This window comes from Globicephala melas, chromosome 15, assembly GCF_963455315.2.
Source record: "Globicephala melas chromosome 15, mGloMel1.2, whole genome shotgun sequence".
In the NCBI taxonomy this organism is placed as follows: Eukaryota; Metazoa; Chordata; class Mammalia; order Artiodactyla; family Delphinidae; genus Globicephala; species Globicephala melas.
In genome coordinates, this window is record NC_083328.1 from 15,116,355 (window position 1) to 15,234,257 (window position 117,903).

Below are 117,903 nucleotides of genomic sequence, written 5' to 3' on the forward strand. Positions count from 1 at the left end.
GTCTGAAAAATAAGGGGTGTGCTGACGAGTTCCCAAGACCCCTTCCAACTCTAAATCAAGCGGTACTCCCAGGAGGTGTTCTGTGGTCGTCTTTAGAGTTAGAAGAGCCTATAACGTTGTTCAAGCTGGGGCTGAGGGCAGGGGATTGGAAAATTGAGGCGAGGGGACTCTTGATTCCACCTAGTGAAGGATAAACAAGACTGGGAGATTTCAACAACTGTCTTCTAGACAGCATGTCACAGGGCCACAGTTTCTGGAGAGCCTCTATCTCCCCCGTTTTGTCTACGAGCCCTTCCGCCGTCCCTCAGCACTTATTCTTTAGGCTCTGCCGGCTGGCCCCTCCTTCAGGCTATTTTAGTGCTGCCCAGGGGTTACTTAAAGCTGCAAACCTCTGCTCTAAGGAATTAGATCTCCGAGATCATATCTAGGAAGCAGGGTGAGGGAAAAGGGACCAACTGTCTCCACGAGGCAGCGATGGAAACCAAAGAAGAGCCACAGAGCCAGGAAAACCACCAAAACCAGTACTGGTCTTTATTGAGGTGTCAGGGTGGAGTAACACCATGAAGGGGCAGAGCCTGAGGCCTTGAAGACACAGAGGCAGCATTTAAGGGTCTCAGACAAGCCTGGGTCTCCCGGCTAGGAGGAAGGCAGCCTGCGATCGGGCGCTCACAAGGACTTCAGGAAGTTCCTGTATTTGTCCAGGAAAGAGGCAGACAGAGTATTCAGCTCTTGCCGAAGCTGCTGCACAGCCTTGTCCTGCTCTTGCTGCTCCCCCACCATCTGCTTCCTATAATAGCTGATGTAGAAGTTCACCCAGTCATTCACCACAGTCACCATGTCTTCTTCAGAGACAACAGGAGCAGAGAAGACCTGGGGGTGGGGGTGGGATTGGGATAGGGGAGGTCAGGATTTGGCAAGGGAGACCACGCTCGGCCATGTGATTCAGGGATAACCACAAACTCTGACATCCTCTTTTCTCTGATTTGTATTACCTGTCTCTAGTTGTTTCCATCAACTCAACCATTACCCTCCCAGCTCCAAATTATTCTCCCTTCTCTGTCCTCACCCACCTCCCAACGCTCCAGGCCTGTCCTCTGAAACAGAGCACCAGACTTACCTGCTGATTTAGCAGAATGTTAAATTCCTTCATTCCTGTAGCAATGAGATCCTTATTGGTTTGAAGAAGGGCCATCTGCCTGATTAGAGAAAGAGATGGAATTTAAGTATCTTTTTCTCCCAGGGTATTTCCCCCAATCTCCTCACTCCCCTTAAGCATCCCTGGGGCCCTGCAGGGTCACCTCCCCTCCACCACCTTTCAAACCCTGCCCTGCTCTGAGATCACATTTCCCCCCAGGTTGGCTCACTGTCAGGTCCAACAGTGCTATGTATAGACATCTCACCCACACTTTTCAGCGTCTGGATGTCCCTCTGTACCAAGCTAGATGTAGACAAGGAGTCCAGTGTCAGCCAAAGAGGGAAACGCCCTGCATTTAGGTCCTGAGGGAGGGTGATAGGTCAACCAGGGGAGGGGAAGGAGGGAGAGGCTTCCCTGAAATTAGAAAGATAGCAAAGCCAAGAGAACAGATAAGCGGGGAGACCCAGAAAACCAAACCAGGGATAGAGCCATGCCCTCTCCCCCACATCCCAGGATCCAGGCTCCAAACGCTAACGAAACTAACAGTAACTGCTAGATGCCCTGTTACGAGAAAGGCACTTTTAAAATCATCCTAACAAGTGGTGGCAATTATTCTTCCAATTCATAGGTGATATATTAATAGCAGCTAACATTACAGTCATCATTTGTGCCAGGCACTGTTTCAAGCAAGTATTAAGGTATTTATTCTTGGGAGTTCCCTGGTGGCCTAGTGGTTAGGATTCAGGGCTTTCACTGCCATGACCTGGGTTCAAGCCCTGGTCAGGAAACTGAGATCCTGCAAGCCACGTGGCATGGCCAAAAAAATAATAAGAATAAGTATTTATTCTTATGAAAACTCTTGTTAGGCAAATTCCAATAACAGTCATATTTTGCAGATGAGTCTTCGGTAAGATGGGGAGGACTGGACTCTACTAGGCTGAGTTCCACAGGAATGGAGACACACGTGTCTTATTCTCTAACATATCATCGGGTACTTCACAAAGCAAAACTACTTCTTTTCTTTTTTAAAAATATTTTCCTAACGTTTTCCATTTTTAATAGATTTTTTCAAATTTCAAAATCACCATATAATCACTGAAATAAGTGAAACATTATAAAAATTCACACTGATAAGTGGATCATTTTTGCTCCCTCCCCCGACAAAGTAACCAGCATTCAAGATGTGTGTATTTCCTGTCCCATCTTCCTCCATTCAAAAACCAGTTTTCATAGGCACCTATACACTCATGGCTTGTTGCTCTGCTTTTTTGTTTATAGCATTATCTTAATTAATACACAGCAAATGAACGTTCTTTTGGTGTACGACGTTTGGATTTTAATACGTAGATTCATGTAACTACTACCACAATCAGGATACAGAACGTTTCCATTGCCCCAAAACTCCTTCGTGCTACCCCTTTGTAGTCTCATCCCTAAATCCTGCCGACCACTGATCTGTTCCCCATCACTACAGTTCAGTGTTTTTGAGGATGTCTTATGATGGAGTCATACAACATCTAACCTTTGAGACTGGCTTCTTTCACTCAGAATAATGCCCTTAAGCTCCATCCAAGTCGTTTCAAGTAGCAGTGGGTTGTTCCTTTCCATTGCTAAGCGTGCATCGTATGGACGCACTACAGTTTGTTTATTCATCGACCCACTGGAGGACATCTGGATTGTTTGCAGTTATTGGCAAGTATGAATAGAGCTGCTATAAATATTTGTGTACAGATTTTTGTGTAAACGTGTTTTCATTGATTTAGGGTAGAAAGTATGTGTTACCACTAGGAGAAATAATTGCAATACGACCTGACCAAAAAAAAAAAATGTATACAGGGCTTCCCTGGTGGCACAGTGGTTGAGAATCTGCCTGCTAATGCAGGGGACACGGGTTCGAGCCCTGGTCTGGGAAGATCCTACATGCCGCGGAGCAACTAGGCCCGTGAGCCGCAGCTACTGAGCCTGCGCGTCTGGAGCCTGTGCTCCGCAACAAGAGAGGCCGCGATAGTGAGAGGCCCGCGCACCGCGATGAAGAGTGGCCCCCCCGCCTGCCACAACTAGAGAAAAGCCCTCACACAGAAATGAAGACCCAACATAGCCAAAAATAAAATAAATAAATAAATAATAATTTAAAAAGCCAAGCATTTGAAGCCCTTTAAAAAAAAATGTATACAGAATTTAACATAAACTCTTGATAGTTCAATAATAAGACAGCCCAGTTTTTTTAAATGGCCAAAAGATTGGAACTGGCACTTCACAAAGAAGATATACAAATAGCCAATAAGCACATGAAGAGATGTTCAACATTATTATTCATCAGGAAAATGCAGATGAAAGCTATAATGTGATACCACTACATACCCACTACAGCTCCTGCAAGTTAAAAAGACTGATTAAGTGTTGGTAAGGATATAGGACAACTAGAAATCTCATACATTGCCAGTGGGAGGGTAAAATGAAATGTCTGAAAAGACAATTTGGCAAGTTCTCATAAAGTTCAACATACACTTACCACATGACCTGGCAATTCCACTCCTAGGTGGAGTCCATACACGTCTACAAAAATACTTATGTGCAAATGCAAATGTTCATAGCAGCTTTATTCATAATAACCCAAAACTGGAAACAACCCAAATGTCCAATTACCAGTGAGTGCATATACAAACTGTGGTATATTCATACAATGGAATACTACTCAGCAATAAAAAGAAACAGACTGGGCTTCCCTGGTGGTGCAGTGGTTGAGAGTCCGCCTGCCGATGCAGGGGACACAGGTTCGTGCCCCAGTCCGGGAAGATCCCACATGCCGCGGAGCGGTTGGGCCCGTGAGCCGTGGCTGCTGAGCCTGCGCGTCCGGAGCCTGTGCTCCACAACGGGAGAGGCCACAACGGTGAGAGGCCCGCGTACCACAAAAAAAAAAAAAAAAGAAACAGACTAATGGTACTCATGACAACATGGAAGAATCTCAAAATCATTATGCTGAGCAAAAGAAGCTAAGCATGAAAGACCATATATACAGTATAATTCCATTTCTATGAAATTCTAGAAGAAGCAAAAATAATCTATAGTGACCAGAAAGCACATTAGGGGTTATCTGCGATCAGAATACAAGAGTGGACATTAAAATGCACAGGTGCCCGAGAGAACTTTTTTAGATAATGGCAATACATATCTTGACTATGACAAGGATTCTTATATACTGTTAGTAGGAGTGTAAATTGGTAAAGCTGTTTAGAGAGATAGTTTGACAATACTTGTTCAAATTAAAATACACATACCCTTCAGCCCAACAATTCTGCTTTGGACTCATTTTAAAGAAATATTCATATTCAATGTACAGAAAGGCCTGTACAAGGAATTTATCATACCTATTTGTAATAATGAAAAAAGCAATATGGGGAATCTTTATAGAAACGATGGCACATTCACACCATGGCATGACATGCAACTATTAAAATAAATGAGGTAGCTACACATGTGCCGATAGGAAAAGATCTCAAAGACAACGTTAAATGAACTATAAGTAGAGCAGGCTACCTCAGGCGGCGAGTATGGGAGAGGGGATTAAATGTAAAATGATATTTCTCTCTCTGTCTCTCTGTCTCTGTCTCTCTCTCTCTCTCTCATGGTAAATAATGTTTACTTCTGGGCATTGACTGGTATTTGTTGAAAAATGGAAAGAGGGATAAATGTCAAGGGAGAATTTGACCTTCTCCATCTATATTATTGTTTGAATTATTTTACAGTGAGAATGTATCCTTCCATTATTTTTATAATACTTAACAAGAATACAAAATAAAAAAGAAAGAAACAAGATGGTATAGTTCTGAAACCATTAGCCTCAAATTGGACACCTGCCTCAGGGCCTAGAAGAGTAGCAGCTTCTCACTAAATATCTGTTGAATGAATAGGAGAATGAATGCTTTTGCCACTTTTCAGCTCTGTCATCTTGTTGAAGTCACTTCACACATGCAAACCCCAGTTTCTCTGTTTAAAGGAGGAATGAAATAATACCTATGAGGGTTATTGAGAAAATAAATTCATTCATTCCACAAATAGGTATTTGGTACCTGCCTTGTGCCAGGCCCTGGGAATGCATCAGTGCCAAAGACGAAGTTCCTCTTCTCTGGGAGCTTATGTTCTAGTGGGGGGAGTGAGAGGATGAACCGTAAGGGGTGAAGTCTGAAAGATGGAGCAGGGCCCTATCTACAGAGCTTCATGGGCCATGACAAGAAGTTCATGTTTTATTTTCAAATATGAAGGAAAGTCATTGAAGGGTTTGGAGGAGAATATTGCAATCCTCTTCCATAAAAGTAAGAGGAAGCTGCTGAAAAGTTTTGAGCCGGGGAGTTTTAAGCTGTGTAGGGAGTAGACCATAAGCGGGTAGTTGTGGAAGTGGGGAGATCAGTGAGGATAAAGTCAAGCAGATGAGCAGCTTGGAGTGTTCTGCCCGGTGCTTACTATACTGCTGAATGCAGGCTTCCAAGAGGTCTCAGGGGGTAGGGGAAGAGGAAGCATCCCTCATCTCTTTGTCAAGCCACTGATCTGGACACTGGGGTTGCAAAGAAGTGTATGAGTCCTTGTCAGGCACTTACAGTCCACTTGGGAAGACAGGACTTAGATACCTAATAAAAGCAAGTACAAACTGGCTCCAGAAAGCATATGCTAAGCATTAAATAAGTTCTACAGTGAACAAGGGTTGCCATGGTCTCTGAGCAGGGAGAGGTCAATGTGGACAAAGATGGTCAGTAAAGCCTAGAGGGTTGCTAAATAGTGTGACTGTATTTCTCAGTTTGCCCAGGATGGCTCCAGTCTGTGAGTCCAATGTGATTATTAACGGTGCCTCCTTTAAAAACACTCTCAAAAATCCTGATTTGGGGAATTCCCTGGCGGTCCAGTGGTTAGGACTCGGTGCTTTCACTGCCATGGCGCCGGGTTCAATCAATCCCTGGTCTGGGAACTAAGATCCTGCAAGTCGCGCCACGCAGCCAAAAAAAAAAAAATCCTGGTTTGGACAATATGTCATAGAGTAGTGCTGGTCATGAGGGCCCTGTGGAGCAAAGGGCCTCACATTTGAATACTTGACATTAACTCCAAATAATGGTCAACACTTAAATAGCATGCACTATGTACCAAACATAGTTTAAGAGCTTTACACATACGACCCATTTAATCCTCATCCCAACCCTATATGGTAGGTACTAGTATTATTCCCCTTGTACAGGTGAGGAAACTGAAGGACAGAGTGGTGAGAAACTTGCCCAAGGTCTCACAGATACTAAGTGACAGAACCTGCCCCCAAACTAAAGCCCTCTGGTGGAATTCATTCCTGGAGGTTAGTCTCAGTTCAATATACCCAGAGAAGCTAACATTTAAAATATTACACGTTTGTATCCCTTCAATTTTTCACTCTCACAGGAACCACACAAACAAGCAAAAAATCAAATGCCCTGGGTCTACCTCAGCCTCAGAGACTCTGTCTCGCTTTTAGGTAAGGTGAGGTGAGGTGGAAGAGCATTCCAGGCTGAGGTCCAAGAGAAAGATGATAGTTAGGGAGAATCAGAAGTTTCAAGCAGGGAATCAAACTGTGAGGGTCCAAGAATGCTGGGCTAAGGAACCAGGATATTTTATTTTCTGAAGAAAAGAGAACGCTTTTAGCAAATTTCTATTTTGAAGGCAGTACATCGCACTAGATGGGAAGGAGGAAGGGAGAGAAGAGAGGGAAAGAGAAAAAGAGGTGAGTTTGGAGGGAAACACTGTCTTTAGACTTCTCCCCAATTTCATAGACCCTCTCCCCCAATAAACACAGAAGAACTTCTTGCCTATTTCTCCTATTTGCTGACACTATTCACTACAATCCCTTGATTTCCTTGCTCCTCAAAAGTTCTTAGGATCCTTTCAGAAATAATACTCTTCCAGTCAGGAAAGGCTGAAGGGCTGAAAATTTCTAGTGGAGGGCCAGAGACGCGCAGAAGGAAAACAAAACCCCCCAAAAAACACAAACAAACAAAAAGGGAAGCTTTACAGGGCCTCAGGGATCATCTGGTCCAACTTCTCATCATGCATGCATTCATTCATAAATATTATCTCTTTTACGCACCTACTATGTGTTGGGTACCCGGGAAAGAATAGAAGTAAAATACAGGCCCTGGCCTCACAGCAAAGAAGCCACCCGAGAACCAGAGAGGGACACTGAGCTGCCCAAAGCCACACAGCGAAAAATTCTGTGGCCGCACCGGGTCTCAACACGATTCCCTAGGGACGCCCTCTTCCCTTCTCCCCATAACTGTAAGTCGGGGGTCACAGCAAAACAGGTACCTTCAGGGCTTGGCGGGCCAAAAGGCTCCCGCGGCCCCAAACAAGATGCTACAAAGAACCAGGATCGGGACCAGCCCCGAGGGGTCGAGGCGGGGCCGGGAGGTCGGAAAGGAACCATCTGGTTCCTGGGCTGGCTGGAAGAGTACGCGGAGGCAGGAGGCCCTTTCGCGAAGGAATAATGCTCCTCTGCAGCTGCCGTAGCCGAGCAGGATGCGTCTTCCGGCCACGTTTCTCTGCCCGCGGAACTAAAGGGAGGAATTCAGGATGGCACATGTCGCCAGGAGTGAGCCCCCACTGTGCTCCGAGCAGTTCGGCTCCGGGACGGCCCGGGGCTGCTGCGCCGCCGCCGACGGGAGCCTGCAGTGGGAGGCCTGGGGGCGGCGCTGGTGGGGGTTCTCTGGGGCCTTCACAACGAAACCGGGAGGACGAGATGGGGGCGAAAGTGTGGCTCCCGGGACGGCCGTCCCACCTCTTTCCCGGCTCCTGGCTGTCTTCCTGCCTCAGGGCTTCCCCGATAGCGTCAGCCCGGACTATCTGCCCTACCAGCTGTGGGATTCCGTGCAGGTCAGCCCGGCCGACTGGGGAAGGGAGCGACATGTAGCCGGGGCAGGGGAGACAGCGCGCCGCCTCTCCCTCCCCGCTTACAGACTGGACACTGAGGCCCAGAGCCGAGCTGTGACACGTCCCAGGCCACACACCCAGGAGAGCTGATAACAGGTCTTAGACCTCCATGCTCCTGCGCCCACTCCTCACCCCACTTCTTTTCTTCTCCAGGCCTTTGCTTCCAGCCTCTCGGGTTCCCTGGCCACCCACGCAGTCTTGCTGGGCATAGGGGTAGGGAACGCAAAAGCCTCGGTTTCAGCTGCCACGGCCACCTGGCTCGTGAAAGGTGAGCTGGACCCCTGGAGTCTCACCGATCGCTCCTCTCAGCTCTGCCATTTTTCTGTCCATTTTTTCCTTCGGCTGGGAAGCCCAGCCCCTATTTTCCCCTTCTCCCAGTGTTTTGGCACCTAGCTCTGGGCTCTGATGAGTATGTTTACTTATGCATTCCTGTCTGATTAGATCCGGGAGCCAAGCCTCCCCACTTCCTAGAAGAGTGCCTTGTACCTCGTTAAAAAACAAAATTCAACTGAGTAAATTTTTGTATTGGCTTTATTGACGACTGACTAGTAACCCATGGCGGGAACACCCTGATCCCGCCCACTAGCCTCGGTAGCTGCACTCCGTTCCCCATACGTGCTGTGCAGTGTCCCTTAATCATCTGGAGCCCAGATCCCTAAGTAAACCGTCCCCTCCCCTTTACTCCTAATCTGTGGAGGACTGCCTAAGAGTTTGGTTATTGAATAAAACTGCCAACTGCCTTGGGTGTGGGAAATTAGTTAATTCTAGACAGAAACAGTTTTGTAATAGGTCCTGAGTGGCAGAGAGGAGGTTTGGGGAAGGATGAAAGGCGTTTTATATCCTCTGGGATACTAGATGATGCCATGAATAATAACTATAGTAACTATCTGTTGAATGTGTACCGCTTTTTGAAAAACCACTAAAGGGGGGGAAAAAAGATACAGTTTGGTACCGTGCTACTTAGAGAGTGAAGTATAGAAGAAAAGGGAAACTGCCCACATCAGGAGGGCCAGTGGCTCTCTCCACCATCCTTTGTCTTTCACTGTTGTTCCCAGTGGAGGTTTAAATCAGACCCAAGGTAAGGCTCATTCTGCACCTGGCATCAGCCTGGCCACAGCTCTGGTGAGCCTCCGTGGACCTTTTGGAGAATCTGGAGGCTCCTGCTTATACCCTTACCATGAAGACGAGCATACTGTCCAAATGTGAGTCACTGCTGGAAAGAAGCTCTTTCTCTGAGACTGCATATCAGTGGAGAAGTGGTGGTGATCTGTGCCTCTTGTCCTAGTTGTCTCTTCTTTTAATAATAATAGTTCCTGAACAGTACTTACTGTGTACTGGTCTTTAAATGTCCTGACTCAGTCTTCACAATAGTTCTGAGACGGGTATTGTCATTATCTCCTTTTTATAGATGGGAAAACTGAGGCACAGAACGGTAACTTGCCCAGGGTCACGGATGTGAACCCAGGAGGTTTAGTTCCAGAGTACATTTTCATACCACCGCACTGTGCTTAATTTGGATCTTTTCCATTCCTCTCCTATTGGTTAATTGTTTGGAATGCAGTGGGAGCTTGGGTCAGTAGTTCCATGTCATTTCTAAGCACCCTAGTCTTATCACCAACATGTTGCTTATATATGTCTTCAGCTCAGGCAAGTTATTAAGAAAAAAATAAGACCATTTTAAGATGTGGAAAAATATCCTCTTACTTTAAAGCCTGTTGTTGATATTAAAGGAAACCCCCTTAACTAGAAAGGATATTACAAACTTGTTTCCATCAGACATGGGAAATTTGTATGCGGAGCTTTATCTAAGAAACTCCCTTGGAATTTTTTGATGTGGTCACTTTTAGTTACAGATCTCTTAATAGAACATGATGTTAATTGTCATAACTAGCAATAGTAATACTACTAGCAGCCAATATTTTGCCAGCTGAGTGTATGCCAGGCGTTTTGACGTGTAATATGTAACTTAATCTCTGCGGCAGCCATATTAGGTAGATGCCTTTATGAGTACCTTTTTCAGAGGGGGAAGCTGAGGCACAGAGAGGTTTAGTAACTTGCCTAAGGTCACATAGGGCCAGGATTTGGACCCAGGCCCACTGACTCCTGTGTCCCACTCTTAACCACCCACTCTTTGGCCAGTTAGGATTTCAGAGTGGAGCCGAGTACAATTTATGGACAGTTGATCCCTTACTAGGACTCAAAATTTTGAGATCTTACAGCATGGACAATTGTAAGTGAGACAGAGAGGAGCAGGTGGGAATTAAGTTTCCTGGTCTAGTGGACAGTGTTGACTTTCAGCTAATAGGGAGGATGTATGTCACTGCGTCCTATTGCCAACCTCCAGATTCTGACAAGGGCCCTGCAGACTGCGTCCGATGAAAGATGAGTAGGTCCCTTTCTTGTGTGAAGAAAATACATACCTGATTGGCAAAGACTGTGCAGTCGGAGGGAAGAAAAATAGTCTGGCCCTGTGAGCTCTCACCCCGTAAAAGTAACCTTGCCATGTTCAGAGTCACTAAAATGATCCAATACAAAAATCTTGAACAATGAAAATCTTGTGTAGAATTAAAAGTACTTGAAAGGAGGAGTGTGGGTGAGTGACAGCGGGAGGAGGCTTCTCAACCCACCCTGGGAAGTATAACTTCCATGGACAGAGGGGACAGAAATAGAGAAGCCGAGCAGGCCGGATGGGAAGTGTGTTGTACACACGCCTCTGAATGAGGCAGCTGCTACTCAGCCCCAGCCAACTGGAGCGGTACGGGGAAGCAGGCCTGGTGCTGCCGTGTCTTCAGGTTCTTCTCGGAAAGGTGTAAATCCAGATTTTCTTGAAAATGCCCCATTTTCGTTTATCAGTCTTCGAGCTTCAGTTGCTTCATCTAAAGGGGATGATCCCTTAAGCTCATAGAATTGTTGTGACAATTGAAAGACTTGGGTATTTCAGGTTTCTGCCAGAGTGCTTAGCGGTCTCCTTCAAGTCCAAGGCTGGGTAAAGATGTCTAGCTAGAAGGGGTCAATGCCCAAGGATGGCCGCCGTGGCAAGAGGAGAATGAGGAAGGCTGGCCCATGTCACCACCTTTATATGTCGTGGGATGTTCTCATCCCTCCTACCCACAACCTAGTTCTCCTTCTTCTAGTCCCCCACTTAAGGGTCCCTTCCCTCAAGCTCAAACAAGCTAAGGGTCCTCTGCCCGCTCTGCCTGTCCTTCCCAGTGCCCGCAGTGTGAGGCCTTCTCAGTTTGATTCTAGAACAGTCCTTCTTTGTGATCCCCCTGCTGGGCTTAATGAGTACTACTCTCAGTATAAGGTAGGGTCTAAATCAGTGGTGGGCAAACTTTCTGTAAAGGACCAGACTGTAAACATTTTACACTTTGCAGGCTGTACAGTTTCACTTGCAGCAACTTGATTTTGCCATCGTGTTATGAAAAAAGCCATAGACAGTCTGGAAACAAATGGCACAGCTGTGTTCCAGTAAAACTATTCACAAAAACGGCGAAGAAGCCCACAGACCACCGTTAACTGACACCTGGTCTAAATCAGTGTTTTTCGTAGGGGCTGCTGTCTGCTTTTACTCTGGCTTTTGAGCCTGGAACCATGACTCTGGCTCACTGTAGTGCCCCCCAGGCCTCACGGCAGTGGGTAGCCAAGAAGCACTTGTTGTGCAAGTGAAGGTCTGGTGGATTCCAGAGACCTCTCTGACTCTCCCTAGTCTGAGGAGGCCTCTCCCTCTGCCCCACACTCCCAGCTCGCTTGTCACCAACCTGCAGTTCAGATCCTTTTTACTTATTTATACTCTGATGGCCACCTGTGGACCCACTGCACAACCTAAGAGCTAGAATATCAACAATAACCTCTGAACTTTCCACACAGAATTTCCTGCTTTTTATAAAAATAGTTTTACCATATAGATATATATACCCAAACACTATATTGTTTAGTCTCAGTCGTTTTCGAGCTTTATGAAGAGTGTACTGTGCTGTATGTAGTCATCATGACTTACTTTTTTATGCAGGGTGATAATACTAGGATTCATCCATGCTGATGTGGGTAATTGTGGTCCATTAGATTTTCACTGCTGTCTAGTATGCCCCTGAGTAAATGTACCAGAATTTGTTTATGCATTCTCCTGTTGATGAGCATTTGCATTATTCCCAGTTTTTTGCTGTTATAAACAATGCTGCAAAGAATATTTCTGGTCCGTGTCTCTTGGTGTGCATGGGTACCTAGTTCTCTGGGGTACATGCTGAGGGACTGCTAAGTCTAGGCACTTCTGACCCCATAATGCAGCTACGTCTGTCTAGAACTTATACCAGACTGAGCTTCCAAGGGCAGCGATCCAAGATGGAAAGCCATCTCAGTGCCAGGCTCTGCCAGGCCCTACAGCCCCCAAGGCTCTTGCTTGTTCCTTACCGATGCCTCTCTCCCCCAGATTCAACTGGCATGCTGGGCCGCATCATCTTTGCCTGGTGGATGGGGTGAGTTTTTCTTCCCGATCTGCAGACTTCTAGCCACTCTCCCTAGACAGGAGTCATGTCTTTCTCAGCCCTGGCTGTATTTTCAGCTCCCCCTCTTTCCTACCAGTCTCCAGGGGTGGAGAGATTTAGCAGGTATATCAGAGCTAAGGAGTCTTTAGTGAGTACCCAGTACAGGTGACTTGCCCGGATCACCAAGCAGTGAAGCCACAGAGCCATTACCAAGATGAGATCTGCCTTCAAGAGCACCGATTTGCCCCTCTGCTGCCCATCATGGAAAAACACAGGGAGCCACAGGCTCTGAGCATCCTCTGCTGGCTTGTTAAAAGAGAAGCTTGGATGGGACAGTGTTTAGCCCAGAAGGAATACCTTTACTCCAGAGGCTACTGTGGCGGCTTAGATACTTGGTTAGACTTTGCTAAGCTGAGTGGGGAGTGGGCTTGGGTAGGTTATCAGGATCCCTGTCCGACGTGGGATCCACATCACCATTTATCTAGAAGGGATTGAGGGTGTCGTGCTGCGTGCTTCCTCCTTGAGTCACTACTGGGTGACCTCAGGAGTGAGTTAGTATCTGCCTTCAGTCGTGGTTGTGAGGTGCAGTGAGCTATGTAAAGTGCTTAGCACATAATAAGTGTTCAGTAAACACCAGCTGCAATTACTAACCCTAACTGGGCCTTACCAGCTCTCTGTGTATCCTCTCCAATCCTTATAATAACTGTGTAGACTAGGATTGAATGTGTACCTTTTCCAGATGTGAAGCAGACCAAGTCACACAGCTTGTGAGATGGGATTTGAACCTAAAGCCTGTGGTCTTTCTGTGGCATCAGGCAGAGCCCAAGACCAGGCCCACGTGTTCTAGTCCTGCCTTTGCCATATATTCGCTCCATCAGGAGTTCCCCATGTGTGTCCCATGCCCCGTCCAGGAATGCTCCCTTTCCCTCTAGGAGATTTCAAATGAAGGGTCAGGGCTAATGCTGCAAATTCTGAGCTGGGCAGGGGGCTGCAGCATCTCCTGCCACTGGGATCTTGGAGAAGTAGTCCCTGGGGGTTTGTGCAAGGCCAGGGTGTCACTCGGCCTGCAGAGGAGGGAACCATCTGCGGCATCGTGTAATAGAGAGATCCTAGGCTGCATGTCAGAGCCTGGCTCTTTCGGTCTTTTCCCCCCACTCCCATCTGATCCGAGGGAAGTCATATCCCTCTCTGGGCTAGTTGTCTATAACATGCTGCGTAGTGTTTACACTAAATGTATTGTTTATAGAATATGTGGACTTCTTGCTGGGTACCTTCTATGAAGCAGAAGGAAGAGGAGGGGAGTTGGCAGAGGACCCAGGGATGGCCTCTCTCCCAGGAGGACCCGAGGGTGGGGAGCAGCCACAAGGCAGTCAGCTTTTTCCTTTGGTGCCTCATGGGTTAGTAACAGGGAAATATGAGTGACCACTGAAGGTCCTCCCAGCTAATGGTGGCATTTCTGGCAGCAGTGACAGGGTGTGGGGACAGATGTCTGGCTGGGGTGTGGGTTTTCCTGAGCCCTTCGGACCTTTCCAAGGCATAGGAATCGCCTGCACTGCCCACAGACTGTGTTTTCTCCTTAAATCCAAATTGCAAACCAACCTCTCCTCCCCCACAGGAGCAAAATGGACTGTAATGCCAAGCAGTGGAGGTGAGAAGGGGCTGGAACTGAGGGGAGGGGAGTCTTCTAGTATGAAGGTCTCTGACCTCTGACCTCTTATCCCTTCCGCCAGGCTTTTTGCCGACATCCTCAATGATGTAGCCATGTTCCTGGAGATTATGGCTCCCATATTCCCCATCTGTTTCACCATGACCATCTGCATCAGCAACCTGGCCAAGGTACCCCCCTCTGGGGCACCCCTGGACCCGAGATCCCTGCCCTGGTGGTGGTATGTGCGGGCTCGCTTGGGGCCCACAGGGGATCCCCGCCTGGGCCCAGTGTTCAAGGCATTTCTAGAAGAGTGAAGAAGTTCAGATGTTTCTTCTGGGACTCAGCCATGTATTCTGATCCTCCTCCAGCCAGACAGCCTCTAGAGCCTCAGAGAGTCGGTCTAAGGCAGTGTCTGGAGCCACGGGACTGGTGAGGGAGCTCCGAGCTGAAAGAGAGTACGGGTGGTCCAGTGTCAACACCTTGAGACCAGCTCCCTGGCTACCTTTCATTCTTTCAGTAAAATACTTAGGGTGCCTACTGCATGTTCGGCACAGAATACAGGCCCTCCCATCTTTGATAGAAAGCCACACATAATTAAATATTTATCGAGTGATAGCTATAGGTATTCCAGATGAGAAGTGTAGGGGGCTGCAGGAGGGTTCAGCGGGGGATCTGGTCTGGTCTAGGGATGCAGGAAGGTCTTCCCTGGGGCTGGGTCCTGAAGTATGAGTGTGAGGTACAGCGTGGGCGTTCTGAGCAGGAAGAACAGTGCAGGTCAAGGTCTAGTGGCAAGACAGAGCACAGACCGGACAGCAAGGCTGAAGGGGTGATTGGGCTGAATCCAAGCTCTTCTCTGCCAGGCTGCTCACCCTCATGATTCCTTCAAGTTGACCTCGTCCAGATGAGGAAACTGAGGCCTAGCAAGGTTTGGTAAAGAGCTCAGCCTGTCTTCCCCACAGGGTTAAGTACCTGGCACAGAGTAAAGAGTCTTAAGAAGATACGTAAGACCCATCTTAAAGGCCCATCCATCTGTTCAGAATCACTTGTGTTTCTCTGCTGGGCACTACTGATATTTAGGATTTTAGGAACAGTTCTTTGTGGTGGAGGCCATGGAGCTTCCCTGGCCCAGGCACTAAAGGCCGTGAGCACCCCCTCCCCCTCCAGGGCAGGCGACCACAGAGAAACCAAGGATTGTGACCTTTGCCTAAATTCTGCACTAAGCTCCGCCTTGCGGGCCTCAGTCTCTTCATCTGTCGAATAAGGGACTCGAACAGGGCCATGAACTTCCCCTTCCCCACCTTCCCGCCCCTCCCTAGAGTTCCAGCACCTCCGTCCCTGAGGTACACCAACCAGAAGGCTGGTTGTCACCCATGCCTTCATCTCCTCCCCCTTTACCTGTCACCCTCAGCTAAACCTCCATTCATGTCTGTTATTTGCCCTCTTAAATCTCTCCAGTCCTTTCACACCTCCATCCCCATCTCACCTGGTGATTCCTTGCTGCTGAAAAAGCACAGTTATTTCCTAGGTCATCTCCCTGCGTCTATTCTCACCCCTCTTCAGTCCTTCTCAGAGCAACCCCATAGTCCTTATTAGAGTGGAAATCAAATCAGGTCACTTCCCTGTGCCCATTGCTCTTGGTATAAAGACCTTACAAGGCTTGGTAAGTTCTATGTGATCAGGTCCCCACCCATAACTCCAGCCTCATTTTGATCCACATTCCTCTTACCTTCAAACAAACACTGCCTATGTAACAACTCGTTTATTTGTTTACCATCTGATGGTTTATAAGCTTCATGAGGGCAGGGGTTGTATTGAAGTCTCTCACAGCACCTAAATCTGTATCTGACATCTAAAGAGATTTGATAAACATGAACGAAGTCAGTGACCCTAATCGATGAGCTCTCCCATCTCAGAGGGAGAGCCCTAGGAGGTCAGGGCCACTGGTGTGGGTTTGGAACTGGCCTGGAAGGCTTGGCTAGGCCTCGACTGGGGCAGGAAGAGAGTGGAGTTAGTTCCAGGTAGGCAGAATGTAAGCACCAAGTTGGAAACCAGACTTGGCTCTGCAAGGGGGAGAGTGCAGCCAAAGCAGAAGTTGGAGGCTGGGGAGGTTCTGGGCTAAGAATGGTCTGTGGGCCTCCACCTTGCGGGGAGAAAGTGAGTTTCCTTGGGGCTGGGTCCACAGGGTGGTGTGACAGGCAGACCTTCAGTTTTCTCCTGGAGCAGGACAGGGGAGGTGGGCCTAGTGGAAATGCGGGGTGAGAACAGGAGACCAGGGACGGCATTCAGGGTTTTGCTGCGGGGTGGCCTGAGGCCCAGTTTTCTTAAACTGGTTTGAGCCATTTGTTTGGCTCACCCACAGAGCAGGTTATGGCCACTCTGACTTTCACTCTTCCCTTTCCCGACCCAGTGCATTGTGGGCGTGGCTGGTGGGGCCACTCGGGCCGCACTGACCATGCATCAGGCCCGGAGAAACAACATGGCCGACGTGTCAGCCAAGGACGGCAGCCAGGTGAGCAGCCAGAATTGGAGGGATGGCGGGGGGTGCGCGGATGTACCGGAGGGGGTCAGACATCAGACCGAGCCACGATTTGGGCATATGAAGAGAAGCACCTGAGTGCTCCTACGGGGCGGGGTGGGAGACAGGCGGGAGGAAATGTAGCTTCTCCCTGCTCTGACTCTTAGGATAGGTAGTCGGTGTGAGGGCTCGGGCTCGGGCTCTGGCGGCAACAAGTCCGAGCTGGTCATCTCAGCCCCTGCCTGCTGCCCTTGAGGCCAAGAGGGAGCCCTTGCCCTGGACCTCACCCTCTCTAGGCAGAGCCCCACCCTGGGAGGTGCATGTTCTGACCCCATGAGGCCCCACACGTCAAAGCGCCTGGCATGTGAGGAGGCCGGAGTCACTGCAGAGGCCTCCGCTGGGCAGTTTAGCAAAGCCCTTCCGGCCCAGCCCTCACCTGACCAAAGGAGCCTGAAGTGGAGGTGGAGGCACCCTTAGGCTGAACCCTTCAGGTGTCGCCTCCCTCCGTACCCCGGTGCTAAGTGGCTATGCGCACTGCATCGTTTACCTCTCACACCAATCCTCTAAGGTGGATACTGTTACTATCTCTCTTTTACAGATGGGGAAAGTGAGGCCCAGGGTGGTCACAAGTGTGATGGTTTTCTTTGACACTGAAGCAATTTAGAAACCTCTGTTCTCTCCAGTCCTACTTTCTGGCCTTCTCTTATATTGTTTTATTCAATAGAATTTCATTAAAAAATTGCCTAACTCCTTTCAATAATATTAACACAAGCTAATGTTTTTAAACATTAACCATGTGCCAACTATTTCACGTGGATGAACTCGTTAAATCCTCACAGTGGTCTTGTGCAGGGCTCTTCATTGTTGCCACTCTACAGATGAGGGGGAAAAGGCACCGAATGGTCGAGTCTCCCTGGGTCCCTTTGGGCACATCCCTTCTCCCCGGAAATGGTTGGATGAGTTCTTCCCCATTATCACTTCCACAGGTTGTTAGGGAGGGGAAATAAGTACAACCAGCCCCGTGCCTGCTGTCTCACCTGCCCTCTTTCTAACCCCCAGCCCCTTCCACCCCCAGATGCATTTTCCAAGGCCCCAGGGCTTCCTCAGTTCACGGAGGCAGTAACATCAGTGGGGCAACGAGACGCGTGCTCAGCCCCAGACTCGGCCCCTGCTTTCTGCTGATGTTGCTTTGCTGCCAGTTGATGTGGCTGCTGGAAATGACTGTTCCCACCTGGGGGAGGGGAGGTCCCTCTGCCCCTGAGCTCCAAGGCCCCTGATCCCCAGTTTACTGTCACACCCACAGCCTTTATTTCCACGGCCCACCCCTTTGCCAGGACGACTGGGTAAGAAGAGCTGCAGTCTCAGGCCCCCTCTGTGCCAGAACCAACTCTCCCCGGGAACCCCGTAGTCAGGGACACCAGTCCAGACTCCTCCTCTCTCATGATGAGTTGGGGGGCGGTGGCCAGGGGTCTTTTCCCCTAGGGTAAGCTCAGTCGGGCCCTCTCGGGCCATCAGAGGATCTGATAATATTGATTCTCAAGGGAAGTTTGGATCTTGTGCTTTTCTTCCTGGGTGGTTCCTTGACCCCTTTGCAAAAAGCATCTGCTGGTTACTGGGCGGATGGACCTTTTTTTCTGTTTTTCGGGGTTTTTTGTTTGTTTTGGCCACGCTGCATGGTTTGCAGGATCTTAGTTCCCCGACCAGGGATCGAACCCATGCCCCCTGCAGTGGAAGTGCAGAGTCCTAACCACAGGACTGCCAGGGAATTCCCTTTTTTTTTTTTTTTAAACCACAAAATAAAGTAGTTTTACTCTGTGGACATTTACTTGCCTGAGTGCAGGGCTACACTTTGACTCTTGCAAAACAAAGGAGGCATGTTCCACAGGCATTCCAAGGGCATTGCACCTACCTGGGCAGAGAAGCAGCTGGTATCTTAAATGACAGCTCACTCATCAAAAACGTTAAAAATTTCCTAGGCACCCTTATCAGTGTAGGGAGTGTCTGGGGCAGGGAGGGGTGTGGTGAAAGGCGCTCAGGGGTATTCTTTCTGGCCTGGAGGGGAGCCCTCCAGCTCCCATCCCCTCTGCCATTTTCCAGGAGACGCTGGTAAGCCTGGCAGGGCTCCTGGTCAGCCTCTTGATGCTTCCCCTGGTGTCAGATTGCCCTAGGTAAGCCGGGACCAAGGGCAGGGAGGAGGCGCCCCGCTGGGCCTCTGCTCCTATTGACCACCTCACTCTGTCACCCCAGCTTAAGCCTTGGCTGCTTCTTCCTCCTCACTGCCCTCCACATCTATGCCAACTACCGGGCAGTCCGGGCCCTTGTCATAGAGACCTTGAACGAAGGCCGGCTCTGGCTGGTCCTGAAGCACTTCCTTCAGCGGGGAGAGGTACTTGGCCCCGCTTCAGCCAATCAGATGGAACCGCTGTGGACAGGTGAGCCAGCCCCTCGGTTTCAAGTTTCCTATGTCTCCCCCTGCCTGGGCCTCCTGACTCCAGCTTCCCACAGGTTTCTGGCCATCTCTGTCTCTATCCCTGGGGGTCCCCCTACACCGTGTGACTTCCAGGTGAGTGGCCCAGCATCTCCCACCCATCACCACGGTCACCCCCTCCCCACACGGGCTCCCTGTTCTGATCATACACTGGCCTCCCCCAACCAAGCCCCACCTCTCTGGTTCTCTGTTTCCACCGAACAGACTTGGGGGTCAGTGTGGGTGCTTGAGGGCAGCAGGTGTATGACATGAAGTAGATATAAGGGATCTTATATTTGTTGGATGCAGGAAGAAAGGAAGGGTTGATGCGGGGGAGGGGTAACGGCTGAGGGCTGGATGGCAAGGAGGTGCAGGACAGTTAGGGTTAACAGTTAGGTGGCTCTGCAGTTGACTGGGTGGTCGCTGCTGCCTTTGTCCTCTCCTCCCGCACTGCACGCTCTTCTCTCCTTCAGTGTCTTTGAGCTGCAAAAGCTGGTTGAGGGGCACCAAGAACCCTACCTCCTTCGCTGGGACCGGTCACAAAGTAAGTGTGCCGCGTTCCCCCAGCTTCCGACTCACCCTCCCGGGCTCAGCCCCTCATTCCTCCAGCCCCAGGGCCCCAAGCCCTGGACACGCGCTGGACAGTTTGGAGTCTGCCTAGTGTCCTGAAGGGAGCTCTAGACTAAGACTGGATGCATTCAGCTTATAGCTACATGCCCCAGTGAAGTTCCCTTTACCCCTCTGTAAAATGGCGCTAACTATACCTGCCTTATTAGCTGCAGGGTTTTCATGAGGATCAAATAAGGTGACTATGTAAAAGCACCTTGTACATTGCAGCACACTCAGATGAGGTTAAGACCTTTGGTTATCCCTGAGGAACCACCTTCCTCTCCTGTCCGGGGTCACCTCTTGCGGAAACATGTACTAAAGTTTACTGGTCTGCTGGTCGTGTGTTAAAAGCTGCTTATTCTCACTAGCCATTAAAGACGAGCAAAATAAACCCACCTCAGGGAGCTGCTCTGAAGTTGTATCTTAGAAATTACTTGGCCAGAGCACTGGGGAGCAACATGAGATGAAGTTGGAAAGGAAAGGGTGAGAGATGGCCTTTCATGCCAGGCCAAGGCCTTTGGGCCAGACAGGGATGAAGCAGGCTGGTAGGCCTGAGAGTGTCTGGGGACGTGGCCCTTCCCTGGTACCAGTCTGTCCCTGGGTCTCTCCAGACCAGGTACAGGTTGTCCTGAGCCAGATGGCAGGCCCTGAGACCATTCTGAGGGCTGCCACTCACGGACTGGTGCTTGGAGCCCTGCAGGGAGATGGAGCCCTCCCAGGAGAGCTGGAGGGACTGAGGAACCGAGTACGGGCTGGTAAGCGCCTCACAATCTAGGCTGCTTCTGACTCAAAGCGGGGTGGAGAGAGGAAGGACCCTGTTCGGCTTGGGGAACCCAAGAGCTTCTGGTTCTTCACCCCACTCCAGGTCCTGAGAAAGAGAGCTGCGTCATCGTCAGGGAGACCCACCAAGTGTTGGACAAGCTATTTCCAAAGTTCTTGAAAGGTAATATCCTTCTGCTTCATGGCTCCTAGGCCTTCTCCCAGAGGGCCTGCCTACCCCCATCCCCACCCCTTCACCTAGAGGGTGGAAGACCTGGGTTTCTCTCTGTGATCTCAAGTCTGGACCTCAGTTTCCCTGTCTGCAGGATGGGGAGGTTAGGATGGTCTCTGAGGCGCTGTCAGTGTTGACAGACTATGAATCCCAGTTGGCATTGGAGAATGGTGGGCGGGGGGTGGGGTAAGGCTCACAGATTACTGACGATGCTCTTTCATTTAGCACCTACTCCATTCTGGTCCTTTTTCATGTGCTGCTCAATGAATTCTTGCTACAACCAGATGAGGTTTTAGGCTCATTTTATGCCAGAGATTACCCAGCAGAGGCAAGGGGAACCTGAGCAGTACACCCAGCCCGTGCTGCTCCTTCCCCCTCCCCAGGGTCAGCCCAGAGTCTCCTCCCCAGCAGTATCCCTATGCCCTCTCCCCAGGGTCAGCCCAGAGTCTCCTCCCCAGCAGTATCCCTATGCCCTCTCCCCAGGGGCAGCCCAGAGTCTCCTCCCCAGCAGTATCCCTATGCCCTCTCCCCAGGGGCAGCCCAGAGTCTCCTCCCCAGCAGTATCCCTATGCCCTCTCCCCAGGGGCAGCCCAGAGTCTCCTCCCCAGGGGTATCCCTATGCCCCCTCCCCAGGGGCAGCCCAGAGTCTCCTCCCCAGCAGTATCCCTATGCGCTATCCCCAGGACTGCAGGATGCGGGCTGGAGGACTGAGAATCACCAGCTAGAGGTGGATGAGTGGAGGGCCACATGGCTCCTGTGTCCAGAAAAGAAGCTCTTGTGAGCAGCCCAGCCAGAGGCCCAGGTCCCAGGACAGGAGCCTGGAGCAAGGACACTTTGGCCACAGCAGGACCTGGGAAAGGCAGCTTTATTTTTGCTTAGGGGCACCGGTGTGGCCATTTGGCCAAGGAAGTGACTACCAATCAGATGGACTGGGCCCTAGGCAGAGACAAGGTGGAGAGAAGGGGTACCAGGGCCTTCCCCCGCACTCTCCTGCCCCAGGCCCTTCTCACCATTGCAGGCTCCCCACCCCCACTTGCTGCAAGGCTGTGGCTCATGGCATCCGACACAGTTGACCTCAGGCATAAAAGCCCCAGAGGAATGTGGCCACGGCCATCATGAGCAGGGCATTGAGGTTGACGACTCGGGCCCAGCTTGGGTCCTCACTGATGTCCTCCAGTCGCCTGGCTGCGGCAGCCATCTCCTCCTGGGTAGGGCGTGGGGGACTGCCTGCCCCAGCCCTGCTCATTCCACAGAACCAGAGCAGGCACTGGCGGAACAGGCCTGGTGCTGGGGATGGGGGCTCTGGGAGAAATTGCAGCCGTACAGTTAGTCTGCTCCCCCAGCTCCCCCGCCCCAACTCCCCGGGCAGTGCCTTACCCTCCATCTCCACCGCGTGCTCAGGGCGCCCGTTCTGTACAGGGGCTGAGGTTGGACCTTCTAGCTCCTCAGCATCCAGGTCCTCGCGCTCCTCCTTGCTGTACCGGAGACTGAAAACCAGGCGGTGGAGCTGGGGAAGGGTGGGAGCAGGGACCAAGTGGGAGTGCTGTTCCCCCACCCCGAACCTGGAGGTCCCCCGTCCACACCGGCACTCCCTCACCTCCCTCTGTCCAGCCTGCACACCTGCCCAGGCTCACTCCAGGATGACCTTCCATGGCTGCCCTTTGCCCTCAGGCTAAACCCAAGCTCCTCAGCTGGGTGTTTAAAGTTCTTGGCCCTGCTCAGCTCTCTGCTTCATCACCCTGTCTACACTCATGATTGTAGTACTTTAGTCTTACAGCCCTGCTAACAGTGTTCCTTCCTGTGGGTGTTCGCTCACAGGGTTCCCTCCTGCTGCCTTTCCCCTTCTCCACCTGTGGGTTCCTGCCCATCCTTCTGGGCCCACTTCTTTTGTCCTCCCCCCAGTCAGGTCTGCCCTGGGCCACCTGCCTTGCCACAGCACAAGACCAAACCCTTTTGGGGCTTTCAGGGTAGTACTCTGTCCCTCTCTGCCACCAGTCAGGCCAAGACTCAGGGGGGCTTTAACCTCCCCTACAGTCTTCTTCAAGCCACCTCCAAAGCACCTCAAATAAATGTGATTTAAATAAAAACATTGTACTTGCTTTGCAAATGAAGCTTCAGACTGGACTGACAGCCTGCCCTCACCAAGCCTCAGTATAGAAATTCAGGTGCTACCCACTGGGAGTTCTGGGAAGCAGGCTGGCCGACTGCTGGTGGAGAGGGCCCGCAGCGGCCCACGTTTGTTGCCTGGTCCAGAGGCCCGTACTTACGTGCTTGCGCGGGATGGGCGGTGTGCACAGCGAGACCACGAGGGTGAGGAAGCCGGAGCAGACGAAGAGCACGATGGCGAAGTAGAGGTAGTGCACGCGGCAGAGGAGTGCGGGGCACGCCGAGGGGCGCACGCAGCTGCCCGAGCCAAAGGAGAACTCGGGAACCAGGCGTGCCAGACCCATCAGCAGGCCCCCGATCAGTCCCCAGAAGGCGCCCTGCGGGGCCAGAGAGCGCATCAGCCTCGGGTTTCCAAGTCCGGCCCCGAGCTCCCAATGAGCACACACACTCACCTTCTCATTGACGCGGGGCACGAAGAGCGCCAGCACGAAGACAGCCGACACCGGCGGCGCCAGGTAGCTGGAGACCGACTGGATGTAATCAAAGAGCTGCCCGCCCTGCGCCGCCTGTACCACGGGAAGCCAGGCCACCGACACGGCCACGATGAACACCACCCAGAGCCTGCGGTGGACGGCCATCAGGTGATTTCACCCAGGACCCCGTCTCCCCCTGTCCCTACGAGTGCTCCCTGCCCCCACCCGGGGCTGATTCGTGGGGCAGGAGATGGAAAACCCAGGCCCACCGTCCTACTAGCAGCAACTCGCGGTCGCCCGCGCGGGGCCGCAGGCGCGTGTAGATGTCCATGGTGAAAAGCGTGCTGCTGCTGTTAAAGATCGAGGCCAGCGAGGACATGAGCGCGGCCAGCATGACCGCCAGCATGAGTCCGCGCAGACCTGCGGGCCGACGGAGCCGTGAGTCTGCGGCCACGAGGGGGTCCCGGGAGGGTGCGGGCTGGGCGAGGGGTGACTCCTCCCACTGGCGCCTGTGGGCAGCGGGGCAACCCGGGGGCCCGCCCTCACCGTTGGGCATGAGCTTCACGACGAGCCGCGGGTAGGCGATGTTGGAGCACCCCACCTCGGTGCCACACACGCGCTTACACACCTCTGGTACCACGCACGCCACCTCGTCTGCGGGAAAGGGCACGACGCGGCTATGGCGGCACCGGGTCTGAACCTTCGGATCCCAGAAGTGGGGACGGGGAATCCCAGTGGAGGAGAGATGGGCCCCCCGGGTGGGAGGTGGGACTGGGTGGCCCAGATCTTAGGACGGGAACGGAAATGGGAGACAGGCACCTGTATCCTTGCACAAGAAAGGGGCTGGATGGGGCACAGGACTCTCGGTCGGGGCGGGGTTGCAGACGTTACCCGGGTAAAGAATGCGGCTGATCATGCCCGGCATGACCATGAGGAACATGGGCATCAGCTTCAAGTAGCCGCACAGGATGCAGCCCGCCTTGATGTGGGTCAGGTTTTTCCCAGCCAGACAGCGCTGCACTATGACCTGCGACGAGGGGCGTTCAACTACCTGCGTCCAGTCCCGGGTACCCCGCCCCTCCCGCCTTGCCTCAACTCGCCGCTCTAATCCAGACCCCGCGGCTGGCCCATCGAAGCGGGCAATTCAGCTCCAAGCGCAGACCCTGACTCGGATCCAACTCCATCTGGCTTAGCTCTAACTGGCGGGCTTCCCGTTCCCTCGGACCACGCCTTCCACCTGGCTTCCCAGATGGGTTCAGGCTCCACCCATCTCAGCTCCGCCCACCGCGGTTCCAGTTCTGCCCCAGCCTCGCTCGCCGCGCAGGCCGTGACCCCGCACCTGGTCGCTGCACCAGTACCAGCTTGAGACAATGGTAAGCCCCAGAAGCAGCGCAGGCCACGGCAGGTCCCCCGTCACAGGGTCCCGGAGCAGATGGTAGGAGTCGGGCCGGGGTAGATAGCAGGAGCTGGAGATGTTGCCCACCGCCGGATCCTCGGACACCGTCAGGGACGTCATTGCCCCCAGGTATTTGTCGAAAAGCCCCGAATACCCGCCCACCTCGTGGAAGGCTGTGAGGGCAAAGCAGTTAGGGGACATGGTGCCCGCGACAAGGCCCTCCCTAGGACCCACATGCCGCAGACGCGCGATGTCCCTGCTCCCAGGTGGAGAGATCTGCGAACTGTGACCTCTGCGCCCCTCCCCCATCGGCTGAGCCCGTACCGTAACCCATGAGTACGAAGGCCCCCGCGAGAATGACGAAGGTCTGCACCGTATCCGTGTACATCAGCGCTGCCAGCCCTCCTGCAATGGCCTGGGTCAGTGGAGACAGCCCAGACAGGCTGCCACTAGTACATACAGTGTCTTTGTGCGAATTGGAAAAGGGCTCCCCTTTCCTGGAGGGCAAATTTCAAAAGGATGGCCCATTCCCTGGGCTCACGCACTCCGGCATCAGGAGGCAGGGCTGCGTGAGCACAGTGGGGCTGAGTTTTAGACTCCACTAATGCCAGGTGCCCACGTGCAGGACTTCCACTACAGGCCCTCCTCTCAGCCCCAGTTTTCTCTTCTGTGTGATAGGAGGAGGTGATTCTCTAAGGTCCGATTCTCATCCCATTCGAAGGGACGGGCCCCTCAAGCCGGCCTTGGTACCAGGCCCCACCCACGCTGCTCCAGCGTCAGGCCTCAGGCACCACCCCAGAATCCTCCAACCTGCACTGGGTTTGGTGAGCTTTGGGGTCTGGCCAAGTCGGCTCTCCCTTCCCAGGTGTTCAAGAGCTGTTAAATCTTCCTTTTTGCCCAGGCCCAGGACGGGCTCAGATCTCTGAACTTCCAGACCAAATCCAAGGAACGTGGAGGGGGGGAGTAGTTTGCTTTCCAAAGATTTAGGTCCTTCTCCTGCTTGGATCACATCACACTTAAGAACTTCTCCAGCCCGCTTTCCTTTGGTGACTCCCCTAAGCCCCGCCCACAGATCCACGCTCCCTTCCCTAAGCCCCCGCCACCTGCCACCTGTCACAGTGTAGATCATGGTGATGACCAGAAGCGCGATGACGGAGGCATAGATATTCCAGCCCAGAGCCTGTTGAATGAATACTGCCCCGGAGAACATATCCACCTTGGGGGGAGGAGCAAGCGCACAGGTCAGGACCCAGGGGCCAGGGTGGGGACCCAGGTCCACTTCCTACCCAGATCACGACCCTATGTGGCCACACCTCAAAGGTTCCCTCGTTTTTTGATGCCCTGGTCTTCCCAGATACCTCTCACTATGGTTGTCGCCCCAGAAGCCTATTCCTTCCAGGCCCTGCCTCCATCACGGTTCTTACAGCCATTGCTCCTTGGTTCCGCCCCATCCAGGGCTTTCCAGAGACCTCCACTGGGTGATCCCACCCTACCAGGGTCCCGACCAGCTCCCCGCGCATGCGCACCGAAATCTTGGTGAAGATGTACAGAAAAAGCGAGAGCACGGACAAGTAGAGGCGGATTCGACGGCCGCCAAAGCGCTTGCGCAGGTACTGCGGCATCGTAATGACACCCGCGGTCAGGTACACGGGCACGAAGAGCCAGCCAAGTAGCAGCACCACGAACAGCGCCTGCGGGCACAGCGCGACAGCTGAGGGTCACTCCCTGTGGGAGATCCTGCCATGAGTGCGTCCTCGCCCCTGATGGGTCTGAGGAACCTTCTTCTCTTGGTGAAAAGTGCTACTCCAAGGCAAGGTTGCAGGAGGGGCCCAGAGGACACAGATGCAGAGGTCCCTGGGCCCTGGTCATTAGGGACAAGGTCTTGATACTTTGTTGGGCCCTTAACTAGAGCCCTTCTTGCCCTGCCAGGCCGTGACCCCTGGCCATCCCTCCCAAGATGATCCCTATCCTCCTCGTCCCCCACAACACACACACACCTGAATCCAAGCACAGAACCCTCAGGCTGACCCCCAACTTCTGCCTTCCCTCTCCTCTCCACCCACCCAAACCTTCTGTCCCTCAAGGCTCAGCTCAGAGGCCTCCTCCTCCAGGAAGCCCTGAGCTCAAAGCCCTGATTTTGCTGACCCTCCAAGGTGAGCCTCAGTCCCAGAGCTTCGTCTCCTGCCCCCTTCTGCAAGGGGCTTTCATTTAGCCTAGTGAACCTCACAGGCCACAGATTCAGAGAGCATCAGAAGAAGCACTTCACTATCCTTGAGACTGTTCATCCCACTTCAGAGAGGAGTAAAATCAAGGCCACAGAGGGCGTGGCTGGTCCAGGCTCACATAGCAATAGCGAGTCAGGAGCAGGGCCTACCCCTGCCCTGAACGTGGTATCTCCCACATGCCTCTGCCTCCAAGCTGGCTGCGTGAGCCTCCCTCGAAGCCCAACCCCACCTCACAGCTGGGAAGTCCCACCTCTGGTCTCACATCCCCACCTCTCCCGCCTGGAGCCTCTCCAGGTGTGACCCTTCCAGGGGTTCCCACGGGGAGGTGGGGGTTATTGGCAAAATGGGGCGCTCACATTCCACTCAAATCCAGCCACAGCCAGGCCACTTGCCGCGCCCGTCCCTGCCAGGCCCACGAAATGGCCACTGCCGATGTTGCTGGCGAAGAGAGAGGCCCCGACCTGGGTGGCCAGAGGTTGGGGTGAGCCAGGCTGCTTCCTTAGGCCTCCACCCACTCCATAGCCCAGTCTCTCTCACCGGCCACCACGCCATGCTTCGTCCCGCCAGGAAGTAGCCGCCAACGGTGCCTCTGTTGGTTCTGCACATGGACTGGGGGACGGGAGTGGGGAGAGGCCTGGGTTTGGGGCACATCTTTGGACCTCATTAGCCTCCTCAACACATTCCTCGGCCTTGTTTCAGGCTGAAGATTAACCAGCGCACGGCTCCCCTGACGGTTCACACCTGCACCCCCAGCCTCCTCCCAGGCACCCAGATCTACCCAGACCCTAACCTAGGGTCCGGTTCCCCAAGCCTGAGTGTGGCTGCATTCAGCCACACTTTCCTGGGGACCCTGGATTTGGGTTTCTGGTCAGCCAGCCATTATGTAGAAGAGATCTCATTTAGAATGCTGTCCCGATGAAGACCCACCAACCCCTCAACTAGTCCAATCCAAAGGTGGACAGACAAGGCATGCGTGAGTGTGGGCTGGGCCACCCTGGGGCTAGCAAAAGACTTACTTGCCCCCCACCCCGGGTTTCTCCCTCAAAGATCCAGGCATCCTTCCCCTACCACACATCAGGACTGTCCGAGACTTTTCCCCCAGGCTCCAAAAGCGGGCCCCCAGCAGCATCCCCCAACTTCTCACCCACAAGCCGACACCAATGACCAGCAGGAAATAAGCCGCAATGACCAGGATGTCGGCAGGGTTGTCAATTAGCGCCCTCTGTTCCCCCAGCCCTGGTGCTGAGCCTGCCTCTGTGTGTTCCTCCATTCTGCCCAGAATCTGCCCTTCAGGGCACCAGCCCCTGGATTCCCCCCAGGGGAAGATTAATGGTTACCCCTGGGGCAATGAGCCGACAAGTCCCCCCTCCCTGGATTTGTTTAGCTGAATCAGTTCTCAGCGAGGCTGCAGGCTGGTCCTGCGGAGCTGGACACTTTCAAATTCAAGAGCACTCCCCTTCCTGGGCCTTAGCCCCCACCCCTTCCCCAGAGCTCCAGGCTCAAAATCACTTCTTTCACCTGCTGAAAATACTTACCCTTCAGCTTTGACCTAGGGATCCCGGCTGAGCCAGCCCCCTGATTCTGACTAACCAAGAGGGATCATTTTCAAACCCAAATCTGACAGTGTCACTCCCCTGCTTAGGAAGCCTCCATAGCTCCCCATCACACCCTGGAGGAGGCAGCAGCTTCTCAGCCTGATGCCCCGACCCCTGTCCACCCTTCCCCTTGCTCCTCCATACCAAACCCAGAGTGAAATCATATTTCCTTCCCATTCCCTTGCCCAACCCAGCCCCTGTATTCTCATACCCTCAAACTTTTGTATGAGCTGTGCCTTCTGCCTAGAATGCCCCCCTGCCTCTCATATGGTCAGCTCCTACTTAGCCTTTAGTGCCCAGCCCATGGCATCTCTTTGGGAAAAACTTCTTGGACTTTGCTGACACAGTTCTGAGCACATTGCATGGACCTTGCCTGGGTCCATGTCTGTCTCCCCAGTTGACCAAAGACTCCTCAAGAGCAGGAAATGATCTGATTCATCCCTGGCGCCCCATTGCTCAGCACAGGGCTGGATGCAAGAAGGGAGAGGCTGGATAAATAGCCATACCTCTGCCTTTCTAGAAGAACTGACCCGACTTGGATGTCTGATTTTGGGAACTGGGTTCATGCTGGAGATGGGGAACGGAGAACAATATTTTAGGGGAATGTGATGAGTTATTTAAGGAATGCCTTCATTTTGGTCCCTTCAAAAGCAGACTCTACGATGAGAATTGGGGTGCAATGACTGTATTGGGGAGCCGATCCCAGTAAGGAGTGGGGAAGAGAGACAAAGAAAGGAGAAAAGCCAATAAAGCATGTATTAATCGAAAGGTTACCACTGTGACAATCCCAGTGGGGACCCTCTGAGACACTGTGGAGAACTCACCTCAGCACTGACCCCCAAGGGGCCAGAAAGCTGGGGTATTCATTCACCAATCCCTGTCTCTAACTGGCTGGAGGTTATGGAACTTCCCCCACCCACCCCAGGCCCTCCTCCAGAGAGGACCCTTAGACAGAAACTCAGGGAGCAGCTGGGGAGACTGAGTGTCTGGGAAGTGTCTGCATACGACTTCCCAGGTGGGCCAGGTGGATATGGGCAGGGCACCCACAGTGTCTGCTTCAGTGGGTGATGAATTTGAAGGGCCTGGGAGAAATCCAGGGGCAAGCATCAGAGGACACGTTGGGGTTATGGGCACTTAAAATCAAATCTATGTGTCCTCGCGGGGTCCTGCAAAGCCCTTCGTGAGGTGGCACCTGATTCCTCTTTGACCTCATCTCCAACTACTCTCTCCCTTGCTCACTCTAATCATCCACACTGGCCTTCTTTGCTTTCTTCCAATGTGCCAAGCTCTTTCCTACCGCCTGGCCTTTGCACTTGCTGTTTCCTCTGCCTGGGATGCTCTCCTCAGGCTCTTTGCCTGGCTGCCTCTTTCCTCAACCTTCAAAGTCTCAATGTACATATTCACAGAGGCCTTCTCTGACAATCTGGTTCAAGTACTCCCTTCCCCACCTTCACTAACTTAGTTCTCTATTTTTTCCTTCTAGCCTTCGCTCCTTTCCTTCCTTCCTCATTCCTTCCTTCATTAGCCAACATTTATGGAGCACTTACCACATGCTAGACAGCATCCTAGACGCTGGACAGATAACGGTCGGCAAAACAAACATGTCATCTGACACACAAACTCCCAGGAGCTTGCCTTCATTTCAGAAATAAACAAGCAACAAACAAACACTTATTTGCAATAGTGATAAGTGAGGGACTAGGGAGGTGCTGTGGGTGGAAACTAGAGGGAAGGGCCAGCTTTACCTAGGCCATCAAGGAAGTCCCCATTACTTCATCATGCTTGTCACTGTGTGTTTGTTTTTCCTCTGTCTCCCCTACTAGACTGTGAGGCCAAGGAACATGTTCCCTATGGTCTCCCCAGCACCTGGCATGGAGCCTAGGACAGCACGTGCTCAGTAAACACTTGGTAAATGAATGGCTCAAGACTTGGTGGTGGTTACAAGCCAAGGGATGGAAAGCATTCCCCAGGAAGAATTTGTGGAAGAGGAAGAGCAGGAGGCCTAGGAAGACCCAGGGGGTGGAGCCTCAGAGAGGAAAGGATCTGGGGGTTCTGCCCGAGGCCAAGACAGAGAACCTCACCTTTGTCTCTTGCCCACACATGTTCTCCTTGGCTGTTAGCTCCTCCTTGAGCTGGAAGGGCCTCTGATAATCCATTGTTTACAGCCTCAAAGGTCCCTGTAGTTAGGCCCCAGGAATCCAGGCCCCCTCCCTAGGGAACTTCAGAGTCTTAGAGAGGCCTCTGGGGCTTAGGGATTCAGATGGAGCCTGAACTTCTCCATACTTAAGAACCCCTGGCCCCACCCTTCTCTGCTGGGGCTAGGCTCAGGTGTCACCTCCTCCAGGAAGCCCTCCTTGACTTCCAATCTGAGTTAGAAGCCTCCTTCTGGCTCTTACAGCCCCCAGCGCTTCCCTCAGTCACTGCCCTGACCACCCCAAGTGTCATCCTCTGCCTAGCGGAGCTGTTATGAGTCAATACCCATATGAGGGAAGCTGTAATTTAATGCCCAGATCCAAAAGGTGGGCACAAATTGGCACTTGAATGGAGCCCCATCTCTGAGGGTCTTTTAAGGAGGGGGAAAAATCTGGAAACCAGCCAAGGTGGCAAGGTGGAAGGGAGTGGGAGGGGTACAGATTAAGTGCGTATTTCGAGGATATAAGGAAATGAAGGATGGGGGGTTGGGGACGGGAAGGTTTGGTGGGTCCTGCTTGAGCTCCCGTCCCGGCTTGTCACCGTCTGTACAATCCTGCGCAGGTGGCCAGCTTTTCCTCAGGCGCATCTGACAGGTGAAGGACAGCCTGCAAGGGCTGAGTCTGAAGGTCCGGCTCCCGCCACAGGGCGGTGGCCTAGAACGCATCACGCATCACAGCCCGAGACAGTATAAGGGGCGGGGCGTCGCAACGCGAGGCACTCCCGCGCAGAGACACAGCACCTGTGTGACGTGGAATGTGTGTTTATGTTGGTAGAAAAAAGTGCACTGAGCAGTGAGGGGCGGGGAGAGGGACATCCTGGCCTGGCCTCGGATTCGTGGGAATTGCAAGGGCCCTCCTCCAGTCGGGGGGCTCCCTCAAGGCTGGGAATAAAGTGAAGGGCTCACGCGGGATCGCTTGCCAGTGTACGACCCACTTCGTGGGGCGCGTGGCCTTAGGATCGGCGGGGCTTTTTCTGAACTCGCCCATGGAGAACGTACAGTACCTTCGGGGCCTGTCCCTCCAGTGGGTGGGGCCTCACGGAGCTGGGCTGGGGGAGCCGCACGCTCTAAGAGCAAGGCCTTGGGGTCTGGAGAGCCCGGTCTTTTCGGGAAGGGCGAGGTTTGGGGGGCCGTGCTCTCCCAAAGGGGCGAGCCCGGCAGGCGGTCAGCCGAAGAGCTTGAGGAAGCAGGGCTGGCAGTAGGGCTTGCCCGCGCGCTCCTGGAAGGAGCCCTTGGTTAGCGGGCGCAGGCAGAAGGTGCAGGTGAAGTGGTCCGGATGGAAGCGGCGGCCCAGGGCCGACACGCATCGGCCGGTCACCGGGAGGCCACACGTGGCGCACAGCGACCCGCGCCGCGCGTGGAAATGGTTCTCGCACAGCGGACGGCCCTCGTGCTCAAAAAAGCTGCCTCCCGAGAAGGGCGCGAAGCATTCCTGGGGAAGGGCAACCGAGAAAGGATGGGTCAGCGCCGATCTCCAGACGAAATAACTTGCCCTACGAGCTGAATAACCCGACCCCAGTCCCAAGACCCCCCCCCCCCCGCAGCCCCTCGCACTGCCCTCAAAGGCGAAGCCTCCCCTCCCCAGGACCCTGCTCTGAATAATCGCCCCGCCCCAGGCTCCTAGTCCCGCCCCGCGCTGGCCTGTCCCTCCCAGGCCCCGCCCCCCAGCCACGCACCCTGCAGACAAAACAGTCTGGGTGCCAGAGTGCGCTGAGCGCCGAGATGTAGTTATCCAGAATGGGGCCTTGGCAGCCCTGGCAGCGCGGGGCGAAGAGCTGCAGGAAGTCTCGGCGGCAGTAGGGGCGGCCCTCCCGCTCGTGGAAACCTAGGAGCGGGAACCGAGTAGGAGGAAGGAAAAGAGTGCGCGGTGGCACCAGGAGCCCCACAAAATCTGAGGCTATGGGGCCAGGGGAGGTGGTAGGCCGAGAGGGATGGGGTCTGGGGCGGGAGCAGAGCGGGAACGGATGGGATGGGAACACACAGGTGGGACAGGTTGGGGCCAGGAGAGAGCAGGAGAAAATTCGCGGCCCCGAGGACTTCGGAGGTCGTAGTGCGCTGGCCCAAAGAGAGCAGGGCGGGATGTCAAGCGGACCCGCGGCTTTCAAGGTGGGAGTCAAGCTCTCACCCTCATCTCCGAAGGGCTCCCCGCAACTGACGCAGCAGAAATGCTCCGGGTGCCAGTGGGTGCCCAAGGCAGTAACCATCTTCTGCGGGGAATAAAAGGGAGCACTCAGTGTGGCCTTCAATTTCTACTCCCCTCCCTCTTCCACCCTGAACCTAGGTGAGTGGGTTGAAGTACGAGTGTAAGGTGTGGGAGACCTAAGCAGGAACTTGGGAATCAAAGAGAGAGGGCGAAGTCTAAAGGGCCGTGGACGAGAACGAGGGACGGGGCTGGGGTGGGCGTGGGAATGGGAGAAGTGTAAGTGGATGAGGCCCATCCCACAGGCGCCTTGGGTGAGACAGAGGCGGGGCTCACGTGTCGGATGGGTTGATTGCAGAGGCCACATCGTGGGGAGAAGCGCTCGAAGTAGCACTCGGGACAGAAGGGAGCTCCATCCTTCTCGAAGAAGCTGCTGCCTCCCAGGGCTGTGGAACAGCCACCGCATACGAAGTGCTCAGGGTGCCAAGCACGGCCGAGCGCCGTCACCACCTGTGAGTTGGGGGGTGAGGCCTGGGTCAGAGTGGCCCTCGGGCTGCCATGTGCCCAGTGAGTCAAGGTTTGCGTAGCACTTTTCGAATCTTATCTCTGAGCAATCAGGATGAAGAATCTAACGTTAAAGTCACTCAGTCTGTAAGTGATGGAGACTCAACCCGTCTTCCAGCACAGTGCCTAGGGCCCAGCATACTTTAGGAACCCACAAAAATGTTGTAGTTTCTTTTAAAATTAGAAGAAAAAATGAGCTAGGAGAAGAATGACTTCATATATAATACTAATATATCCATCTTTATACCAACACAGTCATAAAATGCAATTTTTAATATATTTTATTAATGGAAGAAGGGGCCCATGAAGGTGAAAATGCTTAGGGCCCACGAAAGTCATAATGCCACCCTGCTTTGCTGAGATTGGAAATTCTAGGATGGTGGTAGGGTGCTTTATCTAGCAGGAGGAACTAGGTCAGCCACTGGGCACCGTTGCCAGTAACATCTGCTCAGTAATAAGCCAAGGACCGGAGCTCCCGAACCAGACAGGTGGGTGGAGCCAATGAGGCTTTTGTGGAGATTAATTGAGATGGGGGTTTGTAAAGGAGCTAGCGTACAGCCTGGCACACGGTAGGACCAGAATAAATAATAACTGGATTGGAATTCTTACTCTGCCACTTACTTGCTGTGTGACTTGGGCCTTCAGTTTCCTCATCCGTAACATATGAACAACAATAATACCCACTGGCCCTCAGTAAAGATGGGTCTGTGGGTCTCTACTCCCTTGTTCGCAGGGCTCCACTTACTTGCCCAGCAATGGGTTTATTGCAGGAGCCACAGAGGCCCTTGGCTTGGGTGGGAACGCCTCGGCGGCTGAGGTCAGACTGAAGCAGCCCCAGCATGGTGTCTAGGCTGCCTTCGCCAGCGGGCCCTGGTGGGGAGGAGGAGCCCTCATTCACGGAGCTTGGCACTGGTGGCTGGGTTGGCCCAGAGGCCGGAAGCTGCAGCGGAGAGGACAGGAGAGTTGAGTCAGCAAGGCAGCAGATGTGGGAGGGTCTGAAATGGGTTGAGAGCCACAAATCCACACTGGCCCACCCCTCACTCCCTGAGTGACTCACATGATTCTGGACACGGAAGTCAGAGAGTGAGGCCATCAGCCTATCTAGCTCCAGGGTGGCTGAGGTGGCTGAAGGCTTTGGGAGAACAGGGGATGGACTGGGAGGGCTGTGAAGAACACAACTTGTGTCAGCTTAGAGCCCCAGAGTAATGCTTCCTCCTGTAACTCAGGCATCCAGGACTGATCACCCCTCTCCCAGCCCTGCCAACTATGCCAAACTCACAGGCTGGGCCTTTTCTTGTCCTCAGATTGGTCCTCCTTCTGCTCTCCTGCAGTCTCCTTGCTAGATGGGAACTGAGACATTATTTCATCTGCAGAGAGGACAGAAGGGCACTGGACATGGGGCCATGCTCTAGCCTCCTTCCCAGGTAAGGCTTTAGCTGCTACTCTGGGAAGGCTATACCCACTTAGTGTCTGCCCTGCCCTGCCCCCCATCACATCAAACCCTGCCCCAATTACCCTGGTACCTGTGATGTTGAACTGAGTAGCGTTAAGTTCCTGAAGCAACCGGTCTAGCTCACAGAGACCCGTGCCCAAGACACCACAGGAAGAGGAGAATGGAGGGGCTGCAGGGGCCGCAGGCTTCGGGGACCGAGGCTTGCATACCGTGCTGGGAAACAGGGTGGGGGCCTGGGTTCAGGGGTGGGGAATACAAGACTGAGTCTCAATGGGCTCCCCATCCCCCAGTACCCAGCCCCCTCACCTGTACAGATGATCCTTGTCCCCAGAGGCTCCTGAAGATTCCCCGGACCCCATCTATAGAGAAGGACATATGTGTGGGATGATAGGCCTGCGCCTCACCCACTCAGGCCTAGATTCCCTTTGCCCCTGCCAAACCTGGCCCTAGTGGTTGCCGCAGTCCCCAGCATCTGATCTCACCTGTGTCAGAGGAGACGTGAGGGGCTCTGGGGGCCGCTCTTTTAGAGCCCCTGACCTTGGCATGTGAGAGGTTGTGGTCTCCAGGTCAGAGAGCAGGGCATCTGCAGGGAGAGGCCGTCAGGGTGAGAGGTTGGGAGGTCAAGGTTAAGGCAGAGACAGGGCCTTAAGAGATCAGAGAACAAGTGTTCTAAGTGGGCAGTGTTTGAGGAAGACGGAAGCCAGTATTAGGAGCAGAGGTCAAGAATCAGAAGAAACACAAAGCCAGACCAAGGCAGAGATGTGGAAGGGCAGCAAGGACTATTTATGATCAGAACATTCCACATGGCTCATCCTGAGATTCATATACAAATTCAGCTACCTGATTCTTTTATTCTCCGAATCTTCCGTAATGCAGTCAAAAGCGGCTTTTTACTGGAGCCAAATTTGGCTTCACCCCAAATTGCTCAACTGGCTGTATGCCTGACACCAGCTTTCTGATTGGATGCTCTTTCTGCCACACCCCCTACACCTAAAGAGACCCCTCCCAGCCCTGGCCCACCTCCAGACGCCACGGGGCTCCACCCTATGCACCTCATTGGTGAGTCCGCTGGGACCTGCTTTCTGATTGGCTTATTCTTCACCGTACCAGTGCGCGTTACCCCAGCTGAGCAGCACCCCCTACTGCAGGGTGCTGGATCCTTTTCTCTCCCACGAAGGGCACAGCTTTCCAGCCCCAGTTCTAACAGACAGGGAGGATGAGATGCCTGGGTGCGCCTTCCTGCCCCAAAACCGACAGACAGATACACACACACACACACACACACACACACACACACACACACACACACACGCTGCCCCCCAGGCCTGCATCCCCAGATCCGAATCCTTTGAACTCATTACCTTCCAGAATCTAGAAGTCCCTGACCCTTTACTCCGCATCTCTGAGCGCCTTGGTAGAACACTTAACCTCTCCCTGGCATCTTGGCACTCATCTATTATACTTTCTGCCCCAAGGACCTGACCCCTACCATACTTAAGGGCCCTTAACTCTTTCATTCCCAAAACCTTAGGGCAAGCCCATTTTCTTCTCCAGAACTTGATGTCATATTCTCCCTTCCCGTCTACTTTCCCAGTCCCTGGACCCAAGGTGCCTTTAACTCCTCCCTTCCCAAAGCTCCTGAGCCCAGACGCCGACAGGCGCTGCGCCTCCCTGCCCATCCGTCCGCAGCCAGTGATGGAGGAGTGGAGCGAGGGAAGAAGGGAGGGAGCAGCCAGTCTGGCAAAGGCAGGAAGGGAGAGGCAGGAAGGGGGACGTGGAGTCGGAAAGGAGGCGCCGGCAGAGACCAGAAGCGAGAAGACAGGAGGCAGGGATGGAGAGATGCCGGGAGTGCGAAGGGGGCGCCAGGATGGGGAAGCGGGTCCAGGCGGTGGGGAGGGACTGGGGACAAGGGGACCCGGGCCCCACTCACCCAGGTCCTCCATGACGGGGCGCGGGCAGACCTCGCGGGGCGAGCAGGGCGGGGGCCGTGTCCGGTGGGGGCGGGGGGCGGGGGGACGTCCGGGAGCTGGAGGCCCAGCCGTGACCATGTAAGGAAGCCGGGACCCGCTGGGATAGGGCTGGGGGGGGGGGCAATGAACGGGAGAACCCGGGGTGGGGGCCTGAAAGGGAGGGAGGGCCCCGGGCCCCGGCCCACTCAGGCCCAGCCTGCTTGCTTGCTGCGGAGACGGCCACACCCCAGCCTTGGCCTCAGCTGCCGGGAGCCCCCGGCGGCCAGAGCCAAAGTAAGAAAGTGGCTCTTGCAGACTAAGCTGGGGATCCTCTGCCCGGGAGACCCTTAGACACACACTGAGGTCCCCAAGCCCACCGCCACCCCAAAACTAGCACCCTGAGTCCTAGACAGAGCTCCTCTCCCACCCAGGCTGTTCCTGGGAGCCTGCTCCAGACAGAGTCTTGGGGTTGGAGGTGGGAGTGATGTTCTAAGGATCAGTCAGATCCCAGGTTCAGAGACCTTCCCTTAGAGACCGTGACAATGACATAAACAGAGATCCCAAAGGGCACGCAAACTAGATACAAAGAAATCTTTCAGAGACAGAGACACACAATGAACCCACCCACAGACTCTAAGTCATAGTGTTGGAAACGGATATACAGACACAGGTAAACAGAAACCAAGGCCCCAGCCCCACACAGACTCAGGGGAAACACTCCCAGGCAGCCAGCCCCAGCCAGCCGTCCCCAGCACTGAGATGAGCCAGACCTGTCCCAAAAGAGCCCTTTCCCAAGATACTGCTGAACATAGCGAAGAAAGCAAGACACAGACTCCAGCCACAAAGGAACAAGAGGCCTTCCCTGGACTGAGACCCTGAGAAATCAAGTCGGAAACGAGAAACTCTAGAGATAGGTGTGGACAGACACAACAAGTGTGGCTGCAGCCACTGGACTGTGGGTCTCAACCCAGACCTGAGTCCAGATGTGAGCACTGGAATGGGGGCAGGGGGTTCCTCAACCCAGCAGTAAATCAGAACCTGGGAGCTTTTTTCAAAATACTGATGCCCAAGTCACCCTCCCCTCAGTCCAATTCAGTCAGAAAGGGCCCAGGCATCAGTATTTTTAAAAAGCTCTCTGTGGACTTCCCTGGCAGTCCAGTGGTTAGGACTCCATGCTTCCACTGCAGAGGGCATGGGTTGGATCCCTGGTCAGGGAACTAAGATACTGCATGCAGATCCCATATGCCACGTGTCACAAAAAAAAAAAAAAAAAAAAAAGACAGAGAAATGAATGATCCTTATATAAATATTTATATAATACATTAGCGGGAAAAAAAAAAGCTCTCTGGGTGGTTTTAAGGCACAGCCTGAGAACAGAGACCTGGACACTCCCTGAGGCACAGAGGCAGCACGGGGCAACCTTAGCTCCCCAGAAGCTAGCAGACAAGCCCAGTCCAGACACTGTCCTCAAAGTCAGGCTGCCACCTAAGTGGCCAGTGATCTGGGAGCCAGATTATGGAGACCCTGCCTGGACGACCAAAGCAACGCAAGCGCTTTCCTCACCTGAATGCCAACCTAGGGCTCCAGCTCCCTCTGGGCACGACTAAGGGCCTCAGGGCCTTGAAGAACACAGTAGGTCTTCCCTCAGAAAAATGGCAGGACAGTTGGCCCAAGATATGAAAATGGATCCAGAGACTAAAGACCCACGATGGGTGAAGGGAACTGAGGAAACCATAATGCCAAGGTCTTGGATGTACATCCCCACTCTCACATCCCCTCAGCACAACCCTCTTAGTCCTGATCAAGGTCTGTGTCCAGCTGGGTGGCTATCTGAGCAATGAAGTAGCCTCAGCAGGAAGCAGGCTTCCCCTGGGGCCTAAAACCACATCCTCAGAAGCAGCCTGGGAACTCAACCATATCCCAGGGCTCCAGGAACCAGCGCATAATTACTTATTAAACTCCTGGGCTTCCCTGGTGGCGCAGTGGTTAAGAATCTGCCTGCCAATGCAGGGGACACGGGTTTGAGCCCTGGTCCGGGAAGATCCCACATGCCATGGAGCAACTAGACCCGTGCACCACAACTACCGAGCCTGTACTCTAGATCCCATGAGCCACAACTACTGAAGCCTGCGCGCCTAGAGCCCGCACTCCGCAACAAGAGAAGCCACCGCAATGAGAGGCCCGTGCACCACAACGAAGAGGAGCCCCCGCTCGCCGCAACTAGAGAAAGCCCGCGTGCAGCAACGAAGACCCAATGCAACCAAAAATAAGTAAATAAAAAATTTAGAAAACAACTCCTATACGCCAAGGGTGGCCTGTATTGAGACACAGAAACTGGGACAGGACCCTACTTGATGGGTGAAGGGGTTGGGGTACCACCACAGGAAGGTAAGCAGAGACACCACACGACAGGGGTAGCCAGCTCCAAAGTGTTTAATTCCAACTCCAGAAAGCTGAGCCAGGCCAAGTGCCTGGGGCCGTGGGCGGTCCTCCATCTTGTGGGCCCCATGCCTCGCCTTGGCTTCTCACTCTTGAGCCTTCAGATCATCAGCCCAGGGTCTCGGTCCACGCTGTCATTGGTCCTTGACGGGGACCCCTTCTGCTCGGCCTCCTTCTGTGCCGCTCTGAGGGAGAACTCCTCACAGACAACTCATCCTCGGGTCTCCTCCCAGGGGACATCAACCGTCGAGGCTGGGACCCTCGCCCCCCAATTCTACCCCCATCATCACAGCCAGGAAGGCCTCAGTTAGGGGCCCCGCCTCGTCGCCTGCTGCCTCCACAAGCCCCACCAGGGCCAGGGCCCGCTTCCGTGGGCACTGCCCCGGCCCCAGGATCCAGCGAGCGCAGTGGGCAGCCAGCCGGGGCCGGCCCAGGCGGAAGACCTCACCCACTGACTCTGGGCCGCCCTGGGGTCCCAGGTGGATGCGGCCCACGGCTTCTTCCAGCTCCTCCTCCAGCCCGGGCAGCAGGAAACGGCCAGCAGCTTCCAGGGCTTCCTCAGCCTCTGAGCCCAGCAGGCGCTGGCCCGGCGGAGGGACGGGCCCCAGGGCAGCTCTGCAGCCCCGGCAGCCGTGCAAGTAATGCAGGACAGGCCAGGCTGCGCTGGGTGACAGACCCCGCAGTGGCACTAGGTCCATGTGGGCTTCGGCAAAGCTGCCAGCTAGCAGGGCCCGAAAAAAGGGGGAGGCGGTTGCTGAGGCCGCTCGCTGGGCAGGGAGCTGGAGGCCTGAGTCCAGCAGGAAGTGGAGGTCAGGGGCCGCCGTGGGGGCGGGGCCCAGCAGAGGCTCATAGAGGCAAGGGGAGGGCGGGTCCAGGTCCAAGGGGATTGCAGGTAGGAGGGCCGGGCTCACAGTGGGAGACACCAGGCCTTGGAGGCAGGAAAGGGAGTCCGCAGCAAAGAAGAGGAAGAGCGGGTGTGGAGCTGGCCGAGTGAGCGCTGAGAGGAGGAGACGGAGGCCGCCCTGGTCCAGAAGCAGCCGGCGCCACAGAGAGGGCTTCCTTCGGGGAGAAAAGAGAACCTTTCAGAAGGTGGGAAAGGGCGGGGCTGGGGAACAGCAACCTTGCTCCCCCCACCCCTGCGAGGCACCCACGCCTCCCTCACCGACAGATGAAGGGCAGGGTGAGTGCGCAGGCCACGCGGTCCTCAGGGCTCCCGGAGAGCAGCAGGTGAGTGAGGGCACCCACTCCAAAGGGCGATTCGGCCTGCACGGTCAGGTTCTGCAGCAGCATCTCACCTGCCGGTGTGGGCAGAGCAGGTCAGGTTGGGAGCTGGTATCCAAGATGGCGGTGGGATGGGCAAGACAGGCCTCTGGGTCCCCGAAAGGAACGGGGGCGAACAACCCCGGGGCAAGGAAGAGGGGGATGACTGAAGGCCCTGGAGGGATGGGGTCTGGACACTAGGAACTGGAGGTCAAGGGCAAGAACGGGGAGTGAGATGGTCAGGGAGTGAGTCTGGGCCCTCAAGGACTGAAACAGGGCACAGAAGCCCCGGCAGTCCCTGGCAGGGCTGGAAGGGGTGGTGGGGCCTGGGAGGACATGGTGCCCGAGCCTGGGTTCACCATCAGTGGGCCCAGTGGTAGTCAAGGACAGTGCAGGAGTCAGGACAATGCGGAACCAAGAAGACACTGGGTAAGGAGACGAAGACAGGCACAATTCTAAGCTGTTCGGGCCAAGCCCAGTGCTGGGGTCTCTGGGCCCCAAGGCTCGGGCAGAGGCTGAAGAACTCTGCGTGTGGGGACAGTGGAGCAGAAGGGAGTCCCTCCCCGCCACCACCTAGTGGCTGAGGTTGTCCAAACGGTGGGCGGTGGGCAGAGGAGGGCAGTGAGACAGCGGGTGAGCTGCAGGGCGCACGGAAGGCATGCAGGGGCGCGTGGCCTCACACGTGGGCAGGGAGGCGCGCGGGTACCCACCCAGCTCCCGGTGCTGGTGCTGGCTGCGACGAGCGGGCCGGGCGCGCAGCGCGGGCCAGTCGTCGGGGGCGACGCCGAGCACGAGCCAGGCGCGCAGCAGCGCCGCCCCGTAGCTGCGCACGAAGGCCTCGAGGCAGGCGGGGTTGCAGGTGAGCCGCGCCAAGATGCGCAGCGCGCGGGGGCTCGGCGAGCCCGGCGCGCCCGTCACGTAGGCCAGCAGGCCGCACAGGGCCTGGCCGGTCACCAGCGCCCCGCTGGGGTCGGGAGCCTGGGAGAAGCGCGACAGCAGCAGCAGCGCTGGCCCCTCGCGGCTCCAGGGCTCCTCGGGGGCAGTGGCGGCGGGGCTGCGGCCGGGCGGGCGCAGGGCGCGGGGCGTCCGCAGCGAGGTCGGGCCCAGGGAGGGGCTGGCCCGACTGGCCGGCTCTGGCGGCGGCGGACAGCGCTCTGGGGACCAGTCGGGAGAGATGTCGCCCGGGCCCGCAGCATAGCCCTCGGAGATCAGCCAGGACCTGCCGAGGGAGAAAGAGGGAATGGAACCCAGAGCCGAGGGGAGGGGGCAGGGCCAAAAGATCGGTTGTGCAAAAAAGAGGTGACAGAGGCCAGGAGAGAGGGTGGGCCCGAGCGGGGGACAGGGAAAAAGGGAGGTAGGGGCAAACCCCAGCTCATTCAGCGATTACTGATTCCTGTTGTGTGCTAAGCCCCGTTTCAGATGCTGGGGAGAAGCAGTGAGCAAAAGGTCCTGCCTCCTAGACTCTATATTCTAGTGAGGAGAAACAGATAACAAAATAAGAAACCACAAGGTATGTTAGTGTGCAATTAGTGTGGTGTGAAGTGATGCATACGGAGCAAAGTAAAAGGGAACAGAAAAGAGCCCAGGGAGGGGAGAGCTGACATTTTAAAATTGGGTGCTGATGAGGGTGAGATCTAATCAAGGCATCTTGGAGGAAGAGTGCCCTAGGCACAGGGAACAATAACCAAAGAGGCCAGGTCCAAAAACTAGCTAGAAGGCCAGTGTGTAAGAGTATTGTGGGCACCAGGAAAGCAGTGGGAAATGAGGTCAGGAGTTCACAGAGGCTGACGTTTACTGAGCGCTGCTTAGTGCCAGGTCAGGTGCAAAGTGCCCTCATTTGATCTTTACAACTCTATGGGGTAGGTATGCATTAGCCTTCGTTCTACTAACAAGGAATCCGATGCTCAGAGAAGTTAATTAACTTTCCTGAGATGACTCAGCTTGTAGGTGGTGGTACCAGAATAAGAACTTAGATGCCAGAACGTATCATCAGAACCAGTGCACATACCACCTTCCAGGGAACCTGTCTGGGCCCCAAAGTTCAGAGGTGCTGGGGTGGAGCCAAGGTCAAAGGTGGCCCCAAGGGAAAAGAGGTGTATTTAATGCGGACTGGAAAGTGGTCGTGTTCAGTGAGAACAAGGAATTAGGAATCAGAGTCAATAAAAGTCTTACCGAGACAGAACGGGCGGAGAGTGAGGGTAGTGAAGAGACTCTACCCCACAGCATCAGGTGGGAACTCACCTGAGGCTTTGGAAGCTTCCGGCCTCTGCCCGCTCAGGAGTCCTCTCCTCAGGGAAGTCCCAGGAAGCAGCTTCTCTTCCCTCTTCTTCCTCATCACCAGCCTCACCACACAGTTGCCCAGCCAGGAGAGGTACAAGTCCCAGAGCCTGCAGCCGGCCCAGGGCCCCAGTATCATAGAGGAAGCCCACGAGGGCTGCCACAACACGAGGGTGCCAGGCGCTGGCACGAGGATCCCGCAGCAGGCCCATCAGCAGCTCCAAACCACCAGCATCCCGCAGTCGGGCCCGGTTGATAGCCTCCCGGCACAGCAGACACACGGCCCGCACCAGGGGCTGCTGGGAGGCTGGGCTAGCCCCGCTGGGGTCCCGGCGCCGCCGGAGTTCACCTAGTAGCACCTCCACAGCACCAGCGTTGCCCAGCGCAGGCCTTACCAGGCCCTGGGCGCACAGATTGGCAAGGATCAGGATGGCTGCCTCACGCACTGCTCTTTTGGGGTGGGACGCCAGGCTGACCAGTGGGCCTAGTCCTCCACCCAGACTTAGCTGCTCAGCACAGGCCCGGGAGCAGCCTCGACTCAGCTCCAGGAGGGCACGGACTAAGGCCAAGGTCAGCGCAGGGTCTGGGGCAGTGGCCAGAAGCTCGGCCAGCGGGCGCACCACTCCCTGCTTTGCCAGGGCCAGGCGGTGCTGGGGTGAGTCCGCCAGGTTGCGGAGGGCACGAACCACACTCTGGCGGCACTGTGAGTCCTGGCAGGCCGTCAGGCCCTCAACAAGCAGGGGAACAGCACCTGCAGAGGGAAGAAGACAGAAGGTGAGTGAGGACAGACACCCAAGCCCCTCTCCCACCCCCAAGCCCTGGGTGGCTCCACCCTCAGAGCCTGCTCACCAGCAGAGTGGATGTCCCCACAGCTCTCAGGTTCCATGGCTAAGTTCCCCAGAGCACGGGCCGTTCGGTTCTGGATGCTGTCTGTCTTCACACACTGAAGAATAGTCACTGCAAGAGGGTTTGGCCTCTTGAGGTTTCTACCCCTTCTTGTCTCTCTCATTAATCACCTCAAGAACGTCACCTGAGAGAGTCAGGGAAGGCCTCCAGAAAAGGCCTAACACTTGTGGGGTCTGGAAGGTTAGATAGGTAGGTATTTGCTAGAAGGATGGTGGATGGGAGTGTTACAGGGCATTTCAGGTTTCGAAGTAACCTTTGCAAAGGCCCAGAGGTGAGATCTAGTGTTTATGCTATGACTTCATGAAGGGCCTTGATCAGGCCAAGGGCTCAGGTCTTGAATGTGAGGGCACTGGGAGCCACACAGCGTTTTAAGAATGGAAGTGACATGATAAAATCTGGCAGCCATGGGGAGAATGGATTACAGGGGGAAAGAATAAGGCAGGGGGAGCAACATGGAGGCTGTTGCAATAGTGAGAAGACGGCTTGACCCAAGTCAGCTACCAGCACAGCCCAGCACAGTCTCTGGGCACGTGATGGAAGAAGGCAAAGAAGTGGATGGATTCAGGAGATATTTAAAATACAAAACAGTGAATGAGGACTTATTAATGTGCCAGGCCTCTTGTCAATGAAAATTTTAAATATATTAATGTTTTATTTTATCAAAAAAATTAAGATTTCATCAAAATAGGCATAATTTCATAGCTGGCAATGAAGTGTAAACTGTGTTCACAACATTGCCACTAGGAGGCGCCAATTTAGCTGGTAAACAGAAAAGCTTGCTATCTTTTGTTAGGATTTGTTCTTTTTAAAAAAAATTGAAGTGTAGTTAATGTACAGTATTAAATAAGTTTCAGGTGTACAATACAGTGATTCGCAAATTTTAAAGGTTACACTCCATTTATAGTTATTATAAAATATTGGCTTAGAATTTGTTCTTTTTTTTCCTGGCTGTGCCACAAGGCTTGCGGAATCTTAGTTCCCCGACCAGGGATCAGAACCCAGGCCCCAGGAGTGAAAGTGCCGAGTCCTAACCACTGGACGCCAGGGAATTCCCAGGATTTGTTCTCACTGTGCTAGTTTTTAATAACTAGAAGTACCCAGTCCAGACTCAGATATCTGTGTTCTATCTTTGTATTTCATTTTCTCCCTATTCCAGTGTTTTGAGGTAGCTATTACTCCATTTTACAATCCTAGCCTCGGATGGGTCTAGGTGACTGCAGAGCCCACATTTTCAACCACTACACTTTCTGACCCCCAGCTCATCAAATGAGATTTCAGAGCCCTGCACAAGGCTGGACACAGTAGGCACTGAGTGCCTGCTATGAACATAAATGGAGAGTAAGAATCATTTGAAAGAGTCATCAAATAACCCTTTGGCCTCCACCAGCCCAGATGCGAGAGAGGTGCTCTACAACCAATACCCAGGTAATTGGCATCTGATCTAAGAGGGCTAGGGTATAATTTATAGAGAGAGCAGTGACGTCACGGGTCATGACATCATGAGAGCTGCGGGCGCTGCGCCGTCAGAAAGCACGATCTTCCAGGCTACAACACAAAGAACTCAAGACTCCGCCCAGGCCCAGACACAGACAGAGGTGTGGGTAGAATCCTTCTAGGAAATGGGGGCGGAGCACTTACCCAAAGGGATAATGCCTCCGAGTCTGCGCACTTCAGCCCGGCACTCCCCTTCCGTACAGCAGTTGGCTAGGATGCTGAGCGCCAAGTCCAGCGTCTTGCGCAGGCGCGCTGGTGGCGAGGGCGTCGATGACGACACAGCAGAGGGGGCGGGGCCCGGAGAAGGGGCGGGGCCAGAAGCCGCTGACTCGACAGACGAGGGGGCGGAGCCTGGGCCAGCCTGGGAAGGGGCGGGACCCGCTGCAGCCGCTCGCCGTAGCACCGCGAGAAGGGGGCGGAGCCCGCCGCGTGCCCGGAAGCGTTCGATTCCCCCAGCTGCCTTGACGTGGCGCGTACGGAGGGCTAAGAGCGCACGGCCCAAGGGTGCCTCGTTGGTAGCTGTGTCCTTTCTCCCACCTAGACCCTCCCCGGCCGCCGCCGTGAGCTGCGCGAGGCAGAATGAGAGCGAGTCCGCGGGGCTTAGCTTCGCAGCCGCCATCTTGGCTCAGGCCTAAGGCTCCGCCCTTCTCCTCGCCGCTCATCCTAGGGAGCGGAACTGGAAGAGAAGGACGTGGCCATGCACCTCCTCTCTGACGCTTTTTAAATAGCGCCGCCGCAGTTGTCATGCGAGTCGGAAGTTGTAGTTCTCGATCCCGGTGCTCTGGCTTGCACAGTTGCAGAAGGCATGTTGAGAGTAGTGGTTATCTAATCGTAGTGCGAGCCCCAGAGGCGCGTGCGGCGCATGCTGGGTTATGTAGTCCGCGCCAAGCTTAAGACGCCTAGCTTAGGATGGATGGGAAACTCTCTCAAGGGACTCGGGTGGGCCGGTGCCTCTGGAGAACCCAGACATCCGATCATGGAGTTTCAGTACAGTGCTGCTCCAGGTGACTTGTCTACTCTGCCCCCAGCGTGTCCTTGGCAGCAACAGCCTTTTCCTTCAGGCTCGCTTCGCCGCCCCTCATTGGTGGCCGGGGCACTGAAGTCCGAGCTGACGGACTGAGAACCCCGAGCCAAGCGGAAAGTATCAAGTTCCTACAGCGGCTGCAGATGGGAGCACTTGCTCCGCCAGGTGAATGAGAGGGTTAAACCTACCGAGACCGTTCGCTGCCACTTCCTAGAACTGCACGGGCTGGTGGACATTTCCGTTTCCGGTGATGAATCACTGAGTCCAGAGTGTCTCCAGCTGTGGTTGTGCTTGTGAGCCCAGTGGTTGGTATCTAGGAAACGGTACGTTCTTACCGCTATGGAGTTGGTGGCTCCAGAAACGGCAAGGGAGGACTCCGACGGGGCCGAGTAGCGGGGGAACCAACCGGTCGTCAGGAGCCCAGGGAGTCCCGAGGTCCGCCTTCGATTGCGGAGTTGTTCCACCCAAGCGGCCCTTCCTGGTGTGGCCGGGGCAGCCGGCCGCACGGGAAATGATGATGGGCCTGCAGTACCTACGTAGGTCAGTCTCTGGCCCTGGGGAGGAAGAAGCCCCTGGCAAGACCAACTATCCTGCAGTCCCCAGAGCCTTCGAGCGCCAGGAGTGTGGACTGTCCGCAGCCTACCTCCCTAACCTCATTCACCACCAAAGCAGCCATGGGGGCGACAAGCCCTACTGCTGCCCGGAGTGTAGCAAAAGCTTCCGACGTGGCTCAGATCTGGTTAAGCACCACCGAGTACACACTGGAGAGAAACCGTACCCCTGTCCTGAGTGTGGCCGTTGCTTCAGCCTGAGCTCCAACCTCATCCAACACCGTCGCTCCCACTCAGGCCTCCGGCCCCACAAATGTCTGGAGTGCGGGGAGGCTTTTGGCCGCAGCTCGGACCTGGTTAAACACCAGCGGGTGCACACGGGTGAGAAGCCTTACACCTGCGCTGAGTGTGGTAAGACTTTCAGCGTTAGCTCCAACCTGATCCAGCACCAGCGCACGCACACGGGCGAGAAGCCCTACCGCTGCGGGCACTGCGGCAAGCGCTTCAGCCTGAGCTCCAACCTGGCGCAGCATCAGCGCTCACACACGGGCCAGAAGCCCTACCGCTGTGCCTGGTGTGGTGACAGCTTTGGGCGCAGCTCTTCTCTGCTCAAGCACCAGCGATTGCACACTGGGGAGAAGCCCTACAGTTGCTGTGAGCGTGGCGAGAACTTCACCAACATCTCGGACTGCATACGGCACCAGCGCACCCACAGTGGAGAGCGGCCCTTCAAGTGTCCTAAGTGTGGTCGTGGTTTCAGTGAGCGCACCCAGTTCACCAGTCACCAGCGCGTTCACATGGGTGAACGACCCAATGCCTGCCCAGAATGTGGCAAATCCTTCTCCCACAGCGCCAAGCTCCTTAAACACCAACGCTCGCACACAGGCGAGAAGCCCTATAAGTGCCCCAGCTGCAGCAAGAGTTTTGGAGACAGTTCACATCTGCTGCGGCACCAACACCCTCACACGGGCCAGAAGCCTTATGCTTGCGGCGAGTGTGGCAAGAGCTTCCGCCGGAGCGCCCACCTGCTCATCCACCAGGTGGCGCACAGCGGTGAGAAGCCCTACGTCTGCCTGCAGTGTGGCAAGGCCTTCGCCCGCAGCTCCAACCTAGGCCAGCACCAGCGGACGCTGCAGGGGCACAGCCCCTGCCAGTATCCCTGGCTTAAGTTGCAGCCCAGACTTCAGCTCTGACTTTGGTCCAGGCTCAAGGAGCCTGAGGGGCCCAGCATTTCTCAGTAAACCTCACTTCTGCTCCTCTAGGGCTGCTGATTAGTGGGCTGAATCAGGGAACCCCAGGCTGGAGGAATCGGAACAGAAAAGTGGGCTTAGGCCTGTTCTCTGAGGCCCTGGAGATGGGATTCCGGCTGGAGGGAGAGTTTGGGGATGGCAAGAGCTGGCCCAGCTGCTTTAAGATGCAGAACACCTTTGGCGGCCTAGGTGTGTCCCTTCACAGGCCTAGGGAGTGATGGGGCTAATCACACCAAGAGCAACAGTTACCTCAGCCCAGAGGAATGGGGCTCAACGCCAGGCAAGCCCCCGTGAGGAATGCAGTAGGGGAAGAGGGGGTCGGGGAGGTCCTCACCTCCAGAGGGGACCATAAGGCAGGCTGTGTTCTAGCACAAGGATCAGAGTTTGAATTTGGGACCATTAGGTGAGCTCTGGGGTGTGTGACCCCTTTGAAAGAGACCTGTCTTTACAGGGTGAAGCTGGTGGGGCCCAGGGCCAAAGCAAAGGACCGGGAGGCCTGTCTGTTGAGTTCAGGGGGTGCCCGGTGACATTTCTAGGCAAGGGCAGAAGGCCCGGGGTTGGTTGTCTGCCCCTACCTCTTCTTTAGCCTTTTCCCTTGCAGGTTCCCCAGGCTTTTTCTCTGATCCCTCAACAGAGGAGAAAATGTGAAGATTCACTTGTGCCCGGACACCGGGGACTAGACATGGTCGTTTTGCCAGGGCGCTGGGGCGGGCTGCCTCCGTAAACGAATGTGTTTCTATTGGTAAAACTTAGAGTATATGGGAGCCAGAGGGAGGCTTCCCGAAGCACTGCACAATGTGTGCCCAGAGCAGAGTCTAAGCTGTGAGGCCCTGCTCTCCCCCTCGTAGCTGGCTGTGTTCCTGGGAGAGGCACAGAATGTAGCCCTTATGAGGTTGGGGGAGGCCTAATGCCCACCCCATGGGACCATGAGCCTCATGCATCTGGTGCCCTGTCCCCAGATCTTGTCTCTCACCAGGTTTGGTGCATCTAGAACCGTATCCACGGGGAAGAGGGGCCAAAGGGGAAGGATGTGAGGTAACTCCTCCCTCAGCTTCTAGCACAGAGTGTCCAGGCTTCTCTCTTTGTGACTGTGGACCTTGGACAGGTCTGCCTCTTCTGAGCTTCAGTCTCTTCATCTGTAAAACAGGGATGATGAAAGGACTCGGCAAGGAAAGGACTCAGCAGTCCTCAGTTCCCTGCTCTTCCTCAAGGCTGTCACCCTGTCACCGGTGGTGTTGGCCCACAGACATCACGCCAGCACGCTTCCTAGCTTCTCCCAAAGGTTACAGAAATGAGTGAGGCAGCCCCAGTCCTGGAGTAGTTTGGTGTCGTGAAGGAGATGGACTCAGGCTCGATGCTGGCACTGGAGAAAGGGCATCACCTGGAGTAAGTCTAAGAGGCTTCATGAAGGTGACATCTAATGGATGCCACTTGTCTCCTCAAGCTGGGTCTGTGATGAACAGATGGGTTCTGGCATATTCCCCATCAATGGCATCTCAAAATAGCACAAGCCAGTGACTGAGTTGGAGGCCTGAGCCAGGTGCATCGGTAGTAGGCATTCAGTAAATAGTTGTTATGATCAGGTCCTGTTTACTCTTACTAGTGACCTTGGGGCCTCAGCTTCCTCCAAGCTGGATTGCGTTCTCTGCGAAATTGTAACTGCAGGTGGACGTTAGGTACATGGCAGAGGTGGGCATGGGAGGAGGATTTGTTTGCAAAATCCCTTTCAGTCAACTGGAAGCTAATTTCTCACATTAAGGTAAATAGCCATGTGCCCCATCTCCTCTCAGTTGTAGAGACAGGTCCTGCCCAGAGCAGGGAGGCAGGCCAGTCCTTGGAAACAGGAAGGATGGGCTTAATCCAACAGGGGTTTATCCGGCATTCACTGTGCCCTGAGCTGGGAAAGAGGCACTCTCCAAGCATGTGGCCAGTACTTAGGCCAGAGGCAGCGGACATGTTTGCTTTGGCCTTCACTCTGTGTGTGTGTGTGTGTGTGTGTGTGTGTGTGTTTACACTATTGAGCCACCTTTTTTTTTTTTTTTTTTTTTGCCGGTGGCTTGTGGGATCTCAGTTCCCCAATCAGGGACCGAACCCATGCCCTCAGCGGTGAAAGTGCGGAGTCCTAACCACCGGACCACCAGGGAAGTCCCATGAACCAACATTTAAATCAGGAGATTTCACATCACAATCTAGATTTCTAGTTTGCTGTTTTTGGGGAGGAGAGAGGGGAGAGGATCAGAAAATTCAGCAACACTGGAGCTTTCCAGCAACAACGTGTTGACAGGGCTGAGTAGTGGCTGCCCCGGACATGGACAGTCCCCACCGCTCCCTGGTGTGTCCCTGACTCAGCGAGTTTCATTTGAATTACTTGCCTAACAGCTACAGAAAGGCATTTGGGGGTGACCATCCCCACCCTACACTCTCATGGGTGAGAAAGGCCCATACAGTGGAGGCAGTTTCTCTTTTCCCTCACCCCTTCCTGCCCCCCACCAGCCATTTTCCTCCCCAGCCCCCAGCCCAGCTGACAGACCGGACCTGCTTTCCCGACCCCAGATATCACCCTCTAATATTGAAGCTCCTTTCCGTATGTGCCAGGGAGTAGGGGCAGAGCTTACGGGTTCAGCAAGGCCAGGCAAACCCCTGTGTGCCTTGGTCAGAGGGCCGAGTATTGGGCCCTGTGAACCTCAGGGAGACAGTCCTCGGCAGACACCCCTCGCAGGGCTATTTTGGGAAGCAAGCAGGTGTGGAGGTGCTCTATAAACGCTAAGGCCCCGGTGGGCTCGGAGGGAGGGGGCGTCAGTAATACTGTCTCCCCTGGGCTGGCCCTGGCTTCTGGACATGTGCTTGGACTCCATCCAGTTCTGTCTGATCTCACCCAGTCCTGGGAGCCTGGTTCCTCCTCTGAGCCTGGTGGGCGGTACAGAGGCTGGTGCTGGGCAGTGGGTGTGGCCACTGGCTGGCAGCTGGAGTCCCACCCACCCAGAAGCTCAACAGTGGCTGGCAGGTGCTTTTTTTTTTTTTTTTTTTTTTTTTTTTTGCGGTACGCGGCCTCTCACTGTTGTGGCCTCTCCCGTTGTGGAGCACAGGCTCCGGACGCGCAGGCTCAGCGGCCATGGCTCACGGGCCTAGCCGCTCCGCGGCATGTGGGACCTTCCCAGACCGGGGCACGAGCCCGTGTCCCCGCATCGGCAGGCGGACTATCAACCACTGCGCCACCAGGGAAGCCCCATGGCAGGTGCTTTGAGAGGTGCACTGGGGATGCCGGAACAGCATCCCCCCCTGCCCCAAGCCAAAGTCCCTCCCTCCCTCCCTTCCCTAGACATATTCCAGGAGGACAGGGACTCTGCATTGTCCCTGTTGAGTCCCCAGCATCCCACATGGGGCAGGTGCAGAACACCTTGAGGAAGGTCTGATCACACTGCCTGGGTGATTCGCAGCTTCTCTTCCCTGGGATTCAGGATCCCTTTCTGTTCTTCTTTCCTCTTCTGTTCTTATTTCCTGCCAGTTCAAAATGCTTCTCTCTCTCTCTCTCTCTCTCTCTCTTTATTCCTAAATAATATGGATTTTCTAAAAACAAGGAAATTATCAATGATCCAGTACTGTCATCTAATGAACAGACTTTATTACAGTTTCACCAATTATTCCACTAATAGTCTTTATAGCATAAGAAAAAAAATTATGGTCCAGGATATAATCTCAACTAGATGCGCATATTGCATTTAGTTTTCATGGTTCTTTAGTCTCTTTTAATCTAGAAGAATTCTTTAGTATTTTAGGACAATTTCTTTGTTTTTCATGACCTGGAAAAATGCTTACATCTCTTAATGGCCAGCGTCCTCCTGGATCTGAATTAGGCACAACACATTCAAACCTCAGTACAATCTTTGTAAATTTAGAAACTCTTTGGGCACCAAGAAGTTTTCTGCAGGTTCTTCTTCCAGCTCACCCGTGCCAGCGTCTTCATACCACCCTTTGCCCACCCCCACTCCCCAATCACTTCCTTTCTCTGGGCCTCAGTTTCTTCAGCTGTAAAATAAGCAGATAGGATGAGATGGTTTTCAGAGCCCCTCGCAGAGCTTTCCCTCAAAGAGTTTATGATTCTGCTATGTGTAGGGTGCATGTTTGCCAGCATGGGTTTATACCTGCATTGAAACTTGGCTTTCCCATAGTTTGGGATGTCATTTGACACCTAGAATCTATTCTCACTTCCTTCTAAAGAGGCTCTCTGGACTGTAGTTGTTGGAAAACTAAACACTACATTTCTTAGATTCCCTTGCATATTAGGTTCTTCCAATATCCTTGCATGAGATTTAGAAGGTGTGAATGAAATGGGCCACTTTCTTGCTGCTATTTTCTGATGACCAGTAAGGTAGAGGAGGCATGGGGATTTTCTGTTGCAGTGTTGCCGTGTCTAATCTTCAGCCTTGTGGGTGTCAAGAATCAGGTTAGAGGCAATGAAGCAGCTTCCTAATCCCCGGTTTGCAGCTGTGATCCAAGTCTTCTCTAGCTTATATGACACCACGTGAAGAAAAAGTTGCCCCTTCTGGGAAGACACAGCTCTGGGGGTCAACAGAGGGCAAGGTGGAGCCTGACTGGCCCAAGGTCACTCAGGCAGCTGGTGGCTGAACTTAGACCAAAATCAGGGTTCTTTCCAGATGTAGTCCACTTCTGGGTGCCAGGGCAGATATGTGGCTCCCAAAGCTGAGGGGACTTGGCAGAGGGGCACTAGGGTTAGATGAGCGAGGCATCAGCCTCTAGTGCAAAAGTTAAGGGGGCATGAAAATACTCGCAATCAAGATAAATGATACATCTATGCGTATATATATTTTTAAGGTTTATTTATTACTTACTTAATTTGATTTATTTTTGGCTGCGTTGGGTCTTAGTTGTGGCACGTGGGATCTTTGTCGAGGCATGCGGGATCTTTCCTTACGGTGCGTGGGCTTCTCTCTAGTTGGAGTGCGCAGGTCTTCTCTAGTTGTGTCGCGCGGGTTCTAGAGCGCATGGGCTCTGTAGTTGCTGCACCCGGGCTCTAGTTGAGGCACGTGAGCTTAGTTGCCCCGCGGCATGCGGGAACTTGGTTCCCTGACCAGGGATCGAACCCTTGTCCCCTGCATTGCAAGGTGGATTCCTTACCACTGGACCACCAGGGAAGTCCCCCTATATATACTTTTAAATCAGAAAGCTACCACCTGTGCCAGCCACCTGCTTTTCTAAATAAAGTTTTATTGGAACCAGGGCCATGATTAGGGTGAGGTGAGTGAGGCAGGGTGGAGAAAATACAGGGTTGATGCCTGTCTTTATTTAAATCTTCGATATTTCGATATTTTGTTCACCATGAATTTTTTGCATTCATTTTGATTTTTTTGAAATATCGCGTTGCAATGTCTTCTCTTGATTACTGAGTTTGGGGGCGTTCCCTTAAATTCTCTGCCAGAGGCCAGCTCCTCACTCTCGGTCTTTCCTTAGCGAGAGGTTTTAGGTACCACCACACCACGTTAGGCCAGGTCACCTCCACCAGGGCTCGCTCGCCCGGGCGCCCCAGCCGGCTACTTCCTCTCACATTCTAGTTAGGGACTGGGATGTGGTTCCTCGGTGGCTCTTTATGGTGTGCTCACCGCTCTGACCGGTTCGGCCCATCTTGGGAAGGCCTGGGGACAGGCGGGGCGGGTTTTGGGGTGGAGAAGCAAGCAGGGCGGCGGGGGATGGAGCGCCTCCTGCCGGAGGTTGAGTAAGGATGCCCGGGACCCTCCGCATCCGGGTCTCGGCCCCTTGCGGGACTACATTTCCCAGAAGGCGCCGCGGGAGGCTGCCAGCCGTGGAGGTTTGGCTGCGTCCCTCGCAGCCGAGCCAGGCGCCGCCGCTGCCGCGTTTTCTCAGTCTTCCCTCGGGTGTCAGCCCTCTCGGGATTGGGCCCTCTGCGACGCCACGGATGGCTTTCCCGGAATTGGGGTCTGGCCCTCTCCGGAGAGTGGGGGCGACTGGCCCCGTCTCGGCTGCACCTCGGTTGTGTCATGCAGGAGACACGCAGGTGCGGGGTCTCAGTGGGTAAGAGCTGGCGATCGGCAGCAGCCCGGCCCGCCGCCTCCACCTAGAGCAGGGGGCGTTTCTGAACACACGCCTCCGCCGAGCCCCTTTGAGGCGGCGCCCAATGAGCCCCGAAAGCACACGGGTGTTATCCGGAGTAGAAAGGGCGGGACAAGCACCTCCACAGCCCTTTTCAGCTTTCCACCCTCCATTCTCTTCCTGGAGTCCAGTTATTCTATTAACTCCCTTAAAGAACCACAGCCCCTCCCGCCTTAAAATCCGGGCCTCTACTACTGTTCCCAAGGTGTCCGCTGCGTTCTGCCTTCACCACCCTACCCCACCCCGCGCACCCGCCTTCCGTCAGGTTCAGCTTTCTCAGCTCTCCACTAGGCCACTGTGTACTCCCAGCCCGGACACAATCATGTAGGCTTAGACGGTTTGGTTAAGTTAAATTTTATCATCATGTGACACTGAGTCCAGCTACTGAGAGCTGCACACACCCAAGTTCAGGACTCGATCTTAGTCTATTGATACCCTGGACCCATTGCTCAGAAGGGACACACTGCAGTGAAGGAAGGAGTAACCTGTGGAGGTTACTGAGGATAACCTGAGATATCCCTTTAGTTAAGAGGTTCTCAACCTTGGCTGTACGTTATTGTTATTACTCTGGGGTACAGCCTAGGCAAAAGAATTTTGTAAAACTACTGGTTAATTCTAGTGTGCAGCCAGGGTTGAGACCACTGCTTTAACCCCTAGGACAGATGGGTGGGGCCTGGGATGGCCAGAAGCACTAGGCCAGGCCCCTTCAGCTGGGAGCAGCCTCAACCCTTTATCCCAGGGTGCTGCACAAATCATTGTTAACATTTTCTATGTGTCCCAGGCTGTGGAAAAAGGAAGCTCTGCCCTACAGTAAGAAACGTATCTGACAGCCTTATGTAAGGCAGTTGGAAGAAAGACACAATAATCTCAGGAAGAGGTAAGGAAAGCCCAGGCTAGACAGGGAATGTAGGAGGGGAGAGCAATGATAGTCACAGACAGAGTGGTGGATTATGGTGGCTAACAAGATCGAAGTTTTTGGCAACCTGTGGCACTTTCAGTTGTCACAAGGGCTGACTGCACTGACTGTGTCCCAGCTGGCTCAGAGAGCATTGCCAGAACTGCTGTGGTTTTCCTAGGGCCCCCAAGACCATGAATGGACCACGGTCATCAGGCTTGGCTCAGTCTCAGACACGAGCAAATTGAACTGTGGCCATTCAGATTTTCAGAAGAGCGTCTACTTTATGAAGGCCAAAGGCCCTTTCTTACATAGGGCATCAGCTGCACTCCTGAGGATGATTTCCACACAAGAGATTTAAAAAAAATAAGCTCTGTGCGTGGCCTGAACATGCTCATGACAGCATTTTCTGTAGTAATGACATTCCAATAATAAAAGAAATGAATAAAATGTGGGATTTTAAATAAAAATTGTATATAGCCATTAAAATATCCTTATGAAAGAATATGAATGAGCCAGAAAATGTTCACAAGTAAGAAAAGAATGCACAAATTCTTTTCGGAAAGCAAAGTTAGATTCATCTTTTGCTTGGAGTAGTTTTCTCTTGTTCAGTAGCTAAACTATGACTACAGAGTAGTCAGAATATGTAGGCATGTTGGCAAAGCCTGAAGAAACATGCAAACATGATGATATTATTCTTAGAAGTGGTGGGATTATGGAGGAAAGGTAGTTTCTTTTTCAAAATTGTCCTAATGAGATAGGCGTTATAGCAGAGAAATTAGCAGGAAGCTCTCTTGAGCCAGACCGTTTGGGTCCTGGTTCTGCCACTTATTGTATGGATGAGCACTGGCAAGGTTAAAACCTTTCGGTGCCTCAGTTTATTCATCTGTAAAATGGGGTGATATTCCCTCTCTTGGTTAGTTGTCGTGAGGTTTAATCAACGTGTGGAAATTCTTAGAACAGATAATCTCATTAGTACAGATGCATAGATGAAATGCACTGGACCCAAGTAAACAGCATTGTTTTTAGTTGCTTTCCTCTGTTATTGCTATAGAAATAACCATGATCTCATTGACTGGCAGGCAAAGTGACTGGGAAGACTTAGATTGGGTGTGGTCACTTTCATGGTCCCTTTGGTTAACTTTCCAAGTGTGTCCACATTGTAACTTGGGAGGACAACAAAGATAAAAGAATCTGAGTCTTCGCATAAGCAAACCTGAGCAGCCGGAAGTGGTTCCTTGATTCAGTTACCATTTATTGGGGGCCTACTGTGTCAGGCACTAGGCCAGAGCCTCTGCTCTCGCGGAGCTCAGTCTACTGGGGAGTCAGACATGTGACCAGACGTTCCTGATGGTTCTCAATGCCACTGCAACAGTCACCACACCAAGTGTGATAGGAGAGTTTGGGAAAGCTTTCAATGGAGCTGGGGCTCACGTGATAAGTAGGACACGTTTAGGCGACAGGAAAGGGGGAAGGGCATTCTGGGCAGTTGGAAGTAAAATAAGTACAAAAGAACAGAGGTGTGAAAGGTCATGGCGATTAAAGCTGCAGAGCTGGGGCAAAGCCAGGCTGAGCTCTGCTGTCCGTGCTGAAGCATTTGAACTCTTCTGTAGGCCGTGTTGTGGGTGGCGTTTAGGCACAGGTGCTTTGAAGCAGGGGAGTGACATCAGAGTTAATGCTGGAGTCTGGGGTTTAAGGGAGAACTATCACTGGTGGATTATATGGGTGATAAACCAGAATGCAGGGACTGGAAGCAGGGGAGGCTGAAGGAGTCTTTTGCAATAATCCAGGCAAACGATGACAAGGATTTGCACTTAAGGCAGTAGAACTGGCAACAGAGAGGAGAGGATGGAGTTGAGAAATCTTTCTGAAGTAGAACAAAAAGGATGTGGTGCCTGAAGAGACTTGAGTTGGAGGTGCAGAGCTAGGGGAAAAAGCGGAGTCAAGGACTTGGGTAGGGGAATTCCCTGGTGGTCCAGTGGTTAGGACTCCGTGCTCTCACTGCCAAGGTCCCCCGTTCAATCCCTGATTGGGGAATTAAGATCCCACAAGCCTCACAGCCAAAAATTTAAAAAATAAAAAATAAAAAGAGTACACATGAAAAGATAAGAATAATAAGTAAAAAGAAAAAAAGGACTTAGGTAGCAAACCTGGAAACGGGATGGGTGATGCTCTGAGGCACTTCTATGCTGTTGGAGTTCTCATCGAACTCCACATTTTTTTTTATGCTAATAGCACATGGTTGGGAAGACCAACACAAATTTTTAAATAATTTTTATAAAATACAAGGGAAATAATTTATTAATCACTGATGTTGAGACATCACTTAATATTATGCTTGTCCATACCAAGGATATAAGGATTTCAGTAACATACCTTTGCCTACTACCTCCCTAAATCCTTCTGTAAATTGTGAGATTTGAGGGACAGGAGAGAGGAGAAGTTGTTCCTTTTGAATCTCAAAATGATGTTAGACAAGAGAAGCCAGACACGAAAGAATACATAATATGCAATTACATTTAGATGAAAATTTACAATAGGCAAAACTAATTTATAGGGGCAGAAAGCAGATATCAGTGATTATCTGGGGCTGGGTGGGAGAGGGAGTGGCTGACTGCACAGGGGCATGAAAGAACTTTGAGGGGTGATGGAAATGTTCTATACCTTGATTGTGTTGGTGATTATGCCAGTGTATACATTTATCAATATGGGCTCATCAGATTTTCAGCAGGAGGGGTACTTGGGCAGGTGCACCACAAGAGGGCAACAGCAGCAGAGGATGCTGGCAGCCCTCAGGCCATCGACCAAGTACCAGCTCTTAGTGGGAACTTCCAAGCTGAGGCTAAGGGATGGGAATCCCCAAGGAATTGTTTGGTGATGACCAGCAAAACTGAGTGGAGAGAGGGGCGCCTAGAACCTTTTCAGGTAAAAATACCCCCTTCATTTTTGTTTTCTCCAAGAGCCATAATCATTCAGTAGGGAGGGGGCTTGAGGGGACTGTGTGTGGACAAAGAAGCCAAGTAACTTTAACTGGAATAAGGTCCCATCTTCTCAGCAGCAATTCCAAAATACAACTGGGGAAAAGCAACTGTAGGAAGAATTCTGTTATAGCTCAGTGAGGGCGTGGGAATAAGTTAGCAACACTATATAAAATTTAACTGTTCAACAAGGTTACTAAAAACAAAACAAAACAAAAAGCTGAAAAAAGACGTGTAGAACCAGTTTAGCCCCATCAGGAGGAACAGGTGTGGAGAACCTTCTTGAAAATATACCTTCCTCATTTTTCTTTCATATATTTAGATTAGGTATCAATACATAAAACTTATTTTTCTTTTATATATTAAATTCATGTCAGGTACATCAGCTCTTGATCAAAGCTGGGGGCATCCTGTTGGACTGTAGCTCTGAAAAGGCGTTTCTATAGCGTTATCCAAAGTAACGGTCCAAACATTCATTAAATACACATTTTTAGAGCACCCACTTCATGCCAGGTTCTGTGCTGGTGCTGAGGACAGAACCACGGACAAGGCAGACGTCAGCCCTGCCCTGTCTTGCAGTTTTCTAGAGCCTCTAGGGTTCACACAGCCCTGCATATTCTTTCTTCTTTTTCCTCCAAGTAGCCTGATTTTTCAGACTGAAATAACACACTTAGCAGTAGGCACTTGTCAAGTTTGTGGCTGTCCAGCATCTTTGGAATACTCGTCCTACATTTTCTCCAAGATACAATTCCTAACCTCCTGAAGGCAGAAGCCAGAACTAGGTTTCCCAGCCTTTCCCGAAGCCATGGCACAGGCAATGACCTAGGTGTGGCCAGTTGGTGCCCACGTGATTCCTTGATCGAGAAGAGAGCAACTGAAGGATGCAAGTTTCATGAAGAATCCGTTTTCAAGAGGGGATGAGGGTGGAAGAATCTAGCTTTTGATGAAATAAAATTTTTAAGGTGGGACAAGGAAAGTTTTAAGCATAAAATTGTCTGCCCCTTTGAGCCACTACCCCCTCCCCTTTAGTGTGCGTTGTGTATCTGCCTTATACATTAACTAGATACCCTTAGAAGACACAGGAATGCCTACTCACTCCCCTCCACCCTCCCAAAAAAGCAATTTCCTCCTGGTGCCAGCAGGGTAATTCCTTGGAGATAACATTCCTTTCTCAATCCTGTAAGGGGTCACAATAGCCCACTACATGCCTTGTTGGAGTATGTAAACTGTCAGTATGTTACATTGATGTATAACCCTTTGTCTCAAAAACTTACATAACTGTATCTCGACCTCTAACAGGTGGAACAATCCTCAGAGCTTTCTGAAAGACTGTCTCCCAGGTTATAACCCTCAGGTTGCCTCCAATAAAATTTTCCATTTCTTTTTTTTAATTAATTAATTAATCTATTTATTAATTTATTTATTTAGGCTGCTCCGGGTCTTAGTTGTGGTATGCGGGCTCTTAGTGGCAGCATGCATGCGGGATCTAGTTCCCCGACCAGCGGTCAAACCCGGGCCCTCTGCATTGGGAGCGGGGAGTTTTACCCACTGGACCACCAGGGAAGTCCCTATGTCTTTCTTAGATTGACTACTGATTAAATTTTGGTGACACTTTCCATGGCAGCATTGATGACATTTTTGGCACTCAGTGTCCAGCAGTGTGAACTGTCTCTGCACAGCTGGCCCACAGAATGGTTTGTTTCTGGCGGTACCAGAGATACCGCGAGCTACCTAAGATTCACAATTGCGTATCTTTTTAAAGCTAGTTAAAGGGAGTTCTGCTCTTTGCAAAGAACTGTGACTAATACATATACTGAGCTCTTGTTCCATGCCAGACTCTAGGCTGGCACAATCCTCTGTTGCTTTACCTAAACTTCATAAAGATCATTTAAGGTACAAATTATTATACAGTTTACACCTGAAAAAATCCTGAGATTCAAAAGGACACAATTCATTCTACAAATATTTATTAAAGGCCTACTGTGTGCCAGCCACTGGGAATACAGTATTGAACAAAATATTTCCCCACAACTATAAAAAGAATGGCATATTGTATTTTAAATGTCCCCTTACCAAAATAAGAGGCACAGTACAGCAGCTGTCTGGAGAGAAAGACCTCCAGGCAGGCCTCGTTTTAAATATAGAAACCCCCTAAAAATAGCCACCCACGTTACAGACTCAACAGGTGATTGGCCGGAACAGAGGGGAGGGGAACCGAGGCCTCAGTGAAGGAGAAGGAAAGGACGGTGCCGTTGTCCCCAGCTTCTCTCACTGACATGGCTTTGCCTCTGAGGTCCTTGGGTCGGGGCTTGGCCAGTGCGGCCAAGGGAGACCACGGAGGGACAGGAGGTGAGTTGCAGCCAGGGCCTGACCCTGTGGCTTCCTGACCTTGTCCATCTGTCCCCCACTCCTGCCTCTGGGACGTTCCAGGGTCCTGGCGACGCCTCCCCCTCCCGCCCAGTCCGTCTCTCTCTCAGCCCTGCCTTTCCCCGCTGCAGCCCGCACCTGGCGCCTCCTGACCTTCGTGCTGGCGCTCCCGAGCGTGGCCCTCTGCACCCTCAACTCCTGGCTCCACTCGGGCCACCACGAGCGCCCAGAGTTCATCCCCTACCATCACCTCCGGATCCGCTCCAAGGTACACTGGCCCGCGCGGGCGCGAGCGAGGGGGTGCGGGGGACCCCCAGGCTGACGCCTCGCTCCCCCCTCCCTCTCTCCACAGCCCTACTCCTGGGGAGACGGCAACCACACTCTTTTCCACAATCCCCGTGTCAACCCTCTGCCCACGGGCTACGAAAAGCCTTGAGGCCTTGGACGATTCCCCCAGACGCAATAAAAGTGTGGAAGCCGTGTGTGGCCGTGGGCTCCATGGGGACCACGGGGCGGGGCGTCCATGGCTAGAGCTGGGCTTGTGCGCGAAGTGCAGTGGGCGCTCCACGTGCTCTTCCGGGGACCTTGACTTGGGAGGGACTCGAGGGAACAGCCTCGATGGACAGGTAGGAGATGGCCCCTCCCCTCTCACCTATTAATAATTAGGGCTCTAGGCTGTAAAGGGCTTTAATATACACTGACTTCTCACAGTAACTCTGGGAGCAAGGTCTAAATTTGGTTCCACCTTCTCCAGAGGAGGAATATGAGATTCTCAGAGATTAAATGACTTAAATTCAGGCAGCTCGTCGGAGGCCCGGTGGAGACTCAGGGCTGCAGATCCTGAGGTACCACTCTTTTCCTGACACACATTCAGGGCCTCTGTGATTTCCCGCTGTCTAGAGACAATTGTGATTTCAAACACAGGATCTACAGCCCTCTGTGTAGATCTTCATGACCTAATTCTGGATTTGGAATATTTTGGTCATTCGCTATGACCACCTTTAATGGGTCTTCTGTATTAGTTGGGGGAAATTAGATGTTCCCTTTCTGGAAGCCTGGTTCTCCTAGTTTTGGGGGACCCCATTCAAGGGGGATGTTGGTTCAGACAAGCTCTGGACATTTCATTCACCTCCTAGGACAGTCAGCTCACTTGCCATTACCAAGGAGCCTGACGCCTAAGCTGAAACCCATGACCAACACACAAACACACACACACACATACACACACACACACACACACACACACACACACACACAACTTATTTTGCCCTCCTCTCCTGAAACTAGTCACGGCACCATTAAGAAAAGATGCTCACAGGCCCCAGTCACCTGAGAAAGAGAGAACATTTTCTGTACCCACAAGCAGCCCCTCCCCCCTTACTAGAACAGCATTCAGGTCCCTAGATTAGAGCTCTTTCATACAAGGAAACTGTGTTATAAACATCCTCATTTAATGTGACAGTTCTTATACATATGAGAATTCATGCTGGCATCATGCCCGCTTCTGTAAAAAGTGGGTCATCACTGAAGTCTGGTAGATATGTAAAAACATAAAAACCTTTCGATGCCTTGGGAAGATGGCTTAGCACCTGGCAAGTTGCTCAGGCCAGTCCAGATCTACACAGTCAGCCCATGGGGGTACAGCTAAATGGGAAAGTGGATTCTTAGGACAAAGGCTGATTGGGGGCCTCACCGCTGAGATACTCCCCATTGAATGTGACAGTGTCTTCAGGGTTGTCACCCATCATTTCTTTGTATTGACGTTTGAAGAAGCCACACTGTGAGGGGAAATAAATCAGAAAATCTGGATCAGAGGGCAGGGTAGGAAGTTGGGAGTAGGAAGAAGCTGAGACAGAAGAAGGAAGCCAAACTGACTTGTATTTGTGTGCCAGAACACTTATGTGAACAACAGCTATCACGTACTGAGTGTCTTCTCTATGCCCAGCTCAGTAGCCGTACACACCATCCACAGCAGAAAAGCAAAGATTCTGCATACCCTGGCCTCATGTCTGTCTCATTTCAGTCACTCTATGATGTAGGCATTATTTCATTTCGAAAATGTTGAAAGGGCCTCAGGGAAGTTGAGCAACTTGCCTGACATTATACAGCGAGTCAGAGCGAAAATGTGTACCCGGACCTGCCTGACTTCACTGTCTGAGTTCTCCCTGCTATACCCTCCTGTCTGTGGGAGGGCTGGGGTTGGGTGCTGGTGGTGTCAAGAGTGTGATGAAAGCACTCACCTTGTACAGTGTAGCTGTGATGAGAGCCAGCAGCAGCAGTCCTCCCACAGAGCTGCTCACAATGAGGGGGATGGGGTTATAGACCTCATACTCTTCTAGCACCATCTCTACCTGATTTGGGGATCAGAAAGTATCAGGCTGTTCCAGACTCCTCCCAGTTTCCCAATCTTTAACTCCCTCCCTTTCTTCATCAGTCTCTGCTCCAAGGGGTGAGATACAGAAGCATTCATGGGCTTAGGAACAGTTGCCTGCCTAGGGACCTCCAACCTTCCTCCCTCCAGGCTTGCAAGCCCCCCACCCAGCATCACAGATTTAGCATCAGGAGCTCTCTGATCAGCCTGGTCACTGCCTACCACACGGTCACTACCTGGGCTCTCAAAAATGCCTCCTGTCCTTGAAGCTGGGAATACATGGATCTGTTGAAAATGATTTCAGCCACAATCACGACACATGTCTTCTTCTGCAAAGTCTACAAAAAAGAAGGGGAGGGCTGGGAACTAGCTCTGGGGAGGGCTTGGGGTTAGAGAAACACCCTGGCTTGAGGTGGGCACAGACACATCAGGCCCCACCTGAGTCTGGGAAGGGACACACCTGGCTGGCCCAACCGAAGCTGAGGTTGCCCTTCAGAATAAAGTCAAGTTCCTCCTAGACGCCAAAGGAGGGGATATCACAGCAGAACCTCAGGCAGGCAGCAGTGGAGCAGTCCTGGGGACAGGAGAGGAGTGAAACTGAGGCGGGTCTTCACTTAAGGAGGAACCACAAGAGAAAATGAAATCTATCACATTTGGGGTGGGGAATAGATGGACAATCCCCATCCTACCCCTTTCTCTCTCTGCTTCAGTTTTCCCACCTTAAAATCTTCCAGTTCTAAACCTCTTTTCAAATTTGAGTAAATCACTCAGCTTCTCCAGTCCTTGGAGAGGCATGTAGTATATGGCCATGGGCACAGCTCTGGAGCCAAACCACCTGGGTTTGATTCCTGGTTCTGCCACTTACCAGCTGAATGACAGGGGTAAAAACCTCTGGATTTCCTTGTTGGCAAAAAGGTGTATAACAGTAACTATATCGGGACCTCCCTGGTGGCGCAATGGTTAAGAATCTGCCTGCCAGTGCAGGGGACACGGGTTCGAGCCCTGGTCCAGGAGGATCCCACATGCCGCGGAGCAGTTAAGCCCGTGCACCACAACTACTGAGCCAGCGCTCTAGAGCCTGCGAGCCACCACTACTGAGCCCAGGAGCCACAACTACTGAGCCCACGTGCCACAGCTACTGAAGCCAGCGAGCCTGGGGCCTGTGCTCCGCAACGTTAGAAGCCACCACAATGAGAAGCCCGTGCACTGCAACGAAGAGTAGCCCCCGCTCGCCGCAACTAGAGGGAGCCCGTGCGCAGCAACGAAGATCCAACGCAGCCAAAAATAAATAAATAAATAAATAAATTTACAATAGCTATATCACAGAGCTAATAGAGTGGTTAAATAAATGTAAATACATGTAAAGTACTTAAAACAAGGCCTGGCATATCGTAAGTATATATGACTGTAAGCTCTTATTGTAAATTTCAGTGTTTTCCCGTGGATAGAAGGGGAAATTCACACATGGAATTTGGAAGGGCAATGACACTGCCTGAACCCCCTCTCTAGTTCCCCTGAAAATTGGCACAGCAGCAGCAGCAGCAAACTCTGTCCCATGGCAATATTATAAGCTTCTGATCAACCCTAAAGCCTCTGGAATTCAGCCAGGTGGGTGGGGCTCCTTGTCCTGCTCCCAGCCTGGCCCCTTCCCCAACCTTTAGAACCCAGAGCAGCAGCCCTACACTTGCCTTTCCTGTGGCCTGCTCAGCCCTGGGCTCTTAAAAACCGTCCCAACAGTTTCTCACATCTCTGCTGTCCTCTGAGTTTTGTGAGAACCTGACCTTCTCTTCACCCTGTGTGGTGACAGACCATATCCTGTTGGGCACAAGCTCCCCACTTCAGAGTGCTCAGAAAGCCTCAGTCTTAATCTAGTAGCTTCAATTCAGCGTATTCGTGTTTAGCACAAAGGCTGGAACTGGCTTCGTGTTAAAGGAAGCCTGCATCTTGGAGAGAGAGAAGAGGATACACAGTGGTGGCAAAGTATGTGTGTCCCACCAGCAGGTCAGTTCGTCAGAGAAGAACCAAGAATTGTGGGATATGGTGCTATGGTATAAATATATGGCTGGTCACAAGAATCGCCATGTGGGGAATCAGAGTGGCTAGCTTAGATACCCATCCTCAAAAGAGCAGGCTGGCCTGCAGGGCGAGGTACTAGGCTTGGAGGAAGCTCCAGGGAGCTCCCCACCACCAGGGTCTGCAGGCTGAACAAGGAAGGACAAGACTGGGACAGAGACTCAAGGAAGTAGATTGGAATTGAATCAGGGGCAGGGGCAGGGCTGTGGGAACTCACGAGCTACAGGCTGATAACTGTCCAATCAAAAGCATTTCTTTGTTAGAAGGAGAGCCAAAGGGAAACACAAGGACTTCTCATCCTATGAGGATGGGAGACCCAAAAGCTTGAGTGTCTGGCTATAAAAGGAGATAGAGCTCACTCACCCTGAGAAGCTGAGGCTGACACTCAGGTCCCCTTGCCCACAGTTCTTCTCAAAGGGGAGCTGCAGCAAAACAGTATATTCTCTTCCCATCCATGTCTTAATCCATCTCCAATCCCCTCATTAGGAGTACTCATCGACATTGAGTATTAGCACCCACCCTGCACCCAGCACCGTGCTAAACACTGGCAAGTAGGGCAATGAGGGAGGGGCAGTTAGAATATAAAGGGAAGATAAGAGAAGATCCTTGGCTTCAAGGAACAGAAAGCTTAGCTGAGGAGTCAAATCCAAATCACACTGGAACAACCATTCAACAAACATTATAGATTGTCCATGATGGAACAGGTTCTGGGTCAGGAAAGGTGGGAACTACAGGTGAATGAGACACAGTTCTTGCACTCAAGGAACCTTCAATACCAAAGGAGCCACAGAAGTAGACACAGATTGCTATGAGTCCAGTCACATGGTATTTGGCATGGTATCACCATGACACAACAAGAGGCCAGAGAAGAGGTGACAGATGCTGAATGTATCCCCACGTGGGGAAGGTGGAGAATTATGGTCCCTGCCCTCATAAGCTCACAGCCTAGAAACAGAGACCAGCACATAGGACATAACATCACAGCGAGATCCATGCAAGGGTGGGGTCCTCAGTGGTACCCAAGAGGGCTTGTTAACTCAGGCTGGGGGTCAGAGATGCTTTCCTGGATGGGCCTCGTCTGAGCTCCAACCTGGAGGATGAAAAGGAGTCAGGTGAAAAGCGGGGAGGAGAAAATCCCAGACTCTGGGAATAGTGGCTAAGACCAGAAGGGAGAGGGAGGTTGGCACATTAATTAAAAAGGAGTTCCCTGGAGGTCCAGTGGTTAGGACTCTGCACTTTCTCTGCCGAGGGCCTGGGTTCAATCCCTGATGGGGGAAGTGAGATCCCACAAGCCACATGGCCAGGCCAAAAAAGAAAAGAAGTGTATGGCGTAGGGGGGAAGGGGACAAGGTGAGGCTGGAAAGGCAGAGAGGGACCAAATCATGGGGTCATTGTGGGCAAAACTTCTGGTCTTTATAAATGCAAGAAAGGGGCGGTTGAGGGGTGTTAAACAGTGTTTAGGACCAATCGCTGTAGTTCCCTGTGGAGAGTGCAGGGGGCGTGCAAGAATAGCCGTGGGCACAGCTCAGAGTGGGTGGGAAGGCGAAGCCTGTCCTCGAGGAAGGCAGTGGAGAGAGCAGACCTCGGATGTGTCCTGGAGACAGGACCTAGAGGCCCGGGTGTGGGAAGAGGGAGGGAGGAGGACAGCTGGGTGGACATGGAGGTGAGATTTGGGTTCCTGGGCTCATTCTGTCCTGAGGATATAGGGCTGGGGGCCTCTCGGGGGCAGTGAGGGTCTGGGTCTACCAGGAGGAAACTCACCTAGCTGGTCCTGTGAGCTTTTGTGGATAGTGAGACAGCCTGTGGCGTCCCCAGCTTCCAGGGCGGTGGGCAGCTCTTCGCAGCACTGGTACACAGACTTTGTCACCTCCGGGGGTGTGAACCTCATAGCCACCTCCACGTTCAGCACCAGCAGGCTCCTGAGGGTGCATGGGGGGCTGAGGGCGGGCCTCTGGCCCCCAGAAGGAGAACAAGGGAGGGGGCAGCTTAGTGAATCAGACACAAGGGGCAGGCAAGGGGAGAGTAGGGGAGTTTTCACCTGAGCAGCAGCGCGTGCCCCTTGGCCCCGACGGCCAGGTCCACCAGTCCATCCTGGGTGAGGTCCTGACCCCCGCTCAGTGAATGCCCGAAATACTGGAGCCTGGGGGAGAGCTGGGAGCCTGCAATCCACTGGCCAGGGAAGGATAAAAGCAGTGCAAATCAAGGAAAGGGGATTGGAAAGGTTGGGGAAGAAAGATTTGGAAAGGACACTGAGTAGAGAAGTTGAAGAGCGGGGAGGAGGGAGAGCAAGCAAAGTGAGGACCCCAAAGTCCACAGGCAGAGAGGAGAGCACTTTGGGTCCAATGAGGACCACGAAGGTGCAGGCCAATGACAAAATCAAAGCGTAATGATGGGAGCATAATAGATTCATTTATTCATCATTTACACGTTGATTCATAAATTACGTATGTTCATTCATAAATATTTGAGGAATGGAGTGCTTAGTGCTCTCACGGAGTTATCTTTACAAGAAGCCAATAGAATTTGCTCATCCTTTCATAGAAGGAAACCAGGGCTCACAGAGGCTAAATCGGTCACTTGACTGAGGCCATGCAGCTCACAGGGCTGGTCAGGCATTTGACCTGGGGCCTGTGATCTCTTAACTACTAAGCTGCCCACACACTCTGAAGTCTGGAGGCAAAGGAGAGAAAAGAGAATTGTGCTTAGCTGGGCCTGGGGAAATTCAGGAAAGTAAACCACTGAAAGCAGGAAGGGAATGGTCACTGCCGAGGCCGGTGACAGGAGGCGGCATCAGGCGAATCTACGACAGCGGGGAGGAGGCGAACAGAAGAGGCTGAAGCAGAGGGGCCTCACCTGGCTGTGGGCGGGGCTGATGCCCAGTCCCGAGTTTCCGTGAAACAGGTAGACAGCACCCCGGTTCTCCTGCTCTCCTGGGGCCCCGATGGCCACGTCCGTCAGCCTGTCCCCGTTCACATCCCCCAGCACCGTCAGAGCTGCCCCAAAGCGGCCCCAGGGGTGGCCTGGCTCCCCTCGCAGGACAGCACCACACTGCCGCTTAGCCCTCTGCAGAACACAAACAGTGTCAGGTCCCACCCCAGGCGACCCCTCCACACCCAGACCCCACCCAGCCCGGGTCTCATCAGCCACTCACCCCCCGGGGAAAGGGGCACACGGACACCTGCCCGCCCCGGCTCTGCTCATAGTAATGGGGGGCCCCGATGAGGACCAGGTCGGAGCTGCCATCTCTGTCCACGTCCACGGAGCTGAGGGAGGCCCCGAAGTAGGAGCCGATCTGGAGGGCAGAGCGTGGAGTCATCCTGCCTACCCCTGCACCTGCGCTGGGCCAGGTCCCGCCTCTCCCCGGATACCGGCCCCTCCCTGCTGGGTCCCGCACTCCCTTCATCTCCCTCTCTGCCCCTGGAGACCCTCCTCCACACCCAACCTGGGTCCCTGTGACTTCAGCCTTCAGCCTCCATTGCCCGGACACCTGCGTGAAGATGACAACCTTCCCGGTGTGCTGATGGCGGGGGGCCCCCAGGACCAGGCTGTGTACCCCCTTCCAAACGGCCAGCTCTGTGGAGTAACCTGAGGGGACCAGGCCTCAGCACAGAGGCTTCCACTCCCCACCCCCGGGCCCCTGCCCTTCCCAGGCAGCCCGTCTCCCGCCCGGCCCTCCGACCACAGCCTTGCCTCACCCAGGTAAGAGTCACTCATGTCCGCGTGCTCCTGAGACACGTGGATGAAGGTGGGGCTCCTATTTTCGGGGTACAGGAAGGCACCTCCAGACCAGCTGAAGCTCCCCACAGCCCCCAGAACTGGTCCATCCTGGGAGGAAAGGATTCCAGAGCAGGTGGGAAGAAGAAGAAGACAGCCTATTCAGAAGCAATGGCTGCCACTGACTCCGCCCATCATGTGGAATTCTCTTTGCTCTTCCCTGGCTCTCACCAGCAACCTCCGTGTCCCTGATTCCTACATCTCTCAGTCCGTCCCCACTGCCGCCATCACGGTCACCCCAGCGCCTCTCACCCACTGCCCTTCCTGCCTCCTAGCTTGCTTTCCTCTGTTTCATCTACTGCCCCAGAGTTGGGTTTCTTCCAACCCAAACGTGCAGCCACCACCCTGCTGGCAAACCATGGAGGCTCACTGCCCGCAAGCTCCTGAGGGTGGCATTTAGGATCCTTCCCAATCGAGCCTGCGCAGTGACACTCTGTTCCAAAATACACCAAGTCTCTGGCCTGGACGCTCCTCTCTCCTCTTTCTGGGACGCAGCTCCTCTCTCTGGAAGAGTCAGCCTCTAAGTCAGCTCTGCGAGGTCTTCCTAGGCTCCCTCAGGAAGGGATTGGCATTTCCTCCTCTGAATGCTTATTGCCTTTGCAAACTTTTGCTTATGGCTAATTTAGGACATTAACAGTCGAAAGAAATGTGTAATGAATCCGTAAGAACCCGTGACCCAGCATCAGTGATTAACTCGTGACAAACCTTGTTCCACGTCTACGTCCCCCTCAATTGCCCTCAAAGTTATTCTGAAGCAAATCTCTCTGGATATTTTGAACACATATCTACTTTCAGACAATTGTCTGTCTATATTGTCACTTCTTTGGTCTGCACGGGCTGGTCTTTCCCATCTCTCCCACCCTCTCTCCGCGCTGCCCCTAGCTCACTCTGCTCCAGCTGTGCTGGCCCTTCTATCTCTCTCGTACAGTAACCTTGTTCCTGACTCAGGACCTTTGCACTTGCTTTTTCCTCTACCTGGAGCAATCTCTCGCCATATTTTTCCAGGCCTCGCCCTTTCTCATCATTCAGCCTCAGCTGTTACTCCTTAGGCCTCCTCTGACACCTCTCTTTCTCTATCCCAATGCTTAGCACAACCTGAAAGTCTTTCGTTTGTTTGTCGTTTGTCACCGCCTCCCACTAGTTATGCGATCCAGGAGAGGAGGAACCTCTGCTATCCTGTTCTCTGTACCTACATACACTGCCTGTGTGTCTCTCCCGGACTAGATGGTGAGCTTGAGGACAGGGTCTGCGTTCTTGTTTATTCTGGTTCCCAGCTCCCAACACAGGGCTGGTGCCTGATACTCGTTAATCGAGCACACACTCCACTCACCGTTGTGAGGACGGAACTGAAGCCTTCTTGAGACATCTCATGCTGGAAGGAGCGACTTGTCTTTGACTGCGTTCCTGTGGGCAAACAGGTCAATCGGGCTCCCGGAGACCTTGAGACCATGAAGATTCAGAGCAGAAAGAGGAGAATGTGGTCTGGGGCTTGGGTTCTGGGGAACAATTTGGGGTGAGCTATGAGCAGGGATGAACCTTCAGGACTGAGGGGCACAACTCGCGACTCTTTCAATTCCGAGACCCAAGGTCATGCCCCATTTACCCTCGACTGCAAAGATCTCCTGCAGCTGCTTCTGGGTGTTGCTGAGTGCCGCAAAGTTGTCCACCTTGAACACATGGTCCTCCGAAGGCACTGAGCCAATGATGTTCAGCTCCTGCCTTGTAGTGGGATCCTGGAAAGCATCTCCCACCTGTGGCAGAGAGGCAGCCAAGGAGGAGGAGCCAGCCAGCCCTTCTGCCTGGGGGAGGTGCAGGCTGAGTCTGGGGGAGCCATGAGGAAGGGGACGCACCCCAACGGCATAGCGGACGATGCGGGCTCTGTCTGCCTGGGGGATGACGTCGCTGTATTTCAGGGGGTCTTGGAAGTTTTATGGGCCCCATTCTTACTGTGAAATAGTTCTTTCCTATCGAGGAAGAAAAGGGGGGTGATTCTACTGAGATTCTGGGAAGAAATCATTTGCAGCACTAGAAGCTCCTCTGGAAAGACTGGGGAGTCCTGGCGCCCTGAGACTCAGGTATGTTAAGACGTGGATACATACTGACAATCATTAGTGAGACTGAGAACAAAGGTACTCATATTCCTTGTTCCTAAAGTTCCATCCACTACAGAACCTCATTCCCAGGAGGCAACAAGGCAAGTTACTTCACCTCTCTGCGCCTTTGCTTCTCTCCATGCAAGATGAGAGCAATAATTGTACCATAGCTGGTCTCCAAAGATGGCCCCCAGTGAGCCACACCTGGTTCCTTTCCCGTATTGAGCCCGGCCTGTGACTCCCTTTAATCAGCAACATGCAACAGAAGTGACCCTGTGCCAGTTATGGGCCTAAGAAACCTTGGTAGCTTTTGCACTTTGCGGAGCCCTGAGCCGCCATGAGAGAAGTCTAGCCAACCTGTTAGAGGCACCCCGTGCAGCGGCCACATGAAGAGAGAGGCCCAGCCTCCCCAGCTGAGCCCAGCCTTCCAGCCAATCCTGCCAAGGCAGCAACCACGTGGATGAAGCTCTCATAGTCCAGCCTCAGGTGCCACGTGGCCACAGCCACGTGAGAGACCCCACCTGAGAAGAGCTGAGCCCCAGGATCATGAAAAGGAGTAACAAAAGGGGCGTTGTTTAAGCCACTAAACTTGGGAGCAGTTTGTCAGGCAGCAATAAATAACTGAGACAAATAGTATCAGGTTATCCTGAGGGTCAAATGAGGTGAAGCTTTTCCAACAGTGACTGGCCTACAGGTAGGCATTAATTCTATGGTAGCTATTACAAATGATTAAAAATGTAACATATATGTTCATGCAGTTCTACAAACTCAGAATAAACACACACAAACACACACACACACACACATATGCACCAAATAACATACACACACCAGATATAATACTGAAGCAGCCTAAATGTCCCATGTTAGGGAAGGGGTTTAGCAAATCATGACCCAGCCCCTTGGTGGAAAAGTACACAGCCATTTCAAAGGAAAACAAAAGCTGTAGAGAAGCGTGGAACAGGTTTATGGAACAGATGGAAAAAAATGGCAGGATGAAGATAGTTTCTGCCCTGATTGTGACTATATAAAATATGTCTAAATAAAGACAAGGATGGAAATGACACTGTGCTTTTTGAGAGTAGGATTTATTTATTCATTTGTACTTATTCTTTCTTGTTGCCAAAATACTGCAAGATGGTTGGCTAGAGGAACTGTAGGTAATATTTCTTTTTTTTTTTTTTTCCAAAACTTTCCTTAATGTTGTTGCCTTTTTGTCTTTTTTGTAATGAAACTTCTAAAAGAAAAAAAAAAAAAAAACACAGCAACAACCCAGTCAGTGGCAGAGCTGGGCTTGGCTCTAGGGAGCAGGGAGGTGATGGGAGAGGATGGATTTTGATGAGAACTACACCATCGCCCACGGCTGGGAGGAGCTTTAGGGACTGGGAGAGATGCCTCTCCTGTGTGACTTTCAACTCAAGAGACAGAGGCTTTCTTCCTGGTTGTCCAGTCCCAACAGGTCAGTGTTCAAGGCAGAAAAGCCACCCAAAAGTAAAGAGAGTGCCTTTGGAGAGATCATCCCTTTTTCAATATTTCTCCAGCACCATCCCCAGGGCAGTGCCCAAGGGTGTGCAGGAAGTCAAGGATCCCAGACATTCTACCCAGTTTTTTCCCATGGGAACCACACATTCCACTGTGGTCCCACGACCTAAGCCATTTTCTTCCCGGACCACCTAGCCCCCAGTTCTGGGCAGACACATGGTACATAGAGACTTGAGTGGATGAGGGATGAGAGGATGAAGGGATGAAGGGAGCTGAGTGGGGAGAAAGGCACAAAGAAGACACTTGGAAATAATTCCTGAGTCCCTTCCAGGGAGGTAAAGAGGAGCTGCACCATTTTTTGGATAAAATCCCCAACCATTTATCTCGCACTTCTTGTGCGGAAACACCTCACCCATGTTATCTCGCTTAATCCTTCTAACCAAGTTGTGAGTTTTTCCTCATTGGACAGTTTCCTGAGACTTAGAAAGAGTCAGTAACTCCAAGGGTGGCCCAGGTAGCTAGCGGAGAGCCAGGATGGGAACCGAGAAGCAAAGCCCAGGTGGGCTCAGGGTCCAGCCAAGCCAAAGCCAGGCAAAGGGGAAACACGCTGCAGAGGAGTCCCGCCTTAGATCAGGGGATGGCAATGAGCGATGGGACCAGAAACACTCCAGGGAGGACTCTGCCTGCAGCCCCCTCGCTCCCCTGTGAGCCCCTTTCCCCAGAGCCTCCCTCAGCCTCTAAGAAGGGCTGTGCAGACCCAGCAGTAGGTAGCAGTGAGGTAGCAGCTCATTCACAGGCAGCATGGGGCAGAGCTTACACCACTGTCTGGGTGCCTGTGGCTGTGAACGTCAGGCCACTCAGTTGGACGATGGGATCCACCAGGCTCTGAGGGCTCCGGCTGGTCTGAAATTGGCTGAAGGTGAAGTGGGTCTTCAGAAGGTTTGAGTATTGCATCAGCAAGAACTGTGAAGGCCAAGAAGAGGGCCCTGGGGCTCAGGAGTTGTTTTTTAGGAAGTTTTTTATTTTGGAATAATTTTGTATTTACAAACCATGCTCCATGTGATTTTGAGGCCCGACAAATATATACTGAGACCCAGAAAAAAATAAATGGTCCCAAAAGAAACCTGGAAAATCAAAACCAAATAATGTTTCTTTCATAGTTTACAAAGAATAGCCTTGCCAACCACAATATTTGTTAAACTTAGATTTTTTTAAAAAATTTATAATACATGAAATCAATTTGTAGGTTATATTTCCTTGCTTCTCAAGAATTTGTATATATATATATATATATATATATATACACACACACACACACACACACACACACTGGTTACTGGGAAATAAAACAATAAGATAAAGAAATTGTGAGTTACATGGAAAACATAATAAAGAAATCATCATTTGGCCAAGTTACCTTCAGTCAAATATCACAGTAAGTTGATTTGATAATCCTTTCAATGTATTTAAACAGCAAAAACATTGTATTTCCTGTGGCATGCGGGGACATAGTACATGTGATGGGGGTACCTCCTCAGATTAGGACTCAAATCGGCCCTGCACTGGGACCATACCTTGACCTTGGACCCTGGCCTCCTCATGGCACACGTCCACTGAGCCAGCCCCCAGCGATGCCAGGCCCCCTCCCAGGTTGGCCTTCCCAGAGGTAGACCCTCCCTGATCCCAGTCCCCAGGCCTCGGGGGCCCAGCCTTCACCAGTGTGTGGGTGCCCTTGAACTGGTCCATCACAGCTCTGACAAAGTTCTTCATCCGTTTAAAGTCATTTTGGTCAATGCTGCCAGAGCCGTCAATCAGGAAGACAACGTCTATCTCTTGATGTGGACACTCTGCAGAGAGGGAGGGAGGAATCAGAAATGCATGGGCAGGTCCCAGCCACTTCCTGGGACCCAGAAACCCTTTCTGCTCCACAGAGCCAGGGGGCCGTCCTTGGCGTAGGGATGCCAAGGCCCCCTGGCCCACCCAGTTTCTGACACCCTCCACTGAGGAGGTCCAAATCTGTTGGCCAAGCCCCTTCTCCCTTCAGCAGAATCCCTGTTGCTCCCCTCCCTCCACAAGGCCTACAAAAGGGGAGGAAGAAGTAGAGGGTGGGGCCCGGGTGGGTTCCTAACTCATTTAGTCAACGAATATTTATTGAATACACCACCAGGGATACTGTGGGGCTCAGTGGAAGGCAATTTAGCGAAGCGGTTCAGAATGTACATCCTGGAACCAGCATGCCTGGGCTCGAATCCCACCTCTTCCCACCTCTTAGTGGTGAATGCAGGCAAGTTACATAACTTCACTGGGCTTCAGTTTTCCTCATCTGTAAAATGGGTGATAGTAGTGCCTACCACATGGGATTATTGCAAAGATAAAAAGAATGAATATGTACATAAAGTATTTAAGACAGGGCCTGGCACCCCATGAGGGGTAGCTGTTATCACCATCATCACCACATGCCAGGCATTGTTCTAGGCCCAAGGACACACCTGCAGCGGATGCTAAGGTGTGCCACCAAGACCTGCCCCCCACCAGGATGGAGGCGCTCATTCCCAGCTGCAGGAAGTTGGCTGTTGATGGCTTCCAGCAGAGTTCCTCCCTAAGTGTCACCCCACTCAAAAGGGAGGTGCCTTGCCCAAGGTCACCTCCTGCTCCTGTGGGCAACCCATATCCGGCCATGCTCTGAGCTCTCCGTGGGGCAGCTGAGGCCTCTCACAGTGCACCCCCTCCGTCTGCCAAGTCCTGCTCCCCTCACACTCTCATAAGGATTGCTCCCGAGAACATTCCTAGGTGAGCCTCTAAGTCTATCTCTGGGGAAACCTGATTGAAGACCATAGCTTTAAAAAAGATCTCGTGGGCTTCCCTGGTGGCACAGTGGTTGAGAGTCCATCTGCCGATGCAGGGGACACAGATTCGTGCCCCGGTCCGGGAAGATCCCACATGCCGCGGAGCGGCTGGGCCCGTGAGCCATGGCCGCTGAGCCTGCGCGTCCAGAGCCTGTGCTCTGCAACGGGAGAGGCCACAGAAGTGAGAGGCCACCATACGGCAAAAAACAAAAAACAAAACAAAAAGATCTCGTCCCTGCCCTTGTGGAGTCCACACCGTAATGGAAAGACACATCATACGTAAATGAACAAATAAAACATTTCAGGTTGTCCCCAGACTTACATAGGGGCTTGTGGCCTGCGTGCAAAACCCGGTTGATGCCTCCACCAGCACCCCACATCCTGTGTTGGTCCCAGGGTGCTGGGAGATCAGACCACCGCAGCTATGAGGTGTGATGCTGAGCTGTGGTACCCTGCCTCAGGGCACTGAAGCAGGATGCCTTCTCGCATCTCCTCACTCCTCACCCATCCCACCTACTCAACCAACATCACCAGTGCCCAGAAGAAATGGAAGATCACTTCCCTCCCTGCTTCCTTGAAGACCAGGAAATCCAGCCACCGACACAGCAGGCCAAGAAGCCCTCAGGTGCTCCCCTTCTCACCCTTGATCTGTCCCCGACAGCTGGGTAGCTGGCGTTCCCTGCCACCACGTCTTGTACTTGGGCCCACATTTTTAGCTGCATCACAAAACCACCCCCACATGCTCTCTCAGACTAGGCCTGGGGCCAGCGCCCTCGCAATGTTACTTCTGTTTCTTGCTTCTTTTATTGCATCCACTGGGCTTCCCATAGCAGGCAGCTGGCTGTAGCTGAATGGCCTTCTGAAAAAGAACTGAGCCAATCAGGCAAGGTTGGCTCAAGCTCTGGGCTCTGCCACTTCCTAAAGTGGAAACTCACCTCTCTGAGCCTCAGTTTTCTTTGTCAAATGGGGATCATCCTGGCCTCCACAAGGATCTTGAGAGGATGCTATAAGGTGATGCACACCCGGAACCCAGTACCCAGTACTGCCTGGCACACAGTCTTGCCAAATCTATTCAAACCTGCCTCGTCTGGACCAGTTTTACACATCTGTGTCCCATTTTCATCAAGCATCCCACCTCATGAGCCCCAGAAACATCTAGGAAAAGACATTTACCATCTAGTAAATGTCTGGCTGCACAGACATCCCAGGTGGGGCCTGGTACCCACAAGAGTCTTTTCCACTCTCTCTGTCCCCTCTATAGACTCTGCTCTCACAATTTGGTCTGGGGGCTCTTTCTGCTGCTGTTTCGCTTTCTGCTAAAAGCCCACCAAGGCTGGCGTCATGGTTTCTCTGGTTCACATCTTGCCATGAGTGGTCCCTGGATCTCATTTGGGGCCCACTATTCCCTCTGATGCCACAGATGGGGCAGTTTATCTGTATCTTCCTCCTAGACGGAACACGTGGTCTTCAGCTAGAAAATCAGTCATAATGGCGATCACATACATGTGCCAGAAAGGAGTCGAAGCACTTTATGTGTATTAAATTTTTTAATCCTAATAGCCACCTTGATTATTAAGCTCCATTTTACCAATGAGGAAACTAAGGCCCAGGGAAAGAAGCCACTTGCCCAAGGACACAGAAGATGAACTTGTAAAGACAGACTCTCAGAGAGAAGCCACGGCAGGGCCCCCAGTCACCATTCTCTGTGGATGACATCAGTGCTGCAAAACTGTGCCTCACACTCCCCATGGCTGGGTCATTTGCTCCCCTTGGAAGGGGAGGAGTGAGTCTGGGGGGGGTCCTGGCAGTTCAGCAGTGAATGACCCAGGACTGCTTCCCTCTTGGATTCTTGGATCTATCGTCCTCACCACACATTTTCATCCCCCCCCCCCAAGGCCCTTCCTCTGGAAACCAGGAGGCATCCCTGCACCTGTTGGCAAATGTAGGGCCCTCATGCCTCCTGCAAGAGCTGGACTCCCTCCTGCCCCATCAGAGCCATTACCGCTTGGCCGGCTTAGGGCTCCTGCCATGAGCTACCCCTCCTGCCAGGCCAGCCCATGCCCCCAGCCCCTCCTGTGCTTGCTGAGGCCTCTGGGAAGGGACCTGCACACAGGAGGCCCAAGAGGCCGAGACCCAGGCTTCATGCTCTGCACGCATGAGCAGTGCCAGCACGTGCTCCATGTGGAACTGCTGTCTCTAGGGGACCTTAGGGTGGCGGGGACTGTCCAGGTGATCTGCAGGTGGGAGCCCAGCAGGAGGCAAGCGCCTTTTGCATACATGTTCTCCCCACAGGCTCTGTGCATGGTCGGGCCACAGGCCTGGGGACAGAGGCCTGTGTGGGCGAGGGGGCCCCCAGAACGCTTCCCCTCCTTCTCGCCCAGCCTCAGCCTCCTCTGGCTCCTGTTCCTCCCTTGAGACCCTCCTGGGACCCAGAAACACTCACCAGCAGCCAGGAGAGATCGGTGGAGGCCACCAGGGACAGGCCCAAGGACGTGTTCACGGCCTCTGGGGGTGCTGAGAGGACAGACACACAGGGTCACACTCAAGGGCACACCCTCGTTTGGGGCGACAGTCCGAGCTGGAGGCTGAGGAGGGGGCGGTCTGGTGTAGGAGGGTTGAAGGCCCTGATTCCTGGGGCGAGTCACTCACTATTCAGCAAGATGGGCCGACACAAGCCGGTGGCAGCCAGGCAGTCGTACAAACGTCCTGTTTTGTTGACTGCGACCACCTCCAGGGGGGCTCCCACCACGAGTCCGGAGGCACAACCAGGACAGACAGGGGTTGGGGCACAAGGCGCTTCGGGTGAAGAAGTGCCACGGGGAAGTGAGACTTCATGAGGGGAGCTCTTGGCTTCGGCCACGTGTGAGGCTATTAAAAATCAGGGCCCCCCCCAAAAAAAAACAAAAAAAAAAACAACAAAAAAAATTCAGGGCCCGAGTCTAACCCACGTATGTTGAAAGGCCGCGCTGGGCTTTTTGTTTATTTGTTTGTGTATGTGTGTGTGTATACATAAATATATGTGTGTTTGTGTATGCAAATGGTTTGTGTGTGTGTGTGTGTGTGTGTGTATATTTTAACATTCACCCAAAATAATACTATTCAGAACAAAAACAGCATTTCCCAGCCACAGGTCAGCGCGATTTGTTTCCTAGGAGCCGTCATTCGGAGCCACCCAAGAAATAGGTCGCCTCAAATAGAAAAAACGGAAAAATGTCCCGAAGCCATAAGCTTTTGAAACCAAATAGATAATTCTGTAATTAATTGGACAATTTAAATATAAGATAAACAATTTAAATTGGACCATTTTAAGCAGCTGTATCAGAAGTCACATCTATGTCTGCAGTCATATAAATGCACCCATTTATTTGCAAAATTCCTTGAGAGGAAAGAATTTTTTAATTTGGAAAAATGTTCTCACTACCAACAACCTCGCTACTCAGATGAGGAAACTAGACAAATACTAGTGTACTTTAACTAATTAGCCAAGCAAGTCTTGTTAAATTGTCATTTAACAAGATTCCTTCTAGAGAGTCATTTCTTTATGGAAACCTGAAATCCCTGTTTGTCTAAGGCTTGAGGATGAAACTGAATCAGATGCTGGAGATGCAGCCGTTTGGGACCTGCTGGCACAAATGTGTGAATCAACTTTTAGTCTTAGACTATTGATCTGCATGTCTTTCTTCACCCTCCAATTCCTTAGACGTGGGCTCAGTCTTCCCGTATTTGGGTAACAACTCAGCAGAAACGAGGAAAAACAGTAACTTTGTAGCAATCAGAATATCATCCAATATATATTATTTACTTTACTGTAAATACTGGTGAACAGCAGTCAATCAAGAGTTTTATATTCATTTTTTTAAAAAAATAGGGCCCCAACACAAATTGGTGGTGATGGTAAGTGGGACAGAGGCTCTCTTTGGATTTGTTCAGTGTTGTGTGATCGGGAGAGTCCCAAGGGAACCCACGCGAGAGGGGGCTGGAGAGGTTCTACATCTTGATGTAGGTGGTGTTTACCTGGGTACACACATATGAAAAATTCATTGAGTTGGATTTGGGATTTGTGCATTTCAGTCTCTGTGTTATATTTCAACACAAACAAACAAAGAAAAAAAAAACTCTGGCTCCTGGCACTTGCTTCCACATCCCCAGCCTGCCAGCAGGGTGAGGAAGGAGGAGGGATGTACATTTAGAACTCAGTGGCCTCTGTGTGCTCCCTCTTGGCCACGTGAACTGTCCTGTGCTCTCAGGCTCTTTGCCAATGCCACCTCCTCTGTGAAGTCCTCCTGGAATTCCCTCCTGGGTTTGAGGTCTCCCTTCTTCTGCCTCCCAGACTTTGGTTATTCTTGCATCACACTGTGACTTCAACTCCTTGGGCCCTGTCTCTGGGACCCAAGAATGTGCACTTCTGGAGGGAGGGCAGGTACATAATTTGCTGGTCCCAGTGCAAAATAAAAATGCGGGGTCTCTTGTCATTGGAAAAAAGTGTTTCCCCCTTTCTTCTGCAGTGCCTCCCTCTCTGCCTGTCCTGGTGTTTCCTATTTGCTATTTGGTGTCACACTCCTTCATGCACGGGGATTCTCACAGGGCCAGCACAGACTCTTAAGGACTGGGCAGGCTGGGCACGGCTGACCCTGTCCTTGCCCAGCTCATGCCAGGGGTCAGTAGTCAGTGGTGTCATGTACAGGCTCCTCGCCCATGCTGCCCTTCCTCCAGGGAACCTCCTGGGCTGCCACATGCAGCCACCTCCCTGCAGGCCAAGGGGGTGGAGCTGGGGAAGTGGACGGAGCCTACCTAGATCTGCCAAACTGGACCACGCTCTGCCCAAAGCCGGCTCCATCCTCTTGGAAGACCATGGGCTCCTCCACATCCAAATTGAATCCATGATAAGAAGCCAGGACTGAGGAATTTGGGAAGGGGAGGTGAAAGGAACAGCCAGAGAAGCCCCTTCTCCTCTGAACCCCTGACTTCTTGGGATCTTGATACTCACCCTGCATAGCCTTGGTTCCCCATCTGCCCGGGAGAAGGGCATTCTTTCCTTCTTTGTTTCCTGGTTGCCTTCTGTGTGGCTCCCATCTCTTACCCTCCATCAAAAATAGTCAAATCACAATGCAACGGGCAACAATCCAGAGAAATGCCCCGTCATGGGCACTTCAAATACATCCACAATCTGAAATTAGGCCAGTCACCTCCTGATAGCTTAGATCAGGAATGTCCTTTAAAGATAAAGTGACCGTACATTTACTGTCTAAACTGGGACGTTCTGAGAGTGGAAGGGGCACCATTAATAATTACACCAGGGATATTGGGACTGCCCCCAGGTCATCCACTTAAAAACTGTCGTGCCCCATCTTCTCGTTATGCAGAGACCCTGAGATCCAGATTGGGGAACAGACTTAGAATTCTGAGATTATTTGTCATTATGTGTTCTCCATGTCCCCGTCCCTGGTGCCAGGCTCTAGGAGGGCAAGGACTACTACATCTCTCTTGTCTTGGTGCCTGGGACAGTGCCTGGCCCTTAGCAGGGGACATGTATTTGCTGACTGACCCAGAACTGCACAGCAAGTCACTGGCACAGCCAGGAGTCCAATTCACTCTCACCAACCTTGACTCATCGACGTCCCCCTTCCCAAAGGCTAAGCTAGAAAGCCTCAGGGAAGACCCCCTACATTTCAAGGGCTTTTTCCAACCCCCCCCCCCCCGCCCCGCATTTGTCAACGCCAAACACAATCCATTGCTTGGAACTGGGATGTTCAGAATCATTAATTGGTGTCAGGAGTGGGGTATGCTAGAAAGGCCCTGGCTCATGGTAACAGGTGGTTTAAGAAGAAAAAGGTAAAAAGGCAGGGAAAGACAAACCCTTGATCCCTGGATGGCATTCATCCTATGAAACTACAACTATGCTGCAATCTGTTACTAAAGGTAAAATTTACTAAATAAAGTTTAGAAATAATAGTAGCCCGACTCCCAGGGAGTTGGCTCTTGGATCTATAAGGAAATGCAAAATAATAAGCATGCTAAACATACAGCCCCTTGATGATTATTATCCATAATAGCTAAAATGAAATTAAAAGAAAGTGTGGGTTGGGCCTTGATGCTAAACCAACCTCAGATTTAGGTGAGTCTGAGCTATGGCCACTAACCTCAAAGACATACCTCAAGGAAAAAATTGTGCAGGATGTTAAGAACAACAGGCCCGGGGAATTCCCTGGAGGTCCAGTAGTTAAAATTCCGTGCGTTCACAGCAGGGGGCGCAGGGTCGATCCCTGGTTGGGGAAATAAGATCCCATCTGTATCTCCCAGGCCATTGCTAAATGGGTGGTAATATTTCAGACTGCTGGATTCGTCATCAAAAACTCTGATCTGTCCATTATGCTAGAGAACCCCTGGTCCCTTTCCCTGTCTCTGGTTAACAACACAAGTTTGGAGAACTTTGCCTCCAGGCTTTATGCAAAGAAAGGGACACAAAACAAGGGTCATAAAAAATTAAAAATTGAATTAAAAATAAAAGGAATAAAACTGCCTGTATTGTCTACATACCCCTAACATTTTGTTGGCCTTCATGACAGTCACATTTCCAGTTCTGAGCCATAGATTCAAATGGAAATTATCAGGAGGCATTCGTGATTCAAAATTAGCTCCCTTTACTAGATTCCTACTTCCCTGGTTATGCATAAATGCAAATGAGGAACCTCTCCTTAACTACTGAAAATATTACAGAATCTGCTGCAGTAGCAATAGCTGCCCAACAAAAATTCTTATACTTTCTGGCCAAAGTTGTGGAGGGTTTTTTCCCCAAAGTTGTTCTTGGTAATAGGATAGCCCTTGATTACCTTTTAGCTGAGGAATGAAGTATGTGTTCCATGGCCAACACCACCTGCTGCACCTGGATTGACACTTCTGGGAACGTTGACACCCAATTACATAAGATCACTGAGCAAGCCACTTGGCTTAAAAAGATGACTCCTTCGGCAGGGTCATCTTTGACTTATTTGACTTTGATTGGTTTGGGTCTTAGGAACCATAGTCCAAAGTGCGCTCCAGACACTGGGGATTATCCTGCTTATTTATAATCTTAACGCTCTCCGAGGTGCACTGTATTCTCTCAAAAGCTTTAAGTGCATGGTTACAGCTGCTAACCACCAAGCAAATGATCCCCCTAAGACTGGGACATCTAAAAAGGAAGAAAGAGAATGACTGACTTAAAGATTGTAAACTTGAAGCTGTGACCTGTAAATGTCACAGGGATTAAGCAAAACTGTTATGACCTATGGACACTACACAAAGGACTGACAAAAATTGGAGAACTTCAGAGCAGTAGCTGAGAGTGGCACTAATGCCTTAAAATTTTTATCACATCTTTCAGCTAAGCATAGAGTCTGATCAAAAGGGGAGAATCATTAAAAAGGAACAACAGGCCCAAAATGGAGTCACTTGTGCTAAGCCCCACATCAACAAACCAAGACTTAATACCTAACCTAATAACAGTTTCAACATTTCCCAGAACGTAGTTTTAACCAGTCTGTCTGGAATTTTCTGGTCAGCACCAGTGAGGTACCACACGGGCCCTTCCCATCCCCCAGAGGAAGATGAGGTAATCCACTCTCTGCCTAGAAAAGCCTTCCTTTTAGTACAGCTCCTCAGAGCTCCTCTCTACTTGCTAGATGGGATGTTGCCCAAATCATGAATGGTTCAGTAAAGACAATTAGATCTTTAAAACTTATTCAGTTGAGGGACTTCCCTGGTGGTCCAGTGGTTAAGACTCTGCACTCCCAATGCTGGGGGCTCAGGTTCAATCCTTGGTCAGGGAACAAGATCCCATATGCTGCAACTAAGACCTGGTACAGCCAAATAAATATTTTAAAATAAATAAATAATAAAATTTATTCAGCTGAAAAAAATTTTTTTAAACAAGGGACAACAGAAAGTACCTCTAAGATCCCTGATCATGAAGAAGGTAGTCAATGTGAAGGAAGGGCAAAACCAAGCAACGAGTAAAACCAGGGAGTAGAGTGTGAAGGAGTTGTTTCATTTTGTGAATTGATATTATAAAACGGATTGTGAGAGTAATTAATTTGGGGACTGGTCACTGGTTGAGTGCAGAGTAGAAGAGCATGTTTGGGTTGATACGGGACACACAGCTCACTATAGAACAATCACAGATGGCTATATGTGATCCAGACACACACGAGGTTATTCCTGAGGGCTCAGCCAGCCTGATGGACTGGAGAAAACATCTGTTAACCCTGAGAAGGGAGATTGCCCATCACCCGCTATGAATGCCAAGTGGAACACCCCAAATGAAGCAGCTGATGTGCTTCATATGTAAGCCATGTGGGACGGGCTTTGTGATGACTGAGATATTTACCTGATGAATATGCCCATTACCCAGGACATGGTAAATGCTGTGGTTAAGGGGTCCCCTTTCACAAAGGCACCCCATATAACCCTATTTTTGCAAAACCAAAGAACAGTGCAGGAAGCTTTATCGAATTTCCTGTCTCAGCTTCCCCTCATAGGTCTTACAGATGTAACCAAGCAAAGGGCTCATGTACCCAAGCGCAGAAAGCCAAACTATGACAGCAGGTGTTTGCAGCAAGGTAAGGATTTACTGCAGGGTGTCAAGAAAGGGAATGGGAGACAAGCCTCAGATCCACTCCAACTTGATCTTTGAACTAAAGGTCTTTTGGGGTTTTTTTAAGGTGAGGAACAAAGAGGCTGGGATTAATCATTTCTTATGACATTTCTTAATCATAGTTTTGGAAGTCAAGATGTCTCTGATGTATGATTCTCTGACCAGGTGGTCCATGGCTTGGGAGTCTGTGAGCTTATTTTACCCCGAAGAAACAACCTGAGTCTGTACGTTAATGATGATATCTATAAGAGCAATTTTAGTACATTAAACACTTTATCGACAACAGCAAAATTTTAGTCATCTGACTCTGGTTGGCTAGTGTTCAGTTAGCACAGAATTGAGGTTAGAGGGGACAAGAAGGGGAATAAAGTTTTGCATAAAGGGATTAATCATGAACTCGGTAAGGGAACTTGGTTTTAGAAGAACTCAGTTTCACAGGTGGTAATAAAAACATTAAGTTAATTAACAAGAGAATGCAAAGAGGCCGAGGGGAGACTCAAAGGACTTCCCAACAGAGTGGAAATTTTTGAATAGTTATTAAGAAATAAGGTGAATAAGCAAATATTGATAGGAGCAAAACAAAGAGGAAACAGAAAGAGGAGAGTCATGAGACCCGTCCCAGCAGGAGGGAAATTTTTAGATGATTTTGGAGAAATTGAAAAAGTCAGCAGCTATATTTGTCCAGAAACATTAAACATAATTTTTTCCATTTGTACAGGGCTAATGCACTGTATTAAATAGGTAACGTCTTATCTACATGGGTTTGATGACAGAAACTAATAAAGTATTCTCTAAATAATGAAAAAAAAAAAAGAAAAGTAAAGGTAAGAATGCAGAAATTACAGTGAGAAACCTGAGCAGTCATCGTTTGGGACAGTGGTTAGATTAATCAGGTTAAAGATTGGCAAAAGCGCCTTGCTTCAGTCCCTCACTGGTGACCAAAAGACTTTGGCACAAGAGTGGGCAAAGTGGTCAGAGGGTGGAGAAAAGTTTCCAGGACTCCTTGATACAGAAGCCACACCTATTGGTGAAGCCCCTACATGGGCAACAATTAGATCGAGAGCATGTAAACGTGTAATGATTGATAGGATTATGAAAGTTGGAATGCTTCAACAGGTTATACGTAAAGAATTTGTGTCTCCTTTTATGGGAATGGATATTATCTTTGGCTGTGGAACACTTCCCCTACCCAGTATTGCAAACCAAAACCTCTGGATGAAGTCCTAATGGAGGCTACAGTTAGAAATGTAAGGTAAAAGTTTGTAGGAAGATTGATACGTTCCAACAGTCTTTATAGTGGTTGCATTTCTTTTACTTGGTTGTATTATGAGGGTGGACATCTACTCTCACAGGGGAATATTTCCCCTACGTAGTATTGTGTAAAACAGAAGGCATGTAAATCCGCCCTTCCAGCAATGCTAATTGGACATGCTAAATGGGAATCAGGAAGATTCCCTGAGCTCACACATTGTAGAATAGAAGCTGGAGTGTTGGTGCAGACAAATTCTCCCTGTGATAGCCCTATGTGAGATAGCCCTGCATGGAGCACAGACTGGGACATATGGCAAAGCCTATGAGCAATGCCTACTGGGACTTAGGACTGGAGAGTTGAAACACTCTGATGAAGATGGCGGCGCCCAAAAGAGTTCCATAGTAAAATGGAAATTGCTTATATAGGGTCTTATTTTGGGGAGAATGCAAGGAGGACATAGATACCAGCAGGGAGCCTTTTCCCCGCTAAGACTGACTCTGGAACTGTGTGAGGAGTTGATGGATTCTATTGTCACTTGGTCAGTGCCCTATAAACAACTCTCCTCTGACAGACAAAGAGCTACTTGGTTTGTAGATGGCAGTTCCAAGGTAAATGGACAACATTCTGATTGGAAGGTCACCAATCTGATTGAAGGAGGTAAAAAGAGATCAGCCTGGTGTGCTGAATTGCATGCTGTTTTCCTAGCAGTGATGGAAGAGTTGAACAGTGGTAAAAGCCCCTACGTTTGGGTTTTTAATGACTCATGGGCAGCGGCCAATGCCCAGTCCATTTAGTCAGGTGGGAGGTTAATGGAAACCTGACCTGTTAAAGGGATGTCCATAAGGGGCACAACCCTATGGAAATCCTAGGAGTGCATTAAATTAGGACATGTCTATGCCCATCAGAACTCCCTTACAGGTTTGGAAAGTGACTGGAATTAACAAGCAGACATTCCCACATGCTCTCCCTTTTTCTTTTTTTAAATATATTTATTTATGGCTGCATTGGGTCTTTGTTGCTGTGCTTGGACTTTCTCTCTTTGCAGCGAGCAGGGGTTACCCTTCGTTGCAGTGCACGGGCTTCTCATTGCGGTGGCTTCTCTTGTTGCAGAGCACAGGCTCTAGGCACGTGGGCTTCAGTAGTTGTGGCACGCAAGCTCTAGAGCACAGGCTCAGTAGTTGTGGCACACAGGCTTAGTTGCTGTGCAGCATGTGGGATCTTCCCAGACCAGGGCTCGAACACATATCCCCTGCACTGGCAGGTGGATTCTTAACCACTGCTCCGCCAGAGCATTCTTAACCACATGCTCTCTTGAGATGGCCCCTTGGGTCCAGAAATGAGGGGACATGGGGGCACTGCAGCAATGCAAAGATGGACTGAATTTAGACATGTTCCTTTTGCACCTGTTCAATAACAAAAATTCAAACAAGTAAATTTTAAAGATCTAATTGGCTTTATAAAATGATTCATGAATTGGGCAGCATCTCATCTAGCAATAGAAAGGAGCTCCATCAACCTGCAGGAAACAAAAGGTCTTTAAAGGTAGAGAGGGAGCAGAGAAAAGGAAATTATCAGCAGAGCAAGCATTGTTTTAGGCAAGGTCATCCTTCTAAGCGGGAATGGAAGGGGTTTATCAGCAGATTTCTTCCTTGTGCTGCCCAGGAAATTCCAGGTTTGCTGGCTAAAGGTTGCATTCCTGGGGAAGATTGAAACTGTAATTAGTTATGTATTGAATCTTGGTTTGCTGACATGGGAACCTAACAAATGTTACTCCATTTGGGGACCACTGTCTCCTTTTTATCACACTCTCTAAGGTACAAAATGTCATTAAGAACTGTACTGTCTTCCAGCAAAAGAGACAGAGACTGCAAGTGGTTAGAGACTGCAGATTTCCTGGTGGGAAGGCCCTGAATATAGCTGTCAAATCAGACTGATTCTCCTAGCCCTGGGGGCTGCAGATGGATCCTGACAGGAATAGACACTGACTCTGGAATGGGCTTTGCTTACTTGGTGGTAGATGCAAATGCTTAGAGCATGACGAAAGAACTGGAAGAGAAGATATTATACCGATATGGATGGCTAACCATCATTTCTTCAGACCAAGGAACTCACTCTAGAGCCTATAATGTCCAACAATGGGCAGAGAGATGTCCTCCTTGGAGTACTAGTTTGATAGAGAATTGGAACCGACAGTTAAAGCACTGGTTGTCTAAAACAGAGTGGGGGTGGGGATAAAGGCATGAAAAGCTGGCTTACATGCCTTCACAAGTGTGTACTCATATCCAACACAAAAACGAGTGGGGCCAAAAGAGTGTCCCTACTGGATAGATTTCTCCATTTTTTTGGTGGACCTGTTACAGAACTGAACTTGAGTCTGCTCACGCACTACACAGCAAAGCCAGTCTACTGGTTATGGTGAAGGAATATTGCAGGGCACCAAACAAGGAGAATGGGCAGCTCATGCTTAAAAGACCTGAGCTCCCCAGTGGCTTTCAGGGAAGGGTTTTTAAAGGTAACACTTGGCGTGAGGGGTGCAACTCCTGCACTTTCTTCTGATTGGTTGGTGGTGAGGTAATAGGGTGATGTTTCTGGAATCTTAATCATCAACCCTCTGGTTGCAGTCAGTCTGGGATCTACGTGCTTGTAGTCAGCATATAGTTAGCATCCTCCACCTGAGTAAGAGTCTTAGTTTCTGCAGAACAAATCAAAGACATGTGTCGGATCATTATGTATGTTCCTTGAGGAGGAACTAGGACTCTGTTTTATCACTGAACTATTGTTTAAGCTATCGTTACTTTTCTTGCTTGACTACTTTTCCTTTGTAGCTGCATTCCCTCACTTCCCTAATTAGCTTGAGTCTGCTCTTTGAAGCTCAGGGAAATCTTAGGAGACAAAAGCTTTCTTTCTACAAACAAGAAATGAGGGACTCAGAGGGGCTTTTGTACTTGGGAAGGTCCCCCAGGGTCCTGCCTGGTTTCAGATCTGGGGAAGGGAGGTTAGGGAAGGTGCTGTTATTCTCTCTTCCTTGCATCACTTCAACTTTTTTTTCTTTCCTCCCCTTCTTGATGCAGTGGTTATAAGACCAGGGCTGCAACTACAAAGGCACGAAATGGGGGTGATTCCTAAGCAAGAAACTCTGACTGTGTTTTTAACCTTTATGTTGGAATTCCTAAGGGCCTGATGGGGCAGGACATACCTTCACCCCATCTGACAAAATTGGGGCTAACAATAAATACAGCTATATTGCCTGGTGGTAAAGATAGCCCACCAGTTCTGCGCCTGTGTAACCTTACGTTTTCTGAATAGAAGTGGATTGAAGGGGAGGCATTTGCTACACCAGTGCTGCTGCCTGCAATCTAGACCAGCAGAGTGGCCAAACTCGTCTCTTCCAAAGGTGGAAACGTTTGGGTATAAAAGGAGAGAAGGAAAAATAGTAGTTCCGGGTAAAGGAATGAATAAGTGGGTTATGTAACAAGGGAAATCTAATATTACATTAACACCTCCAAAGGGGCTCAGAGCAAGAGATGATGTTGTCTCTTAGCTCAATTATACCAAAGGCCTGAAAGGGTGAAGCCACGTGTTGCTGACTCCACTTCTGCTTTTGGAGCCTCACAATGTTAAATGGAAGCCTGAGAACCTGAGTGGCCTCACCCTGATACGCTTTTTCATACCATAGGACGATGGACTGGATTGTTACCAGTAGCTGATAGTTATTAATAGGGATTCTAGTAATATACCAGTACTTCTGACTTTTCTGGTTGTTTTACTATAAGAGAGCCATGTTGGAAGACCAGCAGTTGGACTGCAATATTATGATTTACAATAAGAAATATATATTTGGTCATGGCCCCTGGCACAGAGCTTCTAAAACTCTTGGAATTCAGTGATGCGAGTGGCAGAGGTATCTTTTGTTACGTTAATGAGGTGACTTTTGGAAAGCACCTAAGGATGGGGGCTGGTTGCCAGTAGAGTGGACCAAATGATTACGGGGTTGGAATTTTCAGCCCCACCGAGAGGGGAGAGGGGCTGGAGATTGAGTTCAATCACCACTGGCCAATGATTTAATCTACATGCCCATGTAATGAAGCCTCTACAAAAATTCAAAAGGACGGAATTTGGAGAGCATCCGGGTTGGTGAACACGTGGAGATTTGGGTAGACTGATGCACTCAGAGAGGTCGAACACTGTACCCTTTCCCCAAACCTTGCCCTCTCTTCCATCTGGCTGTTGCTGAGTTACATCCTTTTATATTAAACCAGTAATCCAATGAGTGAAATGTTTTTCTGAATTCTGTGAGCCACTCTAGCAAAATTAAGCAAACCTCAGGAGGGGGGATGGTGGGACCGTCTAATCTACAGCCAGCTGGTCAGACGCACAGGTGATAGCCTGGATTTGCAATCAGTGTCTGAAGTGATGGCGAGGAGCAGACTTGTAGGACTGAGCCCTTCACCTTGTGGAATCTGATGCTCTCTCTGGGTAGTGTCAGAATTGAGTTAAATTGCAGGATACCCAGCTGGTTCCGAGAATTGCTTGGTGATATGGAAAACCACACACACACACACACACACGCACGCACGCACGCACGCACGCACGCACACCATTCAAACTGGGGTGCTCAGAACCGTCAAAGCTATACTTAAAAAATAATTAAACATGGGTGCGCCTGCCCCCCCCATGGATGCCACAACTGTTGGACTTTGGGGGCCCAGGCTAGGGCAGTGCTGCAGGGCTGCTGATCCCTAGTGCTCTTATTGACTGTATGCATGGACCACCCACCCTCCAGCCCGGGGCTGCTCAGGCCTGGTTGCCTTCATGGAGGAATCCTCCCCAGGAGGGCAGAGATGGGTGCTGGAACCTTAATTCCTCAGCCTCCTGGGATTCGGCCAGCCAATGCTCTCTGTCTCAAATACTGTGCTGTGAGTTGTTTCAATAAAGAGCCCCCAGGGCTGAAAAAAATAATTAAAGAACACACTTAATATTCTCTTCAAATCAGTGTGAGGGAGGATATTTTTACAGCCTTTCACCAGAGTGATCTGTGCTTGCCTCAGTAACAGAGGCATGGACACAGGTCCCCACAGCTTAATTTCTGCATCCGGTGGTTTTTTTTCTTCTTCTCCTACTATTTATTTTGATTGAACAAGAAAATCCTAATTCAAAACTATAGGTCAATAGAATGGCTGCATGTGTTGACAGCTGTGCATGATAATTCTAGATTTCCAGATAAAACATGAACACCTAAAGTCATGAAAAAGTCTCTCAGATGACTTTATTTTTACTTTATTTTTTATTTATTTATTTTGGCTGTGCCGGGTCTTAGTTGTGGCACATGGGAGCTAGTTCCCCAACCAGGGATTGAACCTGGGCCCCCTGCATTGGGAGTGTGGAGTCTTACTCACTGTACCACCAGGGAAGTCTCTCTCAGATGACTTTTAGAGTTTCATCAGGTGCTAAGTTGATGAACATTCCAAAGAGGGGAGCTTGAGTGTTGGGATTTAGGAAGAGTAGCACTGGATTCCTAGCTCTGTCTTTGATTGCATTTCCTCAGACTCTGTGCTCTGCTACAGCGTTAAGATGTAGTTTTGAATCATGTCTACCACGGTATTATTTGTTATTTGTTTTTCTCTGATGAGTAAAGACCATCTTGAAGTCGGGGCAAACACAAAAGTTCATAACACAATTTGGTCTTAAGAAATCCCAGTGGCTTTTCCTTCACCTTGAAAATTGTGATATTTTGCCCTTAGACAGGTTTAAGCTATTTTAGATACTAAATAATATATTGCTGAAATGTGAAACTTGAACAAACCACTTGAAATTTTAAAACTGGGTTTATGTTCATCGTCAGAGTCTGATAAAAATTCTCTGTCTCATTAGCCGTTTAAAGATCGCATGGAATTACAATGGAATGCTACTGTACAATAAAAAGGAATGAAATACTGGTACCCACAGCAATATGGCTGAACCTCAAAATCATTATCCTGAGAGAAAGAAGCCTAACAAAAAGTAGCAAATCCTGTATGATTCCATTTACAGAAAATCTTTTAAAAATGCAAAACTAACATATAAGGACAAAAAGAAAATCAGTGGTTGCCTGAGATTAAAAAGAGGCATAAAGTTGGGAAAACTGGATCTCTACATGCAAAAGAGTAGCAAGGGCAATCCAGCATCCTTGGCAATGTACCGTCCCACTCGGGCAGTATAGCTGAAGGGTTCGTTGTTAGAGCTCATATCCGGGCTACAGCATCAGCTTCCTCATTGCCAGGGGTGTTGGCGCCCTCTGAGCCGGGATATGGAGGACAGTGAGGACTGACTCAGGCTCTTGCAGGCACACCCAAATGTCTTTCCACATATCCTGACCCCACAAGTGCTTATTTATGATCATCCGCCCCTCAGCTTCCCATTTTCTAAGCTATAAGGTTAATCCCTTTAGAACAGCCCAAATGTAGGTGCAAAGTGTTAACGGCCAGAGCTCATGACTGATCACCAGGCAAACCTCTCTGAGTTCAGCCCACTGGTGCACCCCAGCCAGACCCATCTGTATACCAGGCATCAGCAGGCATCTCCCCCACTCCCTCCTTACAGGCCACAGGGGCAGGATTAGGGGCAGGAGAATTTGGAGGACAGGGTGTCCCTCTGCTGCAGACGGGCGAACCCTTTTGTCAACTTGAGAGTTAGCGCCAGGCAGAGGTGGGTAGGTGACACATGTTGTCAACCTTCCCCGTCAATAGGAAGGGAGATTCTTACCATGATTGCTGTTCCTTCATGAGAGACTCCACTTGGACGAGTGCTGTGTGCACTGCTAGGAGCTCATGCTATATGCAGGTGTATTGGGTTTCTACACCCTTCTAGAACTGGGACCAAAATCCTAGGGGTACTCCCTCCTGTTATCTCTGAGGCTGTGCCAAACTCATACCTCCCAGAGTCACAGACGCATCTAACTCCAATGGTAGTCCTGCTTGGGGGAATGCCTAAAGCTTCAATCTGCTTCACTAGTGTCTTGCCTTCTCAAAGGCGGCTTGTTGCTCTGATCCCCTGTACCACACGTGCCCTTCCTTTATCAGGCAGTATAAGGGACGGAGGCACTGTGCAGGGTGAGGAATACAAGTCCTCCAAACCCCAAATCCTACAAACACTTGTGCTTCCTTCCCATTCTTAGAGGTTGGATAGACTTGCACCTCATCCATCACAGCTTCTGGGACAGTGTGCCCCTTCCCCCAACAAAGGAGTCCCCAGAACTTTACGGCAGTGCCTGGGCCTTAAATTCTCTGTGGGATCACCACCCATCCTCTCCCTCACACATGTTCCAGCCAAGTCTGCAGAGTGTCCTGAGCAGAGGCAAGTCTTCCTATGTTAATATTCTATCATCAGTGTAGTGGGCCCGTTTTACTAACGTGGGGAAGGAGAACAGGAACAGGTCTGGGGCTACCATCCCGTGACATACAGCGGGGCTGTGCAGGTAGCCTTGGGGAGCACTAGAAAGGTTCACTGTTGCCCCTCCCACGTGAAGGCAAATTGATCTTGAGATTCAGTGGCCAAGGGTCTACTGGACCTCTTGTGTGAAGGCCTTTTATATGCCTTTATGTACTCTGTGGGTTCCTGTTACTTGCAGCCAAAAGCAATCTTCTGTGGAGACATTAACCTCACTGCTGGTTCTGTAAGCTTCTTGGAAATTATGGGACTCACACATGCTTTTGCTATCAAAGCAACTTTGATTTATGCCACTGGAGTTTTCTGTCTTCAGTGATGAAATTAATTGATTTTAGATGGGAAAGTGATATGTTGCAGTCATTCTAAGAAACCTCTGTTGCTTTATGTGAGAGGTCATTATACTTTGTTTGAAAATGACACAAAAGCTTTGATAGTTTCATGGTACGATTTGACAAAGTTTCATAATGGACAACAGCCTAGGAACAAACAGATATCTGACCCAATAAAATCCAATTTTCAGCTGGTATATTTTCTAGATAAATTTTTTAGCTCATAATCACTCATCCCAGCATTCATGCATCCTTATACTCAATGTGCACTAGAAACTTGTTCAGTACTGATTTTGATGACATTATTCTAAGTTGCAGCAATTATGTTTTATTGATTTAATCACAACTTTTATGCTTCAATGAATAATTTTTGAGCCATTGATCTTTTTTTTTGATTTGGAGATATAATACAATTAGATAGCAATCCTGAAAAATTGCAAGTATAATGCAGGGAAGCAATAAATCATGAAGGAAAATTATGTAAAAATAGCACCCATTGCCTGCATGTTAGACAAGAGCCCCCTGCAGTCCTTGGAGTCCAGGGACAAGCTTTAGGAACACAATTATTAAGGGTATAACAGGATTTCTGTGAAAGTCACCAGGTTCAGATGTGTGAGATACGTGGGTTTAGAACTGTTTCTTGCTTTTTTTACCCTCTAAAACATAGCACTTAGGAGACCATTGGAGACTGCCAGAGGTTCGTGGAGCACCTTTTGAGAAATAATACTCTAAAGCCCAATCCTTATAAAGTCTAAATGGAGCCCGGCTTGAGGCAATTTCATCATAGTTGGTCCTTCTGAGTTCCCAAAGCTTCCAAACCCTAAAGGGTTTTGGACCCTGTGATGGATGGGGGAGATAGTTTTGGGACAGAAGGGGATACAGTTGACCATGTCACCTCAAGTCACATGGTTAACTGCCTCCCCTTCTGCTTTTCTAACTAAAATGTCCACGTGGCCCAGGCACCTCGGTCGTGGCAGCAGTGGGATCTCTCCAGGGCAGGGAATGGCCTGCTGTGTGTTGACTCCCGGGTGAGCACCGGGCACCACTTTGAGCGTTATGCTGAGATGGGTGGCATAATAATAAGAATGACCTTATTGGGGGCAGCACATCTCTGATAGAGGACTTCAAAGTGCTCTCCAATCACTAACCATAGGCAGACAATGTTCCATTCAACACATCCCAGGGTTTTTAAGAAACATCTGTGTATTGGTTCACAAGCTGAAGAGTTCAGAAGTTACACTGCGAGTAATGGGAAGCCACTGAAGATGGATGAGGATGAGAGCCTGGTTCAGAACTGTATTTTAGGAAGACCATCGATGGTTAGTGGATGAAGGGAGACTGGAGCCTGAGGCTATTGTCCATCTATTTCTAGGTAGAAATTCCAAGTCAAGTCCTCAGGACAGGCATGTCAGGGATCCTGTCCTGGGATTTCCAGTTGGAGCCTTGACAAGACCAATGGCCCTTCCCAGGCTAGGTGCTTTGTGCAAACACACTGCATCCTCCCAAAGAGAGAAAGCAGCCTGATGCCAGCCTCCCTCAGTTGGAATGTTCTTCCCCATCAGGCCTGACTTGGGTGAAACTAAGAAGGCCAGGGAACATCTCAGGGGAGAGCAGATCCAAAGGAGAGCAGGAGGTAGCTTCTTACTGGGCAACTTGGGGGTCTCCTGTCCCATTTTCTGGAGCAGGCTGTCCATTTGCTCCCTCCATCATTTCCTTGTACTGACGTTTGAAGAAGCCAACCTGTTGGGGATGAAGGAGAAGAAAATCAGGAAGTCCAGTGGAAGAGAGGAAAAGAGATGATGGGGAGGGGGAGCAAGCACCATTTCTGGAACCCCCCTATGTTCCAGCACTGCACTAGGAACTTTATATAAATTGTGTCATTTAGACTTTGCCACAGTTCTGTGAGCTGGGTAGAACCACCTTCAGAATGAGAAACCGAGACCGAGCATGGACCAAGCACATGCCAATGGTCAAGGAAAGAATCAGTGGTGGTGTCAACATCAAATCCAAGGCTGTGCTCTCATGTTCTAATTTGTGTTTAAGGGAAACATGTAAAGAGGTGGAGAAGAGTGAAAAAGAAATGGAGACAGATTAGAGGAGGCTTGAGAATCAGATAGAAAGACATGGGGTCAACTGGGGACTGGTTATGTCACAGGTGGGAAGCGATCTCTTACATGCAGTGACTTAGGAAGAATGTGTGCTTGACTCCATGGTGAGTCTTTCTCACACTGTAGAAAGTGTGGTACCAAATTCTCGTGGTGTCAGGAGTGGGATGAAAACACTCACCTTGTACAGTATGGCTGTGATGAGAGCCAGCAGCAGCAGTCCTCCCACAGAGCTGCCCACAATAATGGGGGTGGGGTTATAGACCTCATACTTCTCCAGCACCAGCTCCATCTGGAGTGGAGATGACTCCATCAGAAAGTATCAGGACTCTTGCTATCCCAGACTCCTCCCAGGTCCCCTTTAACTCCCTCCCCTTCTTCATCAGGCTCTGCTCCAAGAAGTGAGATACAGAAGGATTCATGGGCTAAGGGACAATTGTCCTGCCCAGGGACCTCCATCCTTCCTCTCTCCAGGCTTGCAAGCCCCCCACTCAGCATCACAGATTTAGCATCAGGAGCTCTCTGACCAGCCTGGTCACTGCCTACCACACGGTCACTACCTGGGCTCTCAAAAATGCCTCCTGTCCTGGAAGCTGGGAATACACGGATCTGTTGAATGTGATCTCAGCTACACTCACAACCAACACCTTCTTCTGCAGTGTCTGCAAAAGAGAAGGGGAAGGCTGGGAAATAGCTCTGGGGAGGGCTCGGGGTTAGAGAAACACCCTGGCTTGAGGTGGGCACAGACACATCAGGCCCCACCTGAGTCTGGGAGGGGACACACCTGGCTGACCCAGCCGAAGCTGAGATTGCCTTTCAGGATGAAGTCAAGTTCCTCCTGGACGCCGAAGGAGCGGATGTCACAGCGGAACCTCAGGCAGGCAGCAATAGAGCAGTCCTGGGGAAGAGAACCGGCATCAGGCCCGAGAAAGGTGGGTTTGAAGGTAGAAGACCGCATTCAACTATCTGATTTGAGGGGAGCAGCCACATCTGAGCTCAAGCAGGCTGTTCAGCAGACATCCATCTAATGTAACATGCATTCCTGAATTAAATTCCTCTGAAGTGTGGCTTCCAGTGGGGGACAGCCCAGAGCCCTCTCACCAGGACAGGCTTCTTCTGAAAGTGGGTCAGGAAGTCGGACTCTGTGGGCACTGTTCTCTCTGAAGGGCACTGAATCGATGGGTTCTAGGAAAAGACACAGGGAGAAAGCATGTGATGGGGTCATCAGGGATTCATGAGGACCGAGGAATCCAGGGAGAGGGCATTAGTGGAGGAGCCATACAGTCTTTGAGTACCTGAGGGTGGAGGACCTCCATATCCTTCCACACGGTCAACCGATTCAGCTCCACGGGCACTGAGAAGTCAATGCTGACAGGCAGGTCCCTCTGTCCCAGGTTGTTCACCTGCACGGAGGACAGTGAGGGCAAAGGTCATGTCGAGCCCCACATCCCTCCCGAACCTCTGGCTCCTGGGCCCCTGCCCCAGCCCACTCTCCTGAGTCACCGTCACGTGCCTGGTATCTGTGCTGAGCCCCGCTGCTTTCCTCCTCCTCGGAGGCCGAGAAGTTGAGGTACTTGGTGGACTGTTCATGGCTGAGGGGAGAGGAGGCGTGGGTGGATGGGAAGTTCTGTTAGGGCCTCCTAAGGAGGCTCTGGCTGGGAGCATGACAGGACAGGTTGTCAGAGGCCCCTGGGGTGGTCTGGAATGAGGTCTGTGGCTGATCTGGGGTAATGGGAGGGTTTAGGGAGCAGGGCTGGGCTTCAAGCTGCGTGCAAGGTTCTTGCAGAGGTTGCCCACATAGGAGACCGCCAAGGCGGCTGGGCTGGGGGTGCGGTGACAGGGACTGAGAGCTCTGACCCGGGGGGAGCGGGGGCCAGGGCCTGTCCTCTCTGCACCTGGGTTTTCCTTCCAGGCCTTCATGGACACGGAGGATGCCGGATGGGCAGGTAGGACACAGCAAGGTTTAGGGAGACTCAGGCGGATGCTGTTGACAAGTGTCTACTGGACCTGCCCCTTCTGGTCTCCCAGATGCCTTCCCTGGGGCCCTTCTCTCCTGTTTCCTCAGCTTTTCAAGCCCGCACCCTCGACAGTGAAAGTGCAGTGTCCTAACCACTGGACCGTCGGGGAATTCCCTCCTCAGCTTTTCTAGACCTGAGGTTTGGAGGTGAGGGTGGGCCCAACACAGACTCTTCCCTGGGTCTTAGTGTAACAACACCTTGAGGCTGCCTAGGCCCCTCTGGAGACCCAGTGGCCAGCCTGGCCCCTCGCTGGGTGGCTGCTCTCACTTCTGCCCCACCCCCCTGCCCCACTCTACTCTTTGCATACCTGCCCTTTACCTGTACCATTCAAATTCTAACTCCCACTCCGACTCCAAAGTCTCATCCCTCCTCTGTGAGGGGCTCAAACACCCCAGCCTTGTCCTGGGGGCCCCTCGGAGTGCCCCGACCCACAGAATCACAACTGTAGAATACAAGTGTGGAGTCACACACACCTAGGCATGGCATGTCCTGCTGGTGGGTCCCCTGCAAGCAGGTGTGATAACCCCGGAGCTCACACCAGCAAGCAAGCTCCGAGCTGAAGGCTGCCTGGGCTGCTGAGAGCCCCCAGTGTGCAGGTGTGAAGGAGAGAGTGAAACCCTGGGCAGAAGGAGGTAATCCAAGGAGGCCCGTGGGCAGAACTAGCAGGGGAAGGTACCCGGGCTAAGCCATGTGGGCCTGTTTCACACCACGAGTGTGTGGATCTCACAAAGGCAGGGGCTTATGTCTGGTGTTGACTACACATAATAGGGGCTCAATAAATCTTTGTTGAATGACAAATGAATTTATGGAAAGTAACCACAGCACTGTGCCTGGAACATAGTAGATGCTAGGAAGGTATTTGTTGAAGGAAGGTATCTGCTCAAGCTCTCAGCTTGACTCCTTAGTGTCAAACACCGTGTGTACCCCTCCTTGGGCAGCATTTAAGCCCTTTTCCTTTCATCCAGCTTTTCCCTGATCCCCAGTCTCTGCAGCCAGCAGGTCATTTCCCCCTGTCCTTCCCAAAGGAGACTGGGAAAAAGGGGAGGGGTGGTTCTAAAAGCCCTGCAGAGTGTAAATCTCTTCCTTGTGGTGAGGAATTGTCCTGCCCAGATGCCAAGGCTGAAGCGCAATGCCATGGACACTTCAATGTTTAGCTGAAGCCTCCCCTGCCAGGAGACCCTAGTGTCCCCTCGTCCCCTTGAAAACTCAGGTAGCCTCAGGAGACAGAACCACAGGGAGGCCCCTGATGAGATTCTTCCTTGAATCAGGATAACCTTGCTCCCCAAAAAGACTGTAAGAACCTTGAAAACAGGGTCACATCTCGTATGTCTTAGGGAACCCGGGACAATCTTGAGGCTTTTAAGAAAGGCTCCTGAGAACTGAAGCCTCTGTTAAATGTAGGATGTAGTGATAATAATATCACAATTACTATTATCGTCAATAACCCACAATGAGCACTCGATGACTGATTAGTAAGTGCTTCTAGCAGTGTCATCTACCGATTGAGAGGGTGGTGATAAAGCTTAAATATCACAGATGTTCAGCTGCTGCAGAGTGAGAGTTCCCCGAGCCCCACAGAGTGATGGAGGAGGAGCCCTTGGAGGTCGTGGCGTGGTACCTGCTGATCATGGTGTACACGGCGTACTTCACTGGGAGCTCCAGCCGGAAGGTGGTCTTGCTCATCTTGGGGGTGTTATTCTCACTGGAAAGGGAGGAGAATCCCAGCTGGCAAGTTCCCCAGAGGAGGAGGCTGAACGGGACGGAGCACTGCCCTGGGCCTGGCCCAACTCACCTGCTTACATTGGCTGCAAGAAGCAGCCGGCCTCCCAGCATGGCCGTGGGGGAGACGTCAAAGGTGGCCCTGAAGGTGATCTGAGGAAGAGGTAGGAATGGGGTGTGGGGGAGGTCACCGAGGAGTAGGACGGGGCGGGGGTAGGGGAGTAGGCGGGGCAGAAGCAAGGCTCACCTGGGCGCCCTCACGGAAGATTAAGTGGTTGATGCTACAGCTGGTGCTGAGGGTGCCCTGGCTCCCGGTGGGGGCACTGTCACAGTTCAGGCGCGGGGCACGTGACTGCAGCTGGTTCTAAGGAAGCACAGATGAACCAAGGCCGGTGAGCATTTGCTAGTGTTCCAACGAGACTCCATAAACTACTGACAGTTTCCTGAATCTACCTTAAGGTTATGTTTCTTTAAAAAAAAATCTTTAAACACTATCTGGTCAAACTTCTTCCTAATGTAGAAATCCCAGATTTATTAGCATTTCTTCCTTTTTTTTTAATAACTTTTATTGGAGTATAATTGCTTTTCTTCCTTTTTATTTATGGTTCTTTTTAAAAGGTTGTACTATGAAAATTTCAAATATACTCAAAAGTGGAGAGACTAGGTAAATCTACCCAAAGTCCCCATCACGCAGCTTAAATTATCAACATTTTTCTACTCTTGTTTTATTCAGCTGTTCTCCACTCTTTTTTCTCTTTTCCTGATTAATTTAAAGCACATTCCTAACATCACATACTTTCATCTTGAAAGACTTCAGCGTGTATCACCAACAGACAAGGGTATTTTTTAACATAAGACAAGACTCAACAAATCATACTCAACAAAATCTGATCCCTAAGATCAGCTAATATCCAGGCCACGTTCTGTCTTCCTAGATGGTCTCCAAAAATGTTACATTACAGTTCATTTTTAAACGCAATATCCAACAAAGGTCCACGCATGGCATCTGGTTGATGTGTCTAGAAGTACCTCCAGCGATAGGGTGTTCACCCCACACACAGCTGGAGTTTGCCGCTCCTAGTGTATTTCTTCATGCATTGATCAAAATATGCTCCCATTGGGAAGACTAGCCTAAGAGAGACATGGGAGACCAACCAAACATTATGTGCAGACCTAGTTAAGATGTTGGTTCAAATAAACCAGTTAAAAAATATTTTTGAGAGAATTAAGGAAATTTGATTATGGTCTAAATACCAAGGAATCATTCATTTCATTGGGTGTGATAATGGCTATGGGGTCACGTAAGATGTCCCTACTGTCCATAACAGTGAAATAGGAAGGTGTGTGATGACAGGATGTCTGGGATTGGTTTTAAAATATTTGAGTAAAGGGAAAAAAAAACAGGTGACATAGATGTGGTGAAATGTTGATCATTGTTGAATCTGGGCAATAATTTTGGGGGAGGTTTGTTGAACTACTCTCTTCTTTTGTAAATGTTTAACATAATTTTTCATAATAAAATTTTTGTTAAAAATCTGTTTCTCTTTGACTCCCTGTGGTCCTAGTTCTGTCCTCTAGAACAGGGATTGCCATATGACAGTCCAGCACCAACTTTTATAAATAAAGTTATATTGGCACACAGCCATGCTCATTCATACACATATTGTCAATGGCTGCTTTCACCTTACATCAGCAGAACTGAGAAGATGTGAAGACATTCTGTGGCCCACAAAGCTGAAATATTTACTATCTAGCCCTTTATAGATAAAGTATGCCAAGCTCTGATCTAGAGTAACCAATAAATCCAACTCCTTCCTCTACAGAGCAGTATTTTATTTTATTTTACTTACTTTTTATTTAATTTTATTTTATATTTTCCACGCTGCACAGCTTGAGGGATCTTAGTTTCCCAACCAGGGATTGAACCCGGGCCACGGCAGTGAGAGCACCGAGTCCTAACCACTGGACCACCAGGGAATTCCCCAGAACAGTGTTTTAAAGTATTTGAAGGCCGAATCATCAAAAAATCTGCAAACAATAAATGCTGGAGAGGGTGTGGAGAAAAGGGAACCCTCTTGAACTGCTGGTGGGAATGTAAATTGATACAGCCACTATGGAGAACAGTATGGAGGTTCCTTAAAAACTAAAAATAGAACTACCATATGACCCAGCAATCCCACTACTGGGCATATACCCTGAGAAAACCATAATTCAAAAAGAGTCATGTACCACAATGTTCATTGCAGCTCTATTTACGATAGCCAGGACATGGATGCAACCTAAGTGTCCATCAACAGATGAATGGATAAAGAAGATGTGGCACGTATATACAATGGAATATTACTCAGCCATAAAAAGAAACAAAACTGAGTTATTTGCAGTGAGGTGGATGGACGTAGAGTCTGTCATACAGACTGAAGTAAGTCAGAAAGAGAAAAACAAATACTGTGTGCTAACACATATATATGGAATCTAAAAAAACAAAAAATGGTTATGAAGAACCTAGAGGCAGGACAGGAATAAAGACACAGATGTCGAAAATGGACTTGAGGACACAGAGAGGGGGAAGGGTAGGCTGGGACAAAGTGAGAGAGTGGCATGGACTTACATATATGTTACAAATTTTAAAATAGATAGCTAGTGGGAAGAAGCCACATAGCACAGGGAGATCAGCTCGGTGCTTTGTGACCACCTAGAGGGGTGGGATAGGGAGCGTGGGAGGAAGACTCAAGAGGGAGGAGATATGGGGATATATTTATATGTATAACTGATTCACTTTGTTATAAAGCAGAAACTAACACACCATTGTAAAGCAATTATACTCCAATAAAAATGTTAAAAAAAATAAAATAAAGTATTTGAAGGCCAAGGTATGTTTTCCTTTAAAAGAGGAATATTGATAGGATGTGGACTACAAAGAAATGTAAAGCAGGGTCCTTGCTCTCTTCACATTAGCAGGCTCCTGGGAACTCATTCCTGACGGTCATTCTTAAAATGCAAGCCCAGAGTTGAACACAGAATGAGCCAATGCATGCCCCAGCCAACACAACCACATCCACCCAACCATGATCAGCCCAGCCCTCTTGGTTTACAAGAGGCTGTTAAACAATGGAAGCCCTGCCTGAGCCTTGAACCCAGCACAGGAGTCTCTGCTGATCCCCTGCCATCAGCCTTTCCTTCCCCAGAGAGGACAATACCTGCCCCCCTGCCACACGTCGATAAGATAGCCCCGGTGGGTAGAAGAAGGTGATTGTGGTTCCATAGGAGTCCTCTCCATCATTCCACACTCTCACTTCCAAGTTCAGCTCCAGGTTACTCCCCACAATCAGGGTCTTCAAGCTGGGTGTTGGGGTAGAGGGGAGGAGGTGATTCTGTGACTGAGGCTGGAAATGGTGTGGGGATGAAACACAGAGTAGGAAAGCGGGGGAGAGATGGGGACAGGATGTCTGGGTCCAGAGCACTGGGTAGAGATGTTAGGGAGAGCCAGGGGCAGGAGTTCCGGGTTCCAGGAAGGGGGATGGGGGACCAGGGGAGGTCTGAGGGGCTGGACGCTCACCCTGAGACCCCAAAGGAGATGCCGAGGTCGTCCTGGCAGACGTGATCGGCACCACAGTTCTTCTCAAAGGGGAGCTGAGAGTGAAGGGAAAGCACGGTTTTCCCCAAGATCTGGAGTCCACACCCTCCACCCGCTCTGGAAGAGCCCAGCACCAGGACTCACAGAGGTCATGAAGTATCTCTGGGCATCCACTGCCAGCATAGGCTGGAGGTTTCCAAAGCCAGAGACAGGCTTGCCCACTAGGGAGAAGTTGAGACGCAAGATGATGGGGGTCACCGGGTCCTCCACACAGGCCTGGCGAACGGACATTGGAGGGAGCAGTTGGCTAAGAAATGCACCATCGCAGCCACTAGCTGGGTCCCGTCTCCTCATCCGTAAAGTGGAGTAACAGTGGTACCTACCCACCCCCCATAAATGCTCATCCACAGGATTCTGCGTGCAGAACCTCTGCTGTGGTTGTCCTTGGTCTTGAGCACCCTTCCCGCAGCCTCCCAGAAGCTCACTTACTCTACTCAGGGTCTCCCCAGACTGCTCCCGGTGACCCCCCAACACCCTCTCTGTCCTCTCCCCAGCTTTATCTCTCTTCATAGCCTGCATCACCACCTGACATCTATTACTTAGGAATCTGGTCACTTTTGATCTTCTCCCAGAGCTCCCCCTGGGCATGATTGCTTTGTCCACTGCGGGGTCCCTGGTGACAAGGACAGGGCCTGTCTCAGAGGAGGAGCTGGATAAAGGAATCCCATCCCCATCGCCCCATGGCTGTCTGAAGCAGCCGTACTCTTTTTCCTGAAATCCAGCCGTGTAGCCTCTGGCAGATGAAGCCAACCTCATCCATCCATTCACTCACTCACTCCACCAACATGTGTCAAGTACCTCAAGTACCTCCTGCATTCCATGTGCCATGCTGGGGCGGAGCGAGGACCAGAACACACCCGTTCTTTCCCTGCCCAGTCCCCTGACAGCCTCAGAATGGCCTCTATTCCCAGGACTCTGAGGCCCCCTCACCGGCAGGAGCAACCTCACGGGCTCACAGTGCTGTGTCAGCCCCAGGTCTCGAACACGAGTCAGATTCCGAGTCCCTGTCTCCTCGAAGACAGCACGAGGACTCAGGCGGCCAGGGTCAAGGGTTAGGTCAAAGGTCACAACGCTTTGGAGGTTAGCTGTAGGAGAAAGCGGGGAATAGAAAAGGCTGAGAGAGTGAGGAACTTCCCAGCTGGGCAAGGGGCAAGGTAGGAGACAGGAGTCCTGGGCTTGGAGACTCCCAGGGTCAGGGCATCCTGGGTCAGAGGGGAAATAACTCACCCAGCCGGTTCTTGGGACTTTGAGAAACACGAAGGCAGACGACGGCCTCACCCAGAGACTGGGCGAAGGCCAGCTGCTGGTGGCATTCATACACAGACCTGGTGATCTCTGGAGGTGTGATGTGGAGGTTTGCCCACACCCTAAGCACAGGTCTGGTCCTGCGGGCAGAACACTGAGCTGAGGACAGGCCCTTGGTCCTGGGAGGACAATCTGGGAGGGCAGGTAGGGAGGCTGGTGTCCTAGGCAGACCCAGGACCACCAGGGGAGTGTCTGGGGAAGGCTCTTCTCACCTGAGCAGCAGCGCGTGCCCCCAGGCCCCCACAGCCAAGTCCACCAGTCCATCCATGGTGAGGTCCTGCCCCCCGCTCAGCGACTGCCCAAAATACTGGAGGCTCGGGGAGAACTGGGCGCCTGTGACCCGCTGGCCAGAGAGGGAGAGGCAAGTCAGGTTGGGGGTGATGGAAACAAGTTGGACAGAAGAACGAGAGGAGCAGGGAGCTGGGGGTATGGGAGACAGAACGAAGGGGTGAGCAGTAAAAAGACATCTCCAAGAAGTGCCTAAAGAGAGGCGGGGATGGGAAAGTGGTGACTGGAGACAAGGGAAGATTCCTAGGACAGAAATGAAGAAGTGGAGATGGAAAGACTGGCCCGGTGACCTGAGTTTTGTTCACTCACTCAGCTAGTTAGTCTTGGGTTCTGACTTTGGCTCCTTCACTTATGAGCCATGGGACCTTAGGCCAGGAGTCAGTCTTTCTGTGCCTGTTTCCTCAACCCTCAGCTGGGATAGTAACACCTCAGAGAATTGAATGAATTAATTCATGGAGTTCTTAGAACCACACCTGACGTATGGTCACTAGTCAGTAACTTACTATTATGAGTATCAGGGCTCCAGCCCTACCTCCCACATTGCAGATGGTGCCAAGGCCATAGGGCCTTTAAGAGGCCAATTCCAGACTTGAAATCAGACTCTGTGACCTCATGCCCAAGACCCCTTTTTGCTCTCCGTAGCCACCCTGTCTCTTCAGAAGACAAGGTGGGACCAGGTCGGGATGGGGAGGGGCTGTGCCCATGTGCAGATTCCACGCTCCTGGACCATCCGCCCTGTGGGTCCCTCCCCTTTTATTTCCATGGCTCCTGTAACGACCAGTCCCTTTAAGAATATGCCCTTTAAATCTCTGGGCACTGACGGGACTGGCAGACATTGAGAGTAGTAATAATAAAATGAATGAGAAATTTACCAATTACCAAGGAAGAGGGGGTAGAAATAGTACAAACACAGCCAGACAGCCTTGTGTGCAGGAGAACTGACCTCACCACCATGTCATACCCATGTCCCTCCTCTACACCCCAGCCCCTGACAACCACTAATCTCCTTTCTGTCTTTATGAATTTACCTATTCTGGACATTTCATGTAAATAGAATCATACAATATGTGGTCCTTTGCGGCTGGCTTCTTTCATTTAGCATAATGTTTTCAAGGTTCATCCACGCTGTAGCATGTGTCAGTGTTTCGTTCCTTTCATGGCTGAATAATATTCCATTGTATGGGTATACCACATTTTATTTATCTGTTCCATCAGTTGATGGGCATTTGGGTCATTTCCACCTTTTGGTTATTATAAATAATGCTAATATAAACAATCACGTATAACTTTTTTGGTGTGGTCATGTTTTTAATTCTCTTGGGTGGAACTGCCAGGTCATACAGTAACTCTGTGTTTAACCTTTTGAGGAGCTGTTTTCCAAAGCAGATGCATCATTTTACATTCCCACCAGCAGTGGATGAGAGTGCCGGATATTCCACACCCTCACCAACGCTTGTCATCTGTCTGTCTGATTCTAGCCATCCTAGTGGATGTGAAGTGGTTTTGATTTCCTGACAACTGGTAACTAATGATGTTGAATATCTTTTCATGTGCGTATTCGTCCTTTGTATATCATCTTTGAAGAAAAGTCTTTTCAGATCCTTTCCTTATTTTTTAATTGGGGCTTCCTTAACTTTTGCCAGGGGAAGTAGCTCTCCCTTCTCAGAGAACCCTGCCCCCTTGGGTGAAAGGCTCCTGCCTGTGGGCATTTGGCAGGATTACTGATGGCAGGAGAGAATAAAGTCATGGCGTCCAGGGAGATGAAGGGGTGAGTGGACAGGCAGACTGTGGCCACCAGAACTAAACTGACTGGCAAAGGGGGGCTCCAAGAGATGGAGCATTGGGTTAGAGTCAGGAGGTTGGAACCTCCCTCATCATCATTCTTGATCCACTATAAACCTTGGACAAGTCCAGGCACTTATCTTCTCCATGCCCCAGATTTCATCTCTAAAATGCGTTTGCTAATGCCTGGCCTATGTACAGTGTAAAACTGCTGGGGGACTAAAAGGCTTGGGTGGAGAACCCACTCAAGTATCAAGTCACCATGCAAAGCAGGGAATGGATCAATGTTTCCATTTCTCAAATTCCACAGATTTTTCTTACTGTCTACTAGGTGCTCAGTGCTGGATAAAAGAGATAAGATAAGGGAAAAAAGAATTTTCCAGGCAGCAGTGTCAAAGACAGGGAAAAGCCTGGAGGAGGTTGCTGTGGCAACAGCAACAGTGACCGGGCCTCACCTGGCTGTGGGCGGGGCTGATGCCCAGTCCCGAGGTTCCGTGAAACAGGTAGACAGCACCCCGGTTCTCCTGCTCTCCCGGGGCCCCGATGGCCACGTCCGTCAGCCTGTCCCCGTTCACATCCCCCAGCACCGTCAGAGCTGCCCCAAAGCGGCCCCAGGGGTGGCCTGGCTCCCCTCGCAGGACAGCACCACACTGCCACTTAGCCCTCTGCAGAACACAAACAGTGTCAGGTCCCACCCCAGGCGACCCCTCCACACCCAGACCCCACCCAGCCCGGGTCTCATCAGCCACTCACCCCCCGGGGAAAGGGGCACACGGACACCTGCCCGCCCCGGCTCTGCTCATAGTAATGGGGGGCCCCGATGAGGACCAGGTCGGAGCTGCCATCTCTGTCCACGTCCACGGAGCTGAGGGAGGCCCCGAAGTAGGAGCCGATCTGGAGGGCAGAGCGTGGAGTCATCCTGCCTACCCCTGCACCTGCGCTGGGCCAGGTCCCGCCTCTCCCCGGATACCGGCCCCTCCCTGCTGGGTCCCGCACTCCCTTCATCTCCCTCTCTGCCCCTGGAGACCCTCCTCCACACCCAACCTGGGTCCCTGTGACTTCAGCCTTCAGCCTCCATTGCCCGGACACCTGCGTGAAGATGACAACCTTCCCGGTGTGCTGATGGCGGGGGGCCCCCAGGACCAGGCTGTGTACCCCCTTCCAAACGGCCAGCTCTGTGGAGTAACCTGAGGGGACCAGGCCTCAGCACAGAGGCTTCCACTCCCCACCCCCGGGCCCCTGCCCTTCCCAGGCAGCCCGTCTCCCGCCCGGCCCTCCGACCACAGCCTTGCCTCACCCAGGTAAGAGTCACTCATGTCCGCGTGCTCCTGAGACACGTGGATGAAGGTGGGGCTCCTATTTTCGGGGTACAGGAAGGCACCTCCAGACCAGCTGAAGCTCCCCACAGCCCCCAGAACTGGTCCATCCTGGGAGGAAAGGATTCCAGAGCAGGTGGGAAGAAGAAGACAGCCTATTCCAAAACAGTGCCTGCCGACGGTTCCACCCACTCGCCTGATACTCACTCTTGCCTTCCCTCCTCCCATCCCTGCCTCACCCTACATCAGTGGCCTGAAAGGGGCCCCACTCACAGGCATGAGCACAGCACTGAAGCCCTCCTGGGACATCTCCAGTTCGAAGGAACTGCTGCTTACAGTCTGCGTACCTGGGGGAAAGCATGACACCTAGGATTCATGGGGAAAGACAGGCTTTGCCAGGTTCAGGAAGGATCTCAGCTTTAAGAGGATCTCATGTGGAGACTAATACCCAAAGGGAAAGACTGGCCCATGACACAGGAGTCCAGGTTCTAGAAGGAAAAACATTTATGGGTGAGGGCTTCTTCAGTGAGTAGTTCCATCTCTGACTTACCCTCAATGGCAAAGATCTTCTCTTTCAGTTGGTTTTGAATGTCTCTCAAAGCATCAAAGTTCTCCACTTTAAATATGTGTTCATGGGAGGGCTTCGATGCGATGTCCTTTAATTCTTGCCAGGAATGTATATTTTGAAAAGCCGATCCCACCTGTCCCCAGCAAAGACCAATTCAGTGAAAATAATCATAACTATAATATGCCTGCTGGGTGCTGGGATCTTCCAATATAACCCTGCAAGGTTAATATTATTACACCCAGTGTACAGGCAAGAAAAATGAGGCCCAGACAGCCTCATCAAGGAGCTTAGGGAAAGGATGAGGATACCCCAGGCTGAAACAGAGTTTTCATCCTGAAGTAGAAGCTGAGAGAGCTGGGGTTTCTGCCCTTGAAAGGGAAGGTGGCTTAAGAGGCCGCGAGGGGAGGAAGCAGTGGGAGGGCATCCCCACATCCTACCCCGATTGCATAGCGGATGATGCCAGCAGCCTCAGCACTGGGAATGACGTCCTTGTAATCCAGAGGGTCACGTTGTTTCTGCCCATCGGTGATGACGATGAGGATTTTGGAGGCATCTTTTCGGGCCCCATATAAGGCACTGAACAGCTGTTCTCTGTCAGAGAAGATGAGGGTCCAGAGGCCAGTGAACAGAGCTGCTGCTCAGCCTCTGATGCCTTTGTGAGAACAAGGAGATTCTGCTTCCTCTGTGATGCCCCCATCCCACCCAGAGGCCCCCGGCTTGGTGAGGAGACCACAGACTGAACTCCAGTACCCATCTCTCCCTTCCTCTTGGAGACAGATGCGGCCCAAAGGAAGACCCAGATGCTTTGGGGGAAGACCTGGGAGGAGCCAGGACTCACGTGACCATCCTGATGGCTGTGGCCGTGTGCGTGTACCCATTCAGCTTCCGTACGGAGTTCAGCAGGCTTAGTGGGTTTGAGCTGGTTGCGAAAGTTTTGAAATTGAAGTGCACATGGAACTTGTCGGAGAACTGCACCAGGGAGAACTGGGGGAACCACACAGGGCTGGGGGCTGGGCCAAGGCACCAGGACCCTGGGGTTCCTCCCACAAGCTTCCCCTGGGGAGGGGAGGGCGAGGGGGCGGCTGCACCCTTTCCTTCCCTCCCCTGAGAGCACACCTGGGAGCTGGGACTCTGGAACTGGCTCATCATAGCCTTCACGAAGTTCAGCATTTTGGCAAAATTGGTGGAGGAGATGCTGCCTGAACCATCGATCAGGAAGGCAATGTCCTGCTCCTGCCTCGGGCACTCTGGAGAAGGAGGTGGCACCAGTCCCCCGAGGGACACTCCCAAAGCCCAGGCCTCCTGGCCACGAGAACCCACCCTCCCAGGGGCTGCCCTAATTCCTGCCTAGAGCAGGGCCCTTTGGTCTCCTGAAGTCTCTGAAGAGGACATGTCTGCGATTCAGCTGCTCACACCTGGTTGATAAAAAAGTAACAATTCCTCCAATCCAGATGGTGAAAGGCTGGGGGCCCCTCCTTCCTCCTCGGCTGTCTGTGCCCCGCGCCCTGACCCTACCCCACCTTCTCCCCCAACATGGCCCCCATCCAGCACTGAAAGGACCTTGCTCCAGCCCCTGGCCCGGTACATCCCCAGTTGGTCAGCACCAAACTGTACTTTTGCTAAACATTTTTAATGTCATCCCTGGCAACAGCGGCACACTGGTCCTATGCTGTCCTCAGCTTCCATCTGGACCCCACTCTCCTCAGAGAGGAATCTGTCCTCAGAAGCGGAAGCTCTCCTGGCCCGGCTTGCTCAGGGAGATTCCTATCTAGCTCCCAGCTGCCCCCTTCTGCCTCCAAGGCTTCCCATCAGAGAGAGGGGTGTCCTGATGGTAGCCCAGGCCCCTGTGGATGAATCTAGAACCTAGGAGGTGCTGGGAGGGGCACCCCATTCAGGCCCCCAGATGTCAGTCTCCCCAACGGCCTGAGTGTGAATGTGAAACCAGGGAGGGGCCTCGGCCTGCCCCGGGGTGGGGGGTCTGAAAAGCTCACTGTTCCACCTCTTCATCCCCCTTCCCTGTCAGCACCAGGGAAGCTGGGCCCTGTGCTTCAACGTGCACACACACACACACACACACACACACACACACATACATACATAACACAACACACACATATACATGTATACATACATCACACACTCATACACACACACATACATAACACAACACACACATACACATGTATACATACATCACACGCTCATACACACACACATACATAACACAACACACACATACACATGTATACATACATCACACGCTCATACACACACACATACACACTGCTCAGACTGCCGGCACCCACACCACCCCTTCCCAGCCTGCTGCATGAGCGAATCTGTGCTGCAGGGTGCATTGTGTGAACATAAATGCCCTTCACTCTAAAAATTCTTGCAGCTGGCATTAACTGAGCCCTCACCACATGCCAGGCACTGTGCCAAACCCTGGCCGAGGACCATTGTGTGTTACTCTCAGTGTTGGGTGTGATATTATCCCACAGGCAGATGAAGAAACTGAAGCTCAGAGAGGGAAAGGTCCTAGGAAAGGTCCTGCGGCGGGACAGTGATGGGGCAGGTGTAAAAGCAGGCGGTGACCCCTCCAGCCCATGTTTGGAATCACAATACCATCCAGTAAATTTTTTTTCTGGATCCCTCTTTTTTATCCACTTTGGGGTGTCTCTGACTCCACTGCAAACCAGAGTCAGAGGTGTATAGGTACCTTGAAGGACTCAGTGGCCCCAAATACTCACCCTGCACGGCAGCCGGGATCCTCTGGGCCTGCCAGGATGGGGAGACCAGCAGGAAGCAAAACCCGGTCAAGTGCATGTTCTCCCTGCATGCATGGTGCACGGTGGGGCCACAGGCCTGTGGACAGAGGGGCCTGGTGGGAGGGGTTGCCTCTGCTTCTGTCCCACCCTCCCATCCCAGCACCTTCCCCCTTCACGAGACCCCCAGCACCAGCAGCCCCAGGTCCCCACTCTTTCCCTCAGATGCTCCCGTGACCCAGGGCAACTCACCAGCAGCCGAAATGGGCTGGTGGTGGCCACCATGGACAGGCCCAGGGACATGTTCACAGCCTCTGGAGGCACTGAAGGTACAGATGTGTGCGTGGTCACCCTCAGGACAGAGGAGGCAGGGAGCATCTCCTATCTGGGAGATTAGGGGTTCTGACAGGTGAAGGGGGCTCTCAGGTCTTGATGGAGGTATGGGGGTACAGGGGTGCGTTGGGAAGGGAGACTCTGGGTGGGTCAGGAAGCCTGTCTGAGGGTAAGGGTCTGCAGACAGAGCTGAAGCCAGGAAGTGGGTCTCCTGTGCTCTCCACAGGCCCCCAGAGCACGGGAGCCTGGACCTGGGTCTCAGCCGGGAGCAGTGACTCACCCGGAAGGAGGATGGGTTCACACTTGCCCGTGCTGTAGTCGCACTGGTAAAGGCCGCCCGTTTGATTGGAAGCCTTTATCTCCTGGGGGGCTCCAACCACCAGCCTAGGGGGAGAAAAGAACACGGCAGCTAAGAGTGTGGATGCCAGAGCCAGACTGCCACTTGACCAGTTTGTTTCCCCTCTCTGAGCCTCAGTTTCCTCATCTGTAAAGTGGAGATTAACAACAATTTAAATTCCGCATGGGAGAGATTTTTGTCTCTTTTATGCTCTGGTGTATGCCTGGCTCCTGAGACATTTAGTAATAGATGCTCAATAAACATTTGTTGAGTGATGGATTCCTACGTCATAAGGTTGCTGTGAGGACGAAATCAGTGCCCACAAAAGGGTGCCTGGCACTTTGTAACTGCTTGAGAGATAAATAAAGTTAGCTGGGGTCCTCGAGATGGCAAGACGGCCCTTCTTTCAGTCCAGCTCTTCAAAGCCTTGGCGGGAATTGCCATGGCAGACAGAGGAGAGTTTGTGAATAAAGAGAGGGATGTGGGGAGGGACAGGGGAAGAGTAGATGCGAGCCAAAGGCCAGACACCACACAGTCCTCACCAGTTGGCATACTGGACCACGCTGTATCCAAACCCAGCACTGTCCACATGGAAGGTTGTTGGCTGGTCTATGTCCAAGTTGAAGCAGAAAGAGGAAGCCAGGGCTGGGGAGGAGGGTGAGGAGACACACTTTGGTGAAGGGTCTCCCTTCTGCTCCATCTCCCTGACCCCCAGCCCCCTGCCCCACTGTCCCCTCCAGGTGCAATGCCCCAGCATCTCCTGGTCTCCTGGACCCCCAGGCTCAGCTCTGCTTCTCTCCTTCAGATGGTCCAGAGATAGCTGTTCACCCACTGGTCTGCTAGCAAGTTTCAGTTCTTCATTTCCACAGAGCAACGCCCAAGCTCTAAAGATGCTCCTTTCCCACCCCTCCCCCTGGGCTCCTATGAGGAAAAATCCAGGAAAACTTGGGGCCAAATGGATGCAGTGGACAGAGTATAAGATTGACTCGTTCTGCCTACTTGAAAAACGTTTGGATTGCCCAGGGAACTGGCCTCTCTTCCAGAATCTCTTGAACTTCCCTAAAATGAGTTCAGTATCCTCTCGATCTCCACAAACTCCAGATCCCAAACCCGCTATAACTCCAGCTCTCCCCCTACCTGGACCCCCATCCCCTCCTCCCCCTTCGTCGTGACTCTCAGCTTACCCATCGACAGGAGGAGGAAAATCCTGGTCCTGGTCATGACTGGAAGGTCAGACATGGGCATCGGAGCATCTGAGCCACCAGGGAAACAGCTGGGCCAAGGTGCCAAGAAAGCAAGTAAACAGAGAGGGACACAGGAGGCTGCAGATAGGGAGGGAAGTTGTCAGCATGACTCAGAGGTGGAGGGTGGAGAATGCAACTAAAATAGGAAAAGAAAGGGGCCAGGCAGCCCACACACTCTGCGTCCAGAGATGATATGACTTGCTTCTCTTAGTCTCCCCACCCTAGGCTCGGGTGCATGCAAATCTCCTGCCCTGCCCTACCTCTCCAGGTTCCCTCGTCGTACTGGCAAAAGTTTCCCCTTGACCTTGAAACTTCAGTTAACCTGGGGAGGGGAAGGGGTAGATGCCAAGGTGGGGTCAGGGCCCTAAGAGAAACTCTGGTAGGAACTCTCCTTTTTGGACCTGGAAACCTCTGGGCCCAGGAGTCAAGTAGCTGGACCCTAGAAGGGGGTACAGCGTGACTATTTGCTCATTTGTTCATCGTTTATTCAACAAGTCTAATTTGAGGCTGATTATGCAAGCCCTCTGTTAGCAGAGGGAGAAAACACAAGCCACAAGGCCCAAGCCCTGGGGTCAGTGAAGAAGAAAAATATGTAAACAGCAAGACATTGCTGTGAGAGGAGATGGTACCCATCGGTCACAAGGTATCTTACCCAGTTTGGAAGCATGTGGATTTCCAGGAAGGCTTCACGGAAGAGGTGACACTTGATCTGAGTCTTGAAGGCAACTGACTAGAGGGGAGCGTATTTCAGAAGGGTTGGCCAGCTGTGGAAGAGGCATGAGACAGGAGGGCCTCTTAGGAAATCAGTGATAGAAACCAGAGAGTGGGAGGTAGAAAGTGACAAGAGATGAGGTCAGTGGGGGAAGAGGGAAGGGGAAGCAGGCCCCAGGCCCAGAAAGCCCCCTTAAGGCCTGTTGATTTTATCTCGAGGACAGAGGGAAGCGTAGAAGCAAATTATGAAGACTGAGATCTTCAATTTTATGTTTCAGAAAGCTAGAGAGAGGGGCTGTGTAGGGCACGGTTTCCTTGGGAGCTAGCTGGAGACAGATCATTCAGGAGAGAGGTGATGAGGGCCTGTGGGTGAGCTGGTGGCCATGGGGATGAACTGAAGGCTGACTTGTCCCTAAGGCATGGACAGTGGTGATGGTTCCTGGGTACTGGAGGAGGGACGGGTGGTGGGCTAGGGCAACTTTGGTGTTGAGGAAGCCAAAACATGGTGTTTAAGAGTTTGGGCTCATAAAAAAGAATGAAATAATGTCATCTTCAGCAACATGGATGGACCTGAAGTAAGTCAGACAGAGAAAAACAAATATATGATATCACTTATATGTGGAATCTAAAAAAATGGTACAAATGAACTTATTCACAAAACAGAAATAGAGTCACAGATATAGAAAACAAACTAATGGTTACCATGGGGGAAACGAGGGTGGGGAGGGATAAATTCGGAGATTGGGATTGACATATACACACTATATATATAAAATAGATAACTAATAAGGGCCTATTGTATAGCACAGGGAACTCTTCTCAATACTCTGTAATGACCTATATGGGAAAAGAATTTTAAAGACTGGGTATATGTATATGTATAACTGATTCACTTTTCTGTACAGAAATTAACACAACATTGTAAATCAACTATACTCCACTAAAAATTTTTAAAAATAATAAAAATAAATTTAATTTAATTAAAAAAAAAGTGTTTGGGCTCTTTCATTGAAAACCACTGCTCCCAGGGAGGGAGATGTGGAGGGAAAGGATAAGGGCCTGTTATTTTTCATAGCAAAGCTTGTAAAATAATTTGTGCCTATGTATAACTTTGATAAAAATACAAACTTTAAAAAATAAAAATTTTAAAAGTTAAAAAAAAAAACGTGGGCTCTTCCGACCTCTCTATGCCTGTTTCCTCCTCTGCAAAATGGGGTGATAATAAAAATACACACCTCCTATTTTTGCTGGGACAGTTGAGTTTGTAAGTGTGAAAATGCTCGAAAGAATATTTAAGAGCTTTTATTATTGGCTATTATCCTTACTATGCTATGATGCTTATTGCGTTAGGTAAGTGCGCTTCCCAAGGGGGGAAACCTCCACATCCTGAAGGGTGTGCAGGGCTGGATCTCAGGAGAAAAGTCTGTGCTGGAGATGAGTTCTGAAACCATCGGCAGAAGTGCTGGATGAGATACTGATGGGAGTGTGAAGAGGAAGGAGAAAAATGGGCCTGGGCTGGGTCCCAAGGAAATGCCAATGATGGACACAGAATAGGGGCTCAAGAAGGTGGGGAAAGAAAGTGTCCGCAAAGAAGCAGAGAGAAGGGCACAGTGCAAAGGCAACGTGGAGAGAAGGAGTATGAACAACATCACAGGCTGCCGTCAAGTGACACTGAGTGAAGTAAGAAATGAGGAAGTCTCTGGATCTGGCTACAGAGGCCATTGGTGACCCTGGAGCGGGCTGTGCCAGGGCAGTGGGGGAGGGGGAGGGGACAGGGATGGGAGTAGCAATGTCACCGGAGGGGAGCAGCCCTGAGGAGACCTCAGACACAACATGGCTGGATAAAGGCCCTGGAATTCTTGGCAATGAAGAAAATTTGAGAGAGGGAGAGAGCGAGGGTGCAGGGGTTCAATTCCAAGAAGGAAATGGTGACAGAAAAACCCAATAAAGAGAAAGGAGAAGTAGCCCAGATCCTGGAGAGGATAAAAGACAACCAGAAATGATTTAAACCAGAAGAAGTCTGGGAGACTCAGAGCTGGTGTTGTGGACAGGTCAAGAGACCACCAGCCTTCAAAGGACCTTGAACCTGGCCTTTCCTTCGCTCTCTTTTCTTAGACTTGGGTTCCACCCTGGATGAGTGAGGATGGACAAGATAAGAATCCTGGATGAGTAAGACTCCATCTCTTCTCTCAAGCTGCCCAACATACTTCCATGATGTTTCAGAGAAAAGCCACGGTAAGGCACCTTGCCTTTGGCAAGGATAACTTGGATCGTAAAAGTGTAGAACAGGATGGGTTCTTAATTCAGCACACTCATTTTACAGATGAGGACAGTGAGGCTCCAGCCAAGACCTTAGGGTATCTGACACTCACAGCCCTATTTCAGTGAATCATGACTTTGACATTTCCAGAAAAAGATGGCAATTGAAGGGGATGATAGAGGAAGGGGTGGACACCCCAGTTACTCATATTCTCAGCCCAGTGGGATCATGAATCAGTCAATTTTCATCAATTTTATATACATCAATTTTATATACATCAATTTTATACTTTGCATTTTGTTTGTTGTTCTTTCTCTAGTTCCTTTAGGTGTAAGGTTAGTTTGTTTATTTGAGATTTTTCTTGTTTCTTAAGGTAGGCTTGTATAGCTATAAACTTCCCTCTTAGAACTGCTTTTGCTGCATCCCATAGGTTTTGGATCGTCGTGTTTTCATTGTCGTTTGTCTCTAGGTATTTTTTTATTTCCTCTTTGATTTCTTCAGTGATCTCTTGGTTATTAAGTAGTGTATTGTTTAGCCTCCATGTGTTTGTGTTTTTTACGTTTTTTTTTTTTCCTTGTAATTCATTTCTAATCTCCTAGCGTTGTGGTCAGAAAAGATGCTTGATATGATTTCAATTTTCTTAAATTTACTGAGGCTTGATTTGTGACCCAAGATGTGGTCTATCCTGGAGAATGTTCCATGCACACTTGAGAAGAAAGTGTAATCTTCTGTTTTTGGATGGAATGTCCTATAAATATCAATTAAATCTATCTGGTCTATTGTGTCATTTAAAGCTTGTGTTTCCTTATTAATTTTCTGTCTGGATGATCTGTCCCTTGATGTAAGTGAGGTGTTAAAGTCCCCCACTATTATTGTGTTATTATCGATTTCCTCTTTTATAGCTGTTAGCAGTTGCCTTATGTATTGAGGTGCTCCTATGTTGGGTGCATATATATTTATAATTGTTATATCTTCTTCTTGGATTGATCCCTTGATCATTATGTAGTGTCCTTCCTTGTCTCTTTTAACATTCTTTATTTTAAAGTCTATTTTATCTGATATGAGTATTGCTACTCCAGCTTTCTTTTGATTTCCATTTGCATGGAATATCTTTTTCCATCCCCTCACTTTCAGTCTGTGTGTGTCCCTAGGTCTGAAGTAGGTTTCTTGTAGACAGCATATAGATGGGTCTTGTTTTTGTATCCATTCAGCAAGCCTGTATCTTTTGGTTGGAACATTTAATCCATTCACATTTAAGGTAATTATTGATATGTATGTTCCTATAACCATTTTCTTAATTGTTTTGGGTTTGTTTTTGTAGGTCCTTTTCTTCTCTTGTGTTTCCCACTTAGAGAAGTTCCTTTAGCATTTGTTGTAGAGCTGGTTTGGTGGTGCTGAATTCTCTTAGCTTTTGCTTGTCTGTAAAGCTTTTGATTTCTCCATCGAATCTGAGTGAGATCCTTACCGGGTAGAGTGATCTTGGTTGTAGGTTCTTCCCTTTCATCACTTTAAGTGTATCATGCCACTCCCTTCTGGCTTGTACAGTTTCTGCTGAGAAATCAGCTGTTAACCTTATGGGAGTTCCCTTGTATGTTATTTGTTATTTTTCCCTTGCTGCTTTCAATAATTTTTCTTTGTCTTTAATTTTTGCCAGTTTGATTACTATGTGTCTCAGTGTGTTTCTCCTTGGGACTCACTGCGCTTCCTGGACTTGGGTGGCTATTTCCTTTCCCATGTTATGGAAGTTTCCAACTATAATCTCTTCAAATATTTTCTGTTGTCCTTTCTCTCACTCTTCTCCTTCTGGGACCCCTATAATGTGAATGTTGTTGCGTTTAATGCTGTCCCAGAGGTCTCTTAGGCTGTCTTCATTTATTTTCATTCTTTTTTCTTTATTCTGTTCCACAGCAGTGAATTACACCATTCTGTCTTTTAGGTCACTTATCCGTTCTTCTACCTCAGTTATTCTGCTATTGATTCCTTCTAGTGTAGTTTTCATTTCAGTTATTGTATTGTTCATCTCTGTTTATTCTTTAATTCTTCTAGGTCTTTGGTAAACATTTCTTGCATCTTCTCGATTTTTGCCTCCATTCTTTTTCCAAGGTCCTGGATCATCTTCACTATCATTATTCTGAACTCTTTTTCTGAAAGGTTGCCTATCTCCACTTCATTTAGTTGTTTTTCTGGGGTTTTATCTTGTTCCTTCACCTTGTACATAGTCCTCTGCCTTTTCATCTTGTCCATCTGTCTGTGAATGTGGTTTTTGTTCCACAGGCTGCAGGATTGTAGTTCTTATTCGTTCTATCTGCCCTTTGGTGGATAAGGCTATGTAAGAGCCTTGTGCAAGTTTCCTGATGGGAGGGACTGGTGGTGGGTAGAGCTGACTGTTGCTCTGGTGGGCAGAGCTCAGTAAAACTTTAATCCAATTGACTGCTGTTGGGTGGTGCTGGCTTCCCTCCCTGTTGGTTGTTTGGTCTGAGGCAGCCCAACACTGGAGCCTACCTGGGCTCTTTGGTGGGGCTAATGGCGGACTCTGGGAGGGATCACGCCAAGTAGTACTTCCCAGAACTTCTGCTGCCAGTGTCCTTGTCCTCACGGTGAGCCACAGCCACCGCTCACCACTGCAGGAGACCCTCCAACACTAGTAGGTAGGTCTGTTTCAGTCTCCCCTGGGGTCACTGCTCCTTTCCCTAGGTCCCGATGCGCACACTACTTTGTGTGTGCCCTCCAAGAGTGGAGTCTCTGTTTCCCCGAGTCCTGTCGAAGTCCTGCAGTCAAATCCCACTAGGCTTCAAAG

General features: G+C 51.3%; 9 protein-coding genes across 21 annotated transcripts; 3 read left to right on the plus strand and 6 right to left on the minus strand.

Moving 5' to 3' along the window:
* Positions 1-520: 520 nt before the first annotated feature.
* On the minus strand, positions 521-8,419 carry AHSP (alpha hemoglobin stabilizing protein). 6 transcript variants are annotated; one of them, XM_060284543.1, is made up of 4 exons: positions 7,454-7,785; positions 1,401-1,549; positions 1,118-1,196; positions 521-870 (listed from the first exon to the last, which is right to left on the minus strand). In XM_060284543.1, the coding sequence occupies exons 3-4, from the start codon at positions 1,190-1,192 to the stop codon at positions 667-669; spliced, it is 279 nt and encodes a 92-aa protein (XP_060140526.1). In that variant the 5' UTR covers positions 1,193-1,196; positions 1,401-1,549; positions 7,454-7,785; the 3' UTR covers positions 521-666. The 6 variants fall into 6 exon arrangements, with proteins under 6 accessions (XP_060140526.1, XP_060140524.1, XP_060140528.1 ...); XM_060284541.1 differs by lacking the exon at positions 1,401-1,549 and adding an exon at positions 5,206-5,276; XM_060284545.1 differs by lacking the exons at positions 1,401-1,549; positions 7,454-7,785 and adding an exon at positions 8,368-8,419.
* Positions 7,663-22,850, plus strand: RUSF1 (RUS family member 1). 5 transcript variants are annotated; one of them, XM_030871854.2, is made up of 13 exons: positions 7,663-8,017; positions 8,228-8,342; positions 12,501-12,546; positions 14,171-14,203; positions 14,286-14,391; positions 16,611-16,712; positions 18,816-18,886; positions 18,966-19,150; positions 19,224-19,281; positions 19,659-19,729; positions 20,406-20,549; positions 20,660-20,737; positions 21,469-22,850. In XM_030871854.2, the coding sequence occupies exons 1-13, from the start codon at positions 7,718-7,720 to the stop codon at positions 21,564-21,566; spliced, it is 1,407 nt and encodes a 468-aa protein (XP_030727714.2). In that variant the 5' UTR covers positions 7,663-7,717; the 3' UTR covers positions 21,567-22,850. The 5 variants fall into 5 exon arrangements, with proteins under 5 accessions (XP_030727714.2, XP_060140522.1, XP_060140521.1 ...); XM_060284539.1 differs by lacking the exon at positions 20,406-20,549; XM_060284538.1 differs by lacking the exon at positions 14,171-14,203.
* Positions 21,692-28,255, minus strand: SLC5A2 (solute carrier family 5 member 2). 2 transcript variants are annotated; one of them, XM_060284536.1, is made up of 14 exons: positions 28,130-28,255; positions 27,523-27,594; positions 27,342-27,446; positions 26,287-26,451; positions 25,871-25,976; positions 25,085-25,165; positions 24,704-24,933; positions 24,256-24,391; positions 23,911-24,018; positions 23,634-23,784; positions 23,344-23,512; positions 23,053-23,268; positions 22,163-22,292; positions 21,692-22,087 (listed from the first exon to the last, which is right to left on the minus strand). In XM_060284536.1, exons 1-14 carry the CDS (start codon positions 28,253-28,255, stop codon positions 21,861-21,863), a joined length of 2,022 nt encoding a protein of 673 aa, XP_060140519.1. In that variant the 3' UTR covers positions 21,692-21,860. The 2 variants fall into 2 exon arrangements, with proteins under 2 accessions (XP_060140519.1, XP_030727728.1); XM_030871868.2 differs by having other exon boundaries at positions 21,692-22,292.
* An 897-nt stretch (positions 28,256-29,152) lies between these two features.
* Positions 29,153-36,958, minus strand: TGFB1I1 (transforming growth factor beta 1 induced transcript 1). Of its 2 annotated transcripts, none has more exons than XM_060284508.1 (11): positions 36,859-36,958; positions 35,411-35,572; positions 35,235-35,287; positions 34,999-35,141; positions 34,755-34,842; positions 34,533-34,638; positions 34,221-34,415; positions 33,248-33,421; positions 32,897-32,978; positions 32,448-32,596; positions 29,153-32,203 (listed from the first exon to the last, which is right to left on the minus strand). In XM_060284508.1, exons 2-11 carry the CDS (start codon positions 35,471-35,473, stop codon positions 31,937-31,939), a joined length of 1,320 nt encoding a protein of 439 aa, XP_060140491.1. In that variant the 5' UTR covers positions 35,474-35,572; positions 36,859-36,958; the 3' UTR covers positions 29,153-31,936. The 2 variants fall into 2 exon arrangements, with proteins under 2 accessions (XP_060140491.1, XP_030727709.1); XM_030871849.2 differs by having other exon boundaries at positions 35,411-35,511; positions 36,859-36,908.
* A 2,371-nt stretch (positions 36,959-39,329) lies between these two features.
* Positions 39,330-46,499, minus strand: ARMC5 (armadillo repeat containing 5). The gene is made up of 6 exons (XM_030871819.3): positions 45,398-46,499; positions 43,703-43,810; positions 42,818-43,604; positions 41,287-41,795; positions 40,479-40,611; positions 39,330-40,375 (listed from the first exon to the last, which is right to left on the minus strand). Exons 1-6 carry the CDS (start codon positions 45,870-45,872, stop codon positions 39,556-39,558), a joined length of 2,832 nt encoding a protein of 943 aa, XP_030727679.1. The 5' UTR covers positions 45,873-46,499; the 3' UTR covers positions 39,330-39,555.
* LOC115861238 (zinc finger protein 436-like) lies at positions 45,884-50,096 on the plus strand. The gene is given in 2 exon segments (XM_070043694.1): positions 45,884-46,673; positions 46,675-50,096. Coding segments are annotated over 2 exon segments (1,404 nt in total). The 5' UTR covers positions 45,884-46,616; the 3' UTR covers positions 48,022-50,096.
* Positions 50,097-60,320: 10,224 nt separating this feature from the next.
* Positions 60,321-60,880, plus strand: COX6A2 (cytochrome c oxidase subunit 6A2). Its single transcript, XM_030871848.2, has 3 exons — positions 60,321-60,426; positions 60,576-60,712; positions 60,797-60,880. Exons 1-3 carry the CDS (start codon positions 60,354-60,356, stop codon positions 60,878-60,880), a joined length of 294 nt encoding a protein of 97 aa, XP_030727708.1. The 5' UTR covers positions 60,321-60,353.
* A 1,228-nt stretch (positions 60,881-62,108) lies between these two features.
* On the minus strand, positions 62,109-80,077 carry LOC115861056 (integrin alpha-D-like). The gene is given in 24 exon segments (XM_030871388.1): positions 62,109-62,222; positions 62,685-62,795; positions 63,052-63,153; positions 63,276-63,389; positions 64,968-65,016; positions 65,252-65,310; positions 65,962-65,978; positions 66,650-66,807; positions 66,927-67,057; positions 67,742-67,951; positions 68,040-68,180; positions 68,331-68,473; positions 68,584-68,713; positions 69,993-70,066; positions 70,266-70,413; positions 70,513-70,589; positions 70,592-70,626; positions 73,055-73,200; positions 73,954-74,087; positions 77,293-77,401; positions 77,527-77,597; positions 77,733-77,837; positions 79,876-79,980; positions 80,071-80,077. Coding segments are annotated over 24 exon segments (2,490 nt in total).
* A 13,004-nt stretch (positions 80,078-93,081) lies between these two features.
* On the minus strand, positions 93,082-112,226 carry ITGAX (integrin subunit alpha X). 2 transcript variants are annotated; one of them, XM_030871814.2, is made up of 30 exons: positions 112,076-112,226; positions 111,434-111,536; positions 110,835-110,938; positions 110,474-110,544; positions 110,207-110,321; positions 108,573-108,703; positions 108,295-108,440; positions 107,894-108,047; positions 107,439-107,589; positions 107,162-107,235; positions 106,870-106,999; positions 106,617-106,759; positions 106,326-106,466; positions 106,028-106,237; positions 103,715-103,845; positions 103,425-103,582; positions 103,128-103,282; positions 102,282-102,413; positions 102,120-102,193; positions 101,761-101,902; positions 98,811-98,927; positions 98,637-98,716; positions 98,463-98,546; positions 96,340-96,418; positions 96,122-96,229; positions 95,928-96,011; positions 95,611-95,724; positions 95,387-95,488; positions 95,008-95,118; positions 93,082-94,461 (listed from the first exon to the last, which is right to left on the minus strand). In XM_030871814.2, the coding sequence occupies exons 1-30, from the start codon at positions 112,134-112,136 to the stop codon at positions 94,363-94,365; spliced, it is 3,504 nt and encodes a 1,167-aa protein (XP_030727674.2). In that variant the 5' UTR covers positions 112,137-112,226; the 3' UTR covers positions 93,082-94,362. The 2 variants fall into 2 exon arrangements, with proteins under 2 accessions (XP_030727674.2, XP_060141462.1); XM_060285479.1 differs by lacking the exon at positions 106,326-106,466.
* Positions 112,227-117,903: the final 5,677 nt, after the last annotated feature.

What these genes read in the sequence shown, in the direction of transcription:
- COX6A2 (XM_030871848.2), top strand. Translation starts at nt 60,354, where the DNA reads ATGGCTTTGCCTCTGAGGTCCTTGGGTCGGGGCTTGGCCAGTGCGGCC. An exon ending in AGACCACGGAGGGACAGGAG is followed by an intron (nt 60,427 to 60,575) that starts GTGAGTTGCAGC and finishes TCCCCGCTGCAG; the next exon opens with CCCGCACCTGGCGCCTCCTG. An exon ending in ACCTCCGGATCCGCTCCAAG is followed by an intron (nt 60,713 to 60,796) that starts GTACACTGGCCC and finishes CTCTCTCCACAG; the next exon opens with CCCTACTCCTGGGGAGACGG.
- ARMC5 (XM_030871819.3), bottom strand. Translation starts at nt 45,872, where the DNA reads ATGGCGGCTGCGAAGCTAAGCCCCGCGGACTCGCTCTCATTCTGCCTC. An exon ending in TGGGGACATCCACTCTGCTG is followed by an intron (nt 43,605 to 43,702) that starts GTGAGCAGGCTC and finishes TTCCCTCTGCAG; the next exon opens with GTGCTGTTCCCCTGCTTGTT. An exon ending in GCACCAGCACCGGGAGCTGG is followed by an intron (nt 40,612 to 41,286) that starts GTGGGTACCCGC and finishes CCACACCGGCAG; the next exon opens with GTGAGATGCTGCTGCAGAAC.
- TGFB1I1 (XM_030871849.2), bottom strand. An exon ending in GACAAGGATCATCTGTACAG is followed by an intron (nt 35,142 to 35,234) that starts GTGAGGGGGCTG and finishes CCTGTTTCCCAG; the next exon opens with CACGGTATGCAAGCCTCGGT. An exon ending in ATAAACCCATTGCTGGGCAA is followed by an intron (nt 33,422 to 34,220) that starts GTAAGTGGAGCC and finishes CCCAACTCACAG; the next exon opens with GTGGTGACGGCGCTCGGCCG.
- AHSP (XM_060284541.1), bottom strand. Translation starts at nt 5,234, where the DNA reads ATGCATTCCCAGGGCCTGGCACAAGGCAG. An exon ending in CAGGGCCTGGCACAAGGCAG is followed by an intron (nt 1,197 to 5,205) that starts GTACCAAATACC and finishes TTCTCTAATCAG; the next exon opens with GCAGATGGCCCTTCTTCAAA. An exon ending in ACATTCTGCTAAATCAGCAG is followed by an intron (nt 871 to 1,117) that starts GTAAGTCTGGTG and finishes CCCCACCCCCAG; the next exon opens with GTCTTCTCTGCTCCTGTTGT.
- ITGAX (XM_030871814.2), bottom strand. Translation starts at nt 112,136, where the DNA reads ATGCCCATGTCTGACCTTCCAGTCATGACCAGGACCAGGATTTTCCTC. An exon ending in GAAGATCTTTGCCATTGAGG is followed by an intron (nt 107,236 to 107,438) that starts GTAAGTCAGAGA and finishes GCTTTCCCCCAG; the next exon opens with GTACGCAGACTGTAAGCAGC. An exon ending in CCGTGAGGTTGCTCCTGCCG is followed by an intron (nt 102,414 to 103,127) that starts GTGAGGGGGCCT and finishes TCCGTTCGCCAG; the next exon opens with GCCTGTGTGGAGGACCCGGT.
- RUSF1 (XM_030871854.2), top strand. Translation starts at nt 7,718, where the DNA reads ATGGCACATGTCGCCAGGAGTGAGCCCCCACTGTGCTCCGAGCAGTTC. An exon ending in AGCTGTGGGATTCCGTGCAG is followed by an intron (nt 8,018 to 8,227) that starts GTCAGCCCGGCC and finishes TTTCTTCTCCAG; the next exon opens with GCCTTTGCTTCCAGCCTCTC. An exon ending in CTACACCGTGTGACTTCCAG is followed by an intron (nt 19,282 to 19,658) that starts GTGAGTGGCCCA and finishes TCTCTCCTTCAG; the next exon opens with TGTCTTTGAGCTGCAAAAGC.
- SLC5A2 (XM_030871868.2), bottom strand. Translation starts at nt 28,255, where the DNA reads ATGGAGGAACACACAGAGGCAGGCTCAGCACCAGGGCTGGGGGAACAG. An exon ending in CATGATCTACACTGTGACAG is followed by an intron (nt 25,166 to 25,870) that starts GTGGCAGGTGGC and finishes AGGCCATTGCAG; the next exon opens with GAGGGCTGGCAGCGCTGATG. An exon ending in GAGTTGCTGCTAGTAGGACG is followed by an intron (nt 23,513 to 23,633) that starts GTGGGCCTGGGT and finishes CGTCCACCGCAG; the next exon opens with GCTCTGGGTGGTGTTCATCG.